The 144,179-nt window shown below is 36.3% G+C and overlaps 1 pseudogene; it reads left to right on the forward strand.

Annotated features, from left to right (window-relative positions):
- The first annotated feature begins 16,333 nt into the window (after positions 1-16,333).
- LOC105709008 (keratin, type II cytoskeletal 8-like) lies at positions 16,334-101,174 on the forward strand (annotated as a pseudogene).
- Positions 101,175-144,179: the final 43,005 nt, after the last annotated feature.

Here is a 144,179-nt window from a genome sequence, read left to right on the forward strand (position 1 = left end):
TAAGCAACAGCTAAATAGCACACAGGTCAAAGAAGAAATTTTAAGAAAAATTTAGAAAATACTTTTAATTTAATGAAAATGAAAATATAACTTATCAAATCTGTGATATACAGCAAAAGAAGTATTTACAGCAAATTTTTAGCATGAGATGCATATAAAGAAGAAAGATCTAGAATCAGTAATCTAAACGTCTACTTTACAAGATTAGAAAAGGAGAACAATTGAATTCCAAAACAAGAATAAGGAAAATAAAAATTAGAGCAGAAATTAATGAATGTGAAACAGAAAATCAACAGAGAAAATCTACAAAACCAAAGCTCTTCTTTGAGCAGATCAATTAACTTGATAATCCTCTAGCCAGGCTAAGACAAAAAAGAGAAGACACAAATTATGAAGGAAAAGTGGGACACCACTACAAATTCCACGGACATTAAAAAGATAATAAAAAATAATATTAGGACTGGGTGCAGTGGCTCACACCTTTAATACCAGTACTTTGGGAAGCTGAGGTGGGTGGACTGCTTGAGCTCAGGAGTTTGAGACCAGTCTGGGCTACATGGCAGACCCTGTCTTTACAAAAACTACAAAAAATAGCTGGACATGGTGGTGCATACCTGTAGTCCCAGCTACGTGGGAGGCTGAGGTAGGGGGATTGCTTGAGCCTGGGAGACTGAGGCTACAGTCAGCCATGATTGTCCTACTGTACTTCATCCTGGGTGACAAAGTGAGATCCTGTCACAACAACAACAACAAAAGGGATACTATGAACAACAACTCTATGCCCACAAATTTGATACCTTAGATAAAATGGATCAATTATTTGAAAGACACAATCTGCCAAAATTTACACACGCAGAAATAGATAATGTAAATTAGCATATATTAATAACCTTCCAAAACAGAAATCACCAGACCCTTTTGGATTCACTAGTGAATTCTGTAGAACATTTAAGAGAGAAATCATGTTAATTCTCTTAGAATCTTGTACAGAAGATAAAAGCACAGGGGATACTTCTTATTTTATGTGGCCAGCATTATGCTAACATCAAAGACACAGAAAGACATTACAAGAACAGAAAACTACAAACTAATAACTCTCATACATAGATACAGATATAAAAATCCTCAATAAAATATTAGATAAACAAATCAAATAATGTATACAATAATTATATACTATAACCAAGTGGGATTTATCTCAGGTATGCAGGGCTGGTTCAACATTTGAAAATCAGTTTATGTAATGTCACAGTAATAAGTATATAAAAATTACATGGTCATATGAATAGATTCAGAAAAAGTATTTGACAAAATCCAACACCGATTCATAATAAAAACTTAGCAAACTAGGAGTAAAGGGGAACTTTCTCAACTCTATAAAGAACATCCACAAAAAACCTACAGTTAACATAACATTTACTGGTTAGAAACTGGAAACTTTTTCATTAATATTAGGAACAAGGCACAGAGATACCCTCTCAGCCCTTCTTTGAGAATTGTACTGGAAGTCCTAGCTAAAGCACTAAGACAAAAATAAAATAAAATATATAAAAACTGGAAAGAAAGAAAGCTTCATTTGCAATGATGTGAAAAAAAAAGAAAACTTTGTTCACAAATGACATAATTGTCTATGCAGAAAATCTGAAAGAATCAACAAAATACCTCCTGAAGCTGATAAGGATTATAAAAAGGTTGCAGGATGCAAGGTTAATATATAAAAGTCAATTACTTTTTTTTTGTATATAGAAATGAAAAAATGAAACTTGAAATTAAAATCAGTATCATATATATAGCACCCCTCACAAATGAATTACTTAGATACAAATCTAAGAAAATATGTAAAAATCTGTATGAAGAAAACTACAAAACTCTGATAGACAAAATTAAAGAAGCAGTAAATAAACAGTGAGATAGTCTGTGTTCATGGAGAGGAAGAGTCAACAATGTCAAGATGTCAGTTCTTTTCAGCTTGATTTATAGATTAAAGACAATTTCATTCAAAATTCCAAGAAGTTATTTTGTGGATATTGACAAACTGATTCTAAAGTTTTTATGTAGAGGTGGAACACCCTGAGTAGCCAAAACAAATTTAAAGAAGAACAAAGTCATAGAACTTACACTACCTAACTTGAAAGCTTACTATGAAGCTATAGTAATAAAGACAGTATGATTATTAGCAAACATACAGCCAAACACGTAAATAGAATAGAATAGAAGGTCCAGAAGTAGACCTACATATATATCTTTGACAAATAAGTGAAGGCAATACAATGTAGCAAAGATATATATATTTTTTTTGAGACAGGGTCTCACTTTGTCACCCTGGTTGGAGTACAGTGGTGTATCTAATTTCACTGTAATGTCTACCTCCTGTGCTCAAGCCATCCTCCCTCCCCAGATCCCCAAATAGCCTAGACTACAGGTACAAGCTACCATGCCTGGCTAATTTTTGTAGAGACTAGGTTTCACCATGTTGCCCAGACTGATTTTGAACTCTTGAGGTCAAGCTAATCCATCCACCCAGCCTCCCAAAGTACAGGGATTACAGGCATGAACCATCAATCCCAGCCAATAATCTTTTCAACAAACGGTACTTAAAAATTGGACATCCACATAAAATAAAAGCTGGATATAGAACTTCAGAAAAATTAATTTAAAATGAATCATAGATCTAAATGTGAAATACAAAGCTATGAAACTCTTAGAAGATAATATAAGAGAAAACCAAGATGACTTTGGGTATAATGATGAATTTGTAGATACACCAAAAGCACAATTCATGAAAAAAAAATTTTATATGCTGGATTTCATTAAAATTAAAAACTCTTCTCCATGAAAGACAGTGTCAAGAGAATAAAAAGATGACAGAGACAAAAAAGAAATACTTTCAAAAGACATTTGACAGGAATTATATAAAATCTAAAAATATATAACAATAAAAAAAATTTTTAAACCTGATTAAAAAATGGGCAAAAGACCTGAACCCACACTTCACCAAAGAAGAGACATAAATGGCAAATAAGAATATGAAATGATGCTCAACATCATATGTCATTAAAAGATTGCAAATTAAAACAACAGTGAGAGACCATTACACACCTATTAGAATGGCCAAAGTCTAAAACATTGACAACACAAAATACTGGAAAAGATGTGGAACAACAGGAACTCCCATTCATTGCTGGTAGGAATGCAAAATGGTACAGCCACTTTGGAAGACAGTTTGGAAGTTTCTTATAAAACTAACTAAAACACTCTCATCACATAGTCTAGCATTTGTTCTCTTTGATATTTACCCAAAGAAGTTAATAACATATCTATAAAAAACGTTCATAGCACCTTTATTCATAATTGCCAAAACTTGAAAGCAACTAAGATATACTTCAGTAGGTAAACAAACTGTGGTATATCCAGACAATGAAATACTACTCAGCACTAAAAAGCAATGAGCTATCAAACCATGAAAAAACATGTAGGACTCAAGTGCATATTACTAAGTGAAATAAACTATTATGAAAAGGCTACATACTATATAATTTTGATTATATGACATTCTAGAAAAGGCAGTATTATGGACACAGTAAAAGGATTAGTAATTGCCAGGGTTTAGAGGGAGACGGAAGGATGAATAGGCAAAGCAGAGAGGAGTTTTAGCTTGTTGAAACTACTCTGTATTTTTTTCGTAATGGGGTATACATATCATTATGTATTTGTCAAATAATAGAATATACAATACCAAGAATGAACTGTAAACTATGGTTTGGGTGATAATAATGTGTTGATGTAGGTTCACTGATTGTAACACACATATAACTATGATGTACGATTTTGATGGTGGAAGACACTGTGTATATGTGGGGGAAGGGAGTGTACAAGAATTATTTGCACCTTCTGTTCAATTTTGCTGTGAATCTAAAACTTCTCTAAAAAATAAAGTCTATTACAAAAAAATTCATATGGATATAAGATCAAGAAGAGTTAATGTTGAAAATGAAAAAAAAATATTCTATCACATATTGAAACACTATAAATTTTTGATAGACTGCTGTTGGTAGAAGAATGGGTTATTAATATAGTGGACAGAATAAAAAGCTGAGAAACAACCTATTTATAAATTGACTTATAACATACAGCTCTTATAAGGAAAGTGGCACTGGAAAGAATAAGAAAGACATTTCCTCTAATAGTATTGGTTCAACTAGGTATCCCAACAAATAGAAAAGAAAAAGCCAGAGACTTGAACCCTACTTCATGCTGACAGACATCAGTCTTAGATTATTGTAAATCTAAATGTGAAATGTGAGACAAAGAAAAATATTTTATAATATATGAGAATATTCTTGTTAACTTGGGATAAGGAAAGATTTATCAAATGGGTCACAATAAACACCACTGATAAATAAAAATATTGCCAAAGTAACCTAAATTAAAATTGGTCATTTTTGGTCATTGAAAGAGAAGTTGAAGAAAGTGAAAAAGGCTTAAGAGCAGAAAAAGTATTTTGCCACAAATGTATACAAAATAGATAAATAGATAAATTGGTAGCTTCTTCCTACCAATTAGGAAAAGACAGACAATTAAAAAAAAAATAAGCAAGAGAATCAGACACTTCACAAGAGAGGATATCTAAATAATCAGTAGAAACACAGTGCTTCTCATAGTCAACAGAACATGCAAACTAAAACTATAATGAGATGCTACTATACACCTATCAAGATGGTTGGTGGAACTGTAATTGTGGAAGTGTAAAGGTTTCTGTTCGATATTTGCTCAGGTGTATACCCAACAGAAAACTGTCATATGTGTAACAATAGACAAGTAAAAGAATATTCATAGTAGTGCAATGCTTCATAACCACAAACTGGAAACGTCTTTAATGTTTACTAAGGATATAATAGATAAATATAACTGATATAATTTATAATCGACTCCTTAACAGCATTGAAAGTGAATAGATGCACGCAATAAAGAATGAATCTCTTATCTACATAACATTTTTAAAATGAGCAAAACCGATACACGCAGATATAAATCAAGACAATGTTTAATTCTGGGGAGATGAGAGGAGTTGTGATTGGTAGAGGCCAAGAAGCCCTGGATGTTGATAGATGTTAAATTTATTAATCTGGATAGTATTTTCACTTTATGATAATTTATTAAGCTGTTCATATATGAATTGTGCACTTGTCTCTTTGCATGTTATACTTCAACTGAAAAAAATTAAGCAAATAAAACAAATCAATTGTTTAAACGGTTATTTGTTCCTGGCTTAGTTGGTCCAGTATTAGACCAACTAATCAATCACCACATAACCTATTATAGCATCATTAGCAACATCATTAAAATATTGGTAATCTGGACAGTAACAATGCTTAATTTGAAAAATAAAAAAATTACAAATCCAATTTTCTGTCCTTGAGCAGTATAGTTAGGGACAAAATCATAATGTGATTTAAAAAATTTCCTCTTAATTCTCAATATTTTCAAGTTTCTACTGTTGCATAGGAGTTGACATGATATAACACACAATACTACATCTCTGATAAAGTTTTTTTCTTTTTTCTTTTTTTTTTTTTTTGAGACAGATTCTCACACTGTCACCAGGCTGGAGTGCAGTGCATTGGTGCGATCTTGGCTCACTGCAACCTCTGCCTCCTGGGTTCAAGCCATTCTCTTACCTCAGCCTCCTGAGTAGCTGGGATTACAGGAGCATGCCACCGTGCCCAGCTAATTTTTGTATTTTTAGTAGAGGTGGGGTTTCACCATGTTGGCCAGGATGGTCTTGATCTCTTGACCTCGTGATCCACCTACCCTAGCCTCCCAATGTGCTGGTATCACAGGTGAGAGCCACCACGCCCAGCTGATAAACTTTCTTATTACTTTCTCTTTTAAAAAACTGATATATAATAGGTGTACACATTTTTTTATACATTTATGCAATATTTAAGTCAAGATAATTGGGATATCCACCTCAAACATCTATCTTTTTTTTTTTTTTTTTTTTTTTTTTTGAGACGGAGTTTCGCTCTTGTTACCCAGGCTGGAGTGCAATGGCACGATCTCAGCTCACCGCAACCTCCGCCTCCTGGGTTCAGGCAATTCTCCTGCCTCAGCCTCCTGAGTAGCTGGGATTACAGGCACGCGCCACCATGCCCAGCTAATTTTTTGTATTTTTAGTAGAGACGGGGTTTCACCATGTTGACCAGGATGGTCTCAATCTCTTGACCTCGTGATCCACCCGCCTCGGCCTCCCAAAGTGCTGGGATTACAGGCGTGAGCCACCGCGCCCGGCCCTCAAACATCTATCTTTATGTTGGGAACATTAGAATTTTTCTAGCTATTGAAATATACAATAGATCATTGTTAAGTCTAGTCACCCTATTGATGTATCAAATGCTACATCTTATACCTTCTAACTGTATTATTGTATCCATTAATCAACATCTTCATCTGCCACTACCCTATATTCTTCCCAGCCTCTTGTAACCACAAATATACTTTATATCTTCACGAGATCCACTTTTTTAGCTCCCACATAGAAGTGAGAACATACGATATTTGTTGTTCTGTGCTTGACTTATTTCATGTAACATAATGACCTCCAATTCTATCTTTGCTGTTGCAAATAACAGAATTTCATTCATTTTTAAGGCTAAGTAGTATTCCATTGTCTATATATACCACATTAAAAAAAAAAACAAAAAACATGTATCTGTCCATAGGACTTAGGTTGATTCTGTCTTTTAGCTATTGTGAATAGTGTTGCAATAAGCATGTGAGTGCAAATATATCTGTGTTATATTGATTTCCCTTCTTTTGGATATATATCCAGTAGTGGGATTGCTGGATCATGATCATTCTATTTTTAGCTTTGCTCACAGCTTTTCACCAATGCTGGCCTCACTGCCATTTCTCAACTGTTTCTTGTTTTTCCTTCTATCTGAAATGCACTTCACTTATACATCGGAATGCCTGGTTCTTTCATTTATTTCAGATTTCTGCTCCAATATCATCTCAGAGCAATGTTTTTGGCTACCCCAATCTAAAGTAGCTCTCTTCATTTGTGATTGTAACAGTTACTACATCGTGACATTTTATTGTGTATGTGCTCTGTCTGTAATTTGCCTTCAAATGTAAACTCCTGGGGGCAGGAACTTTATTCTACTTATTATTACATCTTCAGCACCCAGAACAATTTCCAGCATACATGTAGTGCTTAATAATGATTAAATGGATGAGTGCATGAATAGTTTGTGTTAATGGCCGATGACAAACCATATAGACAAATTATTTTGTTGATTGGTGATAATTTATTTGAATTAACATCACCAGACTCTGGACAACTTGGTGGTTAACTCACTTTTTGTTTATTTGGGCAATTTTAAACCCCCAAACCTGGGCTTAACTATCTTCCTTCTTTTCTTTTTGTACATATTCTACTGAATTGCACAGTCCCTGGTGGGGAAACATTAAACAAACAGAACCCAGGGTTGCTATGCTGTTAAAGCCAGAAGTACATCATTCATTATGTGAATAAAATACATAGAGAATAAAATAGCCACAGAATAATGGGAGTTTTATTCTCTCTCTATTCCATTTCACTCCCTCTCTATTTTACTTACGTTATGAAGTGATGCTCCCGCTGCTGGCTGATAAATGTTGATTAATCTGATGGAGAGTTGGATTTGTTAGCGGGCAACAGCAATGTAAATAAATCGAGCAGGTGAACTGGAGTTCACAGTGTCATTTCTGAGATTAAAGAGCCTGTCTAGCCCTCCAAGCTCACTTATTACAATCAGGATGCATGCTCTTCTTGTAAACAGACCTAGTAAGCCCCTTTAAGCAGCTCAGCAGGCCTCCTTTTGTATTTCCTACTGACTGTCTGTCTCCAGCAAGTTTCATCTCCTGGGTATTGCCTATCATGTTAATTTTTGTTTCTCCTCCAGGGGGTGGGAATTGGATAGAGGGGACTGGAAAGAATAGATAGGTCAGTTTTTCTTTTTTGAAACCGTTGTAGTCAGCCAGTCAATAATTGCACAGAGCTTATAACAAGCAAGGGTCTGAACAAAATATTTGCAGATTAATAACAATAAAGAGAACAATGAATGCAGCGATAGTCATTAACACCTATATAGCAATTTACTATTTATAAAGCACTTTAGGTAGTATAATATTGGTTAATGCTGAAGGTAATTCTAGGCATAGGCATTATTGTTTTATCTGGGTCACCCAGATGTTAGCTGTGTCACCCTTCCTTGGAAATACATTTATGCACTTAAAAAAATTTTTTTACTTTAAGGTCTGGCATATATGTGCAGAACGTGCATGTTTGTTACATAGGTATACATGTGCCATGGTGGTTTGCTGACATTTATTCACTTTTGTAATAGGTTGATCTCCCTGTTTTCAGTTCTGCAGGAAACCCAATGCCCTCCTCAAATTTTGTTGTTAGTTGCCAAGTAGCTTATCGTCTTGTCATCTTTGTCTCTGGGCATTGACTTGCTACAATTTATCCTCCCCTGCTCTTTCCCACCCCCACAGTCCCATAGCTCTGTTCTGTGACTGTTTCCTTTTTTTCTGTTCCATATTGGCTTAGACACCAAACTCAGATCTGTTTCTGCAATTGTCCTCCAGGTAATAAAACACAGCCCTTGAACACAGCTCTGGAGTGTATTCGTGCCATACCTTAGAAGGATTGTCTCCTACTTCACTTGAAGGCTCCTTGCATAGCTTCTAAAGACAGTTATGTTAATCCCAAGGCAAGAGATCCTGTCACCGTATTAAAGAGAGGACTACCCGACTGCCACACTTTCTGCGTATAAAGCCACTTATGTTGCTTTACATTATTGTGTAGACAGGTTTTGGTCCCAACTGTTGCTTGGCCTCTGACGTTCAGAATTTGCTTCAGGTGAACTTGTATTAAAAATGATAGCTGTAATGTAACTGCAATATACTGATAACTATAGTATGATGGAGTAGAAGTTTTAAAAGAACTTTTCCTGTTCCTAAGGCTAAATAATATTCTCAACAAGTATACCCCCACTTTTTTCCTCATAAACCACTTTAGAATACAGCAACTGAAATTGGTTGGTTAAGAGGATGATTCCAGTGTCTTACCCTTTGGCAAAATTTGGCTCTACTGGCTACCAGCTGTGTGACCCAGGCCCCCGGTGTACAGTTGCTCAGGTTGTATCCGGAGACTCCCAAGGAAACAATCTCAGAACAGAGCTATGGGAAGGTGGAAGGTGGGAAAGGGCAGGAGAGGATACTTTTTCAGCAGTCAATACCCAGAGCCAGAAATGACAAAGACTCACAAGCCACAGGTGCACAGGCAAAGAGAAATACAGCTTGAACCCTAGTCATCGAGACGTCAGTCTTGAGGTAAGACTGGCTTAGCAAAGAGGAAGATTCACCTTTTAGAAGCTGAGAGACACTCTTGAATTTGAGCAATAGCACTAAAACTACTCACAGTGATGGCCTTTGAAAAGTCACTTATTCGTTCTGTGCCTCAGTTTCTTTCTTTTCTTTTCACATTCCTGCAATCAATGTGATTTATTTTTCCAAAGAACCATGTTTAATTACATATTGTATTCTGAAGTAAGAAACTTATACAAAATAAGTTACAGGCATGCCAACGGTAACAGGTGAAAAAGTAAAGCTGTAGATTATACCCTAGGATCTTGGATATAATAAAATTATCCTTCAAGCCAAATAAGAAATATCATCAAATACTGTAATTGTAGATACCAAAAGGACTGAGGCATATATAGCATATAAGACTATTCTATGATATTTTACCTAAAATTAATATGCAGTCTATAACAAACAGTAAGTTGCTCATTAACAACAATCATACTTGTCCTAAGAATTTAGAAATATTTATTTGGGTAATTTGGAATGCATAGGTCTTTTTTTTCTGATATGGTATTTTAAAAATGATTTTACTTTAAGTTCTGGGATACATGTACAGATTCTGCAGGTTTGTTACATAGGCATATGTATGCCATGGTGATTTGCTGCACCTATTGACCCATTTTCTAAGTTCCCTCCCCTTGACCGACAGACCCCAACAGGCCCTGGTGTGTGTCATTCCCCTCCCTGTGTCCGTGTGTTTTCATTGCTCAACTCCCACTTATGAGTGAGAACATGCGGTATTTGGTTTTCTGTTCCTGTGTCAGTTTGCTGAGAATGATGGCTTCCAGCTTCATCCATGTCTCTGCAAAGGACAGGATCTCATTCCTTTTTATGGCTGTGTAATATTCCATGGCGTGTATATGTGCCAGGTTTTCTTTATCCAGTCTATCATTGATGGGAATGTGGGTTGGTTCCCTGACTTTGCAATTGTAAATAGTGCTGCAATAAACATATGTGTGCATGTGTCTTAATAGTAAAATCATTTGTATTCCTTTGGGTATATATCAGTAATGGCATTACTGGGTCAAATGGTAGATCCTTGAGGAATCACAATACTGTCTTCCACAATGTTTGAACTAATTTACTTTCCCACCAACAGTGTAAAAGCATTCCTATTTCTCCGCAGCCTCGCCGACATCTATTGTTTCTCTATTTTTTAATAACTGCCATTCTGACTGGTGTGAGATGATATCTCCTTGTGATTTTGATTTGCATTTCTCTAATGAACAGTGATGTTGAGCTCTTTTTCATATGTTTGTTGGCTGCATAAATATCTTCTTTTGAGAATTGTTTGTTCATATCCTTTGCCCACTTTTTGATAGGGTTGTTTGGTTTTCTCCTTGTAAATTAGTTTAAATTCCTTGTAAATTCTGGATATTAGACCTTTTTCAGATGGCTAGATTGTGAAAATATTCTCCAATTCTATAGGTTGCCTGTTCACTCTGAAAATAGTTTCTTTTGCTGTGCAGAAGCTCTTCAGTTTAATTAGATCCCATTTGTCAATTTTGGCTTTTGTTGCAATTGCTTTTGGTTTTTGGCATGAAGTCTTTGCCCATGCCTATGTTTAGAATGTTGTTGCCTAGGTTTTCTTCTAGGGTTTTTATGATTTGGGGTTTTGCGTTTAAGTCTTTAATTCATCTTGAGTAAATTTTTATATAAGGAAGGGGTCTAGTTACAGTTTTTTGCATATGGCTAACTGGTTTTCCCAGCACTGTTTACTAAATAGGAAATCTTTTCCCTGTTGCTTCTCTTTGTCAGGGTTGTTGAAGATCAGATGGTAGTAGATGTGTGGTGTCATTTCTGAGGTCTCTGTTCCATTGGTCTGCATGTCTGTTTTGGTACCAGTACCATGCTGCTTTGTTTACTGTAGGCTTATAGTATATTTTGAAGTCAGGTAGTGTGATGCCTCCAGCTTTGTTCTTTTTGCTTAGGGTTGTCTTGGATATACAGGGTCTTATTTGATTCCATAGGAAATTTAAAATAGTTTTTTTGTAATTCTGTGAAGAATGTCAAGGGTAGTTGGAAGGGAATAGCATTGAATCTCTAAATTATTTTGAACAGTATGGCCATTTTCACAAAATTGATTCTTCCTATCCATAAGCATGAAGTGTTTTTCCATTTGTTTGTGTCCTCTCTTACTTTCTTGAGCAGTGGTTTGTAGTTCTCCTTGAAGAGATCCTTCACATCTCTTGTTAGCTTTATTCCTAGGTATTTTATTCTCTTTGTAGCAACTGTGAATGGGAGTTCATTCATGATTTGGCTCTCTGCTTGTCTATTATTTATGTAAAGGAATGCTTGTGATTTTCCACACTGATTTTGTATCCTGAGATTTTGCTGAAGTTGCTTATCAGTTTAAGGAGTTTTGGGGCTGAGATGATGAAGTTTTCTAAATATAAAATAATATTATCTGCTAACAGAAACAATTTGACTTCATCTTTTCCTGTTTGAATACACTATATTTCTTTATCTTGCCTGATTGACTGGGCAAGAACTTCCAATATTATGTTGAATAGGAGTGGTGAGAGAGGGTATCCTTGTCTTGTTCAGGTTTTCAAAGGGAATACTTCCAGCTATTGCTTATTCAATATCATATTGGCTGTGGGTTTGTCATAAATAGCTCTTATTATTTTGAGATATGTTCAGTCAATACATCGTATTTTTTGAGTTTTTAACATGAAGGGATATTGAATTTTATCAAAGGACTTTTCTGGATCTATTGAGATAATCATGTGTTTTTTTGTCTTTGGTTCTGTTTTGTGATGGATTATATTTATTGATTTGCATATGTTGAACCAGCCTTGCATCCCAGGGATGAAGCTGACTTGATCACGGTGGTTAAGTTTTTTGATGTGCTGCTGGATTCAGTTTGCTAATATTTTATTGAAGATTTTGTATTGATGTTCATCAGGGATATTGGCCTGAAATTTTCTTTTTTTGTGTGTGTGTCTCTGCCAGGTTTTGGTATCAGGATAATGCTGGCCTCATAAAATGAGTTAGGGAGGAGTCCCTCTTTTTCTACTGGTTGGAATAGTTTCAGAAGAAATGGTACCTGCTCCTCTTTATACCTCTGGTAGAATTCAGCTGTGAGTCTGTCTGGTCCTGGGCTTTTTTTGGCTAGTAAGCTGTTAATTATTGCCTCAGTTTCAGAACTTATTTGTCTATTCAGTTCTATTCAACTTCTTCCTGGTTTTGTGTTCAGGAATTAATCCATTTCTTCTAGATTTTCTAGTTTATTTGCGTAGAGGTGTTTATAGTATTCTCTGATGGTGGTTTGTATTTCTGTGGGGTCACTGGTGATATCCCCTTTAGTATTTGTTATTGTATCATTTTTATGTGTAGCTGCTGCACCACAGTGTTCTTCCTTCCTCTCAGGTGGGCCCCTGAACCATACCGTTCTTCCTTCCTCTCAGTGGATCACATCAGCCGCCTAGTCGTTTCTGATGGGAGAACCTGGATACCTTGGTTGCTGGTGAAGGGTTCACCTGCTTATTATAGTTCTTTTCCATGGGAGCCTCCAATTGCTATTTTTAGTTAGCCATCTTGGCCCTGCTCTGCCTTGCCTCAGTTTCCTCATTAGTAAATGGGGGTTGTTGGGAGGACTAAATGAGTTGATATATGTAAAATGCTTCACACTGTCTAAGACTGAAGTACTCCTTGCTCTCTGGCAGGTTCAACAGCTTTCTCTTAGCTCCCATGACCCCCTGAGCCACCTTATACTAAGGAAGAGGCTGATGACAGTTTTGCCAGTGCACTCTGAGGGAATGCTGGGTTCTTATGCCAGCTCTTTAAAATGGACAGTCCTGGCTGTCATGCTCCTCCCTTTGCTCTTCCCGTTTTTCTTGCCTGGGATGGAGATGTGATGCCTGGAAGCACAGCATGCAACCTCTGGTCTAGGGGAAAACCACAAGAAGAGAGTGGGAGTCCCTGTCTTTAAGGACATGATTGAAATACAGAACCATTTCAGGAGAGTCTGCCCTGAAATTTTTGTTCAGTGAAACAGATATGCATACAAGTTATGTTTTAGGCATGTTAGTGGATTTTTCTGTTATTTGTAGCTGAATGTATTCATGATAGTACAGCTTTTCCTCTTCCTCCTTTTCTTCCTTTAATATCATTATCATTATTTTATGTGAGAAGGAAAGCAACTTCTGTGTGACCAACCTCCACAAATTGAGGGATGTAATTTGTTCTTTCAGTTATACCTCATTTACAGATGAAGAAACTGAGTAAATTAAACTGCCCAGATTTCCCAATTTGTAACCAAGCAAGTCATAATACATATCCGTACACTGCCAGCAAATTTGTTACTTTTCTACTATTACATATAGTTGCCAAGTTTCCATCCTGTGACTGTACTATAAAAATACCACCTAATCTTCTTAATTTCAGACTTGTTTTAGGTAATCCAGTCTGTTAGAAACCAGTTGAACTTTGATGGTGATGTAATATATTAAGTATATGCTATAGTGACATATAATCTTTAAATTTAATCTGTGATTATTTTAATGTATAATATAATAATTTAGAATTATTGAACAGTACAGTGCCAAATTAAGCTTGAGATGAGATCAGAGGATAACATAGTTACATTGTAATTCACAGTCAGAGATGTCTCACCCACTAGTCATCAACTGATTATTTATTACCCTTTAACTAGTGTTAGTGGTTATAAGAGGAAAAACAATAGCAAACAAAAATTTTCTTTCCCCACTTTGTTTTTTTCTCTCTCTCTTTCTTTCTTTCTCTTTTTTTTTTTTTTTTTAAGAGATAAGGATTCGCTATGTTACCCAGGCTCATCTTGAACTCCTGACCTCAAACCATCCTTGACCTCCCAAAGTGCTGGAATCCCAAGCATGAGTACTGGGCTCTTTTCCATACTTTCAATTGGCTATGCACTCTTTCAAATTATAATATATATATATATATATATATATATCTTAAGTTATATATATATAAATGTTATATATATATGTTATATATATATATATATATATAAGTTAATCTTCACAGAAAGCCATGAAGTGACCATATCATTATTTTCATGTTGTATTTGTGAAAACAGAGGGATAGAGTTCAAAGGCTGATTTTTAGAGATAAACAATAGATTAGTTTATAATGCAGGCACACTTGAAATAGTTTTCAATAGCTAAATGGAAGAATACATTACACTGGAAGATAGCATATGATACCTCCTCCCGGTCTGATTGACTTGTTTTGGCAGGAATGCATCCTGAGATGATAGTAAGATACAATTCCTTGAATCTAGGGTAGGAGTTTCTTTTCTGTGTGTGAGGCATATGAGACCAAAGCTCCAGTATCAGATATGGAGAGGGTCTGGGGAGGGATGTCCAAAACATATCTCAGATAAAGAAGAGCTTCACATTAGCACCCCTCTAGTACTGGCAGCATATACAGGAAATCTTGGGATGGGGTGACAGGTCTGATTTACAGGCCCTATAAACCACATTTATATACTTTCTGATCCTGCCTTACCTTCCTATTTCTGTGAATTGAACAACTCTCCACACTCACTTATCTTCCTTTTTTAAACTTTATTGACCAGTAATTCAGACAATGCAATTCACCTTTCTAAAGCATAAAATTCAATGGTTTTTATTATATTTATTATTTGCAACCATCGTCAGTCAATTTTAGAATATCAAATTTAGAGTGTCACCTCCTACCATACACCTATCATTCCCCATCCTCTCATCCCTCCAGACCAAAATAATTACTAACATACTTTCTGTCTCTTTATATAGCATTTGCTTCTTCTGAACATTTCCAATAAATAAAAATCATATAGTAGGTGGTCTTTCGTGATTGACCTGATTTTGGTATCAGGGTATTACTGGCCTTAGCATAATTTGGGAAATGTTCCCTCCTCTTCTATGTTTTGGAAAAATTTATGAAGAACTACTATTAATTAGTTTTAAAGGTTAGAATTCAGAAGTGAAGGCCAGGCACATTGGGTTATGCCTGTAATCCCAGCACTTTGGGAGGCCAAGGCAGGCAGATCACAAGGTCAGGAGTTCAAGACCTGCCTTACCAACATGGAGAAACCCTGTCTCTACTAAAAATACAAAAATTAGCTGGGCGTGGTGGTGTGTACCTGTGATCCCAGCTACTCCAAAGGTAGTTTTTCATTATGAATTCAGTCTCTTTGTTATAGGTTGTAATGGTTAATTTTTTTTTTTTTTTTGAGATGGATTCTTCTCTGTCGCCAGGCTGGAGTTTAGTAGTGCAATCTTGGCTCAGTGCAATCTCTGCCTCTCAGGTTCAAATGATTCTTCTGCCTCAGCCTCCAGAGTATGGGGACTACAGGCATATGCCACCATACCCAGCTAATTTTTTTATTATTAGTAGTAGAGATGTGGATTTACCATGTTGGCCAGGATGGTCTTGATCTCTTGACCTCATGATCCACCCGCCTCGTCCTCCCAAAGTGCTGGGATTACAGGTGTGAGCCACCATGCCTGGCCTGTGACGGTTAATTTTATGTGTTAACCAGATGGGGCCATATGATGCCCAGGTATTTGGTCAAACATTATTCTGGGTATTTCTGTGAGTGTGGTGTTTTTGGATGGGTTTGATATTTAAATTGTTAGACTGAATAAAGTAGATTGTTCTCTGAAGTGTGAGTGGATCTCATCTAATCATTTGAAGGCCTGAATAGAACAAAAAGCCTGGCCCTTCCCTGAGTGAGAGAGAGTTCTTCCTGCCTAATGGTCTCTAAACTGGAATATTGCCTTTTTTTCCTGCTCTCAGACTTGAACTGAAACATCATCTCTACTTGAGTCTTGAGCCGTTCGTCTTGAATTGAAGCAAAACTATTGGCTCTTCTGTGTCTCTGGTTTGCCAGATCACCCTTCATGCACATGTTGGGACTTGTCAGCCTTCAAAATTCCATGAGTCAATTCACACACATATGCATATGTAAGTATGTTTTATTGGTTCTGTTTCTCTAAAGAACACTGACTAATAACATATGTCTATTAGATTGTATATTTCTTTTTGATTCAGTTTTAATAGGTTTTGTGTTACAAACTGAATGTTTGTAACCTCCTAAAATTTATATGTTGAACCCCTAATCCCCAGTGTGATGGTGTTAGGAGGTGGGATTATAACCTTTGAGAGGTTATTCGGTTTGGGTGAGATGATAAGGGTGGAGTCCCCATGATGGGATGAGTGTCCTTATATCATGGGAGAGACACCAGAACTTCTTTCTCTGCCATGTGTGGATTCAGCAAGAAAGTCTGCAAATCAGGAAGAGGGCCTGCACCAAGAACTTCCCCCTTGCTAGCACCCTGATCTTGGACTTCCCAGTATTCAGAACTGAGGAATAAATGAGTGTTGTTTAAGCCACCCAGTTTTTCGTATTTTGTTATAGAAGCACCAGCTGACTAGAGATTTTTGTCTTCCTGGGAATTTGTTCATTTAAGTTAACTAATTAGTACATTTTTAATAGCATTTCTTCATAATCCTTTTTATTTCTGCAAAGTCCATAGTGATATCTTTCATTTTTGATTCTCTTCTCTTTTTTGCTTGGCCAATCTAGTGAAAGATTTGTGAATTTTGCTAATATTTTCTCAAAGAACCAACTTTTGGTTTTGTTGATTTTCTTGATTACTTTTCTATACTTTATCTCATGAATTTCTGCTCAAATCTTTTTATTTTATTCCTTCTACTTGCATAAATTTAGTTTGCTCTTCTTTTGTCTGTGCCTCAAAGTGGCAACTTAGGTCACTAGCTTGAGAATCAAGGTGGCAGTTTAGGTTATTAGCTTGAGAATCTTATATGGACTTAAGTTATTACTTCCTCCTGAAGCACTGCTTTACTTGCATTCCATAAGTTTTGGTATGTTATGTCTTCCTTCTCATTTATTTCAAATATTTTCTAATCTCCCTCTTGATTTCCTCTTTGATCCCTTCCTCCCACCATTTGTTTAAGGATGTGTCCTTTAATTTCCACATAATCTTTGATTTTCAAAAAATCCTCATAGGTATTTACTTATGATTTCATTCCATTATTGAATCAGTCTTTTAAAATTTGTGGAGGTTTATTTTATGACCTAGTATATACTCTGTCTCGGGGAGTATTCTGTGAGCACTTGAGAAGTGTGTGTATTCTGCTGTTGTTAGGCGTGGCATTCTATAGGTGTCTGTTAGGTCTAGTTGCTTCATGTTATGGAAGTGTTTCATTTCCTTTTTGTTCTTCTGCCTTGTTTCTTTCTCCATTATTGATAATATGGTATTAAAATTTTTAACTACTATTGTCAAATTTTTAATTTTCCCTTTATTTCTGTAAAATTTTGCTTTATATATCTTGGTGCTCTGTTATTAGGTATATATATGTGTATAATTAGAACTTGCTGATGAAGAGACCCTTTTATCACAATAAAATGTTTCATCTCAGTATTTTTTTGTTGTTGGTTTAAAGTCTCTTTTGTCTGACATTAATGTAGCTACATGGGTGTTCTCATTGTTGCTTTTAGCCTGATATGTTTTTTCTCTTCACTATCTATATTGTCTTTGAATCTAAATTATGTCTCCTGTAGCTAACATAGAATTGGATCCTCTTTTTCCATCCAGTCTGAATATTTACTGCCTTTTGTTTGGGTTTTGGAATCTACTCATACTTAACGCTGTTACTGACATAGCTGGATTTATGCCTGTACTTTAGTTTTTAATGTTTCATGTCTTTTTTTCTTTTATTCCTCTTTTACTTTTTTATTATCTGAAACTATTTTTCTTTTTTATTATCTGAAACTAATTTCTTTAATGATTAAAAACATTGTAAGTTTTTCCTTAGTGATTGCTCAAGGGCTTACTTTATGCACCTTAATTTATAAGAATCAGCTTCAGATTTATGCTACTTCTAGTGAGCTATAAGAACGTTACTCCTACATGGCTCTATTCCTGTCCTCCTTTTTTGTGATATTACTGTTATATATATTTATAAATATTACAGATCTAACAATGCATTGTTAAAATTATTACTTTATATAATTTTATGACCATAAGGAAGATAAAAGAAGAAATATGAACAAGGAGATACTTGTAGCTTTGTTACTGTTGTTATATTAACTTTTTAAAATATCATTTCTGGTTCTTTACATCTATACTTGTGGATTCAAGTTATCATCTGGAATCATTTGCTTAGCTCAAGTCACCTCTTTCTCTGCTACTGGCAAATATATTACATTTCTATGTATTATAGGCTCAGTACATTATATACATATTGTTTAATACAATTGTTTTCTCAATTACTTGAGAGGAAAGGGAAAGAAATACGCATTCATGCTCTCTTTTATAATAATTTACATAATTACCTTTACTGATGTTCTTACACACATTCTCTCTTTCTCTGTGTGTGTGTGTGTTTATTTGAATTACTGTTTGAGGTTGCTTGCTTTTAACATGAAAACTTTTAGTATTTCTTATAAGATAGGTCAGCTAGGTAAAAATTCTGTCAGTTTTTGTTATTGGGAAATGTCTTTCTTTCACTTTCATGTTTGAAGGTTAGCCATACTGAATATGGAAATCATGGTTGGCTTTTGTTTTTTTAATGGTACTTGAAATATTTTATCCCACTGCCTTTTAGTCTTCATTGTTTTTGACAAGAAGTTAGCTGCTAATCTTAATAGAGTTCCCTTGTGAATAAGTCATTTTTCTCCCACTGTTTGTAAGATTTTGTCCTTATTTTTTGTATCTAGCCTTTTTATTATGTCTTTTTTATGAATTAGTGTTTATCCTTTTTAGAGTTTATTGATTTTTTCCCAAATGAGGCAGGTCTTTTTCTTAAAATATGTGTAACTTACAGCTATTATTTTATTGAATATATCTCCAATATTTTATTTTATTGAAAAAAATATATATATCATATATATGTATATCTTCTTTGTCTGTCTTCTCTTTTCTCATATTCCCAACATGTATTCTTGCTCTGATTGACGTTTCACATTTCTCTGAGACTCTGCTCATTTTTCTTTATTATTGTCCTCTCTGTTCTTTGGATTTAATAGTCTATTGCTCTATTTTCAAGTTTGCTAATTCTTTCTTATACCAATTCAAATCAACTGTACTCTCTCTAGTAAATTATTTATTTCAATTTCTATACTTTTTTAACTCTAGAATTTCTATTTGGTTCTTTATTATAATTTTTATTTCTTTATTGATATATTGCATTTGACATAACATTGTTGTCATACCTTCTTTTACTTCTCTAACCATATTTTTAAATTTCTTTGAACAAATTTCTAATGGCTACTTTGAAGTATTTTCCTGTTAATCTGACATCTGGCCGGGCGCGGTGGCTCACGCCTATAATCCTAGCACTTTGGGAGGCCGAGGCGGGTGGATCACGAGGTCAAGAGATCGAGACCATCCTGGTCAACATGGTGAAACCCCGTCTCTACTAAAAATACAAAAATTAGCTGGGCACGGTGGTGCGTGCCTGTAATCCCAGCTACTCAGGAGGCTAAGGCAGGAGAATTGCTCGAACCCAGGAGGCGGAGGTTGTGTTGAGCCGAGATCATGCCATTGCACTCCAGCCTGGGTAACAAGAGCGAAACTCCGTCTCAAAAAAAGAAAAAAAAAATCTGACATCTGTACAAGCTTATGGACAGTTTCTGTTGCTTACTTTTATTCCTGAGTGTATGGGTCATGCTTTCTTAAATTGGACATTTTAGATAATATACCAATTTTAGGTACTAGACTCCCACTCCTGGACTTGTCATTGTTATTTTTCCTTTTTTGTTGTTGTTATTGTTGGTCAGTTACTATCTGTATAATTTTAATTTTAGTGAAGTCTGTTTTACTCCAAAGAAAAAGCCTCTGATTGTCCTCCTCAGGAGGTGACAACCTTGGGTATGTCCACAGTTGCCCTGGAATTACGGTGTTTTGGCAGAGCTGTCTCTTTTACTCTCACTTTTCCTGACCACACCTATTTGTTAAGCTCCATTAATTCTCTGCCAAATGCCCTATTGTCTTCCGCAATGCTTTTGAGGTATAAATTGTTCTGTAGACTAATCTGAGCAAATCTACAGTCCTTTGAAGAAATAGCTTCCAAGGTCAGTCTTTGATATTTTTTGAATAACAGTTAAACTTCTGGATGTCTCCTTCCTTGGTTCTCTTTAATAAACTAATCCAGCTACAGTTTAGCCTACATCTTCAATGAATCTGCCAATTTCTTCCCATTATATTTCATCTTTTATCTATATTTATGGTTATATATTATTACCTCCATTGTTTTTGATAGTTCCCTCAGGCTTGAACTTCTCTGTATTATGTTGCAAATTAAATCAGCGTCTTTACAGAAAATATTAGGAGCTATTTGTGTAATGGCCTGCTTCTCACCTCATGCAAAATTGTTGAGCCTCAGCTTTGGAATTGGGGTTAAGGACAATGGCATATTTCTCTCTGAATGACATGCTTATGTTCAGAAATGAACACTAGATGAGAGGATGGCTGTAATCTCAGATCCTCTTGGCCTGCTTCTCCTGGCACACACCCGCCACCTTATGAACCATGGTAAAGGTGATTAGGGTCCCAGTATTCTAGACAATGTTATTCTCAAGGCACAAACCTCCAGTTTATGAATTGGGGGTGGGCAGAAGGGAAGCCCCCAAATTTGGCCACACCCATAACTTAGTCTCAGCAATAGATAAATGGTGGCAGAATGAAAAATACTGACATTCTGTTCCTTCTTAGAAGTTATCCTCCCAACTAGAAGTTGGTGAGAAAAAGAGTCCTGTGTTTCTGACTGTACTCATCTGAAATAGAGTCTCTACTTCACTGAGTGCGGGACAGGAGATTGAACAGTCTTAGTTCAAATACCACAGACTCTCAGCTTTCTTACTGAATTTTAGTAGATTTTCTTGAATAGATATTTCTTTATTTGCTGTATGCCCTTGGAACCATTTCTGGAGACTTTAAATGGTTGTTTTATTAAATTTTCACTAGATTCTCTGTGGAGATTGCCTGCAGAACTTCTCATGCTGCCATGCTAGAAGTTAATCTCTTCTGCATTCTCTCATAATATCAGTTTTTCCATTTTACTGAATCATTTTTATCAGTATACTTAGTAACTTTTTTTCTCACATTAAAAAAAGATAAAGTAAAACTTTTGAGTCCACTTTTCAGCTATTACCACGGTTTTCTTTTTCACATAAACAGTTTCGTAAAACAAACCTATACATACTTACTTCTAATTCTTCTCCCATTTTTCTCCCGTTTTTCTTTTGAACACATTGCTATAGTATGACAGATCCCTGACCAGATTACTTGAAGGTTTATGTCTCTAGGTTGGGCAGTGAGCTAAGGCCAAAGTGCCCAGCCAAGGACCAGGTATCCCTGAGAACTCAAACATACCAGAAGGTATCCGAGGACCTACCTAGGAAAACAGTCGTATTATACATACACAGCAGGCAGAGAGCCAGAAAATTAGCTTAAAAACAGCTTAGAGAGAGGAGGCAGGGAGGATCTCTAGATCTGTTCTGCTGCCACTGCCTTGTATATAAGTCCTAATAAACTTATCTACTCAACAAACTAGACTTGTCCCAATCACTCTTTGGTCTTTCAGTTTGGGGAAAGGTTTTTTAAATGTGATTCCAGGTTGTTCTCATTACAATTGTTATGAGGATTTTGTCTCCCCTCCTATTCCCTTCTTCATTGTTTTGAACAAAGCCCTCAGTGATGGCCATGTTGCTATAGTTAATGATTAATCATTAGTGTCATCTTAATTGACTTTTGTGAAGCACTCTCTTTACTTGTATTCAGTATTCCACACCACATTCCCCATCTTAGCCTTGACTGCTGATTCTTTCCATCTCCCTAACCTCTAAATATTGACTGGCTCAAAGCTCAGTTCATGGACTTTTTCCCTTTTTTTCTGTATACTCATTATTTAGTTATCTAATTTAGTCTCATAGCTTTAAATATTAACTAAGTCTAATGACTCTTAAATTTATATCTTCAGCCTGGACCTGTCTTCTGAATACCAGGCTAATATATACAACTACCTTCTTTAAATCTCTACCTGGATGTTGTAGTAAGCTTTTTTATTATTTTCATTACTATTACTGCCACCATTATTGTCATTGTCATCATCATCATTGTAATTGGCTCTCTCCATAAAATAAAATTATACCACTTAATCACTTGGATGATAGTTCTAACCTTATGACTTCTTTTGGCCAATTAAATGTGACATGTGCAGTTTAAGTAGGTTTTAAGATGCAGTATGTGAATTCTCATATCTTTTTTACAACCATCACTGTGATTAGGAACATTCGGGTTAGAGAGGCTGACCATAAGCTTTGGTCCCAAAAAGGAGAAAGCAGAAGCAGAGTTGTATCCAATTCTATAACATATATGTCACTTGAGTAGTACGTAAACTACACTGTTGTAAATGATAGAAAATTTTAGGTCAATTGTTACTCGGTGTACAGTTATCAACAACTTAACATGTCCCAAAGAGAATGCCTCCCTCTCATATGTGATTCTTAGTTATTCTCACTCAAGTAAGGATGATTTATCCCTCCAGTTTCTCATGATCCTTGGCTCATTCTTTTCTGGAACATTATAAAAGATTTCACTGTCTCATCCTTCAAACTATAACAATAATCACTTCATTTTTCATTATAGCCCAAGACATCATTCTCTATTGGTCCAATTAGCTCAACAGCCTCCTTTCTGAGTAGTCTCTCTGCTTCCACCCTCACCTGGTTAGTCTTTCTTCAGTTCAGTAGCCACCATCATGTTAAGATATAAGAGAGATCATGTCACTCATGTGATCAATACTCTCTGTTGGTTTTCTTCCTCACCAGGAGAAAACAAAACGAAACAAAACAAAACAAACACAAGGTCCAACCAATAATCAGTAAGTCCCATTCACCGCCCTTCACTTTCTGACCTCCTCTCCTAATACTCTCCCTGTTATTCATTGCTTGTCAGTTAAACTGGCCTCCTCACAGTAATTGAATGTAATAGACATCCTTCTACACCAGGACCTTTGCATTTTGTTCTTTCTTCTACCTAGAATGCTCTTTCCCTCAATACATGTTTACTCTCTCACTACTGATGTAAACCTTTCTCACCTTTCTATTCAAATTCTAAAATTGCTCCTTCCCCCATTTTTTTTCTATTCCTGGACCCTGTTTTTCATTCTGCCAGAGTACTATCTACTGTCTAACATAATACAAATTTACTTCTTTAGCATAGTTATTGTTTGTTTCCCTCACTAGAATACATGCTACAAGAGGGCAAACATTTTTGTCTGTTGTTTTTTAGATTCAGTATCAAAAAGAATGCTTCACATGTTATAGATACTACATAGACATTGAGTGATAATTAAATATCATGACAGTTGTATCATGTGATTCTAGAAAATGGACCTACTTCTCATAACTGTAATTTAGAATGTTTCTAGAGTTCATTTTATGAGTGGATTTGTTCTATTTAAGTGGGTAATGCTGTATCAGACATCTACTGAGAATTTTCCTTTCCTTCTTTTTCCTCCTCTTGTAACCACACCTCCTTTATTTTTCTTATTTCTGCTGTACATACTCTTTATTTAACATCTGTTTTTAGAATGTTATTTACAAAAAATTTTTCTGCCTCCTGTTGAATTACATATTCAAAACGTTGGGAAGGCTTCTTTTCATTTCTCCCTGAATCTTTTAAGAAAAATTCCATCTTTCCAGGAAGTCTAGAAAATACAGCTCTTAATATTGTATTTTAACCTTCTTTCATAACTTATTTCTCTATTCATCTGTATTTATAGAAATAATAACAAGCTATTTAGGCTTATATATATTTAAAGATACTTACCTAGAACTTCAATGGTCATGAATCTTATTTTTTCTGATGTATGGCATGATTTTTAAAAGACATCAGAAATTGGCAGGTTAGGTAGACTACATAAATTGTCAAAATCTTGGTCACATTTTAGGTTTATTTTCTAAAAATAATGATTTCAATTAGCTAGATCAATAGAAAGTTACTAGCTCTCATTATAGGATTTAATGTAGTTTATTTTAATCAGATTACTTTCCTTGTAAAAGCTGGCATATTAGGGCAAGGAAAGAGAATAAGATTTTGATTCATGGAAAGAAAGAAGGGTAAACTTTGATTATACTGCCTAGCTTGAGGAGAATGGCTGGGTTGAACCCTTGTAATTAGGGCCTTGAGTTGGACTGAACATTGGATTGCACAGGTGTCTGGGCTCTTGGAGCACACAGGATGTCAACTGTGAGAAGAAAACTGATCTGAAAGGGAAGAAGAACCAAAAAGAAACTGTTAACTACAGAGTTCTAGCAACAGTCATCACTGCTTGTGCATTCTCTTAGAAACAGACTTTTCCACAAAACCCAAAGGGTGGTTGGATAGTTAGGGTTAAATTACTTAATTATAATCTTTTGCGTGTCATGCAGTATACACATTCATGCAGGGATTGGGTGATTTTGCCTATGGCATCTTCACAAATGGTGAAATAACAGGCAGTAAAATAACAAACTTTAAGATCTTTCTTTGTCACATTCGTTGCATTATCACATCTGTTGTTTTTTCCCCCCAAACAGTGAGATGATCAATTATTCACGACAGAATGATAGCAGTTTCATAATAATCTCACTTGTGGATGAAACCACCGTGTCCATGTAGGTACCCACAGAATCTGTTTTACCAGAGGAATAAGTCACTATTAGCACTCACCTTCTCTGGGCACTTCTCGTCATCTGATTTGTTTAGGCTTTAAAAAAATTACTGCAGAAGAATTCTGTAATTGTCACTAATGCAGATTACAGCACTAGACACTATGCAATGCCTAATGAATGGCCTCATTACTGTCTTTCAGTAAACAAATATAATGAATATTGAGAGAAGCTGAAACTAGAAATACCTGTAATTCTGTTTATTTTTAAAAGCGGGTGTATAACGGGCCGGGTGAGGTGGCTCATATGTGTAATCCAAGCACTTTGGGAGGCCGAGGCGGGCAGATCACCTGAGGTCAGGAGTTCGAAATCAGCCTAGCCAACATGGAGAAACCCCGTGTCTACTAAAAATACAAAATTATCCAGGCATGGTGGCTCATGCCTGTAATCCCAGCTATTCCAGAGGCTGAGGCAGGAGAATCCCTTGAACCCAGGAGGCGAAGGTTGTGGTGAGCTGAGATCGCACCATTACACTCCAGCCTGGGCAACAAGATCCAAACTCCGTTTCAAAAAAAAAAAAAAGGTATAGGTGTAAATGTCATTTAATTGTCTCTTCTTGATTGGTAGACCAGGGATGAGGTAGGGCTAGGGGAAAGGTTGGAAGCTAACTGAAGTTCACAGTTGGTAGATGTCTAGTGAGCTAGTGGAAATGAAGCTGGTTTAAGGGAAGCCAATGAGGTCTGGTGGAGTTCAGGGTAATTCTTCAGGGATCAGGAGAATCACCCTCACTGCTAAATTAAATTAAGGTCAGAAACAACACTGGTGATGAGGAATAAGGAGCATTACTGTATTCCAAGGGAATAAGCCTGAGGCATTTTAAAATTTCTGGGTTGCGTTTATGTTTGCCTTATTAGACATCAGTTCTCCCAGCTCCAAAATTGACTATAGTAATTGTCTAAACCGGTTTCCCTGTTTTTTATTTTTTTAATTGATCTTGTGCTTAAATTTACAGTAGTGTTTACAAATATTTGAAATCAACATCAAAGTTTGGAAGCTAAATTTCTCTTTTTCTTTTTCGAATACACCACGGATTTATTTCTGGGATTCCTGGTACTAGAATTTTTCAGTGCATTGGGGAAGTGACAGCTTCAGGTAAAATGTAAAGCTGATAAAACTGTTTTGGTCTCTGAGTCCTCTGTTTTTACATTATTTCTGTATCTGTTCATTAAATGTGTCTTGGGAACCTAGAAGCCCCAGATTCTATTTCTACAATCAACTTGTTCTCAGATACTTTTCTTTAACTAAGATATATTAATATAGTTATATAATTTCAAGATTATAAGGTATCATAAGATCATTTTATGATGGTCACAGAAAACTACATAAAGAATTACTTTTCTTCCTATGGGGCTTTTGTATTTAAATACTTAAATAATTAAACTGTCATAATGAAATTTTAACTTCATGAAACTTGGGAGGGGTGTGTTTTTACGTCACTTCCTGAAGCCTTTTCAATAATACCATGTAGGAAATCACCCTCACTTACAAGCAGAATTGATAAAGGTTTTGAATTATACAAACAGTCTCAATTTTTTAAAATAGACTAATCACATCCTCTGTTTCTGGATTTTGTATTTTGCTAATGGAAGTCGTTTCTCCAGGGATTCTTTTTTTTGAACTTTAGAAGATGTTTTCATACTGTTTCTTATCCTGCAACATCTAATAAACTCAGTAATACCTTAAAGAGTGTTTGTTTCCAGGAGCACAAACAAACAGATGTTATATGAGATATCAATTTCAGTTCATTCACATGGAATGATTGAGCGATATGTTGGAATAGAGTGTCAAGGCATAGATAATAGAAAAAGAGGTGGTTAATGATAGAGAGGACAAATCATGGTTTTTTTTAATACCTTATCATGGGATGATTATGGTCTGTAAGGGTAAAAATGTGAACTCTAAATTTAGCTTCTTATTGAGAAGAACCTTGAAGGCTTACTTACTCATTTCATCTTTAATAAAATGAAATACTTTGAACAGTAAAGTAGAAACTAAAGTTTAGAAAAACATGGACTGAGCTTTATAGCTGATTCATATCATCTACTGCATCTAATGCAAGTCAAATAATATCATCATCATCATCATCATACAACTTGATTGAATAGCTTGGAGGGATATGTTCAAATTTTATGGTTTAGTAAGGTCATTTAAATAATTTCAAATACTCTTTTAATTCTTTCTGGTAACATTGGATAATAATGAATTTAAAAGTTTGAAATAAGACCTAGTATTTGATAGCACAACAGGGCAACTATAACCAATGATAATTTAATTGTATATTTAAAAATTAACCAGAAGAACATAATTATATTGTGTGCAACACAAAGAATAAATGCTTTAAGGGATGAATACCCCATTTACCATGATGTGATTATTGTGCATTGCATACCTGTATCAAAGTAGCTCATGTACCCCATAAATACATACACCTACTATGTACCAACAAAAATTAAAAATTAGAAAGTTTACAGTCCCAGGTGATGTGAAATGATGCAAATGTATCCCTGAGGGTGTATTAACATGTGGGACTATTAACTTTAGATAAATGGTTGGGGGAAGGGAGAACTTTATACCTCATATGAAACTCTCCTGGGGTGTTTGGAGTCTGGGAACAAAAGCCAAAGTTAAATTAAATAAGGATCATAAATGATTCAAAATTAAATAAGAAAGAGAATTAATTGCCCTAGTCACACATTTCAATCTGAAGTTTCCTTATGCAAAAATAGTTTTCCATTAAATTTAGGTATTTTAACAGATTAGTTTTGAAATAAAATTGAAGAGGGGGATAAACTCTCATTTGTAGATTAATTTTTCAAACAATACAGCCAAGATATCCGTGCTCATTCAGATGTGTCTGACTTGCAAATAGAAATGTACAAAGTGATAATTATAATATCCATTCAGAATTCTTCACAAATTTCAGTGAAATCTATAAACTTATCAATTAAAGTATAGAATTAATTTTATCTTTTAGATCTACAATACAATTATCAAGTTCTCTACTAAAGGAGAGTAGAATTGCAGGAAGAATGAGTTCAAGTAACTATAAAGAGAAATATAATGAAATTAAGGATTAGGCTACTAAGGAAGATTATATCTGGAGAAAATGTTTTAAAAAAACATTTAAAACATAATTCTGGAGATACATATAGGTTTATTGGATTTCTTCAACCCTAAAAATTCTATAATCACTAATGTTTAAGAAAGAGATTATTCTGAAAAATGTGTCTTAGAATAGCATTATGATCATATGTAGGAATTAAAATTTAATATGCAATATGTCCATTTCTTCACAATTGAGTCTCATAATCCTAATGGGTTTAATAAGCAGGAACACATTTGCATATTTTTACAAATAAATAAACTTTCAACGTTAGATAATTTTAACCATGTGAGTGACAGAACCAAGGTAAGCCCTGGTATGATAGAATTGCCACTCATGGAAGATGTATGCCAGGGTGATTTCTAATATTCCACATTGGCATAGCCGTATATTGATGTGTGTAATTCCAGCTTTGATGAAAGCAACAGTGACAATTCCATATGGGCTGCATCCAGATTTCCTGGAGCCTGACTAAACTGTTAACTCTTCTACAAAATGGATCAGCCTCTATTTCTAACAAGTCTGGCATTTCTCCTATTAGGTGGCTGATGCTGAAAGCAAAACAATATTTGAGAATCCTCTGTCAAGTTTGTGTGGAAACAATAAAGTCAAGGCATTGGTATGGTTCCTTTTTGTGTCATCATTTTGGGCCAGAAAACAACTACTCTTTTCCCTTGACTCTCCCTTCATGCCTGCTGACGGGGCATTGAGAGCTAACAGTGTGAAAAAGCTGCAAACTGCAGAGGGAGGCTGCTCCCACACACCTCATTAGGCCTTTAACACATTTGACTTTGTCTTTCCTTAGCACAGTGCATATTATAATTAGAAGCAGTTGGGTACTTCCTATTTTTCTCTGAAAGGTGTAATTGGGTAACCAAGGAGCTGTCACTTTCTGGACATTGCCAGCTTTGCCATCTGCCTTTGGAGCATCAATTTACTGGCTATTTCTTTAAGAGGTTGTGACTCATGGAATGTTCCATTTTAAAAGAGCTCACCGGTTCTTTTGTTTAATCTCTTATTTTACAGATGAGAAAATTGAGGCCAGGAAGATTAAATGTCTTACACATGGACACATGGTTACTGGATTTATTTCAAGTTGCCTGGTTTAAAGATTAACTATCTTTACACAATACCAATCTTTTATATATCCATGATCCTTTTATTTTCTCCAAAGCTGGCAACTTCATGAGTCTAACAGGTTAAATTGGCTCATTTTCTATTTGGATATGATGTGGAACATTTAGGTATAAAATACAAGACAAATGGGGGGAACGAGGCTATTACGGAAAAGCTCCAGGCTGTAGCTTCAAGAAATTGTTTTGTTCCTCATTGTTCACCATGTTACAATATTGCTCTGTAACTATCATAGGTGAGAGGAAATGTGGCAAAAGAATTGGACAGAACAGGCAAATTCTAGTCTAGACTGTCATCACCTTGAATGTTACTCTTCTATAAGACTGTGGTAAAGCAATGGAAATAAATTTGGACTGAAGACAAAGGAGTCTGAAGTCTTGCTACATGACTAACTGGCCATATATATTTATTGAACAAGACGTTTAGCTTACTGATTATTGGTTGTCATTATGTAGTATCTCAGCAAATTTTAGGGTTTGTGTATAGCTTAGGCTCTAAGCAACAGGCAAATAGCCAAGTACTGTGAACTTCATGTGATTTTTTTAAATTGATTTTTACCTAAAATAGAATTCATTATTTATAAAAAAATAAGAGTTAAGCTTTAGTAATACCGAGTTGTAGGATTGTCTTTGAAGGTCTGTACCTCTGTGTTTTAAATCACGCCACTGCCACCATTCTTCTTCCATCCTCTTCCTGTACACTTGTCAGGCTCATAATTCTGCCTCATTCTTCCACATAAGCCTGACATCTTGCGAGTCTTTGTCCACCTTCTTCATGACAATTAATAGGGAGGTTTAGAGGCTCCTTATTGCAAAATTCTAGATATAATGAAATATTGGCCCTCCTCTGGATGGGCAAGGTTAGAATCCATTGACAATTTGTAGCCAGTGTAAAAAGAAAGAATCTGGGTAAGAGATAAAGCTGGACATCTGGGAATGTTTGTCAGCCAGTGAGAGAGTAATATGACCTCAAGCTTCCTATTCTTACCTGTCTCCTTCCTGGGGTATACATCTCTAATATATCCAGAATTCCAGAAATATAAAATTTCTGAACTTACAGGAGCCCTGACTAGAAAATGAAGTTATTTTGAGCTCAATTTCCTGCTTTGAGAGGTTTCAAGGGTAACTGGAAAATATTACTATTACTTTGACATATTTTTTTCAATAACTTTAAAGCTCTTTGTAGCTCTTGTCCTATACTCTAATACGTTCTATAGTCTCCTGTCATATCAAACTTCTTAAAGTGAAACTTTATCTTATCATTTCATTTCCTTGATATCTTCAATGACTCTGTTGCCAATTACAATAAATCTGAAGTTCAGGACTCTCTATAACCTTTCTAACCAGACTCATCTCCCGTTACTATACGCTGCTATATAAGTATCACTCAGACCAGGCCACTTCAATTTTGTGGAATAAATAGCCAATTTCCTCATCTTTGCCTTTGCTCATGTCCATGTTCATGTACATTTGTTTACCACACTCTTCCACACTTGTTCACACTTGCTTATTGCATCTGCTCACAGAGCTGATCACAGTTTAGAACAAAGCCTGACATGGTACCTTTCTCAAACCACTTCAGCCCCATCTTAACTCCCGCTGCATCTCTGTTTCCCAGGGACACAGTCTCTATTGATTCAATAGTAAACATATTATAGACATGAAACAGCTATTGAATTGAAGCATTAATAATTATAATCTAATATAATAGCTAGTATTTATTACAGACACCTATTTGTCAGGCACTGTGTGATATATCTCATTTAGTCTTTACAACGATTGTGCATTGTAAGTATAAAATAACCCATTCATGGAAATGGACTCTGAAGCTTAGAGAAATTAAATACATTGCCAGGATTATATAGCTAGTGACAGAGTTGAATGCTCATTGTCTGTCTGCCTCCAAAACCTGTGCTCTCCAGGTTCTGCTCCCTTGCCTCTAAGTAAATGACATTTACCAGAATTTTAAAATTGTATTTCAAATATGTAAATTCCAAGTGTTTCTAACACAATGCACAACTGTGGGGAAAACATGTTTTTATTGATGTTAAAGGAAACTCATGCCTACATCTGTAGTAAATTCTAGAACTACAGCAAAAAAACTGTTAGCTTTTTGCTGTAGTCTGTATTTGGGGTCTGAAGGACTTGTTAGTGTCTCTTTAATAATATCACTGTTTTTTTTTTTTTTCTTCAGACTGAATCTCATTGTCTCTAATCACTGGTTTTACTTGTATGTGTAGCTTCCAATCTTCAATTTTCGTAAATGTCATGTAGATATAAATGTAAGACTCAATTGCTCAGCCTGAGTTTTTGTGTCTTGACGGACAGTTAGGCGGGGGAGGCAGAGAATGCTTGGTGTTGGGTTTCGCCCTAATTTTGTGGGTATTTTGTGCAAATAAGAACTGAAGCATATTTTTGTTCTTGTTTTTTTTTTTCACATATAAATATCTTCAGGGAAACTGGAAATGAAAAGAAAAACACTGAGCCCCACAGTTTCAAGTCAGAGACAAATTATCTCAAGGTAAAAAGCCTGGCCAGGTTGCATATAATTGAATTACAGCCTTTTTATGTAAGATTAATATCAATGTTGACTAAAGGAACATTGTGATTTCAATACAAAAAGGCTCAAATTAGAAAAGTACATTGGCATTTTCTAAAAACCCACCATGAGGTATGGCCTTGTGCCCAGATGATGTAGGTATCATTGCACCTAGGCAGGGCTATTAAAGATTAACTGAGAGACAGTTTCCAGGCAAACATGTTCCTCCTTGCTCTGTTTCGCAGTATTAAAAGTCAAATTGTAGAGACTAAAGCATTTGATTTAAAGAAGTAGCCTCCTCCATCATTTATTCACTACTGTAGAACAAAACCTGGGAGAGGAGTAACATGAAACATTTTGGAGACATTATTATTCAGTGGCAGAGCTTCTATTGACAATTAATTGAATGTTGCAGATAGGAAAAAGGCATTTCTCTCTCAGACATGGGCATTTGTGTTTAAATATTGGAGGCAAGGAGAAGGCAGACCTGTCTTGGGCACTCTTCCTGGGGTCATGGTAAGATGGGAGTTAGGGCAGTGCTCAGAAGAGAAACCATACATCATTTAGTCCCTACTTTCAGAAAGTTGGCATTTTATATAGTTATCATCACCTATACCCCAGAATGAAGGCTGAGCTGACTAACTGGTTCTTCAGGGTCATTGTGCTAATCTAGGTTTTTCCAAATTCCTACCTCTTTGAGCACAGAAAGGCAGCCATAGTGGTTTGAAAAGGGCCAGCCTTATTGGTATTTGATGCAGTATCTGCTCTTCTTTTCGGAGGCTCTGGTCAGTTAAGAACCTAACTAATTGGTTGGAGGCCATAAAGATACTCAGCAGGACAGTGGAGTTCTTATAATGAGTGTCACTGCTTACTTCTCTCTTCCATAATTATTGTTTAGATGATAATTAAAAGTGAAATATAGTTGCAGGGAATAATGTCAAAATTGTTCTATTATTTTGTTTTAGTTGATAAAGATTTGTACACAGTGTATGCTTCCTATATTTGGAATACATTTTCCTTATTTATAAGATAATGTGTTGAGCACATAATCACTGCAGTTCTTTATATAGCAACATCAATGATTTATATTTTAAATTTATGGATTCCAATTCTGGTTACTTTATTCTCAGGTAATCTTGAAAAAACAGAATGTATGAGTACTCAAAGGAGCTAAGATTTCATAAAATTTCTTTTAATGTACTCTTTGGCTTGCCCTTTTCATTTTTAAGAAAAAATGTTAAAACACCTATAAAAAGAAAAGTTATACTATGCATACAGTTTCTAATTCTTGAAATTAATAGAAGGGATGCTGTGACTTTAGTAGCAACATATAACTGAGATTCAGAAGATCACAGCCTGAAAAAACAAGCAATACAAGTTGTTAGTGATAGCACCTCAGGAGCATTATTCAACAGCCTCACAGAGAGTCTTCAGAAGACATGAAAGTCAGATTCCACATTCATAGTCTGCATTTTAAACTTAGAAGGAACTATAGACATCATGAGCCCACAAATTATTTTCAAATAAAGGAACTGAGCTCCAGGTATAGGAAGTGCTTTGCTCAAAGTCATGCCACAGGATTTATCTATCTCCACTTCCAGTTTTGAAAGGAGCCTACAAATTCAGTAGTTGCTTAAAGATTCCTTTTGGTATATGATAAAATTGTAACCAATTGGGAATAGAATAGGATTACCAGCATCTACAGAAAAGAAATGTCCTCCATTGCTTTTCTGTAGACCATGGTAATCCTATGAATGTGTGAGCCATGTGAATTTTGGAAGCCAGCAGCAGAGACACTGGGAATCTCATTTTCCCTAAGAGTTGGAGCTATATGTACCAGCTGGGCTAAAGCCCTTGGCTGGGATGGGCTCCTTAAGTGAGATGTTCCATTAGATTAAAACTAAGTAGGGAGTAGAGTCTCATGGGCTATAAGACTTATAAATTCGGAACTCTGGCATGTTGGCTCAACCCTGAAATATACTAAGTGACCACAGGAAAACCACTGTTCCCTTCTGGCCCTCAGTTTCTTCATTCATAAACTAGAGATGATGTTCCCTCTTCTGTCTACTATACAGGATTGATAACCAAGATCAAATGTAAAAGTGGGTGTGACAGTATATTAAATGTGTTTTAAAACATAGACAAATAGGAGTGACTATTCTTTTAATACCTTTACTCCTCATCAGATCCTAATTCTTATTTGAACAAGATTGCCCCTTTTAGATCTGACAATTGCAAATTACACTCAAGTGACCTGCTTTCTTTTTTTTACCTGCACTGTTACTTCCTGATTGACTTTAGACATCTCAGGAATATCAATGGGTTCTCATTTATTGGGTTTCTTGGTTCTGTTTTCAGCTTTGTAAGAGGAAGTGTGTGCTCTGGGGAAAGCCGTATCGATTTTTAGACCCTTTAGGTTTTGCCTCAAGCTTCAGAGAACCAACCTGTCTAAGGCTTATATCTCTTCTGTGTGTGGCCAACACCTAGTGACTGATCAATGTAGGAGTATAAAAAGGTGTGGCTAGCTCAGACGACAGGGGGCAACTCTGAAGGGGCAGAAGTTTCACATCGCTCCATGGGGTTGGCCAAGACTGTCAGCAGACTTGCAGTGTAGCTTGATTTTTTTCCTCCTTTCCAATTTTCTTCCCCTTCCTTCTACAGGCATTGGTACCAAGATAATTATCTAATAAACATTTTACATGCTAAACACTGTGTCAGTATCTGGTTCTCAGATAACTCAACCTAAAACTTCCGTGTTTTCTTATTATTCTCTCTTCAGGGGGAGAATCAGTCTGGGACATGAAGACCTGAGTAGCTCTATCTATCCAATAGAAAGATTGCTAGCCAGGCCCGGCATCCCCATTCTACCTCTAATTCCTGTCTACATGCCATTGACTCTCCTTGTAACCTCAATCTCAGTTTTCCAACTTTGGATGATAAGGTTAAATTCCATGATAAAAAATAAATGCATTGCACCTAGCAGAGCTTAAAGGATCATGTTTGGTGTGTGATTTTATTGTTCATTGCAAAGCATTGGGATGTAATTAACTTTTAAAATTCATGCCAGGCCGGGCGCGGTGGCTCAAGCCTGTAATCCCAGCACTTTGGGAGGCCGAGGCGGGTGGATCACGAGGTCAAGAGATCGAGACCATCCTGGTCAACATGGTGAAACCCCGTCTCTACTAAAAATACAAAAAATTAGCTGGGCATGGTGGCGCGTGCCTGTAATCCCAGCTACTCAGGAGGCTGAGGCAGGAGAATTGCCTGAACCCAGGAGGCGGAGGTTGCGGTGAGCCGAGATCGCGCCATTGCACTCCAGCCTGGGTAACAGGAGCGAAACTCCGTCTCAAAAAAAAAAAAAAAAAAAAAAAAAAAAAATTCATGCCAAAGAATGTCATTTACAATTACCAAATGAAGCAGCAAAACCAGAAACAAACAAACAAACAAATGAAAACAGTGTCTAAATGCCTGCTGACCCCTGTCCAGGCTCATGGGGAAAAATGTTATTTAGATAATGAAAACTATTGAGCCATTTCCCATTTAGTCAACTCATTCTCTACTTTCTTGAATTTCTGCCTATATGATGATTAGATGGCCTTTGGTGTTTGGTCTCATTGTCTGTACTTGAATTTGGCCTAAGAGGGTCTAATCCTATAGCTCCTTGGTAACTGCTCAGACTTTAAATATCTTCTTCCCTATGTATGAAAGAAGATAAATTAAGATGGGATTCCTTGAGTTAAAACCCTGTCACATAATTTGTGTGTTTTTTAAATTTCTTAAATTTTTTTGCCTATGAAGAGTGAGATGTTATGCTTGATACTAGTGAGTAGATGGTGGCTATGATCAAATCAGTCCCTGCTTTCGCTGTGTTTTGAGTCAAATGGAAGAAGCAGAAAAATAAATAGGCAGTTATAACTTAATGGAATAGAACCTGGTAATGGAAAGGTCAGAGTGCTCTTGAAATTGGAGAAAGAATACAAAACAGGGCTTTGTAGGTCAGAGAAGCTTTCATTTATCCCAACTTTCTCTGAGTGCACACTGAAATGTTAACTGTGTTTTTCTCCAAGTACTGGGAAAAGGGCTGCTGGTCACACTCTCTCAGGATGTGGGGAATTATACACTCTAGACAGGCCAACTCCCAAGGCACCTGGTGATGTAGAGCAGGGCTGAATCTAACTTGGTTTCTAGTGCCAAGGAAGGGGAACTCTGTCCAGTGCTGCAAGGAGGTGACAATTCTGCATAGAAGGTGCTCAGGTCCTTGTATTTGGCTCCTCCGGCACCGAGTTTAACTAATTACCTGATGCCAAAGATAATGAGAGAAATTACCTGGCTATTTAATGGAACTCAGCTTTTTCTTCCCAAATTCAAGCTATTGCTTATAAACTTTCACATTCTATTTCCTCTGTTTGGAGAAACTATGGTTTTTATTGCACATATTTAAATACTTCTGTGCCTTGTGCTTTAAGGGATCTAAAAGAAAAAAAGAGGGTTACATTCTATAAAAGCGTGTAGTTTTTTTAAGGAAATAAAACAATAGCTTAAAAATGAAAATTTTAGCCAAAATTATATATTTTAAAAGATATATTTACAATATAACCAATAATTGTTGTGTTACTTATCTAATAATAATGACACTTAGCTATAGTATGCTATAATGAAAAGCAGCAGCAAAGGCCAACCTGTCATTCAGCCTAAGATTCTTTCCCCCTCTCTTCCATTCTTTGTCTCACTGACTTCCACTCATTATCGGTTCATGTGCCACCTACTTCACGGAGCCTTCACTTTTTCCACTCTGTGATCTCTGCCTAAATGCTCTGGCTCTGTCCTACAGAGCCCTGTAATCATACCTGCAATCTTTTATGATAACTACGTACATATATTTTGATCTTTCTTATTGACCCGTAAAGTCTAGGATTGTTCTTTTCCTGTGTGCAGAAAAGATTTATGGAACTCTTGTGTTTCCTGAATCTTGAAAGAATAGCACCCTATTTATCTGTCCTTAAGTAGGCGTATGATTTTGAGGGAGAATGTCTTCTGGGACTACCACAGTTAGTGATGTATTCAGCAGAAAAGAGGTGGCAATAAAAGGGCATTGGAGTTAGGCACTAGTATATTCTCATTGTAAACTATCTTCTGGAAAGTTAGAAATGCTATGGAGCTAGAATGAGTTTCTTCTAAATAAAAAAAAAATTGTTACACTTGATTTAAAACATTAGTGCTTAAATATTGACCTAGACCTGAAACCATGAACACTCTGTACTTTCATGATGGTGGCGGCAGGTGGTTAAAAAGATGGCCTCTAAGATACTTACTTCTATGCTTCACTGAGTCCTCTACCAGGTTTACTTGCCTATATTGCTTCTAGGGAAGTGCATTATCATATGTCCACAACTGGTCCAATTTCAAATGGATTCCAGAAATTATAAAAACTTTAAAAAGCTAAAGCATCAATGGTTTTATGGAACATTGAGTAGAGATTAGCAAATGGAACTCCATATATGCTAAGGGACCCTGACGTTAGTCATTTTTCTAAGAGCAAATCAGAATTTAGAGTCACATATTCAAAACTGTACTTCTAGCCTAGCATGAAGTATCCTGAAAGGGCATTCTATGGTGAAATACTTTTGGGAGCTTTGCCTACAATTTCCCCCTCTTGAAATATCATCGTGCATTTTAGCTATTAAATGTTCTGCCAGGCTCTGCAGTAAAATAACCAGTTAAACTTTGTTTAACCTCTCTTTTTCTGAACTAACTTGATCTCAGAATCTTATAATTGTGTGTATTACCAATTATAATTTCATGGAACTAGACTTCTAAGGAACAGTTTGAAAAAGGCTGACCTGGGCTCTTTGTTCTGCTGCTCTTTAGTACAACGTCATGCCCATATCTAGAAGTCAGTATTTCTCCTCTCGCTAACCAATTTCTTCCTTAAGACTTTTTAACAAAGATATTTGTACAGAACAAGATAGAAACTGGCATGGTGTCCATTTTTAACTTTGTAATGTAGCTTCCAGAACATTTTCCTGAACTTTTTTCATGGAATAATAATTACAGAGTAACAACCATTCTATGAATGATAAAAAAATAAGTGGAAAATAACCCTTGCTTTAAAGAAATGCATAGTTGTGCCAGGCACTGTGGCTAATGACTGTTATTCTAGTGACTAGGGAGGCTGAGGCAGGAGGATTGCTTGAGGCCAGGAGCTCAAGACCAGCCTGGACAGCATAGACCTCATCTCTAAAAATGTTAAAAATAAATACCTAGATATGTAGGCACAGAGAAAACATAAAAGTATTAACACCAACAAATACCGACCACAGGTATTAGAATTTCGAAGAAACAGCAACCAATAATTATGAGAAGGATAAATTTTCTAGGAGACAAAATTGGAGCCAGGAGTTGATACACTTAGAGGAATGAGCTGGGTAACACCAAAGAAATTCCTCCAAACTAAGTTCTAAACGAATCCAGGTTCAAGTAATAAATGATGATTTTAATTAGGCTTAAGTTTACTGCCATGTAGGTTACTACTGAGTCAGCAATTATGTAGTTTGGGAAGGAACACATAGACAATATTATACATCAGTATTTAAGGCTCTCTCGTGCCTCCTGTGTTTCTCAGAGACATCGCCTCAACTGACATTCACTGGTTTCAGCATCCCACAGGAGTGGGAATTCTCCCAGACTGGAGAAGCTCAGTGCTTTAGGCTCTCTGCACGTTTTTTGGTTTTTTTTTTTAAATTCTGGCAAGGCCATATCAGCCGGCAAGAGTTTCACTCTTACCATGTAGGGATTCATTAGTAGACCACAACTATGAGATTTCGTGTTCTATTTCTGTCAACATCACTGGGTTAGCAGTGGGTAGGGCCATGGCCTCTCACAGAGTTGATGGAGAGTATTTCAAACAAAAATAAAAATTAAAAAACTGACAAAATTAGGAAACCAGGAAGAGAGCTTTTATGAGGTGAAGTTCTTATTCTTTCAGGGACTTGAATTGAAAACTCTGTACATGTATATATGTTGGTATGGTCCTTTATCTAAAACCCAGGAGAACGCTGCCTCTCTCAGTTTTTGTAGAGAGAAATGGAAGAAGGTAGCTTGGGCTGCCCCAAAGCCTTAGACACAATGATCACATCCCTGTTTCTATTTCCCAGATTCCCTTGCCAGGAGAAGCCTGCTGGAGAAAATAAAGTGTTCCCATTAAATCTTTATAATTTAAGAAGGGATTTGGCATATTATCAAAGCCTTCATCAGTGGTTTTCTAAGTGGTAGATGAGGTTATCCTTTTGCATGTTTTATAAAGTTATCTAGTTTGCATTAAATATGTATTGTGTATATTCTGTTATTTTACACCAACAACTTGATGCTGCCAGTAATTTTGCCTTCTTTCTCTGAGGTCCCATGCTCTGTCCCTCCCACACAGTACACAGCTCCCTCTGGGTTCCAGGGAAAATTGGGCAGCACTACAATGAAAATGATGTGTTTCCCCAAGTCTCATTTTTAAGGCGCCTTTATCAGGTTTAATTAGACAGCTGCCATCTCTCGTGGCTTGCAGTGTATATTTAAGGAGAGAAACATGAGTCGTCCTCTGTGAAATGAAAAACAATGTCATCAACACTGTCTCTCCAATGCTCTGCTGGCTCTTTACCCATAGCCTAGAAACACGTTTGAGCTCTTTCCAGGGCTCTGTGGAGAGTTTCTCAGTAAAGATGTGCAGATTGTGTTAGCTTTGATAGCGGTGTTTTTATAGGAAAATGCCTAAAATGGATTAAGCATTTCAGGTGGGAAATGTCTGGGCACAAAAGGAGCAGACTGTTTTTCTCTGGAGCATGAGAGAAGCTTGACCCCAAAAAGACAAAACTAAATGTATTTTCTACTCTACATTCAATTCTGATCTTCAGTAGTCATCTAGTATGTTTTGGGTCCTGAAGCAAAGTAGGCAGGTGTGCAGATAGGGGAACAAGTGATAGGAGGGAGAAAGATGAAGTGAAAAATCTCTGTGACTGAGCATATCATGAAGTGCTATGGAAGATGGTGCCTCCTCCTACTCTCCTACTCATACTTAAGTGACTTACTATCCTGTTTCTTTGCCTTCTATGCCTGTCCTTGATGTTAGCTGTTTCCAGAATTCCCTGGATAACAGTGTTTAGGTGTGAGCTACCAGATGATATGCTCATTCTAGACAGGTATCTAGAAGAGATGGTCCCTTTGACACCGTTGGTTTTTAAATTTGTTTGTTTGGCTATGATTCTGTGTCATTACCATTTCTGAAACAAACTTCAGCAAGACAAATACCTATTGTCTCTTTCAGTTAATTTCCATTCTTCCAGAAATATAGGGGAAAAAAAACATTGAAGACACTTCCAGGAATCTCTAATCTTCCCTAAAGAATGACTTGGTGATGTCTGAATCCCTCTAGTGTCCCTATGAAGCTGAACAAATCTCTAGCCAATATTTTAGAAATTAGCTGCAAATTAGCTTTTCTTCCCTAGATCTTTCATCATTTCACTCAGCATTGGCTTCCCTCCTCACCAATTTTCCTGATGTCCTGGGCATCTGTGGAGCCAGGAAGTGTCAATTAGGAGGTTTGTGACTATATTCCAGGCTTCAATGCTACCCAGGATCCAGACATTGAAGTGGTAAAATATGTGTAGCAAGAGATGAGAACCTACGATGTATTTGGCTTAAGAGGGAATAATCAGAATGAAACAAGTAGAAATGAAGAATTGTTAAGAAGCATGTGGGTAGCAATTTTGGTTGCTTCCAGTGTGCCAGTCACTGTGGCATATACTGCATATAAACATCTTATATAATCCTCAAAATCATCCTATGAGGACTTATGTTACATATAATGACATGTAATCACAGGTTCAGTACACATTAGCACCTATTATTTCTACTAGCTGTTTGCTCTCCATGACATCAGTTATATGAATTGACTGATTACTTTGTCAAACTATTTTGATCTCACATACTAGAGTAAGAAATCTGTTGTTTCTTCAAAAAGTAGGGACGATGTTTACATCATTGGATTGTGAGGATAAAATGATATGATGATTCATGAAAATGAAACATAGCTGTTGTAATCTATAGGAATTGTTCAGTAGTTAATGCATTTTCTTCTTATTCTATCACTGATTAATTATAGAGTGTGATGTTAGTATGCAAATCAGAATTGAAGACTGATGATTGTTGACAATTTCTGCTGTTCATTTGGCAAATATTTATTGAGAACCTTTAATTATCATAAATGTTATGTGTAATACAGAACTAAATAAATTCTCTTTCTACAAGGTGTTTATAATCTAGTAGATTAAATAAAGCATGAAGAGGCATTAGATATTTTCCGAGATAAAACCTAAGTGGAAAAGAATGTAGAACTGAGGAGCCTTTTGTTTCAAGAACAGATCTGATTTTTCTAACAAAACTTTCCCTAACGCATTATCTTTTTCTCCAAGTTTCCACTGTGTGTACCTGTATGCATGTGCATGAGTGTGCACACACATGTATTTTTAGGTGGAAGTACAAAAAAAAATATGAAGTGTATTGAGGTATTTTGGAAAACTCTATACATAGCTTCCTTGCATTGAGGGGAAGAGGGCCTTTTGGTCCTTTAATGATAATAGGTTGTTAACTTCTGGGTGTAGTTTGTGTCCTTGCCCCTCTGGGTGGTCTGCTAGTATGTGCTGCTGACGGACGTAGTTGCCAAATTCAGCGTTATTTGCGAAAACATCTACTCTCAATTCTTCTTGTCCTTGCAGATACTGTTGAATCACTGGCTCAATTTTTATATTTGTTTCTAGGTACCCTTGCACTCTATTTCCCTGGGCAGACTTAATGGCAAGCCCATTGTCTCTCAATTCAACATCAGTGCCACGTGGGAAGATATATTAACCTTGTAAATCCAAACTTACTGCCCCTTTTATGCCTGGCTATTCAAGATGTCATCATCTTGAACTATTCTTGGGCTGCTCTATTTTAGGGGATAGCTGCCTGCTGTGGAGGTTTCTTCCCAGAGTTCTAGATGGGGAGCCAGTCAAGAACTCCCTTGGCATTTCTGTTATCTAGTAATATCCTTTCCTGCTTAGGCTCTGAATCACTTTGGTGGGGAGATTTGGACTCATATTTAATTAACTCCTTTTTCTCTCTACAAAATAGCAGACTGAAAGAGTAAATTTTCTTTACTCTGTGTATAACTCTTCTAACTCTAGTGCTCCAGAACTTCTGGACTAGCTTTCATGATGGAAAAAGTGTTCTCTCCGTAGTACCAAAAACCTGATAAGTTGAGATTCATCATAGTTCTTTAGGATTCACAGCACGACTTGCAGTAAATGGCTTTACATAATAAAAATGCAGTATTTCCCCTACCCTAGAGATCTGTGGAACTTTGAACTTGAGAGAGGTGATTTGGGATATCTGGAAGAAATTTCTAAGCAGCAAAGCATTCAAGAAATGACCTGGCTCTTTCTAAAAGTGTATGCTCATATGTGTCAACAAAGAGATTATATGAAACTGGAACTATGTTTAAAAGGGAAGTAGGCAAAAAATTTGAAAACTTTGGTGGCTGGCCATGTAGTAGAAAAGAAAAGTCCATTTTCTAGGGAGAAATTCAAGCTGGCTGCAGAAATTTGAAAAAGTAAAGAAGAGCCAACAGTTAATTGCCAAGACAATGGGGAAAATGTCTCCAGGGTATGTCAGAGAACTTTGCAGCAGCCCCACCTATCACAGGCCCAGAAATCTAGGAAAGAAAAATGTTTTCATGGTTTCATGGGCTAGGCCCAGGGCCCTGCTGCTTTGTACAGCCTCAGGACATGATGCCCTGCATCCTAGACGCTCAAGCTCCAGCTGTGGCTAAAAAGGGCCAAAGTACACCTTGTAGCATTGCTTCAGAGCATACAAGCCCCAAACCTTGGCAGCTTCCATGTGCTGTTCAGTCTTTGGGTGCACAGAAAGCAAGAGTTGAGATTTGAGAACCTATGCCTAGATTTCAGAGGATGTACAGAAACACCTGGATATCTGGGCCAAAGTCTTCTGCTAGGGTGGAGCGCTCATGGAAAACCTCTGCTGGGGCAATGTGGGGTTGGGTCCCCCATACAGAGTCCCCACTGGGGCACTGCCTAGTGGAGCTGTGAAAAGAGGGCCACCCTCCTCCAGACCGCAGAATAGTAGATCCACTGATAGCTTGCACCTGAGTCTGGAAAAGCTACAGGCACTCAATGCCAGCTTGTTAAACCAGCCACAAGGTCTTTACCCTGTAGAAGCACAGGGGTATAGCTGCCCAAGGTGATGGGAACCTACCTCTTTTATCAGCATTCCCTGGATGTAAGACATAGAGTCAAAGGAGATTATTTTGGAGCTTTTGGATTTAATGTCTACCCTGCTGAGTTCCAGACTTGCATGGGGCCTGCAGCCCCTTTGTTTTGGCTAATCTCTCCCTCATGGAACAGGAACATTTACCCAATGCCTATAACTCCATTGTATCTTGGCAGTAACTAACTTCTTTAAAACTTTTTACAGGCTTATAGGCAGAAGGGACTTGCCTTGTCCAAAGATGAGACTTTGGACGTGGATTTTTGAGTTAATGCTGGAATGAGGTAAGACTTTGGGAGACTGTTGGGAAGGCATGATTGTGTTTCAAAGTGTGAGAAGGATGAAATTTAGGAGAGGCCAGGGTTGGAATGATATATTTTGCCTCTGTGTTCCCACCCAAATCTCATGTTACATTGTAATTCCTAGTGTTGGGGGATGGACCTGATGGGAGGTGATTGGATATGGGAGTGGATTTCCCCCTTGCTGTTCTTGTGATAGTGAGATTAAAAGGGTATAGTACTTGCCCCCTCACATTTTCTCTCTCTTTCCTACCTCCATATGAAGAAGGTCCTTGTTCCCCTTCACCTTCTGTCATAATTGGAAGTTTCCCAAGGCCTCTCAGCCATGCTTTCTTTTAAGCCTGCAGAACTCTGTGTCAATTAAACCTTTTTTATTTATAAATTACCCAGTCTCAGGTAGTTATTCATAGCAGTGTGAACATGGACTAATATCTAGAAGGAGAAAGAGGCAACCAAAAGTTATCTGTGGGAAAGGAGACAAAGGAGACTAAGGACAAAACTAAGTTCAGGACTACATGGCAGCAACTCTACAGGTGTAGAGTTGGATTTGCATAATCAATGGATTAGGTAGATTGTCAATGAACTACTTCTGAAAGGACTTTAGGGAGAATGGTTCCTAGGGAAGCTGGAGGGCATAAACATGGACTCATGACCAACCTAGGATAAGCCTCTTGCCAAGTCTGTTCATGGATCTCCACAATCTTCATTAGGAATAGAGGATAGGACTTGAACATATTATGGCCATTTTAATAGCCATGCTTTTTACTTTTATTATACATTTCATTTCTGTTTCTTTTTTTAAGAAAGTGTAACTTTTTCATGTATGATAGTAAATAACACAATAGATGTGACACAACACAAACAAGATTTAAAAGATGGTAAATAGGGGTGCATTTGTGCTATGCTTATTTTTGTTTCCATTTTAGTGCTCAATTAGTGTAGTTTCTAGTAAATAAAATTATCAGTTGCTAACATTTAAATCAAACAGTTCAGTAAATGGAAGTATGGCTTATTTGTGAGAGTTCTGTTTTTTAAAACTTAACCTTTTTCTTATTTTGCTTTAATTTCTGGGATACATGTACTGAAAGTGTAGGTTTGTTACATAGATATACATGTGCCATGGTGATTTGCTGGGCCTATCAACCTGTCATCTAGGTTTTTAAGGTCCACATACATTAGGTATTCATCCTAATGCTTTCTCTCCCCTATCCCCTACCCACCAACAGGCCCTGGAGTGTAATATTCTCCTTCCCTGTGTCCCTGTGTTTTCATTGTTCAAATCTCACTTATGAGAACATATGGTATTGGGTTTTCTCTTTCTGTGTTAGTTTGCTGAGGATGATGGCTTCCAGCTTCGTCTATGTCCCTGCAAAGCACATGAACTCATTATATCTACATAGTATTCCATAGTGTATATGTGCCACATTTTCTTTATCCAGTCTATCATTGATAGACATTTGAGTTGGTTTCAAGTCTTTGCTGTTGCAAATAGTGCTGAAATAAACATATGTGTGCATGTGTCTATAGTAGAATGATTTATAATCCTTTGGGTATATACCCAGTAATGGGATTGCTGGGTCAAATGGTATTTCTGGTTCTAGATCCTTGAGGAATTGCCACACTGTCTTCCACAATGGTTGAACTAATTTACACTCCCACCAAAAGTGTAAAAATATTCCTTTTTCTCCACATCCTCGCCAGCATCGTTTCCCAACTTTTTAATGATCGCCATTCTAACTGGTGTGAGATGAGATGATATCTCATTGTGGTTTTGATTTGCATTTTTCTAATAACCAGTGATGACTGTTTTTCATATATTATTGGCCACACAGATGTCTTCTTTTGCGAAGTGTCTGTTCATATCCTTTGCCCATTTTTGATGGGGTTTTTCTTGTAAATTTATTTAAGTTCCTTGTAAATTCCAGACATTATACCTTTGTCAAATAGATAGAATGCAACATTTTTCTCGCATTCTGAATGTTGCCTGTTCACTCTGATGAAAGTTTCTTTTGCTGAGCAGAAACTTTTAGTTTAATTAGACCCCATTTGTCAATTTTGGTTTTTGTTACAATTGCTTTTGGTGTTTTAGTCATGAAGCCTTGTCCATGCCTATGTCCTCAATAGCATTACCTAGGTTTTCTTCTAGGATTTTTATGGTTTTAGGTTTTATATTTTAGTTTTTAATCCACCTTGAGTGAATTTTTGTATAAGGTATAAGGAAGGGATCCAGTTTCTGTTTTCTATCTATGGCTAGCCAGTTTTCCCAGCACCATTTATTAAGTAAGTAATTCTTTCCCCATTGCTTGTTTTTGTCAGGTTTGGCAAAGATCAGATGGTTATAAATGTGTGATGTTATTTCTGAGGTTTCTGTTCTGTTTCAATGGTCTATATTATCTGTTTTGGTACAAGTAGCATGTCGTTTTGGTTACTGCCGCCTTGAAGTATAGTTTGAAGTCAGGTAGTGTGAGGCCTCCAGCTTTTTTTTTTTTTTTTTGCTTAGGATTGTCTTGGCTGTACGGGCTCTTTCTGGTTCCATATGAAATTTAAAGTAGTTTTTTTTCTTGTTCTGTGAAGAAAGTCAATAGTAGCTTGATGGGAATAGCATTGAACCTATAAATTACTTTGGGCAGTTTGGCCATTTTCATGATATTGATTCTCCTATTCATGAGCATGGAATTTCTTCCCATTTGTTTCTGTCCTCACTTATCTCTTTGAGCAGTGGTTTCTAGTTCTTTTTGAAGAGGTCCTTCACCTTCCTTATAAGTTGTATTTCTAGGTATTTTATTTTGTCTGTAGCAGTTGTGAATGAGAGTTCACTCATGATTTCACTCTCTGCTTGTCTATTACTGGTATATAGGAATGCTTGTGATTTTTGCACATTGATTTTGTATCCTGAGACTTTTCCTAAGGAGTTTTTGTGCTGAGACAATGGAGTTTTCTAAATATACAATCAGGTGATACACAAACAGAGACAATTTGACTTCCTCTCTTCCTATTTGAATACCCTTTACTTCTTTCTCTTGCCTGATTGCCCTCTCCAGAACTTTCAGTACTATGTTGAATAGGAGTGGTGAGAGAGGGCATCCTACTCTTGTGCCAGTTTTCAAAGGGAATGCTTCCAGCTTTTGCCTATTCAGTATGATATTAGCTTTGGGTTAGTCATAAGTATCTTTTATTATTTTGAGATGTGTTCTGTCATACTTTATTGAGAGTTTTTATCATAAAGGGGTATTGAATTTTATTAAAGGACTTTTCTGCATCTATTGAGATAATCATGTGGTTTTTGTCATTGGTTCTATTTGTGTGATGGATTATGTTTATTGATTTGCATATGTTGAACTAACCTTGTGCTAGGTCCATCCCATCCTGCAGATCCTGGTTGAGCAACAGATGAAAGGAGTACTCAGACACAGGTATGCAGTGTAAGAGCAGCTAGGGGACTGCCCAGCACTTGTGGCTGAAGTAGAGAGCAGCCCCAAACAGCTGAAGCTGTTTACTTTTATTCAGTACAGACATAATGCCAAAAGCCTGGAGCAAACATAATCTGTGGGAAATTAACATTATTGTTCCCCCTTTTGGGGAGCAGTCATGCATGTGATGATCAAAGGTCAGTTTCTGGACAACATAAGTAAACAAGTCTATTTAAGATAAATTTCCCCACACTTCCTTGTACCTACTCCTTGCCTTCAGCTTATTCTTGCCCAAAGCTATGCAGAGTCTTCTAAAAGCCTGCTCCTTTCCCTATAGTTTTTCCCACCACTCTGACCAATCTCCTACATCTCTCCCTTTTCTGTTTTTTTTTTTTTTTTTTTTTTTTTTTTTTGCATCAGGTTTAGTTGATTGAAGAGTACAGATTTATGCAGCAACAGGTTTGACAGGCACAGCAGTTATAGCTTGTGTTCCAGCTTTGCATCCTAGAATTAGTAAATAACATGAGACAAACAGGAGTATAATCAGTAATATATTTTTTCCAAAGAGTGACCCCTAAAAGTGGGGTCTATCCAGGGAAGATGTTCTTGTACAGCCTTCCATATGGCTGTTTGTTGGGTGTGTAAATTTATAGTGTTTAGGGATTCCTAAATTTTAGTTTTAAGTTTAAAGTTTAAAAATTCCTAAATTTTTGTTTTATTTTGTTAAATTATTTATTTTGATAAATTTTGTTAAATTATCATGTAAGGTTCCCCAGAGGTGGTGTTTCACCTCATCCCATATATGTATTGAATGAGTCCATGGTAGAGAGGTGACACAAATATGCTTATACTCCCAGTCACAGATTAATTGCTGTCAGAATACCAGTGCATCTTGTCGTTCTCCTACATAGTCCAAGGAAGCTTCCAGGGCTTGAAGATGTGCAATAATTTTTTTTTTTTTTTTTTTTTTTTTGGGACGGAGTTTCACTCGTTACCCAGGCTGGAGTGCAATGGCGCGATCTCGGCTCACCGCAACCTCCGCCTCCTGGGTTCAGGCAATTCTCCTGCCTCAGCCTCCTGAGTAGCTGGGATTACAGGCACGCGCCACCATGCCCAGCTAATTTTTTGTATTAGTAGAGACGGGGTTTCAACATGTTGACCAGGATGGTCTCGCTCTCTTGACCTCATGATCCACCCTCCTCGGCCTCCCAAAGTGCTGGGATTACAGGCTTGAGCCACCACACCCGGCCAATAATTTTTTTATCTATACACTGCTGCAGGAAATGTTCATTAGACACATTTCTGGCCAAGCAATCCACAAAAGTAGCTGTTTGTACTAATTCAGTAATATATGCAACAAAAACACTAGTAGTGGCTAAGATGACTATGGCTGAGACTATAAAGTCTGTAAGTGTACATATGACTGTTTTATGTCTGACCTGGGACAGGGCATGTTCTAAGGTGGCAAGAACAGAGGAACCTTGCCAATTGCATGTCAAATTGACTGGTAGAAATGCCTCAGATTGTCTCCTTAATACCATGACACTAGTAATATTTTAATTAGATATATCATAATTAGTGATACATGAGGTGAGCCAAGCCTGTCACAAATGTGGAGTTTTGAGGTGTTACAGAAATGTTGGTTCCCATAAGGAAAACTTATGGACAGGAAGTGCAAATGAGGCATTGATCTGTGTAATTATGAATAAAGGTCATAGTATAACTGTTACTGGAATTTTGATATTTCCCATGCCAGGTTTTAAGGACAGTGCTAAGATGTTCCAGGTGCCATAAAGTGTCTTGGTGTGGCATGGACTCTACTTAGGGTCTGGGATATCCCATCCCCCATTAGCCCAAATCACAGAGGTATGGGATGTGCCTACAAAACTGTGATTGATGCCATGATGGATGTGGACATCAGTATGGTCGGCCTGCAAATGGCTGTGGGGGCTCTAGTCTATGATTTTATATTTGCCTAACTGTAGACTATGGGCTTGTCCCCCATGACAGACCTCCCAGCCAAAGTGAAATCCTTTACTTTCCTGGCTTTGTTCTTTAGCACAGGGAGGAATGTTGGGGAATGTGGCATTGGTTGTATTGTCCAGTTTGAGGCTACCTGCAACCAAGAATGTTAAAGCATTTCCTTCCCCATGATGTAGCCATAATTGTGTTTGGGCAGCTACACAGTAAGTGTTAGAACTTTTATAACTTAGACTCAGTGGGAGGATTGTGGAGTGATACGTAGTATTATCTGGCACCTCAGTCCAATGTGTGCCATTACTGAGGGACCCCTCCAGGGATATGTCAATCCCTCCTAGCCAATCAGTCACATTGTTAGAGGCTGGGAATGGGGTATCTGCCTAGGTAACAGGGCAGAAGAAAGGTGGATCTAGAAGATGGGTCTAATAGAGAGTAGCAGGTGCGGGTTGCAGGCAAAGTGAGAGAATAAGAAAGGTTAATACCCTATGAGAGTTGCAATGTACAACAGAAAGCATAGCAAGGAACAAATTATCTGGAGTGAATGGTGTCTGTCTGGAGCAGAATCTGCTCAGCCTCCTGAGTTGTCTTCTTCAGCATCCCCCAGGTAATGTTCCAGGCTTGTGTCATCTGAGGAAGTTGCATTGTCAGGTACTGCAGGTCCTGCATGGTCATTTCCTTCATTTCTGGTATTGGGTTGGGTTCTAGCCACACCCTGGTAAGGTTTCATATGTCATGCTGGAATCCAAAGAGGACCTGAGGGGGTATGAACACAAACATATCCTCTTCCCCATGTTAGCAAATGATTTGAACCATACCATATGTTAATATTTACATCTTTCATAAAACTAAAGCTTTTATATATTGAGTGATTTTTGAAAAGTGCTTTTCTATAGCTGATTGAAATTTATCTAAATTTAAGAAATTAAGGGTAAGGCTTGTGCCAATAGTGTTGCAGGGTCCTTATGCATATACCCGCCCCTGCCGTTTTTTTGTTTTCTGAGAATATTTTTAAGGGTGGAGTGGGCATGTTCTATGGCCTGTCCTTGGGGGTATATGGGATGCCTGTGTAATGCTGGATGTTCCATGTGTGACAATATTGGTGAAATTGTGAGCTGGTGTAAGCTGAACCATTATTGATTTTAATTTTTGTGAGCCACCTCATTAATGCAAAAGTTAGGAGAAGATGTTTAATGACATTTCAGGTGGATTCTCCAGGAAGAGCATGTGCACTAATTAGGTAGGAATTGGTATCAATGGATACATGTATATATCTTAGTTTTCCAAATTCAGGGATGTGGGTAACATCTGTTTGCCATAACTGACTAGGTTCCAGTCCTCTAGGGTTTCAACATCTGTTGAAGGGAGGGGGATGTACCTGTGAGCTGGCAATCTGAGTACTGCAGGATAATTTGTTTAGCTAGTCTTTGAGCTAACTAAAATTGTTTAGATAAACTTCTCCAATTTTGATGGAAAAATTGATGTGATTGGGTGGCTTGGTCAAGCAGTGATGTCATAACTTGCAGGTCTGCTTGATCACTGCCATGAACTAGTGGCCCAGGCAGCAAGCTGTGGGTCCAAATGTATGTTATAAAAATAGGATGTGTACATTGATCCAGCAATTGCTGAAGCTGAAGAAAAAGGGCACACAGGGTAGGCTCAAGAGTAAACTTAATGAGGGCTATTTAAAGGTTTTGCCATAAATAGAGTAAGCAGAGTCAGTAACAATATTGATGGGCTGAGTGGAAAAGGTTTCCAGGGCCAATATTATGGCTCCAACCTCAGCTCTCTGAGTACTAGTAAATCTAGATCAGGTGAGGGAGGTATGCAGTTCTCACCAGATAGCTGCTTTTCCATTTTTACCAGAGCCATCAGTGAAAAGCCTTAAAGCATTTGGTATGGGGGAGTAAACTACTTTTGTAGGCATAACTACAGGAGTATGAGATAAGAAGTGGAGTAGTTTGTGAGAAGGGCATGTTCTGTATGGCCCACATAATCAGAGCACTATCCAAAAGTCTAGAGATAGGGGGCAGGGCTGCTTCAAATCATTTTTTAATTAAGGATATTCTTATGACATCAGAGTCATAACCTTACAATTAATTGCATCGTTTGCGGCCTGTATAGATGATTTTACTAACTAGTTGGACATAGGGAGATAGTGCTTTAGTCCTGGTATGTGAGCAAAGAACCCATTCTAGGAAGCATAGCCTTGGGCCATCTGTCCTATTAATCCTGTTGGGGAATGTTTAGTAGGGAATGCAAATAATTGTACTGACTATTGTGGGTCTATGTAATCTCCTTGCCTCTGAGAAATAGATTGCTCTATTTGCTCTATTTCCTCAATTTTCCTTTTTGCATCAGAAATCAAATACTTGAGAGTCCAGGGCTGCACTGCCCTTTAGAATAGAAAATAGTTTCTGTAATTTATTAGTAGTAATATCCAAGGTGGGATGAAACCAGTTAATGTCACCCAGTAATTTTTGATAATCATTTAAGGTGTGTAAGTTGCTATTATTCAGTGTAACCTTTTGAGAACTTACTGACCAGGAAGTTGGTATGTATCCAAGATATTTCCAAGGTGAGGATATCTGTACCTTTTCAGGTGCTATGATTAAACCTCTTAACTGTGTGTTCTTGTTACAGAGGCATATAAACTCAGAAGTATTGGCTCCATTGGGGCTGCCAATGAAATGTCATCCATATAATGGATGATCTTGCAATTAGGAAATTCTTTTCTACTGGGGAGCAAAGCCTGCCTTACATGATACTGACGCATGGTAGGACTGTTCAACATTCCTTGAGAAAGTACTTTCCAATGAAATTGGTGAGCTGGCCTTGCAATATTGATAGCTAGTATTGTAAACACAAATTTTTATCTGTCCTGTTCTGCAAGGGAAATAGTATAAAAGCAATCTTTTAAATCAATAATGACTATAGGCCAATCTTGAGGAATCACCACAGTGGAAGGGAGCCCCTGTTGAAGGGGCCCCATAGGTTGCAAATTAGCGTTGACAGCACATAAGTCATGCAAAAGTCTCCATTTACCAGACTTTTTGGGAATGACGAAAATGGGCAAATTCCAAGGGCTGTTTGATGGTTTTATATGACCAGATTTATTTATGTATTATACATTAAGTTCTTGGGTACATGTGCAGAATGTGCAGGTTTGTTACATAGGTATACACATGCCATGGTGGTTTGCTGCATCACTCTGTCATCTACATTAGGTATTTCTCCTAATGCTATCCCTCCCCAGTCCCCCCACTTCCTACTATCCCTCCCATAGCCCTCCACCCCCTGATAGGCCCCAGTGTGCGATGTTCCCCTCCCTGTGTCCATGTGTTCTCATTGTTCCACACCCACCTATGAGTAAGAATATATGGTGTTTGGTTTACTGTTCTTGTGTCAGTTAGCTGAGACTGATGATTTCCAGCTTCATCCATGTCCTTGTAAAGGATATGAACAAATCCTTTTTTATGGATGCATAGTATTCCATGTTATATATGCCACATTTTCTTTATCCAGTCTATCACTGATGGCCATTTGGATTGGTTCCAAGTCTTGGCTATTGTTAACAGTGGCACAATAAACATACATGTGTATGTTTTTATAAAAGAATGATTTATAATCCTTTGGGTATATACCCAGTAATGGGATTGCAGGGTCAAATGGCATTTCTGGTTCTAGATCCTTGTGGAATTGCCACACTGTCTTTCACAATGGTTGAACTAATTTACAGTCCCACCAACAGTGTAAAAGTTTTCCTATTTCTCCACATCCACTCCAGCATCTATTGTCTCCTGATTTTTTAATAATCATCATTCTAACTGGTATGAGATGGTATCTCAATGTGGTTTTGATTTGCATTTCTCTAATGACCAGTGATCATTAGTTTTTTTTTTCATATGTTTGTTGGGTGTATAAATGTCTTCTTTTAAAAAATGTCTGTTCATATCCTTTGCCCAATTTTTGATGGGGCTGTTTTTTTCTTGTAAATTTGTTTAAGTTCTTTGTAGATTCTGGACATTAGCCCTTTGTCAGATGGGTAGATTGCAAAACTTTTTTCCCATTCTGTTGGTTGCTGGTTCACTCTAATGATAGTTTCTTTTGCTGTGCAGAAGCTCTTAAGTTTCATTAGATCCCATTTGTCTATTTTGGCTTTTGTTGCCATTGCTTTTGGTGTTTTAGTCATGAAGTCCTTGCCCATGTATATGGCCAGATTTTAATTGTCCTCAACTAATTCATGGGCTGATTGTAATTTCTCTCCCTTTAAAGTCCATTGTTCTACCCAAATAGGCTCTTGAGAGAGCCATATCAAGGATAGGGGAGAAATTATAACAGTGGCCATTATTAGAAAGGGATCTAATAGGTCTAATTAGTTCATTGGACTAATAGGTCCCATCCCCAAATATTTAGAGGGATGGGAATGACTAGAGGTTTTATATTAACATAGGGACCCCTCCTCTGGAGCATAGCAGCTGTCATGTTTGGCCCAGTCAATTGATTCTTGTTGGCTTGTTGTTCCCACAGCTGATCATATTCTGCCCTTTAGAGGAAGTATTGACTAGCCTCTAGAGTTGTTTTAGCTAGCACTAAACAGTCCCATGGGGTCATATGAAAGTGGTCTACTATGGCCTCAATTATTCCTTTTGTAAATGGGCTAGTAGCTCCATTTTCTCTAATGCTTTTTCAAGTGTTGAAAGTCACGGGTTCATGTACCCAATTACCTTGTTGGTCTTGCATCACTGGGAAGGCCAAGAGCTTGCCTAAAACAGGGTTTCATAACTATAGTGTATCCCTGCCTTTTTTCCAATTTATTGGGGGATGGGCCTCAGGGAAAAATCTGTCTCCTCAGTGGCACCTTTATGTGGTAATGTTGGGGCTGAGGGAGGAGTCAGGTAGGTGATGGTTCTTCCTCCCTTCCCTTTTTGGGCTCTTTTGTGTAGAGTGGAGCCAAAGCAGCCCTAACTAGGGCCCATATGTTAAAGATGTTACTGGTACCCGTTGCCCTTGTGCATGATGTCATTTAAGATTTCTCCCCACTTGCTCCCAGAGCTCTAGGTCTAATGCGCCTTCTTCTGGAAACCATGGGTTATGGAAAACAACAATGTACATTTGGTCCCTTTAAGTGAGCCTCTGAAACCGAGGCTCTGCTAGCTCTAAGTTTCAATACTTTTATGTACTGTTGCTGTTGAGCTGATAACTGTTGTCCCATGATAAAACTCTAGCTTGAAAATTCTGAGTGAGCACCAATTCCAATTACTTACTTACTGTGCAGTCTCTTCACCTTCATTTTCAAATGTTCTATCATGATCCATTGCAGCATTCTTCACATGGGGAACCAGCTGCTGGGTCCATCCTACAGACCCTGATCAAGTGACAGATGAAAGGAGTACTCAGACACAGGTATGCAATGTAGGAGCAGCTAGGGAGCTGCCTGGCACTAATGGCTGAAGAAGAGAGCAGCCCCAAACAGCTGGAGTGCTTGCTTTTATTCAATATAGACATAATGCTGAAAGCCTGGAGCAAACACAATCTGCATGTAATTAACATTGTTACTTTTTTGAGGGAGCAGTTACTTGTGTGGATGATCAAAAGTCAGTTTATGGACAACATAAGTAAACAAGCCTATTTAAGATAAATTTCCCTACACTTCATTGTACCTACTCCTTGCCCTCTGCCTCAGGGTAAGAGAACAGCTGCCTTCAGCTTATTCTTTCCCAAAGCTGTGCACAGCCTTCTGACCTTTCAGAAAACCTGCTCCTTTCCCTATAGTTTTTCCCACCACTCTGACCAATCTCCTACAGTCTTGCAACCCAGAGATGAAGTCAACTTAGTTGTGATGGATAAGCTTTTTGATGTGCTGCTGGACGCAGTTTGCCAGTATTTTATTGAGAATTTTATCAATGATGTTCATCAGAGATGCTGGCCTGAAATTTTCTTTTTTTGTTGTGTCTCTGCCTGGTTTTGGCATCAGGATGATGCTGGCCTCATAAAATGAGTTAGGGAGGATTCTCTCTTTTTCTATTGTTTAGAATAGTTTCAGAAGGAATGGTACCAGCTCCTCTTTGTACCTCTGGTAGAATTGGGCTGTGAATCCATCTGGTTCTGGGCTTTTATTGGTTGCTAGGCTATTAATTACTACCTCAATTTCAGAACTTGTTATTGGTCTACTCAGGGATTCAACTTCTTCCTAGTCTTGGGAGGGTGTATGTGTCTAGGAATCTAACCCTTTCTTATAGATTTTCTAGTTTATTTATGTAGAGGTTTGTAATTGCATTTCTGATGGTAGTTTGTATTTCTGTGGGATCGGTGGTGATAGCCCCTTTATTATTTTTTATTGTGTCTATTTGATTCTTCTCTCTTTTCTTCTTTATTATTAGTCTGGCTAGCAGTCTATTTTGTTAATCTTTTCAAAAAACCAGCTCCTGGATTTATTGATTTTTTGAAGAGTTTTTCATATATCTATCTCTTTCAGTTTTGCTCTGATCTTATTTATTTCTTGTCTTTTGCTAGCTTTTAAATTTGTTTGCTATTGCTTTTCTAGTTCTTCTAATTGTGATGTTAGTTGATTTTAGATGTTTTCCACTTTCTGATGTGGGCATTTAGTACTATAAATTTCCCTCTTAACACTGCTTTAGCTGTGTCCCAGAGATTCTGGTACTTTGTCTCTTTGTTCTCATTGGTTTCCAAGAACTTTGTTATTTCTGCCTTAATTTCGCTATTTACCCAGTAGTCATTCAGGAGCAGGTTGTTCAGTTTTCATGTAGTTGTGCAGTTGAGTGAGTTTCTTAATTCTGAGTTCTAATTTGATTGCACTGTGGTCTGAGACTTATGATTTCCATTCTTTTGCTGAGTGTTTTACTTTCAATTATGTGGTCGATTTTAGAATACATGCTACATAGTGCTGATAAGACTGTACATTCTGTTGATTTGGCGTGGAGAGTTCTGTAGATGTCTGTTGGTTCTTCTTGGCCCAGAGTTGAGTTTAAGTCCTGAAATTATTTGTTAATTTTTTGTCTCACTCATCTGTCTAATATTGAGAATGGGGTGTTAAATTCTCACACTATGATTGTGTGGGAGTCTAAGTCTCTTTGTGAGTCTTTAAGAATTTGCTTTTTGAATCTGGGTGCTCCTGTACTCGATGCATATATATTTAGGATAATTAACTCTTCTTGTTGCATTGATCCCTTTACTATCATGTCATGATCTTGTCTTTGTTGGTTTAAAGTCTGTTTTATCAGATACTAGGTTTGCAACCCCTGCTGCTTCTTTGCTTGGTAAATATTCTTCCATCCCTTTATTTTGAGCGTATGTGTGTCTTTGCACATGAGTCGGGTTTCCTGACTACAACACACTGACGGGTCTTGACTCTTTATCCAATTTGCCAGTCTGTGCCTTTTAATTGGGGCATTTAGCCCATTTATATTTAAGGTTAATATTGTTATGCATGACTTTGATCCTGTCATTATGATGCTAGCTGGTTATTTTGCCCATTAGTTGATACAGTTTCTTCATAGTATTGTTGGTCTTTATATTATTTTGGTATGTTTTTGCAGTGGCTGATGATACCATTTTTTCCCTTCCATATTTAGTGCTTCCTTCAGGAGCTCTTGTAAGGTAGGCCTGGTGGTGGCAAAATCCCTCAGCATTTGCTTGTCTCCTTCACATATGAAGCTTAGTTTGGCTGGATATGAAATTCTAGGTTGAAAATCTTTTTCTTTCTTTAAGAATGTTGTTGAACATATGCCCCCACTGTCTTCTAACTTGTGGGGTTTCTGCAAAGAGGTTTACTGTTTTTGTTAGTCTGATGGGCTTCCCTTTGTAGGTAACCTGACCTTTCTTTCTGGCTGCCCTGAACATTTTTTCCTTTGTTTCAACCTAATCACTTTTAAGTTTTGTCATCTTTTCATGTTCATATTTTTTTGGAGGCTTTGTTCACTCTTTTCATTCTTTTTTCTCTAATCTTCTCTTCACAGCTTATTTCAGTAAGTTGATCTTTAATCTCTGATATCCTTTCTTCTGCTCTAATTGATTCAGCTATTGATACTTGTGTATGCTTCACAAAGTTCTTGTGCTGTGTTTTTCAGCTCCATCAGGTCATTTATGTTTCTCTCTAAACTGGTTATTCTAGCTAGCAGTATGTAACTTCTTTTTATCAAGGTACTTAGCTTCTCTGAATTATGTTAAAATATGCTCCTTTAGCTCAGAGGAGTATGTTATTACCCACATTCTGAAGCTTACTTCTGTCAATTTGTCAAACTCATTATCTGTCCAGTTTTGTGCCCTTGCTGGAGAGGCATTTTGATCATTTGGAGGAGAAGAGGCGTTCTGATTTTTGGAATTGTCAGCATTTTTCTGCTGGCTTTTTCTCATCTTTGTGGCTTTATCTACCTTTGATCTTTGAGGCTGATGAACTTTGAATGGGGTTTCTGTGTGGGGCTTCTTTTTGTTGATTTTGATGTTACTGCTTTCTATTTGTTAGTTTTTCTTCTAACAGTAGCCTCTTCTGCAGGTTTGCTGGAAGTCAACTCCAGAACCTATTTGCCTGTGTATCACCAGTAGAGGCTGCAGAACAGCAAACATTGCTGCGTGCTTCTTCCTCTGGAAGCTTTGTCCCAGAAGGGCACCAGCCTGATGCCAGCTGTAGTGCTCCCATATCAGGTATCTGTCAACCTCTGTTGGGAGGTGTCTCCCAGTCAGGAGGCACAGAGTTCAGGGACCCACTTGAGGAGGCAGTCTGTCCCTTAACAGAGCTTCCAGCACTGTGCTGGGAGAACCTTCCTTGTAAGGATAGACTATTTTCTTCACAGCTGGCAGCCAGGAACCATTAAGTCTAATGAAGCTGTGCCCATAGCCGCCCCTTCTTCCAGGTGCTCTGTACCCGGTAGATGGGAGTTTTATCTATAAGCCCCTAACTGGGGCTGCTTTTTTTCTTTCAGAGATGCCCTGCCCAGTAAAGAGGAATCTGGAGAGGCAGTCTGGCCACAGCTGTTTTGCTGTGCTGTGTTGAGTGTTGTCCAGTAAATATTTCCAGGCCTTCTTAGCACTGTCAGGATAAAACCATCTACTCAAGCCTCAGGTAATGGTGGATGCCCCTTCCCACAAAGCTTGATCATTCCAGGTCAAATTTAGACTGCTGTGCTGGCAGTGAGAATTTCAAGCCAGTGGTTCTTAGCTTGCTGGGCTCTATGGGATTGGGACCTGCTGAATGAGACCACTTGGCTCCCTGGCTTCAGCCCTCTTTCTAGAAGAGTAAATGGTTCTATGTCACTGGAGTTCCAGGCACCACTGGAGTATGGAAAAACACTCCTACAGCTAGCTTGGTGTCTGCCCAAACAGCCACCTAGTTTTGTGCTTGAAACCCAGGTCCCTGGTGGTGTAGGGACATGAAGAAAACTCCTGGTCAGGAGATTGCAAAAACCATGGGAAAAGCATAGTATCTGGGCCAGATAGCACAGTTGCTCACAGCTTTCCTTGGCTGGGAAAGCGAGGCCCCCTGCTTCTTGCACTTCTCAGGTGAGGTGACACCCCACCCTGCTTCTGCTCACCCTCCATGGGTTGGACCCACTGCCTAACCAGTCCCAATGAGATGAACAGGGTACCTCAGTTGGAAATGCAGAAATCACATGCCTTCTTTGTTTGCCTCCCTGGGAGCTGCAGACTGTAGCTCTTCCTATTCTGCCATATCGCCAGATCCCCCACTTCCGTGTTTCTATTGACTTTTTTTTTCCTGGTTATGGAGATGTGTCCTGTTTGTTATTTCATTTGTCTACTAACTTTTATTTGAATGCCAGATGTGACTATAAGCTTCGCAATGCTGGATCATGCAGATTCCTGGAGCTCTTTCCCCATGTGTCCCCCTCTTCTGAAAGATCCCCACAATTTCTGTACATCAGCATTTAGTATAATTAGCTCTTTGGTTTTATTTTTAGCCATTCTAATAAGTGTGTTAGTAATAGCTCTTTGTATTTTTTGCATGTCCTTCATTATTAATGATATTAAGCATCATTTGATAAACCTCTTTGTCATTCATATATCTTTAGTAAAGTGTCTATTCAAATATTTTATTTGTAAAGTAAGTTGTCTATTTTTATTTTGAAGGATTCCTTGAAATTGTTTGGTTATTCTAGATCTTTTGTGTTTCTATGTACATTTTAGAAAAACACTGTCAAGGCACATTCTTGAGTGATCAATCCAATATGGCTGATTAAAGTCAACTGTGGTCAGCACACTAATGGAGAGGAATAAAAGGGAGGAGTGAACCTCAGCACCTTCAACTGAAATATCCAGGTTCTCACATTGGGACTGACTAGGCAAACAGTACAACCCATGGAGAGTGTGGAGATGGGTGACGGCCCACCTGGGAGCAGCAGGGAGCCAAGGGAACCTCCACCACCAACCAAGGAAAGTGGTGAGTGTTTGCCCAACCTTACCTGGGAAACCATGCTTCTCCCATGGATCTTTCTTTGTAGCCCACAGATCAGGAGATCCATTCATAAGCCCATGCCACCAGAGCCTTGAATCTGATACACAGAGAGAGAATAGGAATTTTGCATACTCGGCCCTGGGATCCCCAGCAAGATGGGAAATTTATCCATAAATGTCCCTAAGAAGGGGGTCCACATTGTTTTGTTGATCCCACTTCCACAGCACCTCACAAGTTGAGTCCCATTGTCAATGGCAGTGGGTTGGAGTCCAACTGAGATGGGTTCCAGTTCCTGCAGGGAGAGGCACCCACCATCTCTGTGGTTCAGTCTACTCAGCTGCTCTAGTCTGCTGGCTTTGGAGAATACAAGCTGGACAAGGAAGGGTCCCATCCCAAAGTAACAAACCTGTTCTACCCAAAACTAGCCAGACTGCTTCTTTGGGCAGGTCCCTGATCCTGTTCTTCCTGACTGGGTGAGACCACTGAACAGGGGCTCCAGCCACCTCCTGCAGGTGCATGTGGGCTGACAACATATTGGTACTCACCTGAGAAGAAGCTTCCGGAGGAAGAAGCTGGCTGCCATCTTTGCTGTTCCACAGCCTTCACTTGTGATACCTCCAGCAAACTGCAACAACCCTATGGTACAGTAGCCTGATGTTAAAAACAAACAGAAAACAACAACATCAGCAGAAAAGACCCAACAGAAATCTCATTCAAAGGTGAGCAACCTCAAAGACTGAAGGTAAATAAATCCACAAAGATGAGTAAGAATCAATGCAAAAACACTGAAAACTCAAAAAACCATAATGCCTTTCCTCCTCCAAATTACTGTGACACCTTTCCAGCAAGGACACAAAAATGGGCTGAGATGGCTGAACTGACAGAAGCAGATTTCAGAGGGTGGGTAATAAACTCTGCTGAGCTAAAGGAGCAAGGAGATAAGAATTCTGATAAAACAATTCAGAAACTGATGGCCAGAATAGCAAGCTTAGAGAGAGACCTAACCGACCTGATGGAGCTGAAAAACACAACGTGAGAACCTCACACTACAGTCACAATTATCAATAGCAAAATAAACCAAGCAGAAGAGAGAATCTTTGAGCTTGAAGAGTGCCTTTCAGAAATAAGACAGGCAGACAAGAATAGAGACAAATGAATGAAAACAACAAACAAAACCTCCAGGAAATATGGGACTATGTAAAAAGACCAAATCTATGACTGACTGACTGGTATAAGTGAAAGAGACAAGGAGAACAAAACCAAGTTGGAAAACATATTTCAGGAAATTCAGAGAACCCCAGTAAGATGATATTCCACAAAAAGATCAACCCCAAGACACATACATAATCATCAGATTCTCCAAGGTCGAAATGAAGAAAAAGGCTAAGGGTAGCCAGAGAACGAGGTATGGTAATCTACAAAGGGAAACCAATCAGCCTAACAGCAGACCTTTGAGTGGAATCTCTACAAGCCAGAAGACATTGGGAACTAATACTGAACATTCTTAAAAGAATTTTCAACCCAGAACTTCGTATCCAGCCAAACTAAGCTTTATAAGTGAAGGAGAAATAAGATCCTTTTAAGAAAATTAAATGCTAAGGGAATTCATCACCACCATGCCTGTCTTGCAAGATCTCCTGAAGGAAGCATTAATATAGAAATGAAAAACTGTTACCAGCCACTACAAAAACACACTGAAGTACCCAGACCTGTGACATTATGAAGTAATTACATCAACAATTCTGCAAAATAGCCAGCTTGTTTTATGACAGGATCCAATTCACACATAACAATATTAATGTGGAAAAAAAAGGGCTAAATGCCCCAATTAAAAGGCACAGAATGGCAAGCTGTATAAAGAGCTAAGTTCCATTGGTATGCTGTCTTCAAGAGACCCATCTCATATTCAAAGACACACATAGGCTTAAAATAAAGGGATGTAGGAAAATTTACCAAGCAAATGGAAAACAGAAAGAAGCAGGGGTTGCAATTCTACTTTCTGTCAAAACAAACTTTAAACCAACAAAGATCAAAAATAAAAAAGGGCATTACATAACAGTAAAGGGTTCAATTCAACAAGAAGAGCTAACTATCCTAAGTAGAAATACGCCCAGTACAAGAGCACACAGATTCATAAAGCAAGTTTTTAGAGACCTACAAAGAGACTTAGACACCCACACAATCCTAGTGGGAGACTTTAACACTGCAATGACAATATTAGACAGATCATTGAGACAAAAGATTAGTAAAGATATTCAGGACATAATCTCAGCTCTGGACTTGATAGGTATCTTTAAAGAGTTCCTGATGGAACTCTTTAACCAAATTCAAGAGAAAAGAGGGGAATGTATAGCAGTAAATGCCCACATCAAAAAGCTAGAATGATCTCAAGTTAATAAACTAATATCTCAACTAAAAGAACTAGACAACCAACAGCAAACAAATCTCAAAGCTAGCAGAAGTCAAGGAGTAACCAAGATCATAGTGAAACTGAAGGAAATACAGAGACAAAACCCTTCAAAAAAATTAGACCTTTACCTAGACTTAAAAAAAAAATAAGAATCAAATAAATACAATCAGAAATAATAAGGGGGATACCACTGCTGCCCCCACAGAAATACAAACAACTATCTGAGAATACTATAAACACCTCTATGCACATAAACTAGAAAATCTAGAAGGAATTGATAAATTCCTGGAGACATATACCCTCACAAGACTGAACCAGGAAGAAACTGAATTCCTGAATAGACCAATAATGAGTTCTGAAATTGAGGCAGTAATAGCCTAACAATCAAAAAAGCCCAGGATTAGATGGATTTACAGCTGGATTCTACCAGAGGTACAAAGTGGAGCTGGCATCATTTCTACTGAAACTATTTCAAAAAATGGAATAGGTGGGACTCCTCCCTAACTCTATGAAACCAGCATCATTTGATACCAAAACCTGGCAGAGATACAACAACAAAGAACCAAATCCCAATATACTTGATGAAAAGTAATGCAAATGCCCTCAATAAAATAAAATACTGGGAAACGAAATCCAACAGCACATCAAAAAGCTTATCCACCACAATCAATTGGGCTTCATTCTCAGGATGCAAATTTGGTTCAACCTATGCAAATCAATCAATCAATGTGATTCATCACATAAACAGAAATAAAGGCAAAAAGCCACATGATTATCTCAATAGATGCAGAAAAGAATTCAATTGAAAAATTGAAGAATGCATCATAGTCTCTAACAGTGGAATTGATCAAGCAGAATAATAAATTAGTTGCCTTAGATATAGGTTACTTGAAAATACACAGATGAGACAAAAGAAAAAAGAATTATAAAAAAGCACACCTACAAGATATAGAAAATAGTCTAAAAAGAAAAAAAATCTAAATTATCAGCTTTAAAGAAGAATTAAAAGGAGAGATCAGGTTAGAATGTTTATTAAAAGGGATAATAACAGAGAACTTCCCAAACTTACAGAAAGATGTCAATATTCAAGACAATTAGGTTATGGAACACCAACCAGTTTTAACCCAAATAATGTGACCTCAAAACATTTAACCAAACTTTCAAAAGACAAGAATAAAGGAAGGATCCTAAAAGCAACAAGAGAAAAGGAACATATAACACACAAAAAAGCTCCGGTATGTCTGGCAGCAGATTTCTCACTGAAAAACGTACAAGCCAGGAGGGCGTGGTATGTTATGTTTAAAGTTCTAAAGAAAAAAATAACCTTTTATGCCAGGATAGTATATCCAGTGAAAATATTCTTCAAACATGAAGGAGAAATAAATACTTTACCAGGCAAATTTCATCAACACCAAACCTGTACTGCAAGAAATACTAAAGGGAGTTCTTCAGTTGGTAAGTAAAAGGATGTCAATGAGCAGTAAGAAATTATCAAAGGTATAAAACTCACTGATAATAGTTAAGTACCCAGAAGAACACATATTATAACACTGTAATTGTGATGTGTAAACTATTCTTATCTTAAATAGAAATACTAAAAGATGAACCAATAAAAAATAACTACAAGGGAGGGAGAGCATTAGGACAAGTACCTAATGCATGTTAGGCTTAAAACCTAGATAACAGGTTGATAGGTGCGGCAAACCATCATGGCAAATGTATACCTATGTAACAAACCTGCACGTTCTTCACATGTATCCCAGAACTTAAACAAAAAACAAATGTAAAAAATTAACAACAACCACTTTTAAAAACATGGACTGTATTATCATATATAAACAGAAATAGCAAAAGTGGGGGGATGAAGTTATAGTATAGAATTTTGTTAGTTTTCTTTTTGTTTATGCATAAGTATTAAATTGTCCTCAGTTTAAAATAATGGGTTATAAGATGTTATTCACAAGCCTCATGGTAAACTCATCAAAAAAACCTACAACAGATTCACCAAAAAATAAATAAATAAAAATCGAGAAATTAAAATGTCAAGCCAGATAATATTACTTTCCTAAAAAGAAAGCCAGGAAGTAATATAGGAAGGGAGAAAGAGGAGATCACAAAACATTCAGAAAACAAATAACAAAATGGCAGTGGTAAATCCTTACTTATTAATAATAATATTAAATGTAAATGGAATAAACCCCACAGTCAAACTACACAGAGTGGCTGTATGGATAAAAATACAAGCCCAAGGAGGTCCTAGCCAAAACAATTTGGCAAGATAAAGAAAGGAAAGGTATCCAAATAGGAAAACAAAATGTCAAACTTTCTTTCTTTTATAATCATAGAATTCTATACCTAAAGACTTCATCAAAAGAGCCCTGGAACTGATAAATGAATTTAGTAAAGTTCCAAGATACAAAATCAATGTACAAAACCAGTAACATATCTATATACCAATAATATTTAAGCTGGTAGCCAAATGAAGAACACAATCTGATTTACAATAGAAACACACACACACATTAAAATTATCTAGGAATATTAATCTTTTCAAGGTGGTAAAAGATCTCTACAAGGAGAACTACAAACACTGCTGAAATAAGTTAGAGACATGACAAATCAAAGGAATTTATTTCATGCTCATGATTTGAAAGAATGAATATTGTTAAAATGGCAATTCTGCTGAAAGCAATCTTCAAATTCAATGATATTCCTCTTAAGCCACAAATGTCATTTTGCACAGAATTAGAAAAAGCTGGAACAAAAAAGATCCCAAGTAGCTAAGTAATCCTAATCAGAAAGAACAAAGCTGAAGGCATCACACTACCTAACTTCAAAATATATTGTAAGGCTACAGCAACCAAAACAGCATGGTACTGGTACAAAAACAAACACATAAGCCAAGAGAATAAAATAAAGAATCCAGAAATAAAGCCATACAACTACAGCCATACATACATACATACATCTTTGACAAAGAAAGCAAAAATAAACAATGGGAACAGGACTCAATAGTCAACAAATGGTGTTGGAATAGTTAGCCAAATATAGAGGAATGAAACTAGATCCTTGTCTTTCACCATATATAAAAACTCACAATGAATTAAAAAATTAAATATAAAATATCAGACGATTATAAGAATTCTAGAAAGTGACAGAGCACTCAGATATAGAAAGCAAATACTATTAGAGCTAAAGAGAGAGATGGACACCAATACAATAATAACTGGAGACTTCAACACTCCACTTTCAATATTGGACAGATCATCCAGAAAGTAAATTAAGTAAGAAACATTGAACTTAGTATGCATTATAGACCAAATGGATCCAACAGATATATATAGAATATTTCATCTAACAGCTGCAGAATACACATTCCTTTCCTCAGCAAATGGTATATTCTCAAGGATAGAACATATGTTAGGCTACAAAACCAGTTTTTAAAAAAACCAAAAATTGAAATTATATATTTTTTTCTGACTAAATGCAATAAAACTGGAAATCAATAACAAGAGGAATTTGGAAATTACACAAACATGAAAATTAAATGATTTGCTTCTGAATGACCAGTGAGTGAAGAAATTAGGAAGAAACTTTAAAAATTTATTGAAACAAATGAAAATGGAAATAACATACCAAAACCTATAGGATACAGCAAAAGCAATGAAAGGAAAATTTATGGCAATGATTGTCTCCATCAAAGAAGTAGAAAATCTTTAAACAAATGAACTAAAGATGAATCTTAAAGAACTATAAAACCAAGAATAAAAAAATATAAAATTAGTAGAAAAAAAGAAATAGTAAATATCAGAGCAGAAATAAATAAAATTTATATGGAAAAAGTATAAAAATCAGTGAAATAAAAAGTTCACTTTTTAAAAAAATAAACTCAATAGGCTTTTAGTTACTTACACTAAAAAAGAAGAGAAGACCCAAATACATAAAATCAGAGACAAAAAAGAAGACATTCAATGCATACTGAAGAAATTCAAATGATCATTAGAAACTACTGACTACTATGAGAAACTATATGACAGTAAATTAGAAAACCTAGAATAGACAAATTACTACATGCACTAAACCTATCCAGAATGAACTATGAAGAAATAAAAAACTGAATAGACACATAACAATTAATAAAATCAAAACCTTAATAAAAATCTGTTTTATTAAGAAGAGTTTTTTAGCAAAGAAAATCTGCAACCCAATAGCTTCACTGCTGAATTTTACTAAACATTCAAAGAACTAATACAAATACTACTCAAACTATTGTGAAAAATAGAGGAGGAGGAAATACTTCCAAACACATTTCACAAGGGCAGTATTACCCTGATGCCAAGACCAGAGAAAGACACATTAAAAAAAATAAATAAATAAAAGACTACAGACAAGTATCTCTGTGAACATTGATGTAAAAATCTTCAGCAAATGCCAGCAAACTGAAATCAACAACATATTAAAAACATTATCAAGGTTAAGTGGTATTTGTTCCAGGAATGCAAGAATGGCTCAACATATACAAATCAATCCATGTGATACATTGTATCAACAGAATGAAGAACAAAAACCATATGATCATTTCAATAAATACTGAGAGAGCATTTGATAAAATTCAACATCCCCTTATTATAAAAACTCTCAAAACACTGGGAAACAACACACCTCAACACAACAGAAGCCATATATGACAGACACTCAGCTAATACTATACTGAGCTGGGAAAAATTGAAAACCTTTCCTCTAAGATCGGGAACACCACAAGGTTGCTCACTTTCACCACTGTTAACATAGTTCAGGAAGTCCTAGCTAGAGAAATCAGACAAGAAAAAGAAATAAAGAGCATTCAATTTCAAAAGAAAAAAGTCAAATTACCCTGTTTGAAGATGATATGATCTTATTTTTGGAAAAACCTTAAGATGCCACCAAAATACTATCAGTAAAGTTCGAGGATACAAAATCAACATACAACAATCATTAGCATTTTTTTTTTTTTTTTTTTGAGATAGAGTCTCACTTTTTCAACCAGGCTGGAGTGCAGTGGCATGATCTTGGCTCACCGCAACCTCTGTCTCCCGCATTCAAGTGATTCTTGTGCCTCAGCCTCCCAAGTAGCTGAGATGACAGGCATATGCCACCATGCCTGGCTAATCTTTTATATTTTTAAAGTAGATACAGGGTTTTACCATGTTGGTCAGGCTGGTCTCAAACTCCTGACCTCAGGTGATTTGCCCTCCTTGGTCTCCCAATGTGCTGGGATCACAGGTGTGAACCACTGTGACCAACCAATCAGTAGCATTTCTACATGCCAACACTAAATAATAATAATAAAAAAATTGAGAGTAATCCCATTTACAAGTGCTACAAATAAAATAAAATACCTAGAAATAAACCAAAGGAGTGAAAGATCTCTATAATAGAAAGTATAAAATCTTGATGAAAGAAATTGAAGAGGACATACACAAAAAGGAAAGGTATTCCATGTTCATGGATTATAGAATAAATATTGTTAAAATGTACATATTACCCAAAACAATTTATAAAGTCAATGCAATCCCTATTAACACACACTGGTGCCTATCAGAGGATGGGATGAGAGGAGGGAGAGTATTAGGAAAAAGAACTTATGCATGCTGGGCTTAATACCTAGGTTATGGGTTGATAGGTACAACAAAACACTATGGCACACGTCTACCTATGTAACAAACCTGCACATCCTGCACATGTACTCCAGAACTAGAAATAAAAAATAAAAAGTTAAAAAAAAAAAGAAACTCTGGTGGTCAGAAAGCAATGGCATGACATTAAAAATGCTGAGAGAGATGGGAGTTCCAAGCTGGCCGGTTAGATGCAGCTCAGGATTGCAGCTCCGAGTGAAAGTGCAGAGGGTGAGTGGATGACACATTTCCAGATGGATTTTTATTGCCCACAGACCAGGAGATTCCCAGGCGGAGGAGCCCCACGGGTCACCAGGGCGGCTGTTTTGGCCGGTGCGGCTCTTTTGCCTGCTCCCCATCACAGCAGCTCCCAGTGCAGAGTAAACGGGACTGTGTTCCCACTTAGCCAGCAAGGGGAGCTGAAACAGGGAGCCAGACCAGGAGATTCCTGGGCAAAAAAAGTGCCACAAATCTCAGAGCCGCAGTTTCAACCGGCACAGTGGGTTGCCGCACGGGAAATCACACAGATCCTGGCGCGTATTCAACAGGCAACCAGGACACCTGGGAGAGAGCCGACCGTTCAACTAAAAAACAAAAGGCTCTGAGACAGGGAGCCAGGTGATCAGGGTCGGCTGATCCCACCCCCATAAAAACAAAAACAAAAAAACAGCAATTGGAAACGTTCAGAGTTGAGAGTTTCACAGCAAGCACAGCTGAACCCGGGATGGTCCAGCTCTGTAGGGGAGGGGCATCCGCCATTACTGAGGCAGACTGCCATTACTGAGGCAACCCGCCATTACAGAGAGAGTCCGTCATTACAGAGGTGGGCCAACACAGCGGAAGCAGTTCTAACTACACCCATATAAACAGGACTGCAGGGAAGTTCACATGGCAGCTAGGCGGAGCCCACAGCAGCTCAGCGAAGCCTCTGCAGGCTGAGAGTGACTAGGCTGCCTCCTTGTGGGCAGGGCAGCCCTGAAGAAAAAAAAAAGGCAGCAGCACAGCGGAAACTCATAAAGCCCTAACTCCCTGGGACAGAATACCTGGGAAACAAAAAGGGGGCTTATGAGTCCTGCTGCTGCAGACTTAAATTTACCAGCCCAGCAGCTCTGAATGAACAACGGGGCTCACAGCTCAGCACCTGAGATAATATAAAGGACAGACTGTTTCCTCAAGCAGCTTCCTGACCCCCATATATCCAAAGAGTCACCTCATAAAGGAGAGCTCAGACTGACATTTGGCAGGTATCCTTCTGGGACAAAGCAGAAGAAGAAACTGGTAGCAACCTTTACTGTTTGGCAGCTGCTGCAAGTAATCCTGAGGCAAGCAGGGCCTGGAGTGGACCTCAGCAGTCCTATAGCAGAGAGGCCAGACAGTTAAAAGGAAAACTAAGAAACAGAAATAACTTCATCAACAACAAACAGGACGTCCACTCAGAGACCCAATCAGAAAGTCAACAACTACAAAGCCGACAGGTGGATAAATCCACAAAGATGGGAAGAAACCAGTGCAAAAAAGATGAAAACACCTGAAACCAGAACACCTCTCCTCCTACAAGGGATCACAACTCCTCACCAGCAAGGGAACAAGACTGGATGGAGAATGAGTGTGATGAAATGACAAAATCAGCCTTCAGAAAGTGGGTAATAGAAACTTCTGTGAGCTAAAAGAACATGTTCTAACCCAATGCAAAGAAACTAAGAACCTTGAAAGAAGATTTGACGAAATGCTAATGAGAATGGACAACTTAGAGAGGAATATAAGTGAATTGATGGTGCTAAAAAACACAACACGAGAACTTCGCGAAGCATGCACAAGTTTCAACAGCCGAATTGACCAAGCGGAAGAAAAGATATCAGAGGTCGAAGATCAACTCAATGAAATAAAACGAGAAGGCAAGATTAGAGAAAACAGGGTAAAAAGGAATGAACAAAGTCTCAAAGAAATATGGGACTATGTGAAAAGACCTAATCTATGTTTGATAGGTGTACCTGAATGTGACAAAGAGAATGCATCCAAGCTGGAAAATACTCTTCAGGATATTATCCAGGAAAGCTTCCCCAACCTAGCAAGGCAGGCCAATATTCAAGTCCAGGAAATACAAAGAACACCACAAAGATATTCCTCAAGAAGAACAACCCCAAGGCACATAATTGTCAGATTCACCAGGATTGAAATGAAGGAGAAAATACTAAGGGCAGTCAGAGAGAAGGGTCAGGTTACCCACAAAGGGAAGCCCATCAGACTCACAGCAGATCCCTCAGCAGAAACCCTACAAGCCAGAAGAGAGTGGGGGCCAATATTCAACATCCTTAAAGAAAAGAACTTTCAACCCAGAATTTCATATCCAGCCAAACTAAGCTTCATAAGTGAAGGAAAAATAAAATCCTTTGTGAATGAGCAAGTACTCAGAGATTTCATTACCACCAGACCTGCTTTACAAGAGCTCCTAAAAGAGGCACTACACATAGAAGAGAACAACCAGTACCAGCCACTCCAAAAACACACCAAATGGTAAAGGGCATCAACACAATGAAGAATCTGCATCAACCAACAGGCAAAACAGCCAGCTAGCATCAAAATGGCAGGATCAGATTGACACATAACAATATTAACCCTAAATGTAAATGGACTAAATGCCCCAATCAAAAGACACGAACTGGCAAATTGGATAAAAAGCCAAAACCCATCAGTGTGCTGTATCCAGGAAACCCACCTCACATGCAAGGATACACAAAGGCTCAAAATAAAGGGATGGAGGAAGATTTACCAAGCAAATGGAGAGCAAAAAAAAAAGCAGGAGTTGCAATTCTCATCTCTGATAAAATAGACTTTAAAGCAACAAAGATCAAAAGAGACAAAGAAGGACATTACATAATGGTAAAAGGATCAAGGCCACAAGAAGAGCTAACGATCCTAAATATATATGCACCTAATACAGGAGCACCCAGATACATAAGGCAAGTTCTTAATGACTTACAAAGAGACTTAGACTCCCACACAATAATAGTGGGAGATTTCAACACACCATTGTCAATATTAGACAGATCAACAAGACAGAAAATTAACAAGGATATCCAGGACTTGAACTCAGACCTGGACCAAGCAAACCTAATAGACATTTACAGAACTCTCCAGCCCAAATCCACAGAATATACATTCTTCTCAGCACCACATCACACCTACTCTAAAATTGACCACATAATTGGAAGTAAATCACTCCTCAGCAAATGCAAAAGAACGGAAACCATAACAAACAGTCTCTCAGACCACGGTACAATCAAGTTAGAACTCAGAATTCAGAAACCAACCCAGAACCGCACAGCTTCATGGAAACTGAACAACTTTTTCTTGAATGTTGACTGGATAAATAATGAAATGAAGGCAGAAATAAAGATGTTTTTCGAAACCAACAAGAACGAAGACGCCACATACGAGAATCTCTGGGACACATTTAAAGCAGTCTTTAGAGGAAAATATATAGCAATAAGTGCCCACATGAGAAGAAAGGAGAGATCTAAAATTGAAACTCTATCGTCAAAATTGAAAGAGCTAGAGGAGCAAGATAAAAAAAACTCGAAACCTAGCAGAAGACAAGAAATAACTAAGATCAGAGCAGAATTGAAGGAGATAGAGACACAAAAAACCCTTCAAAAAATCAATAAATCCAGGAGCTGGTTTTTTGAAAAGATCAACAAAATAGACCACTAGCCAGATTAATAAAAAAGAAAAGAGAGAATAACCAAATAGATGCAATAAAAAATGATAAAGGGGATATCACCACAGATTCCACAGAAATTCAAACCATCATCAGAGATTATTACAAACAATTCTATGCACATAAACTAAAAAACCTGGAAGAAATGGATAAATTCCTGGACAGTTGCCTCCTCCCAAGCCTACACCAGGAAGAAGTCAAAACCCTGAATAGACCAATAACAAGGTCTGAAGTCGAGGCAGCAATTAAGAGCCTACCACCCAAAAAAAGCCCAGGTCCAGATGGGTTCACAGCCGAATTCTACCAGACATACAAAGAGGAACTGGTACCATTCCTACTGAAACTATTCCAAAGAATCCAAAAAGAGGGAATCCTTCCCAAATCATTTTATGAGACCAACATCATCCTGATACTAAAACCCGGCAGAGACTCAACAAGAAAAGAAAACTACAGGCCAATATCCATGATGAATATAGATGCAAAAATCTTCAATAAAATATGGGCAAGCCGATTGCTACAGCACATCAAAAAGCTTATCCACAATGATCAAGTAGGATTCATCCCGGGGATGCAAGGCTGGTTCAACATATGCAAGTCTATAAATATAATTCACCACATAAACAGAACCAAAGACAAAAACAACATGATTATCTCAATTGATGCAGAGAAGGCCTCCAACAAAATTCAACAGCCCTTTATGGTAAAAACCCTCAATAAACTAGGTATCAATGGAACGTATCTCAAAATAATAAAAGCTATTTACGACAAACCGACAGCCAATATCATACTGAATGGGCAAAAACTGGAAGCATTCCCTTTGAAATCTGGCACTAGACAAGGATGCCCTCTCTCACCACTCCTATTCAATATAGTACTGGAAGTTCTAGCCAGAGCAATCAGGCAAGAAAAAGAAATAAAGAGTATTCAGTTAGGAAAAGAGGAAGTCAAATTGTCTCTATTTGCAGATGACATGATTGTATATCTAGAAGACCCCATCATCTCAGCCCAAAATCTCCTGAAACTGATAAGCAACTTCAGCAAAGTCTCAGGATACAAAATCAATGTGCAAAAATCACAAGCATTCCTATACACCAATAACAGACTTAAAGAGAGCCAAATCAAGAATGAACTGCCATTCACAATTGCTACAAAGAGAATAAAATACCTAGGAATACAACTAACAAGAAACGTAAAGGACCTCTTTAAGGAGAACTACAAACCACTGCTCAACGAAATAAGAGAGGACACAAACAGATGGAGAAACATTCCATGTTCATGGTTAGGAAGAATCAATATCGTGAAAATGGCCATACTGCCCAAAGTAATTTACAGATTCAATGCTATCCCCATCAAGCTACCAATGACCTTCTTCACAGAACTGGAAAAAACCACCTTAAACTTCATATGGAACCAAAAGAGAGGCCGCATAGCCAAGTCAATTCTAAGCAAAAAGAACAAAGTGGGAGGCATCACACTACCGGACATCAAACTATACTACAAGGCTACAGTAATCAAAACAGCATGATACTGGTACCAAAACAGAGATATAGACCAATGGAACAGAACAGAGGCCTTGGAGGCAACACAACATATCTACAACCATCCGATCTTTGACAAACCTGATAAAAACAAGCAATGGGGAAAGGATTCCCTGTTTAATAAGTGGTGTTGGGAAAACTGGCTAGCCATATGCAGAAAGCAGAAACTGGACCCCTTCCTGACACCTTACACTAAAATTGACTCCAGATGGATTAAAGACTTAAACATAAGACCTAACACCATAAAAACCCTAGAAGAAAACCTAGGCAAAACCATTCAGGACATAGGCGTACGCAAGGACTTCATGACCAAAACACCAAAAGCATTGGCAACAAAAGCCAAAATAGACAAATGGGACCTAATCAAACTTCACAGCTTCTGCACGGCAAAAGAAACAGTTATTAGAGTGAATCGGCAACCAACAGAATGGGAAAAAATTTTTGCAGCCTACCCATCTGACAAAGGGCTGATATCCAGAATTTACAATGAACTAAAACGGATTTACAAGAAAAAAACAAACAAGCCCATTCAAAAGTGGGCAAAGGATATGAACATATACTTTAAAAAGAAGACATACATGAGGCCAACAAGCATATGAAAAAATGCTCATCATCACTGGTCATTAGAGAAATGCAAACCAAAACTACATTGAGATACCATCTCACGCCAGTTAGAACGGCGATCATTAAAAAATCTGGAGACAACAGATGCTGGAGAGGATGTGGAGAAATAGGAACACTTTTACACTGTTGGTGGGAGTGTAAATTAGTTCAACCATTGTGGAAGACAGTGTGGCGATTCCTCAAGGACCTAGAAATAGAAATTCCATTTGACCTAGCAATCCCATTACTGGGTATATATCCAAAGGATTATAAATCGTTCTACTATAAGGACACATGCACACAAATGTTCATTGCAGCACAGTTTACAATAGCAAAGACCTGGAACCAACCCAAATGCCCATCGATGATAGACTGGACAGGGAAAATGTGGCACATATATACCATGGAATATTATGCAGCCATCAAAAATGATGAGTTCGCGTCCTTTGTAGGGACATGGATGAACCTGGAAACCATCATTCTCAGCAAACTGACACAAGAACACAAAATCAAACACCGCATGTTCTCACTCACAGACGGGTGTTGAACAATGGGAACACATGGACACAGGGAGGGGAGCACTATACACTGGGGTCTGTTGGGGGGGAGTTGGGGGGACAGCGGGGGGTGGGGAGTTGGGGAGAGATAGCATGGGGAGAAATGCCACATATAGGTGAAGGGGAGGAAGGCAGCAAATCACACTGCCACGTATGCACCTATGCAACAATCTTGCATGATTTTCACATGTACCCCAAAACCTAAAATGCAAAAAAAAAAAAAATGCTGAGAGAAAAAACCATCAACCAAGAATTCTACATTCAGCAAAATTATCTTTGAAAAATGAGAGAGAAATCAAGACATTTTCAAATAAACCCAAAAACTGAGGTAATTCATTGGTAGCAAATTTGCTCTTCAAAAAGTACTCAATGTAATCTTTCAGGCCAAAATGAAAGGTTAATATGTAACTTGAATCCCCATGAAGAAATAACACTGGTAAAGATAATTATATAGGTAAATAGAAAGCACAGATTTCTTTTTGTTTGTAACTCTTTATCTGATTTGGAAGACATGTTTATAAAGTAATAATTATAAAAAATAAAATACCAATGACATTTTTCACTGAAATAAAAATAATCCTAAAATATATACGGAATCACAAAAGACCCAAAATACCAAAGCCACAATTCAACAACAACAAAAAAACTGCAGTTATCACATCATCTGACTTTAAATAGTATTATACAGCTATAGTAACCAAAACATTATGATACTGGAATAAAAACAGACAGGCACATAGACCAATAAAACGTAAAAGAGAACTCAGAAATAAATCCATAACATCTATAGTGAACTCTTTTCTTACAAGGTGCCAAGAACATACACTGGGGAAAGGACATTCTCTTCAATAAAAGGTGATGGAAAAACTGAATTTTCATATGCAAAATAATGATACTAGATACCTATTTTTCTCACCATATGCAAAAATCAAATCAAAATTTATTAAATCTAAGACCTGGAACTATGAAACTGTCAAAAAGGAACATTGGGAATTTTCTTCAGGGCACTGTTCTGAGCAGATTTCTTGAGTAATACCTCAAAAGCACAGACTACCAAAGAAAAAATAGATAAAAGGGATCACATCAAGTTAAAATGCTTCTGCACAGCAAAGAAAATATTCAACAAAGTGAAGAGACAACTCACAGAATTGGAGATAATATTTGCAAACTATCCATCTGACAAGGGATTAATTACAGAATATATAAGGAGCTCAAGCAACTCAATACAGAAACATCCCTAATCCGATTTTAGAAATGAACAAAAGATATGAATAGATATTTCTCATAAGAAGATATACAAACGGCAAACAAGTATATAAAAAGGTGCTCAATGGTACTGATCATCAGAAAAATGCAAATTAAAACTATAACAAGATGTCATCTCACCCCAGTTCAAATGGTTTTTATCCAAAAGGTGAGCAATAATGAATGCTGGCAAGGTGTGGATAAAGGATAACCCTCATATGCTGTTGATGGGAATGTAAATTTGTGCAGTCACTGTGGAGAAAAACATTGAGATTTCTCAAAAAACTAAGAATAGAACTTCCATATGATCCAGCAATCCCACTGCTAGATATATATATCGAAAAGTTAGGAAATCAGTATATCAAGGAGATATCTGCACTCCCATGTTTATGTTCAGCACTATTCATAATAGCCAATATACGGAACCAACTTGAGTGTTCAACTGCTGAATAAAGAAAATGTGGTACGAATATACAATGGAGTATTTTCAATCCATTAAAAATAAGATATAGTCATTTGCAACAACATGGTTGGAACTGGAGGACATTATGTTAAGTAAAATAAGCCAGGTATGGAAAGATACACTTTTCTTGTTTTCACCTAGTCATAGGAGATAAAAATGAAAACAACTGAACTCATGGAGATAAGTAGAATGGTGGTTGGCAGAGGCTGGGAGGGGTAGTGGCTGTGTGCGGGGCATATGGTGATGATTAATATGTACAAAACTACAGTTTGATATAATGAATAATATCTGATATTTTATAGCACAACATAGTGACTAAAATCTACAATAATCTATTGTACATTTAAAAATAACAAAAAAGTATAATTTGACTATTTGTAACCCAAAAGATAAATGCTTGAGCTGATGGCTATCCCATTTACCCTGATGTAATTAATATGCACTGTATGACTATATCATGTATCCTATAAATATATATATACCTACTATGTACCCATAAAAATTGAAAATTAAAAAAATAAACTTATAAATATGTTTTTATGCCTTATGGTGTGGTTCCCATATCTGAGCATACCTTCTAAGAGAGTAATTTTTAAAGGTACAAATGCTGAGGTATATTTGTAGATATTAAAATATTATTTATAATAGCAAAGATTGGGGGACATCTGTGACACTGACAATAGAGAAATGTTGAATACATTTTAATATTGTGTTTCTTCATGTACCATCTACCCAAACACTTAGTGTATATCTATAACAGATTCAGATATTTTTTAAATCAAACTTTAAAATCTTATCAAAACCAATAAAATAAAGGTCATTTGGAAATCTCTTTAAATCATGTCTGTTTCAAATTTTCCTTAATTTTCACAGAAATGTCTATTTAAAGCAGGTTCAAAACGAATTTTATGCATTATTAATTGTTTAATATCCCCCTAAAGTCTCTTTAACTTATGATAAGTGAAAACTAATCCTGTATTCTGTATTCTCTTCCTTTGAATGCCAGTTAGTTACTCAAAAATCTGGGTCATTTGTAATACAGAATTTCCCACATTGTATTTGGCTAGCTCTATCTTTGTGGTTATCATTTAACGTGTTTTTCGAAGCTTCATTTTTTCCTGAAAACTGGCAGTTGGATCTAAAGGCTTAGTAAGATAAAAGCTTCTATATAATTTTTTACTCCAGCAAGGGCAAGGCAGAGATGGTACTGTATGCTTCATATTTCAATATATCAAAAGAAGTGAAATCTTCGCTTTTTCTGCCTTTGGTAACAGTTCAATGATGGAAGTGGAATTCATTTATTAAATAAAGGTTCCAATTATCTTTCATCTGAAGGGTTAAACAGCTATTCATGACTAATATTTAGATCCACTGTTTCTTTATTTTCTTTCTATTTTTGTTGAGAAGGGTCTTTCTGTTGCCCAGGCTGGTCTCAAACTCTTGGCTTCAAGTGATTCTTCCACTTCTGCTTTCCAAGTGGCTAGAATTATTGGTGTAAGCCATGCCTCCAGCTATTATTTCATTAGAAAAAAAATATTTATCAATCCTCCTTCATTTATAAGCTGTTTATACTCCAAAGAATGACTTTTTCTTATCACTTTTTTGGTTACACTGAAGCACAATTCATGCAGAGTAAATGCATGATATTTTCCAATTTTCAGAATAATGAGTTAGTTCCTGTAAAAACTCCAACTTTAACTGATGAGAATTTTTAAAAGATCATGAACATATGTATTTTTAACATTTTGATGTGTTTCAATTCACCGAAGTTATTATTACTGTTGTTTAGATAGTTACATTTGGCCCCTATTTTTGGCCAGTGAGCTTCCCTAAAAGTCAGTTTGTATGTCCTTTTGACATTACTCCATACTTTGCATGTCTCTTGGCTTTTAGAGACAAGACATCCACACTCATCTTGCAGGTGTCCTGCCCTAGAGGGGAACTACACTCTCCTTTATTCCAAATTTTGGCAGAAAAGGAAGAGTGTTTCATACTGGTGTGTCTGCAGGCTAGGATGAGGGGAGGGTCCCAAAATTGGGAGCAGGGGGAATGAAGATAACATTCCTTCTGTGGATTTTAATGAGAACCGGTTCTGTAGGGGGTTTCTCTCTCTCTATTTCTTTCTCTTCTTTCAGGTCAGCTTGGTGAACAAAAGGTATTTTTGAAAGCCTAAGGGCCTTCACCATTGACTTCTTGAATGATTATGTCACATTTATCTTACTATTTTCTATTTTTTTATTAAATTAGAAAAATTAAGTTTGGAGCCAGAAAGCACTTATAGCCAGGAATCAAAACACTTGGATTCTCAGAAACTGCTATGTGGCCATAGACAAAACCTAAAAATGCTCTGGCTGTCACTTTTGTTTTCCCTTACAAAATGAGGATTATAGTAAGTGCCAATTTAAATTTCAGAAAAGCTTTGAAACTATTACTAAAGCAAAAGTGGGATGTCTTCAAAAAACATAAGTATACAATTGTGTGCTGCTTAATGACAGGGATACACTTTAAGGAATACATTGTTAGGTGATTTTGTTGTTGCACAAAGAGTGTACTCTACATAAATTGAGGTGGTACAGCCTTCCACATACCTAGGCTATATGATATAGCCAATTGCTCCCAGGCCGCAAACCTGTACAGCATGTTGCTGCACTGACTAGTGTAGGCGATTTTAATACAATGTTAAGTATCTGTGTATCTAAACATATCTAGATGGAGAGGGCAGAGCAAGGTGGCCTAATAGAAGACTTTCTCGATCATCCCTCCCATAGGAACACCAATATAATGACTATCTACACAAAAAAGCACTTTCACAAGAACAAAAAATAATGTGAATTATCACAATACCTGGTTTTAATTTCATATCACTAAAAGAGGCACTGAAGAGGGTAGGAAAAACAGCCTTAAATTACTGATGCCACTCCTTTTCCATCCCCACAACAGTAGCCATGTGGCAAGGAGAATCTGTGTGCTTGGTGAGAGAGAGTCTATTGAACTCAGTGCCACTCTGTCAAAGCAGGAAGAAAAGCAAGGCTAAATTCAGCTGATGCCTACACATGGAGGAAACATTTAGACCAGCTTTAGCCAGAGGGGAATCTTCCATCCCAGTGGTTGGAATTTGAATTTTGGCAAGCCTTGTCCCAGAGAGCTAAGTGGTTCTTGGGTCCTAAATACACTTGAAATGCAGTCTAGGCTAGACTAGCAATTTCTAGAAAGTCCTAGGACTGTACTGGCCTCACAGCTAGTGGATGTGGAACACCAGCCAGGGTGGCTAAGGGAGTGCTTGTGCCACTCCTCCCAGAAACCCAGACAGCACAGCTTGCAGCAACAAAAGTGACTCCTTTCTTTTGCTTAAGAAGAGACAGAAGAATAAAGACGACTTTGTCTTGCATCTTGGATATCAGGTCAGTCATATTAGAATAGGGCACTGGGAGAGTCATGAGGCCTCCATTCCAGGCCCTAGCTTCTGAACAACATATCTAGACACACCCTAGACCGGAGGAGAACTTGCTACCTTAAGGAAAGAAGTCAGTCTGGTAGGATTAATCACCGGCTGACAAAAATGTCCTTGAGCCTTGAAGAACCAGCAGCAATACTCAGGTATTCATGGGCCTTGGGTGAGACTCAGAGATGTGCTGGCTTCAGGTACCAGCTCGGCCACAGTGGGGTAGAGCACCAAGAGTGCTATTGGCTCCCCTGATTCTAGCCCTTGGCTCTTGAATGGCATTTCTCAACATGTCCTGGGCCAAAGGGAGCTCACTGCCCTGAAGGGTGAGTTCCAGGCCTGGCAGCTTCACCACAGGCTGACTGAACAGCCCTTGCAGTCTTTAAGTGAACCTCTGTGATAGCCTGGTAGTATCTCTCTTGAGTCTCTGGTGGTGGTGGCCATGAGGAAAGGCTCTTCTGCCTTGGGAAACAGGAGGGAAGAGTAGGAAAAATATTATCTCATGGTTTGAGTGACAGCTGAGCCTCAACACAATAACCAGGCAGATATTTAAGTTTTTTGATTCTAGTCCCTGGCTTCCAGACAGTATCTGTGGACCCATATGGGGACTAAGGGAACTCCATACCCTGATGAAAAAGATAAGCCTGGTTGGTTTTGTCATCTGATGATTATAGTGTCCTAGGGCCTTCAGCAAACATAAGAGCCAGGTAGTGGTTACACTCAGCATTGAGTGAGACCAAGAGCAGTGCTGGCTTCAGTTCTGACTCAGTGCAGTCTCAGTGGTAGTGGCCACAGAGGTGTTTATGTCTAGCTTCAGGCAGCTCAGCATATAGAAAGAGGTTCTGTTTGGGAGGAAGTAAAGGAAGAGGACAAGAGTTTCTGACATGTATTCCAGGGAAATATTTTGGATTATATCCATGACAACACAGATAATACCTCTATGAATCTGAAGAAACCACAGTGTTATTAGGATTGGGTTGCTCCCTAAAGCAGATATGGCTTAGATCACACCACCTAAGTCCCCTTGAATATCTGGAAAGCCTTCTCAAGGATGGGTACAAACAAGCCTAGACTGCAAAAATACCCAACTCCTCAATGCCCAGACATTGGCAGGCATCTACAAACATCTGTACTACCCAGGAAAACATGATCTCACCAAATGAACTAAATAAGGTCACAATGACCAATACTAGAGAAACAAAAATATGTAACCTTTCAGACAGATAATTCAAAATGGCTATTTTGAGAAAATTAAAATAATTAAGATAACTACTTAGCTTTATTTCTGGGTTCTCTATTCTGTTCCATTTGTCTATGTGCCTATTTTTATACCAGTATCATGCTGTTTTGGTGACTATAGTCTTGTAGTATAGTCTGAAGTCAGGTAACGTAATGCCTCCAGCTTTGTTCTCTTCACTTAATTTTATTTTGGCTATGCAGGTTCTTTAGTTCCATATGAATTTTGGGATTTTTTCTAGTTCTGTGAATGATGTTGGTATTTTGATGGGAATTGCATCGAATTTGTAGATTGGTTTTGGCAGCATGGTCATTTTCACAATATTGATTCTACTCATCTATGAGCATGAGATGTGTTTCCATTTGTTTATGTCATCTATAGTTTATTTCAGTACTGTTTTGTAGTTTTCCTTGTAGAGGTCTTTCGCTTCCTTGGTTAGTTATATTACTAAGTATTTTTTTTTCAGCTACTGTAGATGGTGTCCAGTTCTTGATTTGATTTTCAACTTGGTTTCTGTTGGTGTACAGCAGTGCTACTAATATGTGTACATTTATTTTGTATTCTGAAACTTTACTGAATTTATTTGTCAGATCTAGGAACTTTCTGGATGATTCTTTAGGGTTTTCTAGGTATACAATAATATCATTGGTGAATAGTGACAGTTTGACTTCCTGTTAATCAGCTTGGATGCCCTTTATTTCTTTCTCTTGTATGATTGCTCTGGCTAGGATTTCCAACATTACATTTAATAAAAAAGGTGAAATTGGGCATCCTTGTCTTGTTCCAGTTCTCAGGGGGAATTCTTTCAACTTTTCCCCACTCAGTATAATGTTGACTGTGAGTTTGTCATAGATGGCTTTTATTATCCTAAAGTATATCCCTTCTATGCTGATTTTGCAGAGGGTTTTAATCACAAAGGGATGCTGGATTTTGTCAAATGCTTTTTATGCATCTTTATTGAGGTAATCATATGATTTTCATTTTTAATTCTGTTTATGTGGTATATCACATTTATTGGCTTGCATATGGTAAAGCATGCCTGCATCTCTGGTATAAAACTCCCTTGCTTATGGTGGATAATTTTTTTGATATGCTGTTGGAATACTTATAGCCAACTGATCTTTGACAAAGCCAAAAAAAACAATCCAAAACTAAACAAAAACAAAGTGGGGAGAGAACACCCTATTCAACAAATGACGCTGAGATAATTGGCAAGCCACATGTAGAAGAATAAAATTGGATCCTCATGTCTTGCCTTATAAAAAATTTAACTCAAGATAGATAAAGACTTAAACCTAATACCTGAAACCATGCAATTTTTAGAAGACAACATCAGAAAATCCCGTCTAGACCTTGACTTAGGCAAAGAGTTTATGACAAAGAATGCAAAAACAAATGCAACAAAGATAAATAGATGGGACTTAATTAAACTAAAAAGCTTCTGCACAGCAAAAGAAATAACCAACAGAGTAAATAAACGACTCACATAGTGGGAGAAAATTTTCACAAACTATGCATTCAACAAAGGACTAATTTACAGAATCTACAAGGAACTCAAATCAGCAAAAAAGCCCAAATAATCCCATCAAAAATTGGGATAAGGACATGAATAGACATTCTCAAAAGAAGATATACGAATGGCTAAAAAGCATATGGAAAAATGCTCAAATCACTAATTATCAGGGAAGCGCAAATCAAAACCACACTGTGATAACATCTTACTCCTGCAAGAATGGCCATAATGAAAAAAAAATTAAAAAATAATAGATGCTGGCATGAATGTGGTGAAAAGGGAACACTTTTACATTGCTGGTGGGAATGTGAACTAGTGAAACCACTATGGAAAACAGTATGGAGATTCCTTAAAGAACTGAAAGTAGATCTACCATTTGATCTAGCAATTTCACTACTGGGTATCTACCCAAAGGAAAATAAGTCATTATATGAAAAAGCCACTTGTACATGCATGTTTACAGCAACACAATTCACAATTGTAAACATATGAAGCCAGCCCAAATGCCCATCAGTCAACAAGTGGATAAAGAAAAAAAAAAAAAATATATATATATATAGATAGATGTGATTTCAATTATATATATATATGATTTTCATTTTTAATTCTGTTTATGATCACATTTATTGACTTGCATATGATAAACCATACCTGCATCTCTAGTATGAAACTCACTTATGGCGGATACTTTTTTTTGATATGTTGCATGTATGTGTGTGTGTGTGTGTGTGTGTGTGTGTATACATATATATATATCTCACCACTAAAGAAATTATCCATGTAACCAAACATGACATGTTCCCCAAAACTATTAAGATTTTTTAAAAAGACAAAAAAAAGACAACACAGAAAAGGAATTCACAATTCAGGTACATTTAATAAAGAGATTGAAATAATTAAAAAGAATCAAGCACAAATTCTAGAGTTGAAAAATGCAACTGACATACTGAAGAAGACATCAGAATCTCTTATTGGCAGAATACACACACACACACACACACACACACACACAGGCATACACACACACCATTGAATACTACTCAGCCATAAAAAAAAAAATAATGATATTTGCAGCAACCTGGATGGAGTTGGAGACCATTCTTCTAAGTGAAGTAACTCAGGAATAGAAAACCAAACATTGTGTGTTCTCACCATGAGTGAGAGCTATGAGGACACAAAAGTTTAAGAATTATACAATGAACATTGGGGACTTGAGGGGAAGAGTGGGAGGGATGTAAAGGTTAAAAGATTACACATTGAGTACAGTGTACACTGCTTGTGTGATAGGTGTACCAAACTCTAAGAAATTACTACTAAAGAAATTATACATGTAACCAAACACCATATGTTCCCCAAAACTACTGAGATTTTTTTAAAAGACAAAAAATTTAAGATAACACAGAAAATGAATTCATAATTCAGATACATTTAATAAAGAGATTGAAATAATTAAAAATAATCAAGCACAAATTCTGGAGTTGAGAAATGCAACTGACATACTGAAGAAGGCATCAGAATCTGTTATTGGCAGAATTGATCAAGCAGAATAAATAATTAGTACCTTGAAGACAGGGCATTTGAAAATACACAGTCAGAGGAGATGAAAAAAATAAGAAAGAATAAAGCACACTTACAAGATCTAGAAAATACTCTCAAAAGCTCAAATCTTAGAGTTACTGGCCATAAATGATTAAGGCCAAAAACATATATATATATATATATGGACACACATACACACACCATGGAATACTACTCAGCCATAAAAAAGAATGAAATAATGACATTTGCAGCAACCTGGATTATGGAAAGAGGCAAAGAAAGAGACAGGAGTAGGAAGTTTATTCCAAGAGATAACAGAGAACTTCCCAAACTGAGGAAAATATATTAATATTCAAACACAAGAAGTTTATAGAACACTAAGCAGATTTAACTCAAAGAAGACTACCTCAAGGCATTTAATAATCAAACTCCCAAAGGTCAAGGATAAAGAAATATTCTAAAAGCAACAAAATAAAAGAAACAAATAACTTACAAAGAAGCTGCAATAGGTCTGGAAAGTTTAAAGTCCAGGCAAGGGTGACATGAAATATTTAACATGCTGAAGAAAACATCTATTACCACAGAATATATCTGGCAAAAATATCCTTCAAACATGAAGGAGAAATAAAGACTGTTTCTGACTAACAAAACTTAAGGTATTTTATCAACACCAGACTTGTGCTATGATAAATGCTAAAAGGAGTTCTTTAATCAGCAAGAAAAGATCATTAATGAGCAATAAGAAATTATCTGAAAGTATAAAGTTCACTGTAAATAGTAAGGACTCAGGAAAACACAGACTATTACAATGCTGTAATTGTAGCAAACTACTATTATCTTAAGTAGAAAGGATAAAAGATGAACCAAACAAAATAATAACTACAACAATGTTTCAAGTATAGACAGCATAATAGGATATAAACAGCCAAAAGTTAAAAAGGAGGTGAAGGATAAAGTTAGAAAGTACAGTTTTTATTAGATGTTTCTCCTTGTTTCTTCATTTGCTTATGCAAAATGTGTTAAACTGTCTTCAGTTTAAAATAGGTTATAAGATAGTATTTGCAAACCTCATGGTAATATCAAATTAAATGCCCCCCAACAGTATACAAAAAATAAAAGGTAAGAAATTAAATCATACCATCAGAGAAAATCACCTTTACTGTAAAGAAGAAAGAAAGGAAAGAAGGAAGAGACCACAAAATAACCAGAAGAAAATGGTTATTTTCTTATAATGGCAGGATTAAAAGTTCTCACTTATCAATAATAAACTTGAATGTAAATGAATGAATCCCTCTGATCAAAAGCTATTAAATGGCAGAATGGACTAAAAAAGAAGACCCAGTGATCTGTTGCCTACAAGAAACATGCTTCATCTATAAAGACACACACATATTGAAAATAAAGAGATGGGAAAATATATTCAATAACAATGAAAACCAAAAAAGAGCAAGAGTAGCTACATTTATATCAGAAATAATAGATTCAAGTAAAAAACTATAACAAAAGCCAAATAATGGTAACAGAGTCAGTTCAGCAAGTGGATATAACAATATTAAATATATATGCACCCAACAATGCAGCTCCCAGATATAGAAAACAAATATTATTAGAGCTAAAGGGAGAGATAGGCCCCAATATAATAACAGCTGGAGACTAGAACATCCCACTTTCAGCATTGGACAGATTTCCAATTAAAAAAAATCAACAAAGAAACATCAGACTTAATCTGCACTAGAGATCAAATGAACCTAGCAGATATTGACAAAACATTTTATCTTGTGACTGCAGAATGCACATTCTTCTCTTCAACATCTGGTTAATTCTCAAAATAAAAACATATGTTAGTTCACAAAACACGTCTTAAAACATTCAGAAAATTGAAATAATGTCAAGCATCTTCTCTGGTAACAATGCAATAAGACTAGAAATTGGTAATGAGGAATTTTGGAAACTACACAAACACATGTAAATTAATTAAACAATATGCCCCTGAATGACCAGTGGGTAAATAAAAAAAATTAAGAATAAAATTGAAAATTTTCTTGAAACAAATGAGAATGGAAACAAAACATATCAAAACCTATGGGATACAGTGAAGACAATACTAAGAGTGAAGTTTATATCTATAAGTGCCTACATCACAAAAGTAGAATAACTTCAAATAAATAACCTAACAATACATCTTAAATAACTGGAAGAGCAAAAATAAACCAAATCAAAAATTAGTAAATAATATAAGAGCACAAATAAAATTGATTTAAAAATACAAAAAAAATTAAAAATTTGTTGTCTAAAAATATAGAATTGACAAACCTTTAGCCAGATAAATAAAAAACACAAAAAAAAGAGAGAGAGAGAGACAGAAAATACCCAAATAAATAAAATCACAGATGAAAAAGGAAACACTACAACTGATACTAAAGAAATTCACAGACTCATTAGTGACTACTCTGATCAATTATATGACAATATATTGAAAAATCAAGAATAAATTGATGATTTTCTAGACATATGCAACCTCCCAATATTGAACAATGAAGAAACCCAAAAGCTAAATAGACTAATAACAAGTAATGAGATTGAGTCTATAATGAAGTCTCTCAGTGAAGAAAAGCCTGGGACCCAATGGCTTCAATGCTGTATCTTACCAAACATTTAAATAACTAATGCCTAAAATGACTCAAAAAACCAGAAGAGATGGAAATACTTTCAAACTCATTCTACGAGGCCAGTATTACTCTAATACCAAAACCAAAGACACATTAAAAAAACCACAAAAAACTACCGGCCAATGTCCCTGATGAATAAGGATGCAAAATCTTCAACAAAATGCCCACAGAATAAATTCAACAACACATTAAAAAGCTTATTCATTATGACTATGTGGGATTTATCCCAAGGATGAAAGTTTGGGTCAATGTATGCAAATCAGTCCATGTGATACATAATATCAACAGAATGAAAGACAAAAACCATATGATCATTTTAATTGATGCTGAGAAAGCATTTGATAAAATTCAATATCCCATTATGATAAAACCCCTCAAAACACTGGATATAGAAAACATACCTCAACATAATAAAAACCATTTATGACAGACCCACAGGTAGCACCATACTGAATAGGGAAACACTGAAAGCCTTTCTTCTAAGATCTGGAACACAAAGATGCTCACTGTCACCACTATTATTCAATATATTACTGGAAGTTCTAGCTATAAAAATCTGACAAGGAAAAGGAATAAAGAGCATCCAAATTGGAAAGGACAAAGTCAAATTATTTTGCAGATGATGCAATCTTACATTTTTAAAAACCTAAAGACTCCATGATATGGGTTGGATCTGTATCCCTGCCCAAATCTCACATCGAGTGATAATCCCCAGTGTTGGAGGTGGAGCCTGGTGGGAGGTAATGAATCATGGATATGGATTTCCCCTTTCATGCTCTTCTCATGATAGTGAGTGAATTCTTGTGAGATCTGGTTGTTTAAAAGTGTGTAGCACCACCCGCCTCTCTCTCTCCTGCTCTGGCCATGTGAAGTGATAGCTCCCCCTTTGCCTTCTGCTATAACTGTAAGTTTCCTGAGGCCTCTTCAGCATTCAAGAATGCTGTCATGTTTCCTGTATAGCCTATGGAACCATGAGTCAATTGAACCTATTTTCTTTATAAATTATCCAGTCTCAGATTTTTTTATAGCATAGCAGTGGGAACATGGACTACACTACACCAAAAAGTTAGAACTGATAAATTCAGTAAAGTTGCAGGATACAAGATCAACATACAAAAATCAGTAGCATTTGTATATAGCAATCAATAGGCAAAAGAAATAAAGAAATCCCATTTTCAATAGCTACAAACAAAATAAAATACCAAGGAATTAACCAAAGATGTAAAATATCTTTTCAATTGAAACAATAAATATTTATGAAAGAAATCAAAGACACAAAAAATTGAAAGGTATTCCATGTTTATGTATTATAGAATCAATATTGTTAGAATTTCTGAACTACCCAAAGCAATCTACAGATTCAGTGCAATCTCTATTAAAACACCAATGACACTTTTCACTGAAATAGAAAAAAAAGATTTTAAATTTTTATGGAACCACAAAATACCTAGAATAGCCAAAGCCATCTGGAGCAAAGAGAACAAAACTGCAAGCATCACATTACCTGAGTTCAAATTATGCTACAGAGTTATAGTAACCACAACATCTTGGTACTGACACATAGTCTACAAGTAGACACATAGACCAATGAAACATAATAGAGAACTCAGAAATGAATACATACATCTACAGTGAACTCATTTTTTTACAAAGGTAGCAAGAACACACACTAGGGAAAGGGCACTCTCTTCAATTAATAGTACTGAGAAAACTGGTTATCTGTATGTCTAAGAATAAAACTAGACCCCTATTTTTCACCATATGCAAAAATCAAGTCAAAAATTCGTTAAAGACTTAAATCTAAGATCTCAAACTATGAAACTACTGCAAAAAAGAGAAACTTTAGGACACTGGAGTGGGCAATGGTTTGAGTAATACCCCGCAAGCCTAGATAACAAAGCAAAAATAGACAAATGGGATCACATTAAGTTAAAAACTTTCTGCACAGCAAAGAAAATGATCAAAAAATTTATGAGACAACCCATGGTGTGGGAGAAAATATTTGGAATCTACCCATCTGACAAGGGATTAATAACGAGTATATACAAGGAGTTGAAACAAGTACATAGAAAAAAAATCTAACCATGTGATTTAAAAATGTGCAAAAGATCTGAATAGATATTTCTCTAAAGAAGACATACAAATGGCAAATACGTATATGAAAAATTGTACAACATCATTCATAATCAGAGAAATGCAAATCAAAACTGAAATGAGATGTCTTTTCTCCCCAGTTAAAATGGGTTTTATCCAAAAGGCAGGCAATAAAAAATATTGGTGAGGATGTGTATAAAAGAGAACCCTCATATGCTATTGATGGGAATGTAAATTAATACTACTATGGAGAACAGTATAAAGGTTTCTCAAAATACTAAAAACAGAGCTACCATATAATCAAGCCATCCCACTGATGGGTATTTACCACCCCCTCCACCAAAAAAAAAATAATCAGTATACTGAAGTGACATCTGTACTCCCATGTTTATGGCAGCACCATTCACAGTAGGTAAGATTTGGAAGCAACTTGTGTCCATCAACAGACAAATGGAAAATGAAAATGTGGTACATGTACAAAATAGAGTACTATTAATCCATAAAAAATGAGACCCTATCATTTGTGACAACATGGATGACACTTGATTTCATCATTTTAAGTAAAATAATCTCAAGTTCAGAAAGGCAATCTTTGCATGGTCTCACTTATTTGTAGGAGCTAAAAATTAAAACAATTGAATTCATGAAGATAGACAGTAGATGAATGGTTACCAGAGGCTGGAAAGGATAATGAGGAATGTGGGTAAAAGTGAGGATAGTCAATTCATGTAAAAAAAAAAAAAAAAAAAAAAAAAAAAAATATCCGGCTGGGTGTGGTAGCTCATTCTTGTAATCCCAGCACTTTGGGAGGCTGAGGCAGGTGGATCACCTGAGGTCAGGAGTTCAAGACCAGCCTAGCCAACATGATGAAACCCTGTCTCTACTAAAAAAAAATACAAAAATTAATGGGGTGTGGTGGCAAGTGCCTGTAATCTCAGCTCCTTAGTAGGTTGAGGCAGAAGAATTGCTTGAACCTGGGAGGTGGAGGTTGCAGTGAGCAGAGATCATGTCACTGTACTCCAGCCTGGGTGACAAAGTGAGACTCCATCTCAAAAAAAAAAAAAAAAAAAAAAAAGTATATCCAAATAAACTCAGTATTTAATGACAAGAGGAATTACCATCAACTCATCAATTCCACAGAAGTTCAAAAAAACTCTTAGAGACTACTACTAACACCTCTATGCACACAAACTGAAAACTCTACAATAATTCCTGGAAACTTACCACCTCCTAAGATTTAACCAGGAAAAAAACTGAACCTCTGAACAGACCAATAGTGAATACCAAAATTGAATCAGTAATAAAAAGCCTTCTAACTGGAAAAAAGCCCAAGACCAGACAGATTCACAGATGAATTCTACTGGATGTAAAAAGAAGAGCTGGTATCGTTTCTATAGAAACTATTCCATGTAATTGAGGAGGAGGAAGAGGAACTCCTCTCTAACTTATTCTCTGAGGCCAGCATCATCCTGATGCAAAAACCTGGCAGAGAGGCAGAAACACAACAAAAAAAGTAATCATGGATTATCCTTGACAAACACAGAAGCAACAATCTTCAACAAAATACTATCAAATGGAATCCAGCAGTACCTCAAAAAGCTATTCCACTATGATCAAGTAGACTTTATCCCTGTGATGCAAGGTTGGTTCAACATATGCAAATTAATAAATGTGATTCATCACATAAACAGAAACAAAATTTAAAATATCATATGATTATCAGAAAAGGAATTTGATGAATTTGATGAAATTCAACAATGCTTAATGTAAAAAATCCTCAAAGGTAATAGCCATCTATGACAAACATCATATAACAGCAAAAGCTGGAAGCATTCTCCTTGAGAACTGAAATAAGACAAGTTTGGTAACTCTCACCACTCCTATTCAAATAGTATTAGAAATCATAGCCAGAGAAATCAGGCAAGAGAAAAAAACAAATGGCACCCAAATGGGAAGAAAGGAAATCAAATTATCCCTGTTTGCCGACGACATGATTCTATACCTAGAGAGCCTCACAGACTCTGCCCAAAGGTTCCTAGATTTCTTAAAAAAAAAAAAACTTCAAACATTCAGAATACAAAATCAATGTACAAAACTCAGTAGCATTTCTATATATCAACAATGTCCAAACTAACAGCCAAATGAAGAATGTAATTTCATTCACAATAGCTGTAAAAAATATAAAAGACATAGGAATACAGCTAAACAAGTGAGGCCTATGATCTCTACAACTAGAATAACATAACACTGCTCAAAGAATTCAGAGATAATGTGAACAAATGGATAATATTCCATGCACATGGATAGGAAGGATCCATGTTGTTAAAACGGCCGTACTTCCCCAAGCAATCTAGAGATTCAGTGTTATTCCTATCAAACTATAAATGACAGTGTTCACAGAATTAGAAAAAATTATTTAAAAATTTATATAAAAACAAAAAAGGAACCCAAATAGTCAAGATAATTATAAGCAAAAATAACAAAGCTGGAGGTATCATGTTACTAACATCAAACTATACTACAAGACTACTGTAACCAAAATAACATAGTACTGGTACAAAAACAGACACACAGAGCAATGGAATAGAATAGAGAGCCCAGAAATAATGCCACACACCTATAACCATCTGATCTTTGACAAAGTTGGCAAAAATAAGCAATGAAGAAAGGACTCTCTATTCAATAAGTGATGCTGGGATAACTGGCTAGCCATATGCAAAAGATTAAAACTGGACCCTTTTCTTATACCATATACAAGAATAAACGCAAGATGGACTTAAATGTAAAATGTAAAGTTACAAAAATTTTGGAAAATAACCTGGGAAACACCATTCTAAATGTAGATCTTGGCAAAGACTTCACAATGAAGATGCCAAAAGTAATTGCAACAAAAACAAAAATTAACAAGTGGCACCTAATTACCTAATTAAACTAAAGAGCTTCTGCAGAGCAAAACAAAACTATCAACAGCACAGACAACCTAGAGGATAGGAAAAAATATTCACATACTGTTCATCCGATAAACGTCTAATATTCAGAATCTATAAGGAACTTAAACAAATTTACAAGTAAAAAGCAAACAATCCTATTAAAAAGTGGGCAAAGCATGTGAACAGACACTTTCCAAAAGAAGACATGCATGTGGACAACAGGCATATGAAGAAATGCTCAACATCACTAATCATTAGAGAAACACAAATCAAAACCACAATAAAGTACTGTATTAGGGTTTTCCAGAGGGACAGAACTAATAGGATATATGTATATATGAAAGGAAGTTTATTAAGGAGAATCAATTCACAGGATCATAAGGTAAAGAAATCCTACAATAGGTCATCCGCAAGCAGAGGAGCAAGGAAGCCAGTAGTGGCTCAGTCTGCGTCCCACAGCCTCAAAATTATGGAAGCCAACAGTGTGGTTTTAGTCTATGGCCAAAGGCTCAAGAGCCCCTGGCAAACCACTGGTGTAAGTCAAACAGTGCAAAGGCTGAAGGTGGAGTCTGATGTTCAGGAACAGTTAGCACCTAGCACAGGAGAAAGATGAAAGCTGGAAGACTCAGCAAGTCAGATATTTCACCATCTTCTGCCTTCTTTTTCTAGCCACACTGGCAGCTGTTTGGATGGTGCCCATGCACATTAAGGGTGGGTCTTCCTCTCCCAGGCCAAGGGCTCAAATATTAATCTTTTCTGGCAATGTTTACATTGTTACAGATACACCCAGAAACAGTAATTTGCATCCTTCAATCCAATCAATTTGACAATGTTAACCATCACAGGTACCATCTCACACCAGTCAAAATGGCTATTGTTAAATAGTCAAAAAATAACAGATGCTGGCAAGGTTGTAGAGAAAAGGGAAATACACTGCTGATGTGAATAAAATTGTTCAGCCATTGTGGAAATCAGTGTAGCGATTTCTCAAAGAACTCAAAACATAATTACCATTCAACCTGGTAATCTAATTATTGGGTATATACTCATAGGAATATAAATCATTCTAGCAAAAGATACATGCATGCATATGTTCATTGCAGCACTCTTCACAATAGCAAAGACATGAAATAAACTTAATTCCCATCAACATAGACTGGATAAAGAAAATGTGGTACATATACACTGCAAAATATTATGCAGCCATTAAAAATGAGACCATGTCCTTTGGAAAAACATGGATGCAGTGGGAGGATATTATTCTAAGCTAACTAACCAAAACATAAAACCAAATACCATATGTTCTCACTTATAAGTGGGAGCTAAGCACTGAGTACACATGGACACAAAAAGGAAACACAATAGACACTGAGGCCTACTTAAGGGTAGAGGGTAAGAAGAGGGAGAGGATCTAAAAACTATGAGATCCTATGTTTATTACCTGGATGATGAAATAATCTGTATGCCAAACCCCTGTGACATGAAATTTACCTATATGACAGACTTACACATGTACCCCTGAAGCTAACAGCTAAAATAACTACAGTAATAATAATACATAGCAGCTTAAAATAAAAGGAAATAACTAATACATGTTTCCCGATATGCATTGCACATTTCAATCACAGTAAATTACTGAGGTTTGGATCTAGCTTGATGTAAAGATGCAAACTCTTTGATTGCAGTAATTGCATTTCTTTTTCACTACTAAGGACTCATGTACTCAGTAGTCAGTGTAATACTTGCCACATGGCTATGGTTAAGTAAATACATGTTGAATAAATAATTACTTTTCTTTTGGAAAAAAGTTGGTTAATTTGAGAGTTTGATGTATCACTGGCTCCAGAATGGGACAGCCTTTGATTCATGCACCAACAAGGGTAAGGCATAAACAGAAGTGTAGCTAAAATGAAACAATTTTGTAGTAAAAGCTATCACTTTAATGTTATTGCCATGTTCACTGACTGTTTCCATTCTACTCCCACCCCCAGAAAACAGAAACGAAAGAACGGATCGGTGTGGATTCTATTACTGTGCTGATGGCAACCGCATCTTTGTAACTTACCTAACAGGTTGGTGCAAAAGTAATTGTGGTTTTACCGTTTTAGTGGCAAATTTTAAAAACTGCAATAACTTTTGCACCAACTTAATAGTATGCCAGAACTTTTCTTCATTTCTGATGAGTTTGCTTTCCCTTGAGCTTCTAGCAAGTATTGTTTTCTGGAACATTTTATTAAATCTTGATTTCATGTGGACTGTGGACAGACATACCCATATTTATTTCAATCAGCTTATAAACGATTATATTTCTTTTAATAAAGACATAGACCTAGATTCATATTCTCTTGTTTTCATTTGGAACAGTAACTATTATAATATGCCTTTTATGTATATCAAGTAATTTTAAAGCTTTACTTCCATGCTCTAATATATTTTAAAAACCCTTTTGGGTAGTATCTATTGCCCGTAGGGTCATTTAGTATCAAATTATAGTATTTTTGATAAGCATTCTGCTATGTGATTTTTAAGATAGAAACTGTGGTATTATTTGGGGGCTGGGATCAATTTGGGACTTGCTATAGGAATTTTCCCCAATAAATTATTGAAAGGAGACTAAGGAAAAAAATATATTTTATAAAATAGCTAATTATATGATAATAAAGAAGTCATCTGGTTATCTTTGTTTTTCCTTCAGACAGTGCTTCAGGTTTCTATAGATGCAAATAGCTAGGTAATTGCATTAAATTGTCACAATTTCCAAAATGTTTTCTCAAAAATACATGATGCAGGTTCAATCAAGCCTATGATGATAGACTTCATTTGTGTGGGTGTGGCTAGGAAGGAAGAAAATGTCAAAGTACCAAACAGAACATTTCTGAAGAGCTACACATGCTTTGATTAGACGAGTCCTAAGATTTTTGTACCATCTTTACATTCCCAGTAATTCAGTTTCTATAGACTCCTGTAAAACAAAGAACTTGGTTAGCTTCTCTGCAAGCCCCTCGTAGCCAGAGCTGTCAAGAAAATGCCATGCAATGTATCCCCTGGTTTATTCTATTCAACATGTGCAGATCTTTGAATTTGTGCCTTTTTATTAACTTGGCTCTTTGATAATATGGTCATGCATCACATAAAAATGTTTTGTTAAATGACAGGCCTCATAGATGACAACAGTGGTCCTAAAAGATTGTAATGGAGCTGAAAAAGTTCTATCGCCTAATGACATAATAGCATAATTACTTTATTTTAAAATAAATTTAGTGTACAGTGTTTATAAAGTCTGTAGTAGTCTCCAATAATATCCAGGGCTTCACATTCTCACCCTCACTGACTCATACAGAGCAACATCCAGTCTTGCAAGCTCCATTCATGGTAAGTGTCTTATCCAGTTGTGCCATTTAAAAATTTTGATCATATTTTTGCTCTACCTTTCCTGTTTAAACAGGAAAGTTACACAAATATTTATTATTGTGTTATAATTACCTACAACCTTTAGTACAGTAACGTACTGTATAGGTTTGTAGCTTAGGAGCAATTGACCACACCATCTAGGTTTCTGTAAGTACCCTCTATGATGTTTGTATAATAACAAAATTCTGTAACAATGCATTTCGCAGAATGTATGCAACATACATTATGCTTACACATTATCATTAAGCAACATGCTACTGGATATGGTAACAACATACTCATATAAATAAAATAGATAACATAATAAAAATCTTAAGTAGGCTTTCAGAACAAAGAGAGAAAAATACATTGTACATTGTGCATCTATAAATTTCCAAAGGAAGTATATCATGAGGACAAATTGATAGAAGTGATCAGGGTTTTTTGAAAACATAACTGGATTGGTGTATAATGGAATATGTATGATTTTAATTAATTCTGTAACACAATGGATACATGTGAAAAAGACAATGGCTTTTTTTTTTTTTTTTTTTTGCCTTTCTTTGCAGGACAACTGTTGCAGATGCTTTTAGATTTTACATAGAACATGGAAAAACTTAAAAAGTCATCTTTAATTCTTGAGTGCAAAGTTTACAAATAGTAATAGCTCATATTATATCACTCAAAGGTTTGCAAACCTTTTTTCTCATATTACCTTTATCCATATTGGTATATGCTGGGAAGATAAGAATTTGTCTTATTTTATTTAAGGGAAATTAGCTCAGAGAGATTAAATAGGTAGTGGAGCAATATTGGAACCCAGCCCTCTGAGCCCCTGTGCAAAGCTTTGCCTCCTATTCACTACCAATCTTTTGGGCTCTGGGAGTAAATGCTTCTTATGGCACCATCTTTACCAAATAATTTCTTTTCTTTCTTCTTCTTCTTCTTCTTCTTCTTCTTCTTCTTCTTCTTCTTCTTCTTCTTCTTCTTCTTCTTCTTCTTCTTTCTTCTTCTTCTTCTTCTTCTTCTTCTTTTTTTGTTTCACTTGCCTCCATTTCAGATGGACCATGTTTCAAGAATTCTTGGAGATTTATAAATAATTTCTGTGTTTTCTATTTTGCAGAAGAAAGAGACATTATACAAATGTGAGCTGTTGTCACAATAATGATAAGAAATCAGGAGTTGAAAGATGTGGATTAAGAGGGAATTTCAGAGGAACCACAAGACATGAAATAGGAAACAGAGACAGAAGACAGCTATTACAAAATTGCAGAAGGTGAAATCTTTGGCAGCTTCTTATTTCTCTTGAGAATATGATATTGTCAGGCTGAGATGGAAGAATCACATGGTCATACTTTAAGTGCTATGGTTCTGAGTGGCAGTTGTCAATTTTCAGCCTGAGGTTTGTGATAATCCACACAAGTTGCTGAGATCCTTAACAGTGAGGTTTAACTGTCAGTGCTTGAAAACTTGCCTACAGGGGGCAGCACGAATACAACTAAACTTAGGGGCAAAGCATGAAATGTGTCTAGATTCATAGTTGTTTCAGGATCCGCTTGCAACTGAAGCACTGTCTGCACAAGACTCAGCTGAGGGAATGTACGTAAAACAGGATATTTCTGTATTATATTAGTTTTCAAGGTTGATTTTTGGCAGTGGGAGGGTTAGCATTGACATTCATAATGTCACCTGTTATATATGTGTTATTTTGACATTTTAATATTTCAGAATACAGAAATGAATATGCTCTTACCATTTTGAAGAGATAATGCCCATATGTATCAGTCGGAATTGTTAGAAATTGGTTGAGAATAAAAGATAATCCCTTCTTATAAACTTAGAATTCTTGGAAATTGGATGAAAATTAGAGATGATCCCTTCTTATAAACCTGGAATTGTTAGAAGTTGGATGAAAATTAGAGATGATCCCTTCTTATGACTTTAGCCTAGGAGTAAGTACATTGTGGAAAGTTAGAACGAAATCTGACACACTGAAACTTTGATTCCTGATTTTCAAACAAGAAATGTTTGAAAGGTGATGTAAACTGACTTAACAAGAAATTATGAATCTAGAACCTGGATGTCAGATCTAGACGATATAGGGAGATATGCCTATTCTCTGCCCTTTGCCCTATTCTAAAACTGTATGGATGGAAATGAGCCCACCATTTGCTCTGAACTGGTGCATTCCTTCCTCACTGCAGGTTGAAGAAATCTTGAAACACTGGGCTTTCCTCTACAAGGGGAAGGATAGCACTGGCAGCCATCCGCTGACCCAGTAATAACCTGGATTGAGAGGATATAATCTGCATTACTTGCTGAATGAAACATAGTGAAAATGACTGCAGATAACCTCAATAAGTCCAAGACATTATTTTCAAATCTAGTCCAGCCCATGCCATCTAGACAGAACAGAGATTCCAGTTTCCAGGAAAGTCGATGGAATATTGATAAAAGTACCTCCCAAAACTTTTGGCTTGGTAAGTTTTGGACTCAGGAGACATCTGTGTTTTCATTCTCTTCAAATTTTGAATGACAATGACTTCCAGTTCCCCACAAATTTCCCTTGATTTCCTGTGCATAGAGCCACATGTTTTTGTCCTTTCTGTCTTTATATTACTACATGGGTATAAGCCAAGATATAGGACTTCAAGCACTTTGCATGGATGCCCAGTCTATCTCACTGACCATGTATTCTCAAAGCTTACTACTGGGCCTTAAACTCTTTATTACATTCAATGTCAAGTATTGAATGTAAAGCATTTAAAAAAGAGTTTAAGGTCTCTTTTGTTTATTTCTGGCACATCCAGAATGCTTGGTTTAGTTAGAATCTGAAAAGAAGCTGTATTTAAACTTCTCATTTAGATCCTTCTACGGAAAATGCCGAGTAAAGAAGGTTGTTTTCTCTTTGTAGTTTCCTAATAGAAAGTCTTAAGAACATTTACAGTTGTTGAAATCTACCCTCTCTCTGATTCATTGAATTAGAGATAGCTATCCAACTACTAGTTGTCCTTTCTCACTAACTCTCTTAATTATTGCTAGATACTACAGAGTGGCACATAACTAAACATTATCAAGGAGTTTTACAGCCCTAGGCCTGCTATTACTGTGTATTACAGTCTGCTGTAATCATTCTAATGGTCTAAGATGTTGCAACTAATTTACCCAAGGGCTGAACACCAGAAGTGCTGAAATTGTGTGAGTTTTATTCTGCATCCAGCCATTACCAGGAAGGAGGATGTATTACTTCTTATTTCTTTACAAGTGTCAGTGCAAATCCAGCCATTGAACAAAAGTTAGACTTAAAAGCTTTTAGATTACAGCGATTATTACAGATTTTACATGAGATAAAAATGTAATTGCTCCATTTCTTTTATTCTTTCTTTCATTTTCTTCCCTCTCACTGTATATTTTAGATTGTCCTGCTTTACTGCCAGGTCAGACCGAGCACACAAAGATATTTGTCATAAGACTGGGGAGCTGCAGTGTTCTTTTCATAAGAAATGAAATGCTTGGAATTTCTCTTCCAAATGAATCACAAAACTTCCATTGCCATTTTCATTTTTAAATTATATTATGTCTATGTAAACTCATGCATTGCCTATAAAGGAATAACATTTCCAGCCATGTGGTTAGTGACAGAGAATGAGCTGAAGGCAGCAATCCTTCACAGGCAAAGTGGTACATGCATTTTTTCATCTTGCTTCTTTTTTCCTTTTCCATATTCACCTACCCTTTTAAATTCTTTGAATCTCTTTTTCCTTCCTCTCTCCCTTCCTCTCCTCCATCTCTGTCTTTGTCACTTATTAATTCCTTTTTTTTCCCTCCAGACTTGGATATTTGTCCATCTTCCCATCATTCTCTTTCATATATATTCTCTGACTTGTAGGACTTAGGATTCTTATATTCTAAGATTAACACTCTGCTTAACAGGGTATGTTTATAAACTACTTGAGGGGGAATATTGCCCCAGTTATCAAAGTCATCCTGCTGGGAATATCAGTCTTTTACTCTTGTTCATGCTCAGAGAAACAGTGTTATAGGGATTTTACCCTCAGTCCCTGGAAAGTAGCAGACTCCGATTTTAAATTTATTTGCCCCTTGCCTCCTAATATCCATTTTCCCCTGAGTTTATCTGGACACATTTCCCAGCTTGCCTTGCAAGTGTGTTGCCATATAACTGCACTTTGTCTAATAAAATGACACTGGTTGTTTTGTGTAGTTTCTAGAAAGGGTCCTTAAATAGAGGAGGAATGCTGTTCTTATTCTCCATTTTACGTCCTGTAATGCTTGTGTAATGACTGAAGCTCCAGCGGTCATTTGTAACCATTAAGACAAGAGTCTTTTCCTAGGAAGGATGAGATGGAATAAGCTGATAACTTTGTGGATTACTCACAATAGTCCTCAATTGCCTATATTTGTGCTTTTTTTTTTTTAAAGTGAAACAGATCAACTTTTATTATGTTTGAATGACTTTTTTTTTTTTAATTGGAGTTAGCTATTCTGTACAGCTGAATCTAATTCTAATTTACGCACTCAGGTTTTCCGAATTCCTGTTTCTACCTAGATGTCCTGCTGCTTATCTGAGTTTCTAGAAAGATTTCTCATTTGATTACTTTCTACACATTCCTGTTTCCTATTGCATTAATTTTGGATTTGCCAATAAGAAAACTTTTAGAGTTTGAATATTGCTGATCATTTCTGTTTGCCATTTTTTGGTAACCAAATCATTCTGAATTCTAGGATAAGCAATCATTTATGCTTTTCTACCCAAATTTGATCCATGTTCTGTAAAATGTGCCCCAAAGTCATGCACATATTCTTGACCTTTGGGTTTTGGTGATTTGAGACCATTTCATTGATATTTTTCAATATCAATGAAAATTCTAGACGTTAATTCTTCATATTTAAAAAATTTCATGTTGATTCTCTCACTTTTTTGTCTTATTTATCTCTTCTTTATTTCTATTATTAACTTTTTTAATTAGTGCATTCTTGTTATATGTTCAAAACAAAATACTGAACATCTTAATTTACGTATATCTAATGATGTAATTTACATCTGACAGTTAAATCTTCCTTAGTACTTCCGGTGAATGCCCTTTCGAATTAGAAGGAGGAAACCTTCACCTAATTATAATAATTTACATATGCAAATATTATCAGATTTAATAATGTTTCCCTAGAAAGATGAACAAAGCCACATGTGTTTTAAGTGGATCATAAATCTTGTTGATTAAGTTACCGTCCTAAGTCATTTACTATAAAGAAATTACAGTCATTAAACTTCTAAACTTTAGCTTAGCTCATTTCTCAAGCAGATATTTCTGTGTTTAAGATTTAAACATTGACCTAAAAGCAGCTTCTCCGCTCCTTCTTGAATCTCTGCCTGGTTCAGCCCACCTGCCTCCACTCCTGCCTCTACCATGTCCATCAGGGTGACCCAGAAGTCCTGCAGGGTGTCCACATCTGGTCCCTGGGCCTTCAGCAGCTGCCTCTACACAAGTGGGCCTGGTGCCCCATCAGTTCCTGGAGCTTCTCCTGAGTGGGCAGCAGTAGCTTCCAGAGTGGCATGGGCAGAAGCTATGGAGGGCCAATGGTATGGGACCATCATGCCATCATGGTCAACCAGAACCTGCTGAACCCAGAAGTAGACCCCAACCTCCAGGCCACGTGCACCCAGGAGAAAGAGCAGATCAAGACCCTCAAAAACAAGTTTGCCTCCTTCATCGACAAGGTACAGTTCCTAGAACAGCAGAACAAGATGCTGGAGACCAAGTGGAGCCTCCTGTAGCAGCAGAAAATGGCTCAGAGCAACATGGACAACATATTCCAGAGCTACATCAACAACTTTAGGTGGCAGCTGGAGTCTCTGGGCCAGGAGAAGCTGAAGCTGGAGGTGGAGATTGGCACAATGCAGGGGCTGGTGGAGGACTTTAAGAACAAGTAGGAGGATGAGATCAGAAAGCCTACAGAGATGGAGAATGAATTTGTCCTTAACAAGAAGGATGTGATGAAGCTGACATGAACAAGGTAGAGCTGGAGTCTCGCCTGGAAGGGCTGACTGATGAGATCAACTTCCTCAGGCAGCTGTCTGAAGAGGAGATCTGGGAGCTGCAGTCCCAGATCTCAGACACATCTGTGGTGCTGTCCATGGAAAACAGCTGCTCCCTGGACACGAATAGCATCATCATAGAGGTCAAGGCGCAGTACGAAGAGATTGTGAACTGCAGCCAGGCTGAGACTGAGAGCACGTAGCAGATTAAATACAAGGAGCTACAGATGCTGGCTGGGAAGCATGGGGATGACCTGCATTGTACAAAGATGGAGATCTGAGATGAACCAGAACATCAGCCAACTCCAGGCTGAAACTGAGAACCTCAAAGGCCAGAGGGCTTCCCTGGAGGCCACCATTGCAGATGGCCAGCAGCACGGGGAGCTGGCCATTAAGGATGCCAACACCAAGCTGTTCAAGCTGGAGGCTGCCCTGCAGCTGACCAAGCAGGACATGGCACAGCAGCTGCATGAGTACCAGGAGCTGATGAATGTCAAGCTGGCCCTGGACATCGAGATAGCCTCCTACAGGAAAGCTGCCGGAGGGTGAGGAGAGCCAGCCCTCCAGCAGCTTTTCTGTAGGAGGCTGAGAGGCAGAACATGAGTATCCATACGAAGACCACCAGTGGCTATGCCAGTGGGCTCAGCTCGGCCTATGGGGGCCTCACAAGCAGCCTGAGCTCCAGCTTTGGCTCTGGTGTGGGCTCCAGCCCCACCAGGGCTGTGGTTGTGAAGATTGAGACCTGCAATAGGATGCTGGTGTCCGAGTCCTCTGACGTTCTGCCCAAGTGAACAACCACAGTAACTCCCCGCCAGCCTACCCCTCCTGTGGCTGCCCCAGAGCCCATGAGAAAGAGTGCTGTGCAGGGGAGCACAGGAAACAAGAGACCAACTTGAGGCTCAGCTGTTGCCCTCAGCCATGCATAGGGGAGTTCACTGCCTGGGGTACCAATCTTACCCATACTTGCAGCTACAAAACAATTCAATTTTTGTTTTTCAAAATAAAACCTCAGCTAGCTTTGAAAAATAAAACCAAGTAACATGGCTTACAATGAAGACATTTATTGAAAATTTAGAGAAAATATGCACAAATTAGATGCCCGTGGACTCTTGGCAGTTGTTTTTTCTCTTTGGCTTTACTAGCATACCTTATTGCTATGAACTCATTTACACTGAAGATAATTTTAATACGGATTAAGAATAAGAAAAAGTATGATACCTTCTATGATACATAAACACTCAGGTTCAGATGAATGAACAAAATAACTAGAGTGAGAGAATACTGTATCACATGCCTTGATAAAACTTAGCCCTATACGTTTCCTAAGGGTAAAGAAAGGTAGCTGCATTCAACAAAGCAGTGGCAATTAGAGGTAACTTGACTTTAGCATTGAAATGTTTCACTGAAGAAAATCTAATAAATGTGAGAACAATGAAAGTTAACTTCTCTAGGAAAATAAAAGTGGACTATTTAGTGTGAATTAAGACTCACTAGCAATGTCTTCTATTTGCAGGGTATATTAGAATTGAAAGTACATTCACACAGATTTTCCCCCATGTAATTGATGCAAAAACCATGGGAAAGGTGTAACACATATATCCTTATCTACATTATTCAGATTTGCAGTCAAAGGCTCCAAGGATCAGAGATATAAATGATTTGGCATTAGGAAGTGACAACTGAAACTGGAGAATTCAACCAACCCAGGCTTTCAGACTAAAGGACAGTGCCATGCCACCCTACACTGCACAGTCAACTGAAGGAGTCAGCCTGCCCACACAAAGTGCTGTCATTTGAAGGGGAGAGAGTCAACTCATTCTCTATTGCACTGAAAAGTAGGATGAGGACCAGTGGGTGGAAATTACAGGGAAGCTGATTTTGCCTCAATTTGAGGAAGAACTTTCCAACAATTAGAGCTGTCTAACCAAGGAACAATCTGCCTTGTCAAATAAATGAGCAAGCTGGTGCTGAAAGCATTTAAATCTAAGCCTATAGACCACTTCTCAGGAATACTAGAGGAAAGATCACTTGAGAGACACATTTAACATCTAAGACTTACCCAACCTAAAGATTCTGTTGATGGTTTAGGACGACATGTGAAGAAGATGATCTATACACTTGGACTTCAAAATAGGTCATATCTAAGCAATCCTGATGTGCTACGAAATGATGCAATTGACATACAACTCTGATATTTCTTGCAGAAACTCCTTTTAGCTAGATTTACAGTTCAATTGGTATATCCAGACTGGCTGAACGTGATGGGTTAGAGATCTACCTTCTAATATGTTTAAGATCTATTTTCTCTTATTGATGCTCCTGAAAACATGACTACTTCAGGACTCATTAGGTGAGAATATTTCCTCTATTGAAATACCACCTCAAACTATGTTTTGCATTTCTTTTAAGGGCTTGAGAGTTCTCATGAGACATACCAAAATAATTAGTTGAGAGGTTGGGAGGCAGGTAGGGAAAAATTAGGGAATTGTTTTAATCTGGGGTGGAATTAAACTTAAGAATTTCAGTCAGGCACAGTTGCTTATGCCTGTAATCCCAGCACTTTGGGAGGCCAAGGTGGGTGGATCACCTGAGGTCAGGAGTTCAAGACCAGCCTAGGCAACATGGAGAACCCCTGTCTCTACTAAAAAAAAATTATATCTATAGATATACATGTATATATCTATATCTATATCTATATCTATATCTATATCTATATCTATATCTATATCGATATCTATGGCCAAGAGTGGTGATACGCACTTATAATCCCAGCTACTGAGGAGGCGGAAGCAGGATAATCTTCAGGAGGCAGAGGTTGCAGCAAGTGGAGATTGCAGCACTGCAACCTCTGCCTGCCTGGCAACAGATCCAGGCTGTGTCTCAAAAAAAAAAAAAAAGAATTTGACATGGAATTAGACAGTGCTAAGAGGGGATCCAGATTGCCATCTACCCACATGTGCATTTTTCACTTCTTTTCTTTTGTACTGCTGTGAAGCACAAACATTTCCTAATTTGTGCCATTGGTACAAATTAGTTTTCCAAAGAAAATGTTATGTCTTGAAGCAAATTGTATTTCATTTCTGAGAGTCAAATGTTTGAAGCTTTTCACAGGAGACCCCACCAAGGCATTTACGCACTTGCAGAGTCAACTAAATTGCCCTTAGATTTTATCCTGGACCCAAGAACAGGACAAGGTCATAATATACTCAGAGACTCAATGCAGCACAAACAACTTTAGATCGTAGCTAGGAGCTCATTCTCCATCTCATTTTTCTTCATATTTTGAAGAAAGAAAGTCACATTTATGTTTGACTTTTTTCTAAGTACAAAGACACTACATAGCAATAGTGAAACAATATTTTCCTTATATTGTTTCTAATGCCCACAAGCATCTTTCCAAGTAGATATGGCAATCCTCATATTTTATATTTATTTATTTATTTAACACTAAGCTTCCATTAGTTACAAAAGATCAGGTCCAAACTAGAAATAAAAATAACTTTTCTATTACTTCAAATGATAGGAGCTCCACTTAATAACATGTTTTTAAAGAGAGCGAAACTGTGTGTGGGAAAGGATGCAGCTGAGCACCAGGTTCAACTGGAGCCAGGGGCTTGAAGTCGGCCAGTGTCACTCATTCCCTCTCCATCTCTCAGCTTTTCATTCTCTGCGCCCAATTAGTGCTCTTACCCTCTTATTAGACAATGATTTTCAACATTTTAACTTCAAATACCAGTCACTTGTCATGTTTTAAAATATTTTAAATTAAACATTAGAAAATATTAATTTTAATATAAATTTTCAGTTTAAGGACTGTGTCAGCTTCTGTGTGTCTGCTGTTTTCATTTGGCAAAAACAATATTTATTTATTTTTATTCTCAAAGTAGTTTTTGCTGAGTATTACATTTTAACTTTTATTCACTCTTTTCCTTAAATTTTTTCATTTTTAATGTAGAGAGGTTGCTTTTAAATTTAATTTCTGATAAATTATGTTTTTGATGCTATTCAATATGGAATTCTTGTTATTTTATTTTCCAGTTGTATCCTATTAGTACATAAAACTACAACTGATAGTTGTACATTGACCTTGTATCTTATGATGCAGGTAGAATTATGTATTAATTTCACTTATTATTTAGTAATAAGATCTTTTGTACAGTGTTTAGGATTTTGTCCACTGACAATTGTGTAAATGGTGTTAGTTTTATGTTTACTTTTCAATTGTTAAGGCTTTTATTTGGTTTAAAAATTATTCTTGTTTTATTTCACTCATTAGATTGATTGGATGTTGAATAGACCTGGTGAGTATGAGAATCCTTGACTTGTGTCCTAACTTAACATTCATTATTAAGAATGATGTTAGCTGCCAGCTTTTCACAGATAACTTTTATTAGATTCATGAAGTCCTCTCTATTCCAAGATTACTGAGATGTTGTTGCATTTTATCATATATTTTTCTGCATCTATTTAGATTTCTATATACATTTTATTTATTCTGTAAGTAAGATTGAATACATTGACTGCTTTTTAAAAAATTTTTAAGCCAATCTTACATTCCTAGGATCACCTCCCCACACTTGGTATTTAATTGCTGAATTTAATTTGCTAATATTTCGCTGAGAATTATGTGTATATTCTCATGAAGAATATTCGTTTATAATTTTTTTTAGTATTTTTCACTCTCTTTTCAAGGTATTACTTATTTCATAAAATGGGAAATATTTTCTATCTCTTCTGAAAACATTCTTATAAGAATGGTATTGTTGTCTGGGTGCAGTGGCTCATGTCTGTAATCCTAGTACTTTGGGAGGCCAAGGCAGGAGCATCACTTGAGGTCAGGAGTTCGAGACCAGCCTGGCCAACATGGCAAACCCTGTCTCTACTAAAAATACAAAAATTAGCCAAGCATGGTGGTGTATGACTGTAACCCACGCTACTAAGGAGACTGAAGCAGGAGAATTGCTTGAACCTGGAAGGTAGAGGTTGCAGTGAGCCAAGATTGCACCATTGCACTCCAGCCTAGGTGACAGAACAAGACTCTGTTTCAAAAAAAAAAAAAAAAAAGGTATTGTTTTGTATTAAATGTTTGATAGAATTTGCCAATGAAATAAGGAATCTAGAATTGTCTTTAATTTTTGAGAATATAACTTTTTCATGAGTATAGGGCTATTCATATTTTATGTTTTTTTGCCAGTTTAGGTTAGTTGAAGGAATGCATTAATTTCATCTAAGTTGACCAATTAATGTCATAAAATGGTTCATATAATAATCTCCCAGGATTTTCCTTTAAGATCTATAGAGATATGTTATCTTGTACTCTAATATTTATCAATATTATTAGGTGCTTGTCAATCATACACATCTTGTCAAACTATCAACTTTGGGATTTTTAAATGATTTTCTTTTCTATTTCACTAACTTTCACACATCTTTATTTCTCCCTGTTGCTTACTTTGCCTTTAATTTGCTCATCTTTTTTTCTGTCATCTTAAAATATAGACATACACAATTAATTTCAGAGTTGTCTTTTTTCCTAATGTTAGCATTTTGCTATAAACTTCTCTGTAAGTACTGCTTTAGCATGATCCTACAAAGTTGAATATTTTGTGAGATTGTATCATTTATTTTAAAATACTTTCAAATTTTCACTGTCATTTCTTCTTTGGCAGAGGGTATTTAGAAATCTATTTTTTTACATTTCCAATATATATGAAGCTTTTATTCATATAATTTTTTATTTCTAAGTTAACTACATTGTTTTTAGGGAATCAACTGAGTAATATAACAATCCCTTGAAAGTTTTTGAGTGTTCTATATTCCAGAATATGGTCTTTGTCAGTTAATGTTATATGTCCTTTTTTTTTTTTTTTTTTTGAGACAGGGTCTTCTCGGTCTTATAGGCTGGAGGACAGTGGGGTGATCTCAGGACACTGCCACCTCCACCTCCTGGGTTCAAGAGATTCTCCCACCTCAGCCTCCCGAGTAGCTAGAAATATAGGTGCGTGCCACCATGCCTGGCTAAGTTTTGTATTTTTAGTAGAGATGGGGTTTCACCATGTTGGCCAGGCTGGTCTTGAACTCCTGACCTCAAGTGATCTGCTGGCTTCAGCACCCCAAAAGCTGGGATTACAGGGGGTGAGCCACTGTGCCCGGCCATTATGTGTTCTTGAAAAGAAGATGTATTCTACACTAAGGTGTGCCATTCTATAAATGTAAAAAGTTCTATCAAAGGAGTTGCTAGTGTTGTTCACATCATCATCAACTACTGAATTTTTTGGTCTAGATATTAAGTAAGTAACTGTAAGAGTCATGTCCCAGAGATATGTCTATTTTCTATTTCTGTTTTGCCTTATGTATTTTGAATCTCTGTTATTAGGCATATACCTTTCTATAATTGTTATGTGTGTTTGATGAAATGATCCTTCTAACATTTGGAAATAACCCTTTTGCTTTTTGTTCACATACTAGCTCATATCTTGCTATTAGAAATATAAACACTCTACTTTCTTATGCTTCTATTTGCATAGAGTATAACTTCTATGTTTAAACTTACTTGTTTTGCCTTTGTTCAATTAATTCTTTTTCAGTATATATTAACATTTTTATTCAAATGTAATATACATATACAAAAGTATTATAATTCTCCAAACTGAAAAATCCCATACATAGCCCCCAAGTCGACACAAAAACAGTACTAGCACCCCCATAAGGGCCCTGTGAATTTGGTTCACATCATTGTCTCAGAGTAATGAACATCCTGACTTCTAACAGCATAAAAGACAGCTTTTCCCCTATGTTTTCTTGTTTCATATAAAACGAATCATGCTATTCACACTAGTTGTGTTATTTGTATGGTCTATGTGTGTGTGGTTTGTTAAGCATAATTTGTGAGATTAATCCATAAAGTCCTTTGTAGCTGTACACATTTATTCTAATTTCTAGATATTGTTACATTATAAAAATATGCCCAAATTATACTTATCCATTCTGCTGTTATTTTGTTGAAGGGTATTTGGTAGTTTTAGTTGTTGTTGTTGTTTTTGTTATTGTAAACAGTGGTTCTGTGAAAATTATTATATTTATCTTTTAATGAATAGATGTCCATGGTTCTATTGGGTATATACAAAAAAGTTGAATTGTGGTACCATAGAAAATGCATATACTTAGTAGAAGTTGTCAAAGAGTTTTCCAAAGTTATACCAACTTATTCTTCTACCAGTTATGTATAATATTTCTGGCTATTCCATAACTTCACAAATACTGAGTATTGGATTTTTCATTTTAATCATTCTGTTTATGTATGAGTGGTATTTCATTGCAATTTTGATTTGCATTTTCTTGTAGAATAATGAAATTAAGCTACTTAAGTAACTTTTAATATAATTGTTGGCTATTTGAATGTCCTCTTTTGTGAATAATCTATTTAAGACCTATTCCCCTCATACTGTATTTGGTTGTCTCCTTTTTCTTATTGATTTATATAATTTTTTCATGTATTTTAAATCCAAAATTTTGTGAGAGATATGTAAAAATACATCTGCCATTCCATGGCCAACCAATCATAATGTACCCAATTAGCAAAAGTTTTTAATTTTAATATGGGACAATTTTTATTTTCTATCATGTTAGCAAATTTGGTTCCTTTAAGGAAAATATTTCTTATATAAATATCATAATGATTTTCTCCTACATTTTCTTCTAGAAGTTTCATGATTTACCTCTTATAGTTAAATTTGCAATTTATCTTCAAAAGATTTCAATATGTAAGAATTAAGATATGTATTTTTATATGGTAGCAAATTAAACCAATACTGTGCAATAAAAAGCCAATACTATGTGTTTAAATTAGTATAGTTTTATAATAGGTCTTAATCTGTTGGTATTTAATTTATCCACTTCCATTCTTCTTTAAGATTGCTTTGTCTATTCTTGGCTTTTACAATTCCATATGAATTTTAGAAACAGCTTTTTACTTTCTCTGCTAACCCCCAAAATTTCTAAGTTAAAAAAAAAATTATTATTTTGAGATTATGTGGAAGTTATAGATCACTTTCCTAAGAACTGTTCAAGTTAACATGTTAAATTATCCAATAAATGATCATGGTATTCATCTATTTATTGTCCTCTTTGATTTGAGCATTAATATTGTATCATTTTTAGAATAAAATATTGCTTTTTTCTGTTATAATACAAATAAATTTTATTACATTTATTTTTCTCTTTGTTGCTGATATATAGAATAAATTCCTTTTTGTATCTAGTCTGTGATAAATTCAACTAGTAAATTTAATAATTTTCTGTAGATTTTAAATTTTTTACATGCATATTTATTTTGTCTAAAATTATTGACATTTTCTATTTCTTTTTTTTTTCAATAATTATGACTTTTTGGTTGTTTTTCTTGTTTTATTTACCTAGTTAGAAACTCTTAAAGTACAGAATAAAAGGGAAGATTTTCACTCATGTTTCAGTCCCAATCTTAGAAGGAAAGCTATGAAAAGTTTATCATTACAGATGTCTCTCTACAAAACAACTAGCTAGTAACTCTATGACAGGAATAGACCTCACATATCAACATTAATCTTGAACATAAATGGCCTAAATGTTCCACTTAAAAAAAAATATAGACTAAGAAACTAGATAAAAAAGAAAACTCAAGCTTCTGCTGCCTACAAAAAATTGTGCAGGCTCACAGTAAAGGAGTGGAAGAAGACATATTAAACAAATTGAAAACAGAAATGAGCAGAATTGGCCATTTTTAGATCAGGTAAAAACTCTAAACCAACAACAGTAAAAGAAGACAAAGAATAGCATTATTAATGATAAAGCATTTAACACAAGATTTAAATATCCTAAACATGTATTTGTCCGATATCAAACATTTAGATTCATAAAACAAATACTGCTAGATACAAGAAAAGTGATTAATAGTAATACAATAATCATGGAGGATTTCAATGCCCCACTGTCAACACTAAACAGGCCATTAAGTTCAGATATTCAACAAAGGCACTCTAAACTTAAAATAGTTTCTAGATCAAATTGACCTAATAGACATTTATAGAACATTCTACCCAATAACTACAGAATATCCATTTTTTTTCATCTGCACATGGGACATTCTCCAATATGAACTATATGCTTGGTCATAAAGCAAGTCTCAATAAATTTTTTAAAAATAAAGTCATATCAAGAATCTTCTTGGACCACAGTAGAATAAAATTAGAAGGCAATACCCAGAGGAGCACTCAAAACTACAAAAGTACATGGAAAGTAAATAACTTACTCCTGAATGACTTTTGTGTAAAAAGCAAAAATTTTAAGGCATAAACGTGAAAATTTTTTAAATGAATGAAAATAAAGACATAACATACCAAAAACTCTGGGATACATCAAACGTTTTACTGAGGAAAGTTCATAGTGTTAAATGCCTATATCAAAAAGATACAAAAAAAAAAATCTTGCATTCACAACCTAAAATCACACCACAAGAAACTAGAAATGAATAACTTTTCAAACCTAAATCTAGCAGAATAGAAGAAATAGCAAAGATGGGAGAAGAACTAAATGAGCTTGAGGCCAAAAAGTCTATACAAAGGATCAAAACCCCACAATTTTGTTTTTGAAAGGATAAATAAGATTGAGAGACTGCTAGCTAGTTTCAACAAGAAAAAAAGAAGATTCAAACAGGCATAATCAGAAAAGAAAAAAAGTGACATTACAACTGATATTACGAAATACAAAAGATCATTTGAGAGGACTGTGAACATTTCTGTGTATACAAACTAGAAAATTCAGAAGAAGTGGATAAATTCCTGAAACGTACAACTTCCCATGATTGAATCAGGAAGAAATAGAAACACTGAACAAACCATTAATGGGTAATGAAATTGAATCAGTAATGAAAAATCTTTTAACAAAAATAAGCTTATGACAAGACTGAGTCACAGCTGTATATTACTAGATATACAAAGAAGAGCTGGTTCCAATCTTGCTGAAACTATTCTAAAAAATTGAGAAATTTCCCCCAACTCACTTTATGAAACCATTATCATCAGGATACCAAAATCAGGCAAGGACATAACAACAAAACTTTACAAGCCAATATTCCTGATGAACATAGATGCAAAAATATTTGAAAGAATACTAGCAAACCAAATCCAACAACATATCACAAAGATAATTCATTGTAACCAAGTAGATTTTATTCGAGGGACACAAGGATGGTTGAATTTTTGCAAATCAATAAATGTGAGTCATCACAAAAACAGAATTAAGAGTAAAGACCACACGATAGTTTCAACAGATACAGGAAAATCATGTGATAAAATCTAACATCCCTTCACGGTAAAAACCTTTTGCAAACTATGCGTTGAAGGAACATACCTCAAAGTAAGAGCCATCTATGACAAATTCACAGCTAAGATCAGATGGAGTGGGGAAAAGTTGAAAGCAGTCCCCTTGATAACTGAAACAAGACAATGATATCCATTTTCACTACTCCTATTCAACATAGTATTAAAAGTCTTAACCAGAGCAATCATGCAAGATAAATAAATAAGGGGCATCCAAATTGGGAAAGAGGATGTAAAATTATCTCTCTTTGCTGATGACATAATCTTATATCTAGAAAACCCTAAAGACTCTTCCAATAGACTGCTAGACTTGATAAACAATTTCAGTAAAGTTTTAGGAAAAAAAATCAGTGTATAAAAATAGCTAACATTTCTATACACCAAATAATATTCAAGCTGAGAACCAAATTAAGAACTCAATCCTCTTTACAATAGCCATAAAAATATTAAAATATCCAGGAATACATTTAACCAATGAGATAAAAGCTCTCTACAAGAAGAACTACAAAACATTGGTGAAAGAAATAGATGACACAAAAATAAAAGAAAATCTCATGCTCATATATTGGAAGTATTAATATCATTAAAATGACTGTACTGCCCAAAGTAACCTACAGATTTAACAAAATGTCTATAAAATTACCAATGTCATTATTCTTCACAGAATTAGAATAAACAATTCCACATTCCAAATTTCCTGAATATTCCAAAATTCAGGCTCTTCAAAAAAGAGCCTGAATATTGAAATTAATTCTAAGCAAAAAGAAGAGAGCTAAAGGCATCACATTACCTAACTGCAAATTGTGCTACAAAGCTATAGTAACTAAAATAGCATAGTACCGGTACAAAAATAGACACACAAATCAATAGTGAACCTAGAAATAAAGCCACATACATATAACCAACTGATTTTGACAAATTTGGAAAAAATAAACAATGAGGAAAGGGCACCATATTCAGTAAATGGTGCTGGGGAAATTGACTAGCTATATACAATAATGCAGAAGAGTGAATCCAGACCTCTATCTCTCACTACACATGAAAATCAACTCAAGATGGATTAATAACTTAAAGATAAGACCTGAAACTATTAAAGTCCTAGAAAAAAACCTAGAAAAAACTTTTCTGGACATTGGCCTAAGCTAAGAATTTATAACTAAGACCCCCAAACAAATGCAACCGAAATAAAACTAGGCAAATGGGGCTTAATTAAACTACAAAGCTTCTGCACAGCAATAAAATCAATGGAGTAGACTGACAACCTACAGAATAAGAGAAAATATTTGCAAATTATGCCTCTGACAAAGAATATTCAGAATCTACAATGAAAGCAAATAACTCAACAAGAAAAAAAAACATTCATTTTAAAAGTGGGCAAATGACATGAACAGGTACTTCTCAAAAGAAGAGACACAAGGGACTAAAAAACATAAAAATGCTCAACATCACTAATCATCATAGAAATGCAAATGAAAACCAAATGAGATATTATTTTTATGCCAGTCAGAATGGGTATTACTAAAAAGTCAAAAATTAACTAAGGTTCATGTTGATGCAGACAAAAGGGAACCCTTGACACTCTGGGTGGGTATATAAATTATTACAACCTCTGTGGAAAACAATATGGAGATTTCTCAAGAAACTTAAGATAGAATTACTATTCTACCCAGCAGTCCCACTACTGGGCATCTATCCAAAGGAAAATAAATCATTAAATTAAAAAGTTACCTGCACTTCCATGTTTATTACAACACTTTGCACAGTAGAAAAGTCATGGAATCAACCTAAGCGATCATCAACAATTAATTCAATCAGGAAAATGTGATATATATATATATATATAATGGAATACTATGCAGACATAAAAAAGTACGCAGCCACATGAATGGCGCTGGTGCATGGCCATTACCCTATCCTATTAATTATCATTATTACTCATTATTATCCTGAATAAAATTACTCAGAAACAGAAAATCAAATACCACATATTCTCACTTATAACTAGGAGCTGAATAATAGGTACACACAGACATAAAGCTGGAAATAATAGGCACTGGGGATTCCATAAGTAGAGAGGATGGAAAAGAGGGTGAGAGTTAAAACCATTATCTATTGGATACGATGTTCACTGTTTGGATGATGAGTATAGTAAAGGCCCAAGCCTCACCTTTATGTAATATATTCTTGTAACAAAACTAAACATGTACCTTCCTGAATCGAAAATTAAATAAATATATGTCTCTAGTAGATTTTATAAATATTTTTCATCAGTTAATTAAATTTCCTAAATTTTTATTTTGCTGAATTTTTAAAAATTATGAATACTTAGCTAAATCATTTTTAATGATTCTATAGAGATACTCATATTCTTTATTAATGTGTGACTTATTTTAACTTTTGAATGCTAAAATATCCAAACATTTTTTGAAAAAACCTGAAATGATGATGATGTAATATCTACTTAATATTATTCTGAATTTGTGTTTTTAAATATTATCTTTAGGATTTTGAATATATGATTATGTTAGAATATTGTTATTTTTCTTTTAGTTATCTTGTCTGGTTTTGGTATCTAGGATATGTTTGTTTTATAGAAAGAGCTGGGATGTGTTTCCCTTTACTCTGGTAAGTGTTATGTAATAGGAGTATTATTTTTGTCTAAAACGTTTGAAAAAATTCACCATTAAAGTTATCTCAGTCTGAGATCTTTGAAAATTTTACATAATGGCTTTATTTTCTTTGATATTTCTTTATTTTTAAAAATATATTTCACTAAATGTTAATATTCAACTTGGAAATACAAATAAAGTCATATATAAATATCTGCATATTTAAAAATGTTATAATAAAAACATTTAACATGAGATCTACTCTCTTAATAAAATATTGCTAAACATAGGTGCAGTGTTGTTCAGTAGATCTCTAGAACTTATTCATGTTGTATAACTGAAACTTTATGCCATGTGAACAGCAGCTCCCCATTCTCCCCTTCCCCAGCCCGACAACTACCTTTTCACTCTCTGCTTCTATGAATTTATTTTTGATACTTTATATAAGTGAACTTACCAGCATCCATCTTTCTGCGACTGATTTTGCTTGCCATATTTTCCCAATTTATCCATTTATTGCATATGACAGGATTTCCTCTTTTGTAAAGCTAATATTTTATTATGTCTATATATCATATTTTCTTTATTCATTCATCTAACATGATATATTGTTACTAATATCTTGTCTGTTGTGGATAATCTTGTAATAAATGTGGGTGTATTACTATCTCTTTCAGACTGAATCTAATTTAAATTATTTTGTGTGTATATATATATATTTAGAAGTGCAACTGCTGAATCATATGGTGTTTCTATTTTTAAGTTTTTGAGAAATCTTCATAGTGTTTTCCACAGTGGCTACATTAATTTACATTCTCATCAGTGATTTTAGTTTCATGGATAGATATTTAATTATTAATTTTTTTTGTATTTCCTCTCTAAGTGATTAATTCATTGAGAAAACTGTTAATTCAAACTGTTAAATTTATTGGCATAAAGTTGTTCATAGTAACCTCTTATATTTAATGTGTATATTGTTACCTTTTTTATTCTCTCTCTTTATATATATACAGAATACACACCATTTGAATGCCAACATTATATATATATGTGTACATATATATGTACACAAATATATATGTTTATAAATAATGGGCATTAATTTTCAGATATATGTATAAAATACGGGAGTTCAAATAATATACAGTTGGTATATATTATATATATATTATATATACAGATAAAGACATATATATTTTCTTGATCAGTCTTGAAGTTTGTTTCTTGATCAGTTTTGATAGTCATTTTTAATCATTTCAAAAAACCAACATTCAGCTCTTTTTGATTGTTATTAATTTTCAGATAGTTGGGAAGTCTCTTTGTCATTGATTTGAAGCTTAATTCTGGTGTAGTCAGATATTCTCTAAGTGATTTAAATCTTTTAAAATTTTATGAGATTTTCTGATGATACAGCAAGTGGTTGGTTGTGATACATATTTTATGCATGTGTGAAAAGAAAGTAGGCTGTTTTTGTTATGTGGTCTTTTTTACATGTCTATTAGACCAACTATATTAATTTTGTTTTCCAAGTCTTTTTTTTTTTTTTTTTTGAGACGGAGTTTCGCTCTTGTTGCCCAGGCGGGAGTGCAATGGCACATTCTTGGTTCATTGCAACCTCTGCCTCCTGGGTTCAAGCAATTCTCCTGTCTCAGCCTCCCAAGTAGCTGGGATTACAGGCATGTGCCACCACATCCAACTAATTTTTTGTATTTTTAGTAGAGATGGGGTTTCACCATGTTGGCCAGGATGGTCTCAATCTCTTGACCTCGTGATCCATCCACCTAGGCCTCCCAAAGTGCTGGGATTACAGGCGTGAGCCACCGCCTCCAGGCTTTTTTTTTTTTAAATCATTTAGAATATATGTTAAATATTCCCATAGGATTGTCCATTGTTTGTTTACACTCTCAATTTTAGGAATATGCACTTTAAGTCCTCTTAATGAGTTGCAACAGATATAAAATGTCCACATCTTCTTAGAGCATTGATTGTATGGGTACTAAGACATGTCCCTCTCTATTTCCAGTAACACTTCTTGTATTAAAACCCACTTTGATATTAGTTGTTAATATTTGAATGTTATGTATTTCCTCAACATTTCACATCTAATTTTTCTGTCATTATATTTAAAGTTTAATTTTTGTAAACGGCAGTTTTAAAAATGGAGATTTTGATTGAAATATTCAATTGATTTATACAAATGTAATCACTGATAGAGTTGGCTTTATATCTACTATTTAACATGTGTATTAAATTTGATTTGTAAGTATTTTTTCTTCTTTTTGGCCTTTTTTTAGATTATTTTTGGATTTAATTTTGGTGTTGGTTTGTTAACCTACATTATCTTGACTAATACACAGTTGATTATTTCCTCATGCAGTTTGCAAATTTATTTGATTATTTTGCCTTAATAAAGATTTGTGACCATGTTTATACTAGATTATGGCAACAGTATTGCAGAGAGATTTTTGGTTAGTTTCTGCTGGAAACTCCAGGGTCTTCAACAATTTTTGTTTTGTTTTATTTTTTGGTGCCAGTTATAACATTAATATGTCAGTTTTGGAATACCTTCATAATAAGTGTAGAGATTTATGCTTGGAGACTTCTTGCCTTGTGGGAGATATTTTTTTTCCTACCTAGAGCTCTAGGCAGAGACTTTATGCTTTCTTATTGCCTTGCCTCAGATGATGATTTTTCTAATGTAATTAGTTTCTCTAATCTTCTTTTCTTCGAAGGGGCACTGCTTCCAGGATCTCAACTTATGCAGATGTTTTGGGGACAGCACTTTACCTTCCCTGGTCCAAAATTTCATCTTCTATTTTACTGTGCATATTAAATTATAGGTTTCCATTTTTAAGGCCTGCTTTGGCTTTAATTTTTCTATTTCTGGCACTTGATAATTTCAACTCTTTTTTTTTTCAAATAATTATTTTTATTTATTTTTTCTTACATCTGTTTTTTTTTTTTTTTATTTATTTTTTATTGCATTTTAGGTTTTAGGGTACATGTGAAGGACATGCAAGATTGTTGCTTGGGTACACACATGGCAGTGTGATTTGCTGCCTTCCTCCCCATCACCTATATCTGGCATTTCCCCCCATGCTATCTCTCTCAACTCTTTTAAGCTCAATTGTGTATGTGTATTATTGTTTGTTTCCTCTTTATGTGTTTGTAATGAGAGTGGGTCTGTGTTAATTAGTCTGCCATTTGTTGGGACAGTTTCATTTTATGTAATGCTTATCCCTAGAACATAAGTATTAATAAGCTTAACTTTCAGTTAAGAAAACTGTCCTTTTAGAGATGTTCATTGGCTCAATCGAGACTTCCCAGCTTGTAGGTGTGTAGAATATGAATTTGATTCCATTCTGGGCTGTCTTTAAAACCCCTCTCTTTCGAAAGAACAAAAGTGTTCACTTTCTGACGAGCACTTTTTACTTTGAATGTGTGCTTCAGATTGTCAATGATTTGGATAATACCCACCTTCCATAGGGTCTTTTCTGAACCACTGCCTTAACAAACCAGTGATGGTGAATTGTTCTTAATTTTCACTCAACTTCAGTTTCCCCAAAGATTAGGAATTTCCTGTTACTTGTGAAACAATAGTCCCATGGATCTTGGCTGTCACTGCATAGTTCCCTACTCTGTAAACCCACAGTATTTTATTTATTTTGGGTGATATTACTTACTAAAATTTTCACTGTTTTATAGGTTTTTGTTTATCCAACTCTTCTTATCTCCCAAAGTAGACTAGCAGCTTCCAGAGGATGAGAACCTGCCTGATTATCATAGTAAGAAAACTTTTGGTCATGAAGTCCTTGCCTACGCCTATGTCCTGAATGGTTTTGCCTAGGTTTCCTTCTAGTGATTTTGTGGTGTTAGGTCTTATGTTTAAGTCTTTAATCCATCTGGAGTCAATTTTAGTGTAAGGTGTCAGGAAGGGGTTGAGTTTCTGCTTTCTGCATATGGCTAGCCAGTTTTCCCAACACCACTTATTGAACAGCGAATCCTTTCCCCATTGCTAGCATTGGCAACAAAAGCCAAAATAGACAAATGGGACCTAATCAAACTCCACAGCTTCTGCACAGCAAAAGAAACAGTCAATAGAGTGAATCGGCAACCAACAGAATGGGAAAAAATTTTTGCAGCCTACCCATCTGACAAAGGGCTGATATCCAGAATTTACAACGAGCTAAAAAAGATTTACAAGAAAAAAACAAACAAGCCCATTCAAAAGTGGGCGAAGGATATGAACAGATACTTTACAAAAGAAGACATACATGAGGCCAACAAGCATATGAAAAAACACTCATCATCACTGGTCATTAGAGAAATGCAAATCAAAACTACATTGAGATACCATCTCACACCAGTTAGAATGGCGATCATTAAAAAATCTGGAGACAACAGATGCTGGAGAGGATGTGGAGAAATAGGAACACTTTTACACTGTTGGTGGGAGTGTAAATTAGTTCAACCATTGTGGAAAACAGTGTGGCGATTCCTCAAGGACCTAGAAATAGAAATTCCATTTGACCCAGCAATCCCATTACTGGGCATATATCCAAAGGATTATAAATCGTTCTACTATAAGGACACATGCACACGAATGTTCATAGCAGCACAGTTTACAATAGCAAAGACCTGGAACCAACCCAAATGCCCATCGATGATAGACTGGACAGGAAAAATGTGGCACATATACACCATGGAATATTATGCAGCCATTAAAAACGAGGAGTTCGCGTCCTTTGTAGGGACATGGATGAACCTGGAAACCATCATTCTCAGCAAACTGACACAAGAACACAAAATCAAACACCACATGTTCTCACTCATAGGCGGGTGTTGAACAAGGAGAACACATGGACACAGGGAGGGGAGCACTATACACGGGGGTCTGTTGTGGGGGAGTGGGGGGGACAGCGGGGGGGTGGGGAGTTGGGGAGGGATAGCATGGGGAGAAATGCCAGATATGGGTGAAGGGGAGGAAGGCAGCAAATCACACTGCCACGTATGCACCTATGAAACAATCTTGCATGTTTTTCACATGTACCCCAAAACCTAAAATGCAATTAAAAAAAAAACAACAACAAAAAAAAAAAAAAAAAAAAGAAAACTTTTGTTGTGTGTGCCTCTAGTGGTAGGAGTGTTTGCTTCAGACTGACGTACTTGAAACCCACACCAGGAGTTATCCCTAGTTGATGGAAATTATCCCTGCCAAGATTATTCTTCCTTTCTGGGAAAATTCACATCCAATAATTGGTTGATCTGAGGGTACAAAGGTTCAGCTCCCATGCCTCTAATGGGATATCTCTGAACGGCTATCTTAGAATCAGGAAACCCATGAGATTGGCTGAAGCCCCTATTTTTCTTGCATTCCAGTTCAACTGGTCCCTCTGCCCAGTCATAATGTTGTCAGTAACAGACCCCAATAATCTTTCTGGGACTCTAAACTCAGAGTCTTAGAATCTGACTCCCAGAACAACTGACCTAAGATAGCATTGTCTAGATGGAACATTCAATTAAATGTTTAATTTGATTTGGAGCCCTTTGACTGATACTGGACTGTAAAGGCTCATAGAAAAAAATAGATTAATAATCTGTAAATCCAGGTATCCATTCTTCACTGGGAAGACACTTTTACTAGGCTTCCTCCTGTTGCTGCTATGATACTGAGTTACTTGCAACGTATTTGTGGTATTGAATGCTTAAAATTATTGTTGTAAAAATGTTACCATGAATTATTGATGCACACTCATTTTATCTCATTTATTTTTCAAAATAAATGGTAAGATTCCCTATGTTTACATTTGGAAAATTCAGCATCAGCTATGCCTGAGGCATAGAACACATAGATGCATCATTGTTACTCTCTTTTGACAAGCAAACATCAACCATTCTGATATCTTTGTTTTAATCTCTTGCAATTTCAATTTTTGTATCTAAATTTTGAATTCCTTCTAAACTGTAATTTTCCAAGATAAGCTAAATTTTTACTACCATATCCCCCTTGTGATTAATAAGGTATTCTTCATGGGGCTGATGCACAACAGAATTGTAATTAATTGAGTTGTTAATAGATCTTACACAAGTATTCATGAAAAAAGTATTCAATTGATAAAAGATAACCCCAATTTAACAATAATTAACATATTTATGATTCAAATTATTAGGCCATTTTCACCAGGATAGTTATTCAAAGTAGACTAAATTGAGTTTAAAAATTAATTGAAGTTCGTTTTCTTCTGTAAAATTATTTGTCAAAGTTGGAAGTTGTTTGTGTATGGGTGTGAGTGTACAAGCACATAAAACATGGCTGAGGTAGCTGGTTGAGTATGTTTTTAATGACCTATGGCAATAAATTCTCCATATCACAATTGTTATATCTGATGACAGATTCATGTATATAATCAGAAAACTTAGCCTTTGTAATTTCCTATGGGTATTATTTATCAATTAAAATATGAATTGAACACTACAGGAAGATAAACAGAGCAAGTCCAATGTTTTGGCTAAAGAATGCAATGTGAAGTCAGGACTACAGGAGCAAAAAAATTGAATAAAAAACATATACACCACTACAGGAGAGTTCCAATTTGAGTAATATAGCATATTGTCTGTCAGTTTGAACAATGCCCTATGGCAGAAAAATTTGTAGTAATTTCACTCATTCTTTGGGCTCAGCCAATTAGGGATGCCAGAAAGCACCAGACATAGTTCAATCTTCTTAGGACAAAGGAACCAGCCAAACAACTAACAGATGCATATGAATAAATGCTATTGCTCAGGTCATTAATGATAGTTCTGCATATCGTTTGTGGACCTAATTCCAGAAATAGGTAAATTCACAAATGGAAGGTGATTAGAAATACTTCCTGGAGGATTTTTTATATTTCATGAACTTTATATTTTAGAATAGTTTTGGATTTTTGAAATGTTACAAGATTATCACAGAGAGTTTCCACGTACCCTACAGCCAGTTTCATAGTTAACATTTTCAGTATATGTTTGAAAATGAAGTGATTCTGCATAGTCATATGGGAAGAAGAAAGATGTTTACAGCATTTACAATACCGAGAGAGGACCCTGGCATAAATTAGATCCTCAATAAATATTTCTGATGTGAACAAATAAAATGCAGATTATGCTCCAATATTACAAGGCCTTTGATACCCAGGTGAAGTAAGATACAATAAATCCTGTAGGCAGTGGTAAACTACACTTTCAAGGATAATTTGATACCCAGAAAATAAAATAGAACTTAAAATTTTTGAAAGAATCACAACATTTATATTTATCTTGGAAAAAAACAATAATGATAACTAAAACAAAAATCTCAAAACCGAGTTCATGTCCTCAGCCTCAGATGACCAAACATTTTACTTCTTTGTTCCACAAATCAAAGGCATGGTATGTGTGATCAAAAATGTTAAGCCCAGTTAATATCAAATAGGAATTGATTGTAATTTGAATTTATTTTCTAATGGCCAGCATAGTCCAGATGAAGAATACGTATATTTCATATAGTTTTTCAGGTCACTAACGAAGTGGACATTTGGAATTTGTGTTGGCTATCCTAGGTCAAAAAAGAAAGTATTCTATATAGTGCAGTGTTATCATCATTCGATGTCTTGCTCGACATCAAATTTTCCCCAACCAGTGGTATGTGAGGTTATACCAAGTGTGAGATTTTCCTTTTTCATTTGGGTTGAGTATTGCTTTTGGCTCATAGTAAAACTCTGATATCAAAAAAAAAAAAAAAAAAAAAGAGAGAGAGAGAGACATTAATATCAAATAGAAACAAATCATGTAATTTTGTCTTTTAATGTTTCTGGGAATCAATTTCTTTATGTGTAAAATGAGATATTGTAATCATTAAGTAACTAACATATTTAAGCATCAAGCACATTGCCTCTAACAGAGTAGGTGCTTACTTTCTATTAGGTTACCTCTTCTTCATCTTCATTACCCCTACATATTGGTTTTCATGACTGGACTTTTATTTCTCAAAAGGGAGTGCATTTCTGTGCAAAAAGTTATTCTCTCATTACCTGTCCACATTTTAGGGACTGAACTAATTAGAGTGTAAAAAACTCTTTGTTGGGACCTGGTGAGAGGTAGGTAATTAGGTCCTACATCAGGTCATGCTAAACACATGAAAACAGAAAGCAGAAACCCTGCATCTAAGAGCTGGATTATATTAGGTTCCCCTCTGCTGAGAAAAGAATGAGAATGGCTAGCCGCCAGAACTATTTTCTTTCATGGTCCCCTAGAAAGATGTACACGAAGAAGAGGCCAGGCAAATCCTACAGCATTTGTTACTTTAAGTCTCCCCTCCCCCCACCCTTTACAGGCTCCTGGTGAGAGATGCTTGGCCAAGTGGAACTTGCAAGAACACTCCTAATGAGACTAAGGGACTTCCTTTCCCATGGGAGTTGGCCTGGTTTCTGATGGCAATGGCTTTCTGCATCCTTCAAGAGTTTAAACAGGATTAATGTTGGAACAAAGAAGGTCAGGCAGCCTTTGTGGCTCGAGGCCCATGTAATCAAACAACTCTATGAAAGAGCAAAAGGGCAGATTCTTAATAAGAAAAGTGAAAAAGATATCTTCCACCAAACACCCTATCCCTAGTACTATGGCAAAAACCTACCTAACCCACCAGTATTCCTCCTCTAGCCACATAGGCTTCACATTAGTTCCTCCATGTGCCCTCCTCCTGTCACTAGCATAACAATCAATGCTTAGGTTACGCTGGCTCTTTAGCTTTCCATATTTAATTGGCACAATTTTCCTGACATTTCTTTATCTGATTCTTGCTTTCTAATTTTGTAGCATTCATACTGGTCTGGCATTCAGTAAAAAAGCTTCCTAACTCCATTATTTCAGAGTTAACCTTAAAGCCTCGACTAGTGCTTTACATACAGGCACTAATCTAGGTGCTAAGATTCTCAATTAATATCTGTTACATGAATGAATACCCTCCACCCTATTCTAATCAAGGTTCCTTTTTCCTGTGTGAGTAATATATTAAATACATAGCTTAGATTCTCCAAAGTTAAGAATATTTTTATTCTCATCCTATTCCATCCCCTTTGATCACATTTTGAAACTAAATACAGCTGCATTTTTCCAGGTACCCTATCTAATACCACTAAATTGACCAGCCCTACTTTTTCTGCTCTTTTACTCCTCTCTCTGGAATTTCTTTTTACTATCTTCCTCCACATCAAGGTATTCCTGTGAAAATTATTTTCATATGTTTAAAACTTGCATCTGTATCAAATACAAATACTTCAAGAAAAATTATGTTTTACTCTTATTTTTAGTCCCCTTAACATATAGCATGGTGCCTTATACACTTACTAGCTACATAGTAAATATTCATTTAATCAATATCAATTTCAAAGGTCTCATTAAAAATCTTGGCATATACACAGAACACTTAAATGAAGATACTATACAATACACATTTTCAGTGATTTATAGGAATTGGCAAAAAGCAGAGACATCAATATGGACTGAAGTCACAGAATGAGTTTCCTGGAAGAGGTGCTTCTTGATGTGACCCTTGAAGGTAACATTCGCTTTTTGTTAAGAAATCAGCCCAGAAAAAAAAAAAAAGAAAGAGAAAAAAAAAAGAAATCAGCCAATTCATATGGTAATATTGTTATTCTACTTCATGAATGAGTATGTTCGTGCAGCATAGGAAGATTCAGAATCGAAGAGATCTATAGGCATTTAGAGAATATGGGAGGAAATGAAGAAAGAGAGAAGTCAGCACTATAACAAGGTCCATGTAGGGAGAAAGAATCCAGGTGCCCACAGAGAGAGAATCCTGGACAGGAATTTGAGGTTTTGCCTTCTCCATCAAGCTACACCATCACCTGGGCTTTACTTGTCTCATATGAACAACAAATTTGTTTAACTGAATGGCCTCTAGGTCTTTCAGCAGTAAGATAGCTGGGATTTCTCAATTCCAACAGCAGGCAAATAGAGAGCTTAAGAGAAAACCACCCCAGGTTTTATCTACAAGGGCCAATTAAAGACAAATCAGGTGAGTTGTAGGAAGGCTTTCACCCCTTCCGAAGTACTCTGAACATTTCCACACTCTTGAGACTCTTGATATATATAGTCTGGAAGTGAGTGAAGGTTTAAACCTTTATTTGCTGTTAACACATGCTACCTAAGAAATAAAATGATCTCTAAGTATGATTTCTGTGTATAAACTCCTTGTAACTATTATTGAGCTCGCAATAGGTTCTCCAAACTTCTATTAAAATATCAATAGTATTTTTCAGAGCTTAAATTGAGCGGTGATTTTATTTGAGGCTGATCCTATAAACCACTTTTCTTCAAAGATTCTCTTGTTGTTGCTAAAAATGGAAGCCATTCAAACGAGCAGTGATTGAAACAGTGAGAAAGAAGGGGAAAAATCAATACCGCATTTTCCAGGGCACTATCTCTGCTTTTGAAAAGAGACCATTAATAATGTACTTATGGGAGAGTCAGCCAGTTGCTCAAAGTGCATCAGGGGTGAGCTGAAAAGACAGATTTCTGGGAAGCCTCTCGAGAGAGAGATTGCTGAGAAGTCAAAGCTCACTGGTGGAATCTGTACCAAACTGACTCAAGACACTCAGGATCTGGAGCTAAGTGGACTGCTTTGCAGTCTGGGAAATGCTTCCTCTTGTAACTCATCTGTGCATCAGTGGAAACAGGGCTGAGAGTGGTGTAAAGCAAAAAGGGAAAAATAAGCATCAGTTCCCAGTGACTCATGTGCTTATTGTGTCTCCCAGTCTGGTCTGTTAAATCAAGACCAAACTCAGCAGCCAGCCTAACTCCTCAGTGATGGAGTGACCATGATTGCCCTTCCACATTTAACTTCCGTTTCTCTCCAGTGTTCTCCTTCTGCTTCAGGCTGTTTACTAGGCACAAAAATGGAAAAATTCTAGATGATAAAAAGTCTGTGGCTGTACTTGAAATCTGAGAGATTCTGGAGTGAAACATGTTTTGTAACTGCTAATTGATATCTCTCTTCAAAAGAAGGAATTTGAGAAAAGCTATATTTAAAAAATATTCAGAGTTATTAAACAGCAGGAAGGATTCGAATAAGGAAAGAAGATGCCAAGTAATAGTGGTAAAAAGAGAAAGATGTCAGGAAAGTAGAGAGGGATTAAAGCCAAGATCAAGGATGAAAACCGATCCTAGGTAGAAGAATGATTAGTACAAATTTATGGTCACAAGAGCTATAAAACAGACCTGGACTGAACAGAATGCAGGGTTCTATGTACTTGGAAGTGATAAGGTGGACTGAACTATGCCAAAGAATGGCAAAGCCCCTGTTACTGGCACAGAATAGAGAGGTATGCAGTAGGTGTGGCCATTTCCGTCCGAGATTTGAGAATGCTTCTGATGTGTGTAACTGAGAGGGGAGTGCACTGTCTTCCTGTAACGCACAACTAACCCGTGAAAGTATTCCAGAAACTGTCAGCCATACCAATGGATGTATTTTTCTTTTGGCTGCTTTGAATGCAGAAAGCCTTCAATACCTCTTAGTTTGGCAGTAATAGATAGTAGCCATTAACCTGAGCCTCAGATGTAAAATGTCCTTGAGTTCAAATTTTGTGCAGGCCTTGTTTAGTCACTTTGCTCACTTTCTTTTGATTTCTTGACCGTTTTAGGTCTTGGTTTTTTTCAGGGCAAAATGGGTATGATATTAGTACCCAGTTTGTGGAATTGTTAAGAAGAGTAGATAAGTTAATGTTGGCTCATATGTCCCTCTGCTAATTTAAAAGCTGTACTCCTGATATCTTCCACCCTCACCTTAGGGAAATCGGCTTCTCCTGTAGTCTTGTACTTCTCAGTTAATGACAACTCCCTTCTCCCAGTTGTTCAAGGGAAAGTATACACAACAACAAAGAAAACTAGCGTTGAGCTTCACTTTCAAATACACCTAGAATTTAACCACTAATACGATTCTGCTCCAAGCCATAATCCTCTCTTGCCAGAATTTCTGCAAGTCTCCCCATTTCTCTGCTTCTGCTCTTGCCAGCATATTATCTGGCCTCAATGCAGCAGATAAAATGATTATGTTACAAGGTGTCAAATTGTGTCACTCTGCTTAACAACCTCCAGTGGGTTGCCATTGTTAATTCAATAAAAGGCAAGGTCCTTTGTTATGTCTCTGAATTTATTTCCTGATCCTGTTTTTCTGTCTTTTCTTCTTTAGCCATATGTCCTTCTTTCCTGTTCCTTGAATAAACTGGGCACACTCTTGCCTCAAGCCCTTCATACTTACATGTCTCCTTGCCTAGAATTCGCTTTGTACAAATCGCCCTGTCTAGAATATATCTGCATGCAATATATCTCACTATCTCTAGATAGTTACTTTCTTGGTGAGTTTTTCCCTGTCTACCCAATGAAAATTGGAAATCTACCCCACCCATAATTAAACAATATAAGTCTTGCACTGGTATAACTTTTCCTTCTTATTACTTATTACCAATGTAATGTGTACTTGATTCATTGTCTCTTTTTCCTACTAAAATAATGGCAGGTAATTTTCTTTATTGTTTTCACTGCTGTATTCCCAATGATAAAAAGAAAGCTGGCAAATAGTAAGTGCTTGATAAATATTTGCGTAGACATGTGTGTGTGCGTGTATGTGTATACACACATACATGGTTTCCTAGCATAATATCTGACATACGTGAGAGTTCAATAAATGTTATGTATTATATTAAAATTTGCTCCTTGGGCTCTACTAGATATTCCATGATTAAGAAATTTCAAAACTATTTGGAAATGCTAGATTAAACAAAGTTATGCTGCTTTATTATCTTTGTATTGATGGCAGGATATCTCTGCATTTTTATTATGGGCAGAAAAATCTACAAATTAGGGATACGTGATTCAGCCTTTTTCAAGCCTCTGTGACCACAGAAACCTTTGTGAGTAAAGCTTCTCATAGAATTTGTGATCTATTGGTCATACTCTGAAATGCTGCTCTAGCAACTATGGAGTTATGCATAAGTTATGGTAGTACAAGAGGATAATTGCTTTTATTTCACTTGGAGGTCATTTTCTAAAGTAAGGAAACTTGGGGAAAGCATATAATTGGTAACACAGTAGGACTTCTAGGTCATTATTTATGAAAACAGAAAAATAAACCCGTGGCAAGGGGTGGAGTACAATTTACACACACCAAAAAGAATGAGTTTGGTAGAATGCCAGCCAATTTATTAAATAAAAGCAAACCAGCAACTTAATTGGAAATCTGAAGAGGAAGGAGAATGTACAGAAATATAACTGTTAAAAAGGGCATGATAGAGGGGAGCAGGAATGATTAGGGAAGAACCAACAGCAGTATCACAGATTATCAGAAGTACAAAATAAAATAATAGAGAAGAATGTTTAGACTGAAAGATTTCCATAGATGTGGACAGAGTGTTAGTAATAAAGTAACTGGAAATAATAACATATTTGTAAATTCCTTAGCACAAATAAATAAATAAATACATACATAAATAAAATGTACTCTCCTAAAGTTACATAAATTTGGTTAGGTAGTATCTGAGTGATATCCTAAAATGTTGAAAAGAAACAAGCTTAATAGAGTTAGAGGAGAATATAAAGACGATAAATGTGTCAATGAAACTTTAACATCTTGAGCTTTATCTTAGAGGAGAAGATTTGGATAGTATGAAAGAAGAGAATATCAACAACTGCAAAGTTGGAAGTAGACACTAAGCCACTTGAACTGTGGGGCATCTGCTCTGAAAGGTGTATTCACAGTGGAGTACATAGATATAGCCTGTGCCCAGAAGATAGTAGTGAGTGACAAGAAGAGACTCACATATCTGGATGACTGCTGGAAGTCTCTGCTAAAAGAAAAATCTAATAAACTCTGAACTTGCCTTCCTGACAATCTCAGCTCTCAGGAGGGCCTAAAAAGGCAATGAGGAGAACTGCTACTCTGAAATTAATTTTGACTAACAAGGAAGAACTGCTTGGTGAAGCAGAAGTGACAAGACACCCAAGGAGAAAGTGACCATGTCATCTCAGAGTTTATAATAATCTAAGAAGGGAATGCGGAGTATAAGAGCACTACATTGTAGATGTTAGTCAAAGAGATTTCAAAATATTTCAGAAAACATGGCCTCTGGAAGAAAAAATAAATGACCACCAACATGAGTGTGAAAGGGAAAAATGAACAAAAATAAATGACTACTGATGTAAGAGTGTGAAAAGGATAAAAAACAACGTAAGTTAAACTTGTTAATTAATATATCAATAAGTATATACATATACTATGTATATACACATGTATTATATTATATACTATACTAGCATATATAATATATGACAGTTTTGGTTACATATAAATTTGATTATTAGGCAATTCTGAAGTAGATTATTTTTGCTATTTATAAATTAAGTACTCAATTTTCACAGAAATTAGGGATTGAATTAAAGTCACTGAGTAGCAAAGTTGAGTCTTATAACTCTATCTCCTGTTCTTGAAAAAGCACCTCTCTTTCTACAAATAATATTGCCTCTTACAGATAATTTTATGATTACCTTGAGATATATTAGAAATAAAAGTAGCATATACAAAAGATGCAAAAGGATAACATAAAATGATAAAAAAAAATTGATAAACACAAAAAACTGGAATGAATTTGTGCTTTTATGCCAAGAGTAATTTTAAAAACACCATACTCTTAAATTTCTAAACATAATAAGATAAAGAAGAAAGTCTACTGTTTAAGAACAGATGGTGTCATGTTAATAAATACTAGAGCAAGAAGTGTTGTTCAGCTTTACCTGCTCTGTACTCAATCCAGGAGAAGGTTTTCATGTTGGATAAAGTAGAATAAATATGATGATTAATGACCTAAAAAGGAAAAGAGAATAAAAAATACTTAGTATCTTTAGATGAATTCAAGTTTTCAGCCCGAATCAATTAAATCTAAGAGAACTAAAATAATTTGCAATTGTAACTATAAAAATATGATTGAAAATCCTTAAATAATAATGGAGGATAGAATTAGTATCAGGAAACTAGAATTGGGAGCAAAACATATACCAAAAATGTGGGTAGGGTGAGTCACTGGATTCTGTAAAATACCAACTGAAAGGACAAAGAAGAAAGCAATTAAGTTCATGTCTTTACATAACCTCAGACTAATCTGATCACATTAATAGAGTTAGCTAGGACAGCAGTGGTGATCATTAGGAGTCCTCCCAGGTTCTCTAAAACATGATTATCTCAAACTTGTTTCAATTATTAGTTAAAATAGTTTGACAGAATGATTAGATTGCTAGATAAGAAAATGCTGTTATAGCATGTCTCTGAATTTCTGGACATTTAATATGGTGGGAAAGAATTGATTTCTGAGAATCCTATACAAATGATTTTCCCTTGCCTTTTCCTCCAGTATGCACAATGAATTACATTTATGATTATCACTGATACATGCAGGCATTCAAGTTTACTCAACTTTTATTTAGTGACTGGAATACTTGAGAGGTATCTCACATCAATAAACAACCTTTTTAACAATCGTTTACATTTATTAAAATATAAACTACATAAAGTCCCCCAAGTAAAAGTGTATAATTCAATAAATTTTCAAAATTGACTGCATTTCTGTAACCAGGAAACAGATTGATAAATATATTTCCAGACTCAGAAGCATTGCACGTGGCCCTTCTCAGTTACTGCCCTTCTCCAGAGAAATAATGTCCTAATGTTTAACAGCATAAATCAGTCTTCTCTGTTTTTATACTTATATAAATAGAAAAACACAGATACAGTCTTCTGCGTCTGCCTTCTTTTGTTCAACATTATGTTTGAAAGATTCAGACATGTTGCTCCTTATGACAATGGCATATTTGTTCTCACTGGCATATAGAGTTGCTTCCTATAATTATACCATAATTTATATATCCATTGTATTAGTGATGGATATTTGAGATTTTTCTAGTTTGGGATTATCATGAATTGTCCTACTATGAACATATTTGTACAAACTACCAATTCTTACACAAAATGAAATGTATAATCTCCATAGTCTGATTTCTATGAAAGAAATTGAATTCATAGTTTAAAGCTTTTGATATAAAATGAAAAGAAACAATGCTGCACTAAAGATCCACTGAAGACTGCTTAAATTCTAAAGTAATTCTTAAAGGAGAAACACAATACTCGTATAGTCTCAGAGCATGTCACCCCAACTATTTATTAATTAGCTTTGACAAATGTTAAAACATTCTTCACGGAATGGATTATTTTCCCTCTGCTTGAGGGTGGGCTGGGATAGTGCTTTGCCTCAAATGAATAGCATATGGGCAGGGAAGAATATTAATTTTGTAGAGAAACCTGCAAGATACCACCTTAACGAAGTGATCAAGTTTTACATCACTAGCAATACATATCAATATCATTTAGCCACTGATATAAGGTGCCAAGAAGAACACAACATCTTTGTGGTATTCCACCCTAAAATCCACAAGCCTAAGCTAAAAATGAGAAAGAAATTTCAAGTGAGCGTCATTCTAAAAAAATACTGGATTAGTATTCAAAAGTGTCCAGGTCATCAAAGTCAAAGGAAGACTGTGAAAGTGTCACAGATTAGAGGAGACCATAACTAAATTAGTATCTGGGATTTGATCCCAAAACTAAAAAAGTGCCTTAGTAGAAAAAAAATGAGTGAAATCCAAATAAAGTCTATAGTTTAGTTAAAACTGTTAGTTTAACTCAGCATTTAATGTTAATGTCAAGGTTGATTTCTTAGTTTTGGTAAGGGTTATGTAAGATGCTAACATTAGTAGAAGCTGAGTGATGAGTGGAGAACTCTGTACTATCTTCATAACTCTTCTATAAGTCTAAGGTAGTTCAACAAAAAGTTTTTAAAAGAGGAAAATGATTGTAAATTACCTTAGAAAGCAAAAAATTATACATGTTCCAATATCTGTTTTCTTGGAAAGTTTTTGGTAATAAAGGTCTGTTTCTTTTGTGGTATGTCTTTGAGTCCTTAGAGTGGCATTCTATACTCTAGACTGTGACATAATGTGCATGTTTGAGTGGCAGAGATTTGTATGGAGAAGTTCCTTTCTAAATGCTGGTGTTCAGGATTTTCAGATCCCTACAGTGGCATTGCTTGTATCAGAGCCTACTAATTGTTTATGAACATAGCTAGTTCTATAACCTTTCTTGCCATAAGAGCTTAAAATCATTTCTGTCACCTTCTTTAATATTCTCCTATCTCTTCTCCAAAAGAGTCTGTGCCCTCAGTCCCTTGCTTCACCAGCCAGTAGCAAAATTAAGCTCACGTAAATAGAGTAAGAAGGTGTCATAGGTACCAGAACCATCCAGAACTCCACTTATATCTATTTAGATTTAGCTAAAACTTCTTGTTACAATATACATTAACAGAGACATTTAATTAATTTATTAGTTAATTAATTTACATATTATTACAGTCACATAACCAATAAAATCTTTTAGATTAAAAAGAACCGACATTGCAATATCTTTTAGCCAATCAGAATTTTTACGATGTTTAAAGAGATTTAGCCCTAAAGCAAAATAAAGCCACTCAGGAAACAAAACTTATTGAGTGATTTTTTTACTTCTCTATGTTATCTTCAACTGAAAGAGATGCAAGTGAAGTTATATTAGAGCAATAAAGCATCACTATACAAACACCAGATAATTCTAGGAGATGTTATCAGCTGTCTTTAGTAGCATGAACAGAGGAGGACCAAAGGGAAGTTTTGGAAGTTAATGCTGATTTCCAGAACAGGCTAACACTTGGAACCTTTGGATGGATAGTTTTCCAGTGAGTAAGCTTTTTAAGGAAAATCTTAGAGGAAGGTTAGTTGCTGAGGATGGGGTAATCAAGGAGCTAACTTTGAGGGTACTGTGACAATAATCAAATTGGGCACTGATGCATTATTCAATGACAAATGTTCCTGGGGTTGGGAGGGCTGTACACTTGAGTGTCAGACATTGTTCTAAGTTCTTTATTATCTGTGCAGTCTTTCCTATCATTATACTGATGGGGAAATGGAGACTTTGAGAAGGTACACAACTGGTAAATCACTGAGCCAGAATCTGAACCTAAGTAGTGATACTCAAGACCCATTCCCTAATTCCCCATGTGTCTTACATTCCAAATAGCTCTTTGTTTTTCTCTCAGAGTCATATACCAAAGGCAATCTCTATCCTGAATCAACAGTGTTCATACAGGGGCCTCAATTTTCAAATTGCTCTTTGCCTCAGTAGCCTTTTGAGAAAGATGCTTTTCCTGTAATAGATACTTGTTTTGCATCATAGGATGGAGAAAACATTCAAAGAATAACATGAAATAAGAGATATCAGAGTGCTTTGCAAATCTTAAAGTAATAAGGACTGTTAAGATACAATTTTTGTCTAATAAGGGAGCTACCTTGGACATGGAGAGGAAAGGTTTATTGTGAATAAGCAGCTTTCTGAGAATAAATAAAGCTTTTAGAGAAGGGCAGAGGCCTTTCCACCGAGGGCATCATTATCAGTTAATAAGTAAAGCTAATAGAGACCCCATGGCATTGGGGGTTGTTCCTGTTACATATTGAGAGAAATGTATTCATATGAAAAAATCTAATCTACTAGGTAAAATTACTTTGCTTCCATTACAAAAAAAAAGAAGAGTGCCTTATAAATACAGAGGTTGATTTTTATTTCTACTACATGTGCTATTAGAAATTAGGATTCCTTTATGAGCTAGAGAACCTTTAAAAACCTTGCATTAGTACCAAGTAATTAAAATATACAACTGAGCCTAAATCCTATGAGCTGAAATGAATTGGAATCAATATCTTTTTTGATTAAGTGCCAGAGCTGCTCAAGAACAAACTAATGAATACACTGACTATGGAGTGCCAGTAATAGCTGATTATAGTGATGATTTTGCAATTTAGCACTCAAAGACCTGGAATCTGAATATCCATGGGGCTAATAACTTTTGTAATTATTTTAGAAGAGCCTCTGGTCTATCTTTCTGGTGGAAATGCTTCAGAGATGGAAGGTTGATTGGCAAATGATTTTTATCTGACCAGCACACCTTATTCAGCCATAAAGGAAAGGGAAGAAACTAAGAAACCCATCTTTATTGATTACACATATTGAGACAGAATAAAGAGAAAATATGCCTTAATATATCTTTGAATTTTCTCCATCAATACCTACTAGCAAATAAATTAAAATTCATAACAGCAGCAATTTTATGAATCAACCAATCAAATGAATGGGTTTTCGTTCACTCGAGTGGTTATTTCCCCCTTGGTAGCAACAATTGCTAATTTCTAGTAATAGACTCCATAGTTCTTCAAGTCCAGTTTCACCCTCAATTCCCATAGCCAGGAAATTACTGAACCCTCTTAATTCTACTTTTTAAGTAGCTCTAACACATACTTCCTTCAATCTCTTGTTATTGTCAATACCTCAGATAAAGGCCCATTTTTACCAGTCACCAATAGCCTTATCTTTCCACCACCCACTACCCTATCCTTACAGTTGCCCCTAGCATGCCATCATACTATGTTATAAACCAGAGCATCCAATGACTTCTATCACCGATAAGGTACATACATCTTCGGAGGATATGAAGGACCTTACCAAATGTGGTCTTAGTTTCTCTAGCACCATGTCATATACCACTGCCCTACTCCACACTCTGAATCCATAGAGTTGTTCACCATCCTTCAAGCCTCAAATATGCAATGATTTTGCTTATTTTGTATTTTATACCTCTGGTCCTTATTGATATAGAATGTCCTCACTCCATTTGCTAAATGTTTCAGTACTGACTCCATATTTTCAACTACTCAGTCTTTTAGTTTTCATCTTATGTTCACTCCCACAAAATGCACCATAAGCCAACCACTCATTCTTAAGCAAGATATTCACTTCACCTTCCCATTTGTACAGCAAGAAGTGATCCCTTTTTTGTTCTTTCAGGTTTGTAATATCTTATATAATCTGGTACTTGATGAATCTACTTTCTCATTATATTTACATTTTGTTTCAGCTCCATCAAAGCTTATAAAACTTGAGGAGAGGAACTGTGGCCCATTGCTCATCATTTCATCTATTAAGTGACCACTTATTGTCTTACAAATAGGAAATGTTTTGGAAACATGCATTGAATTGAAGTGTCTTTGAGTAACCATGAAAAGAAAATAGGATGGCATCCTTTTGGCACCATTTCTTATGCTATAATAAGGATTCCTTCTGTTTATGCATAAAACAGAAGAGTTTAATCACCCCAGCAATCTTTAACTTGATAATGAAGGCCATAAATTAATTTTTAAGCAAAATTAAAGAAGATGAGATGAAATATAAAACAAAAACATCATCAGAATCTGCCCAGGAAACAATAATCTTGACACCAAATCATGACATTATGGGGCTCAGTTGTTGTTTCTAGGGCAGCCCCTTGTTTTATGTCCCGAATAGCATTTCCCTAAATAAAACTGCATGGAACAAAATGCCATTATGATTTCTAACATTCATTTCCAGTGAAGTTCTTGTTAGGTTGCAGCCATAACTATGATGGAAAGGGTGTGAGGAGAGCCCGCTGCAGTAATAACTGTGTCTTCATACATCAAACCAGAGGATTATAGGACAAGCTTCTACATGGAACAGGAAACTAACTGGAGGGGTAACACCAGGCTGGCTTTAAAATGTGACAGGAAATAATCAGAAAGAAACTGTTCTGAGATATAAAAAGTTAGGGTAAAGGTAGGATGCTTCTTATACATATAAGCAGGAAATCTATTTTTTTTCTTTTGTGCAACTGCTTCCAACAGGCATCACTCTTTGTTAGTAGCTGACTTATGAACCCCAGGAAAGTGAATTTGCTCTGAAAGCATGCAAGGATCTTTAGTGTCTTAGACACATGTAAATCTCTAAGCTCAAAAGTAAGACAGACATAGCAGAAGGAAGACCTCTATGGCTCTTGAATGTAATTCCACTGTCCCTTCTTTTTAACCCTAACCTATGTTCAACGGCTGAATCATAGAAAAATCAAATTTCTTAAAATCTCTAAAATTAGTCCCTGATTCTTCTTCCACACTGCTACATCTTTAGCTCATTTAGTTTCTCTTTTCTGCATTCATTTTCCACCTGATATCTCCGCCTTGGATGTTGACTTCATCCAACACAAAGATGTCACTGTTATGGTTTTAAATGCCCAAAGAACCATATCATTTCCCAATTAAAAAGTTTGTATGTGATCTCTACCGCACAGACAAGGAAGTCCAAACTCTGTAGCAGAGCACATGAGGCCAATCAAGATCAAGATGATGACCAAGACTTTCAATGTCTCCCTTTTTCCCTCATTGCCCAGTACACTCTAATAACATAAGATTAAAAAGAATATTAACCTACTGGGTTTTGCCATACATGACAGGTTCTTTCCAATTTTCTTGCCTCCTAACTGAATTCCCTGGTTCCACCTTTACCCCTGCTATAGCTTAAACTAAGAATGGCAATAAGGGAGATCAACTTAAATATGAGTTATAGCATATCTTCCCTGTGCCAACATCTTACACCTTTCCATTTCTCTTACTGTGAAGCCAATGTTGTTACAAAGGTCTGAAGTGCTATGAGAAGTTACCTCTCACTATTATTCTGACCTTATCTGGAATCAGTCTCCCCTGTTCACTTGCTCCTCCTTGAAAATTAATAGATCTACCACAGGGTTTTTTCTCTTGCTGTTCTCTCTCCTCGGAAGGCTCTTCCTCTAGATATCCCAATGTTCCCACACATCTTCCCTGTCTGCTCCAAAGGCCTCTTATCACAGAAACTTTTGCTAACCACCCTGTTAGCTCTGTCATAGATATATGTATGTTTATTATCTTCCTACCATCAGAATGAAAACTTCAACCAACCAATGACCTTATTTTATTCACACAGATCTATACTCTGTACAAAGTTTCTAACACATAGCATGTGCCCAATACAGTTTTTTCAAATAAAAAAGGCTTTTTACTTGTTCTTTTCCTGATGCTTTTCTTGTTAATTGCTGTTTGTTCCCCCAAAGTACAGCTTATGTATCACCTTCCCTGTGAAATCACCTCTATCCAACAGAGAGTTAACTATACTACCATCATATTTTTCTACTGTTTCTGTCTGTATCTTGCTCCCTGTTGGTGGTGGGGGTGGGGGTGGTAGGTGGGTGCATTGCTTTTATTTCCCTTTGAGCCTCTGCAATAAGCTGAAGACTCTTGGAGGATATATGCTGTGTTTTATTTGTCTTTTGCCAAATATAAAGCATTTGGTGGCTATTTTTTAATTGCATGGGCTGATATGTGGATATGATTAAGAAGAAAACAGATTGTCTCAAATACCTACTTGATTGACCAAGCTTGTAGCTGTTACCACTTCTCCTTTTTCCATAAAACAAAGAAAAACACAAAGAAGAATATAGACAGAAACTGCCTTACCAGGAGCACGTATTCAGTACCACCCTCTGACTGAGAGCTTACGACTGCAACCCGAAGTAGTGCCTCACATGGAAAGGTTAGGGACAATAGCTTTTGAGATTCTCTTTTTAAAGTGAACACCTGCCTGAAAGGTGCTGCCCATTTATCTAACAACCCAAAGAAAAGAGGATTATCCTCAGAAACTTTCATGACTGTAATGAGAAAAACTCTGAACTGTCCTTGGGTAATATTGAGGAATAGATATTTAAACAATTCTTTACTAAATGACTGAAGCTCCCTTATTTCAAGCAAATCTGAGAGGGTAATGAAGAGTTACCTCGAAGACTGGCAAAGACAGGCCTTGGAGCTCCCCTCCTAGGTCTGCGTTCTAATCTCCATGTGAGTGGGGAGGTACAGGATGATTTAATTATGCAGATAAAAAGGTACAAATGGAACTCTTAGAAAGCATGGAGACTTTTCCTGTGCTTGGAAACAAAAGAGTTTCTCAACTCCCCTAGAGTGTTGACACAGGAGGAACTGTCATCTTAGTTATCACAATCCCACTGATTACTAATCTGTGGAGTTACAAAGTACCTTCTTTTAACGAACATCTTGCTTCTTACTGTTTTCTTGATAACACTTAAGAGACAAAAACAAAATCTAAACACTACCAAAGTAATCTGCCTTCATTTTTATGCCATGTTGAATAGGATGGTGTCATGTTTTTCACTATACAAACAGTTTAAGGGCAACCAATGAGCAGTTAATCCACTTATGTATTAGAGAGCTCCATTATGAAGCTGGTGCCAGGAAATACAACCAACTCCTAAGTTTTAGGCTTTTCCTGGTTTTGAAAGTGTATTTTATGTCACTAACATTAGTCTCACAATTTGGCGACATAAAGTGCACATTCAAACCATGAAAAACCGATATGAGGGTGGCTGAGAACTTTGGAATTGAAATAATTATAAACTTCATAAAAACTCAAAAAATAAAACAAAAAATAAGCAACCTATATACACACAAAGTGGTTGCCCATTTGGCCTGTATAGAGGACTTTCAGGCAAAAATAAAGGTTATTAATCAGGAAAGATTTATCAAGCAGGTTTCCCTTAGGAAAGAAAGATAAGAGAGTTGTTTGTGTAAAAAATACCCTTGCCTGGTGCTGTTGCAGAGCCAGGACATACATAGAAAAGAAACACGATTCAAGTATCTGAGTTTGGGTTGGGAACAGGGGCCAGCAGATGGGAGAAGGTCTCCAAGCAAAGAAAAAAAAAAGTTGCTTTAAAGTATACTCTGTTCTGCTTCATCCTTCATAAAACAAATGCTAATTTTGTTTTTAAACTGCCAGTACACAGGGAAGTGATCCGAATCCTCTATACCTTTGAGAGATTTTCATGCTTTACATATTTCAATTCAACTTAAAATATTTTGCAATTGCCAAACCTCATATATAAAATATGTGCTTTTCATTCAACTCAGGGTAACATTAGCACACTGAAAACGGCATTCTAATTAATAAATCAGAGCCTTAACCACTGAAACATCATTCACACATATGAGATGGCAATAGAGAGAACGATTAAAAGTAGTAGCACGCTGTCACCCTTCCAGGAAATATGGAAATATGCCTTTTCGGGATTATTGGCCTACATTATTTATCAATGTTTGGCTTTAATATATGGATTTACTCAACATTGAATGAATATCATATTTCTCCTAGAAGATACAGCATTAATTTGTGATCTTGAACAAACTGTCAATAGGATAACAAGCCCACTAGGGGGGCATGCAATCAATAATTTGTATCCAGTGATTTCTTCCCTTAGGTTGTTTTAGAAAAATATTGCATTTTCAGTTTCACTCTTGCTCATAAGTACAAAACTAGCAAACACAAAACTTACAAAAAATTGAACAAAATACAAAATACTTTTTGGTCTGGCAAGATTACATTACAAAAAGCAAGCTATTAATACTTTTACCAATGTATTAGAACTTGGCAGCCAATTCTTGTTCCATCTCAAAATCAACAAACATACATAAAATGATAATAAAGCAAACAAAAATACTGGTTCTTAGAGAAATCATTGAAAATACGGTCATATCCCTAAAGCTACTAGGTTATATTATGGAAAGGAAACAAACAAAAAAAGTGCTGATGTAAGCATCACTTCCTTCTACCTTCATTCTTACCTTCTCCTCCTCTCTTCTCCCCATACCTCTAGGCTGGGACTTTTATTTTTCTGGTCTTATGCTTTAGCCTAAACCATAATTCTTTCACCAATGTGTATGTTCCTCAGATAGATGATGTTCTCGTTACCATGGTTGAGTTCCCAAGCCTGGATGCCCAGCCTGAAGTTTAAATTTTTTTTTTTCAATTTTGTGGGTAGAATGATTTTTTTCTTTTATGGGGTATGCGAGATGTTTTGATATTTTCATCTGGAACTAGATGAAGTCAAGGCATAGTTACAGCAAAGAGGTCACAGTGATTACAGAGTCTTTACTTATTAAGAGAGACTAGGGAACACAGTTTCGACTAGAGTCTCAAAAATATGGCTGTCCTACTTTCTTTTATCCATACTCCTAGTCTAGGCATCAAGAATCACAGGAGGAAGACCTGACTTGGAAGGGTAAGGCAGCTTCATATTGGACTCCCCCTTACAAACAAAATACAAACAAATACAAACAAAACAAAATACAAATAAATACAAAATACCCCAAATACAAACAAACCAGCAGAAGACATGTGTCACGCAAGTAGACAATACAGGATCTACAACCTTTGACAACTGATGTAAGCCAATAGAGAAATGTGAAAGATTGTACCAGTGTTGGAATCTCATCATCTCACCAGCATAAAGTTTGATTCTCCTCATGTAAAGTAATGAGTAATGGTATCAGCCTCTTCCCTAGTACTTACCCTGGAGAGGAGGAAGGGCGGGGGAAAATTACTATTGTATAGGTTTAGAGCTGAATGAAGTGAAAGATTAAGAATGATTTTCTCAAATTTACTGGGCTCGTCTACCTTCTTATTACCTTGACATAAATGTATTTGTTACTATGTAGTTACTTCCAACTTGAATTTGACCACAAAGAGACTGAAGACACATTCAAAGAGCCAGCAAGATCCCTGCTGCCCCAGGTTAAACCTAAATGGTATTGAGACAAGACTTCTGACTATTGTGTAACTTCTATAACACACATATGCAAATGTATATACACAGAGTAGTTACTTTGTAAGCATTTTTTTTTTTAAAGGAATCAGTGTCTTTTTACTTTCAGTCAGTTTGGGTTACAAGCAACAAAGAATCACCGAACTTTATCCCAATGAGAATCCATGAAAAATAATTCCAGGAAAAGATGAATGCTCTGGACTAATGCAAAGCAGACACCACAGTGAAGTGGAACTACAAGAAGGCATTGCAGTAGAGAGACTGTAGACCTTCATTCCCGTCCAGTGCCTTTCCAAGTGTGGTCCCTGGGTCAGTGGCATCAGCCTCACCTGGGAACTTACCTTCCAGTGGATATTGATCCACTGCCCTCTAAGGTTTGAAAATTACTGCTCTAGTTCATTGCCATTATTCATATAACTCAGCTATTTTCTATAGATTTGCTTCTCACCATCTTGAGAGAAGTTGCATTTTTATGATGATTGGGGCTATATAAGGTCAAAGGGAAAATGAATGTATGTTAGTCTATCTAAACCAGAGAGTTGGTTGTTTCCAAGATCACAAAGGTGTAATGCAAATAGTCGAAGGAAATGCTTCAAGAGAAGAAATGGTTTTTGGATTATTCTCTCTCTAAACACTGGATAATTGAGAGTTTACAAAAATCGTACAGTGTGAGCCATGTATCCTTTTAACAGAAAGTCTCACTTCCTCCACTGCAGAGAGCTGTCTCCGAGAGAGGAGCTGTCTTTGATGTACAGGGAGGACTGTCCCTAGGGGAAAAATACATTTGACAGACACATATTTCAGAAACGTTTTGCAGGTAAAATTGTCATCCATAAAATCATATTAACATTTCAAACATGCAACCCTCCAGAATTCAAAGATGTAGTCTCCGGAGATATTTTCCCTCCTTGTAGAGAGCAATATTTTTCTAGGGCAGAGACAACATGATTTTCTTCAAATGCTTTAGCCGCTCCCTTACTTCCTTTTAAAAGCAAATCTTTAACAGGTTGAGGGTTTCTGACATAGGGTGATGATAAGATGAGGCCAAAGGAGAAAGGGAAAAGTTGTTTTCAGTATGACAACTTCTATCTAAATGATAAAAAATACAGTGCTCACCCCAAGATCATGGGATCATTCAGAAAGCTTATAAAAAGTCATAATTATGATGAAACAGATCAGAGTCCTAGCAAACCTTCAGCTCTACACAGCCTTGCTGTTCAACCTTCAAAATTGCTCATCTTGGCCAGATGCAGTGGCTCATACCTGTAATTCCAGCACTTTGGGAGGCCTAGGTGGGCGGATCATGAGGTCAAGAGTTCAAGGCCAGCCTGAGCAACATGGTGAAACCCCATCTCTATTAAAAACACAAAAATTAGCCAGGTGTGGTGGCACACACCTGTAATCCTAGCTACTCAGGAGGCTGAGGCAGGAGAATCACTTAAATCCGTGAGGCGGAGGTTGTAGTGAGCCAAGATTGGAGCATTGCACTCCAGCCTGTGCAATAGAGCGAGACTCCATCTCCCCACCACACACAAAAAAAATTGTTCATTTCATTTCATCACCCTATAAATGACAGATCAATCTGGCATGATATTGCTTCACAATGTATATGAAGCAATCAAAAAGAGTGTGGTTACCAACAACTAATATCCAGAAAGTTAACAGGATTAGGAAGAATATAACCAAGGTATGGGCAATTTGAGCTTTTTGGGTAGGTCCCAGAACTCACAACATGAAGGTCGCTACTCCACTGTTACATACATGACTGTGTTGTATATCTCAATGCCAGTTTCAGTCATTAGTTTTAATGTGCATTTTTTTTGTTCAGTTAATATTTCTGATATCTATGATGAGCCTGTGTGTTTATCAGACTGAATTCAGGAGAAGCAAAATGAACATATTCAAGTTTAGTTATATAAACACAGATGGAATTTATTACTAAAATACTATACCCTTCTTTATTCTAGGTATTTATTCCAATACCAAATATTCCCTTTCTTTAGATGTCTGATGTCACTATTTGCTAACTGAGAAGGCAAAATTGCTTAGGTAGCCCATGTTAGTAGAAATGATCATTTTGGCTGGTATTCACAGAGTCCCCACCATGTGCCAAATACTGCCAAGAAATTGTCATTCATCACTGCTAATCCTAATAAACATATAATGTAATTATTATTATCTCTGATAATATCTATTGGTTTCCAGCTCTACATGTCTACTAGCTTGTGTGTCCAGCAACCTTCCTTCACTGCATAACTATTTACACTAAGCCTCTATAGGTGTTAAACACTATTTGAAGTCTTATTCTTGTTCAACATATATCTCCAGAAATTACAACAGGATAGTGGAGAGCAAATGAGTAATGCTATCTAGAAATTACAATAGGATAATGGAGAGTAAATGAGTAGCTACTTTAGAGAAGTAGTCAGAGAAAGAATCTTTGGAAAGATGAGATACAAGCTGAGACCTAAATATCTAGGAAGAACCGTCATGCAAAAGACAGAGGGCCTTTCAAACAAAGAGAACAGCTAGGTTAATTACACTAAAGTAGAAACACCTTTTTGGATATAAAATTAACATCTAAATTACATACAAAATAAGATTAATTTTTATTCACTTTTCAAATTTTTATTTTTGTAATTGACTGGTTGTCATTATACATATTTATGAGGTACAATTTTATATCTTGATACACATATATTATACAATGATCAAATCAGAATATTTATCACTTATCATATATTTATCATTTATTTGTGGTGAAGACATTTAAAAGGTTCTTTTCTTGCCATATCATAACAATACCTGACTGTTAAACATCATCACCTCCACTGTGCAATAAATCACCAGAATTTATTCTTTCATTCTAATTGTAACTTTCTACCCATTTGATCCCACTGACTATCCAACTATGCTCCCATCCTCTTCTTCCCTTCACTTATCCCCAGGCTCTGGTAACCCGGTACTGTCTACTGTCTGCTTCTATGATACCAACTCTTTTTTTTTCTTTTTAAGATTCTACATATGACTGAGAGCATGTAGTATTTGTCTTTCTGTGTCTGGCGTACCTCATTTAATATGATGTCTTTCAGGTTTATCCATGTTGTTACAAATAACAGAATTTCATTCTTTTAATGGCTGAATACTATTCCATTGTGTGTATAAACTACATTTTTTGTGTGTGTTTATATGTTGTTAGACATTTTGGGTGATTTTATATTTGGTTATTGTAAGTAGCACGGCAAAATCATGGAAGTGCAGATATCTCCTTGACATATTTATTTTATTCATTTATATAAATATCTAGTAGTAGGACTGTGGATCATCACAGTTCCAAGTTTTAATGTTTGGAGGAATCTCCACACCAATTTTTCCTAATGGCTGTAGTAATTTATGATACCACTAACAGTGTGTACATGTTCCCTTTTCTCCACATTCTCACCAACACTTGTTTCATTTTGCCTTTTAGAGTACAGCCATTCTAACTTGAACAAGGTGTTATCTCATTATTGTTTTGATGTGCATTTCTCTGATGATTAGTGATGTTAAGCATTTTTTTTATGTACCTGTTCGCTATTTGAATGTCTGTCTTCAGAGAAATATCTATTCAAATCTTTTGCCCATTTTTTCTTCTATTTTATTTTTTATTTTTTGAGACAGAGTACAGCTCTGTCACCCAGGCTGCAGGGCACTGGCACGATCTCGGCTCACTGCAACCTCCACCTCCCAGACTCAAGCAATCCTCCCACTTCATCCTCTCAAGTAGTTGGGACTACAGGGGTGCACCACCATACCCAGCTAATTTTTGTAGTTTTAGTAGAGACAGGGTTTCACCATGTTGCCCTGGCTGGTATTGAACTTCTGGGCTCAAGTGATCCACCTGCCTTGGCTTCCAATGTGGGAGCATGAGCCACTACATCCAGCCTTTTGCTTTTTCATTCTTGAGTTGTTTTAAGTTCTCTATATCTTCTGGATTCTAAATCCTTGTCAGATTTACAGTTTGCAATTATTTTCTCCCATTCTGTAGGCTGTCTCTTCACTCTGTTCACTGTTTCATTTGTTCTGCAAATAGCTCTTTAGTATGAGGTAGTCCCATTTGTCTGTATTTGTTTTTGTTGCCTATGCCTTTGAGGTCTTGTTTAACAAACTCTTGCCCAGCCCTGTGTTGTGAAGTGCTTTCCCTATGTTTTCTTATAGTGGTTTCATAGTTTTGGATTTTATATGTAAGCCTTTAATCTATTTTGAGTTTGTATTTGTACGTGGGGAGGTAGGGGTCTAGTCATTCTTCTGCACATGGATATCCAATTTCTTCAGCACTATTTACTGAAGAGACTGTCTTTTTTTCCAATATGTGTTCCTGGCCTCTTTGTAAAAATTCAAAAATCAATTGACCATAGGTGGGTAAATTTATAGTATTTCTAGGCTCTCTATTCTATTCTATTGGTCTATGTATCCATTTCTATGTCAGTATCATGCTGTTTTGGTTACTAAAGCTTTGTAGTACATTTTGAAGTTAGGTAGTGTGATGCTTCCAACTTTGTTCTTTTTGTTCAGAATTGCTTCAGCTATTTGGGATTGTTTGTAGTTCTGTAAAAATTTTAGCAGTATGTTTCTCTATTTCTGTGAAGACTGTCATTGATATTTTGATAGAGACTGCATTAACTCTGTTTTGTTAGGAGGCCATTTTAACAATCCGTGAGCTGGCATATATTTCCATTTATTTGTGTTTTCTCAATTTCTTTAATCAATGTTTTACAGTTTTCAGTATAGAGATCTTTCATCTCCTTCCTTCAGTTTATTCCTAGTGGGTTTTTTCTGTGGCTATTGTAAATGAAATTATTTTGTTTTTCAGATAGTTTACCATTTGCATATGGAAATTATACTGATTTTTGTATCCTGTAACTTTACAAAATTGATTAGTTCTTACAGATTTTTTTTTTTTTCAGACGGAGTCTCGCTCTGTTGCCCAGACTGGAGTGCAGTATAGGGCTATCTCGGGTCACCACGACCTCAGTCTCTCAGGTTCAAGCGATTCTCCTGCCTCAGCCTCCTGAGTAGCTGAGATTACAGGCACCTGACCATCATGCCAGGCTAATTTTGTATTTTTAGTAGAGATGAGGATACACTATGCTGGCCATGCTGGTCTCCAACTCCTGACCTCAAGTGATCCGCCCCCTCAGCCTCTTAAAGTG

This window comes from Aotus nancymaae, unplaced genomic scaffold, assembly GCF_030222135.1.
Source record: "Aotus nancymaae isolate 86718 unplaced genomic scaffold, 86718_ANA_hifiasm-v0.15.2.pri h1tg000020l, whole genome shotgun sequence".
Taxonomy (NCBI): domain Eukaryota; kingdom Metazoa; phylum Chordata; class Mammalia; order Primates; family Aotidae; genus Aotus; species Aotus nancymaae.